Source organism: Pinus tabuliformis, chromosome 6 (genome assembly GCF_031772625.1).
Source record: "Pinus tabuliformis cultivar Carrire ecotype Pingquan chromosome 6, CPIR1, whole genome shotgun sequence".
NCBI classification, from domain to species: Eukaryota; Viridiplantae; Streptophyta; class Pinopsida; order Pinales; family Pinaceae; genus Pinus; species Pinus tabuliformis.
The window spans coordinates 1,898,840,091-1,898,984,269 of record NC_142292.1 but is presented as its reverse complement, the minus strand read 5'-3'; the positions used below and the strand labels follow the sequence as shown (position 1 = coordinate 1,898,984,269).

The following is a 144,179-nucleotide window of genomic DNA, read 5'->3' as shown; positions in this document are numbered from 1 at the left end:
AATTCAGATTTTTGCATTAGCTTTCTTTTCTCCATTCACATAGTAAGAAAGCCGAAAACAAATACATGCATGTGCATTTGCATTTAGACTGTTTAATTGGTTTGATTTAGGAAAGTGCATTTAGAGTGTGCTCTTTGCTCTTTGTGAAAGAATACTGCCTCTCTTTCCTTAGTAGCTAGGATTTTCATTGCACAAAGAAGATAAAAGACTGTTTATCATCTTAGATTTTTTAGCAATTACAGATCTACATCTCGCGGTGAACCTGAAAGGCAAACTTCATAAACAAGATCAACTATAAAATAAATTTAATGAATCTAACAACGCTTTGGAACCTAACGCACAACATTTAGAAGTCTAGGCTAGAGACGTATTTCGGCATCATAAAGCCTGGTAACTGTTGTTCTCACTGATGGTTGGGTGATTCCTCCACTTTGAGACAATAAGTGACAGTACGGAATTGTGCTCCCATGTATCGTCGAGTATATTTTGGGAGACCACAATAGGCTTAATCCTTTATCCATAGGAAGCCGTGTCTGCCGCCTTATTGATCGCAATGCACTAAACACAGCATTCGGGAAGATTGACTGCCGTACCGTAAAAAGTATTCTGCAGTTTTGTGATGGGTTTGGTAATCCCTCTACCTAGATTTCCAGAGTAGTCCCTTTTGTTCCTTTTCAGGTTCCTTAACGGAAAAGGTCCATCTAAGCACTTGTCACTTCAGGCTCATTAAAAATCGAAGGCGACTAGAGTCATCTTTTGTTTTTTCTCGACTCTTAAAAATTGAAAAAACAAGTTGTGTCAAAGCGTCTAAAATTCATTTAATTCGGAAATATACTTCCCCTTTATTTTTAGTTTATCGAGTAATCCGCAATCGTGGAAGAAAGTCAATTGAAACCCCGTCGTTCGTGGAGGCTTACGAGTCAACTGTCTTTGTCTCCGGAATCGAAGCTAGTACGGACAAATCAAACTCGTTTAACCGGTTCCAAATCTCCTGTTAAAGTTAGAACAAGTGTTCCAACAACATTAGAGATTCCGGTTACTCCAAACATTTCTGGTATCCCTGGCTTTACAGAAGAAGTTCAGCAACCACAGAAGGAAAGTGGTACTGATCCTATTCTGAGGGTAAACACTTGTATCACTGAACCAGTTCCATCTATAACCGGTTCGGAGAGTGTTTCTCCCCAAACATCTGTCGCTGCAGATTCCATACCTTCTCCGGCACCAGAAATATTCTACGGACCTGACGGTCTACCCCTTCCACCTGGTCTGATTGCTATAGAAGAGATTGTGGAAGATCCTCCATCTAGTACTCCATCGCAATTTGGAGTCGGGATCACTCTGTATCCTTCTTCATCAGAAGTTAGTCTACCGCCAGTGGAAGCTCCTGTAGAATCACCAGGTAATCTTTTAGATAGACTAGAAATGTCTGAACAACCGTCAACATCTAGAACTGTGTCATCTGACACAACGATGGCAGAACTCCCTTCTATCACACCAACGATGTTTGCCGGTATACCATCTGTCCCAACTAGATCTCAATCGCTAGAAGGAGCCCACTCAGGGGCCATTTCGACGGTATGGTCTATTCCTGTTTTTTCATCCGGGATAATATCCAGAAACTCTTATGTTGAGTCTCAACAAATTGATCCATTTGGAGGTCAATTTGGGCAGTTCGGCCCTCAAGGTCAAACCATTCCCTTAAGTACCGGATTACCACCGTATGGAGGGTAGTATGCCCTTTCATTATCCCCTCTGGGAGGACAGCCATATGGGAGTTCACAAAAAAATTCGGGTTATGCTGGAATTACTTCAAGCGGTTGGGTATCGATACTACCTCAACAACCAAGAGTTGTATATTTGATGCAACAATGCTTACCTATGTCAAGTATACCAACTACGCCAGCTATTGTGACGGTGTCGCAAGTTCAAGCGCTGCCTGTTGTATGCCAACCTCAGGTTTCTCAGGTTGTAATGCAACAGCCCCTTGACCCTACAACTCAACCACAATCGCCGACTAGTGGAATGACACAGGTTCAAATAGGTATAATTACCCCTAATCTTGGTCCAACAGTTAGTATCGGGCAACAACACATGGCTTCACAACCATGGCTAGTGCAATACCAACAACCGCAGTTCCAACAAGTATACTAAGGTTCTGAACAACAAATCTTTGCAAATAGTGGGAAACCGTATATTCAAAATGGTCAAAATAAACCATTTTACAATGGTCATGCCCACCAACCTTACCAAATTTACCAGCATCAAATGCATTATGCTGGTCTGCAAAGACCAACTGCTCAAGCAATCCCATCTTATCCTGGGTATGCTTCACCTAACCTGAATCAATAGTTACCCTTCGTGGAAACTTTAGAGTTACCTGATTTAAATCGGTTAACAAATGATCCAATCGCTTACACCCCTTGGTGGCCAGCGATTCAACATAAACTTCCATCAGATATTCCTAAATTTAATGGAAATCCGAGTGAAGATCCGTCGAATCATGTGATGACCTTTCATCTGTGGTGTTCATCAAACACCCTAAACGATGATTCGATTAGGCTTCGCCTTTTTCAGAGGACGTTAAGTGGTCCGGCAGCAAAATGGTATATCGAATTGCCTAGAGCTTCATTCGACAACTTCAGTACCCTATCCACAACCTTTTTAACCCATTTTCAGTTACCGATAAGGTACGAAACGGGAACGGAACTTCTTACCAACTTCAAACAAACGACGGCCACTCACATATTTGATCATACACATGAGTGGCGACGCCGTCGTAGAATGGTGAAATTCTTGATCAGCTCTTAGATGAATGGTTTATCAAGTCATTACTGCCTTCCATCACAGAAGATGTGGCAAAAGGGGGAGTCGTCACCGAAGAGCAGGTTATCGCTCGTGCGCAATATTTGGACTTGATTTACACTCACTCCAACACGCTCTACGATAAAATACCTGACGCTCCTAGACCAGAATTCTCAGTTCCTCCTCCTCCTAAATCAAACAATGACTCTCATGCCGGCGATGGCGTGATTGGCGCAACAGACACGAAATCGACAAAGGCTACATCTAAAAAGGCCCGTAAGATTTTCGGTCAAAATGCAAAAGAGGAACTTTTTGCCTCGGAAGTAAATGTTGTATCGATAGATAAAGGCAAATAAACCAAGCAACCAGGGGGCAAGAAGAAAGGCAAAGGGAAGAAGAAGAAACATGAAGAATCATCACCTGAAAAATCTTCTGCAAACCCTCCTGGAAATAGGAAATCAAAAAATCCATGCTTTATATGTGATGAGGATCATTGGACCACAGATTGTCCACATAGAGCTGAGCTTAAAAAATTCTTCAAGAGTTCAAAAACCTCGGCAGCATTAACTAATCCATTTCCAAATCCAGGGACAAATCTGGTTGATAGTGGAAATGCTTCCCCGTCTCAATTGCTAATGTTGTCGGTTTCCAAATAGCAAAATGATGCTTTGATATCGACAAGAAACAAAGATTATGGGAATCCACAGCTATCGAACAACAAGGATAAAGATCAACCTAGTAGTTCGACAACAACTTCGACAGAAGTTGCGCCACCCATCATTCCTGAGTTGACAATAAAACCGCCAAAGGGAGTAGTACACAAGTCGAAATTTAATTCCGTTCTAGAGCGGCACAGCATTATAATATAGTGGAAGATCTGGCCCAATCGCCATCCGCTATGTCGACTCTTGAGGTACTACAAAATTGCCCATCCCAAAAGCAGGCTTTATTATCAGCCATTGGTGGGATAGACCCAAAGTATTCCAATATTGTATCCTTCAATCATAAAGGATACGATCCTCAGTTACCAGCTTAACTAGCTTTCCTCGTTCAAGTGAAATCCCTCAACAAAACTGTTCATCGAACAATTATTGATGAGGGGGCATCTACATGTATTATGTCGATGAGTTGCTGGAAAACTTTAGGATCTCCAACCTTGTAGCGATCTTTGACGACATTAAAAGCATTTGACGGATGAACATATACCCCATATGGTATTCTAAGTAACTTGAAGGTTGAACTAGGAGGGAAAATAGTAGAAATAGATGTTGAGGTAATCGACGGAAATCTCGATTACAACATCCTACTGGGAAGACCATGGATATATGCCATGGTTGTTGTTGTGTCGACCTATTTTAGGAAAATTGCATTTCCCTTTCAAGGAGGGATTACAATCGTCGATCAACAAAACTTCCTCCCCAATGGTTCTCAAGTTACGGGAAGCATTCCAATGATCCATGGAAGCCCCCATTCACTTCAAAATATCGGAGTAGGCCTACTAAAAGATCCTATATTAATGGGAACTTTCGACCTTCCACCTCCAATCAATTTGGTAGAAGTAGCATCGGTAGGAACCTGCAACATGATATCTTCTAAAAAGATCTCAGAAAACGATATCGACATGGATCATGCGCAGGTTTTGCCTCCAAGCCCAATAGAAATATTGTAGCAATCAATGTTCCTAGCATGGGAGGCAAATCCAAATCAATGCTCATCAAGAGTTTGGATAGATAGGTCTGAGGAATATGGTACCCCTTCAGATCCTTGGTCGCGAGTGCATGTCACCGACGAAGGAATTGTTCAATCAATGGTAGTTGAAGGGGCACCATGGGATGATTACCACCATCGTTCCCTTCTTCCGGATTGTGAAGAAAATACTCTTGATGACCTTTATCATCCTTCAGTTTTGATTTCCTATCAAATACTGTAAACACGGTGGATTCCGAGTGAAACTTGTCCAACATTGAAGAGACTATCGCCATAAATATCTCGACCAAAACAGTTGTTGTAGAGAATATTTATGTTGGCAAATGTTGTTCTCCTTCAGAACTGGAAATATATAACGCTATTTTTCGCGAATTCAGAGATGTCTTTGCTTGGTCATATAGTGAAATGCTAGGCATTGACTCGAGTATCGTTGAACACGAAATCAAGATGTATCCAGATGTCAAACCAGTACGACAACGGCTATGGCAGGTGCACCCCAAGAAAGCCGCTGCCATTAAGGCAGAAGTTGAAAAACTTCTCCATGCTGGTTTCATTTACCCGGTTCCTCTGACCGATTGGGTATCGAATATTGTCCCTGTTATGAAAAAACAAGGAACAATTAGAGTGTGCGTCGATTATAGGGATGTAAATCAAGCTTTTCCAAAAGAAAACTACCCTACACCCTTCATCGACCAGATAATTGATGAATGCGCCAGATGTGAAATCCTTTCATTCATGGATGGATTCTCTGGGTATAATAAAATAAATATCTGCCCACAGGACCAGTCAAAGACTGCATTTATCTGTCCGTGGGGCACGTTCGCATATCGAAAATTACCCTTTGGTTTAAAGAACGCAGGGGCAACATTTCAACCATACCTCGACGACCTTCCGGCTCATTCGCGAAAGCGGACTGATCATCCGCAGCATTTAAGAGCAATATTTCTACGTTGGTGACACTACAAGATACGACTCAATCCATACAAATGTGTATTTTGTGTCAGTTCAGAAACTCCAGGGGGAAGCAAACTTTCTGAGGAGGTTCATTCCAAATTACGCCGAACTTGCTAAAGGTTATACGCGTCTTTAGAAAAAGGAAGTACCCTTTGTCTAGGATCAGGTTGTGCAAGCTTCCTTTGATGCTTTAAAAGAATCCCTAATGAAAGCATCATTAGTGTATGCTCCTGATTATCAAAAAGACTTTAACGTGTATTTGGCTGCAGCGGATACAACCATTGCAATGGTTTTAGTTCAAGAAGACAACGGAATTGAACATCCTATATATTATTTAAAGTAAGAACTTAAATGATACAAAAAGCAGATATTCTTATGTTGAAAAGCTAGCGCTCGCAGCTGTTCAAGCGATATAGAGATTTCGACACTATGTCCTCTTTCGAAAAACTACCATTCTGTCAGATTGCAACCCCATGACTTATATATTGTCGCGACAGTTGCTGGGGGGAAAATATTCAAAATGGATAGCAATTCTACAAGAGTTTGATCTGGAATTTTTGAAATCCAAGTCAAGGAAAGCTCTGGTTTTTGCGGAATTATTATGCGATCTCCCCTTGTCGTCCAACGATGAAACATCCGAAGAAACAATTGTGGACGAAAATTTGTTTCTGATATCTTCAAGCAATCTGTGGTACAGGGATATAATCATTTATCTGCAAACCCAAAAATATAGGCCAAATACCTCTCGCTTCGAACAAAAACGTATTCGATACCAAGCAAAAGACTACATGATCGTCGGTGATACACTATACCGTCGTGGTATCGATACGGTTCTGAGAAGGTGCCTCACCCATGAGAAGGCCGAAAAAGTCCCGAATGATTTCCATTCAGGCACGTGTGGGGGGCATCAATCCGGTTATGCTACAACGCAAAAAATTCTACGAGCAGGATACTTCTGGCTAACAATGTTCAAAGATTGCATAACCGCAGTCAGAAGTTGCCATGCTTGTCAAATTTTCGATAGCAAAACCAGAAGACCACCCGCACCTCTGCAGCCAATAGTTGCTGTCGGGCCATTCGCCAAATGGGGCATCGATTTCATGACATGTAACCCCACCTCGACTGGGGCGCATGGGTATATCATAGTCGCAGTTGACTATTTTACCAAATGGGCTGAGGCGATGCCTACATTAGATAATACTGGTGAAACAGCTACCCTCTTCTTTTTCAATCATGTAGTCGCCAGATTCAGCGTCCCACAAGCTATAGTCACAGATCATGGATCACATTTTCGCAATCACATGATGGTCGAATTAGCTACCAAACTAGGGTTGTCTCATGACAGCTCTACTCCATATTACCCGCAAGCCAACAGACAAGTTGAAGCAATCAACAAGGTCCTGAAGCGCACGCTGCAAAGGATGATTGGAGTTCACAAAAGAAGTTGGCACCTAATCTTGTACTCAGCCTTGTGGGCTTACCGAACATCGGTAAGGAATGCGACCGGGTTTACACCTTTCCAACTGGTATATGGCCTGGAAGCAGTCTTACCAATCCAGTGTGAAATCTCGTCCCTCAAACTCGCAATTGACCTTCTCCCCAGAACTTCAGAAGAGGAGGCTCGTTTCTTGGAACTAATCCAATTGGATGAAACCTATCGTGATGCCGCTTTGGCTAATGAAGCCCATAAGAAACGAGTCAAAGCGGAGTTCGACAAGAATGTCAAACCCCGTGTCTTCTCAGAAGGTGACTTGGTCTTGCTTTATGACCAATAATCCGATAAATTGGGGGCAGGTAAATTCAAGTCTTTATGGATGAGCCCCTATATTGTTAAGCGAGTGTTAGCAAAAGGAGCCTACGAGTTAATGGATTATGACGGAATTCCACTGGCACAACCTCGTAACGGGTTGTACCTCAAGCGTTACTATGCGTGATTCAGTATAGTAACCTGTATGCTTTTTTTATGTTTTTGTTTTTCGCTAAAGTGTTTGTTTTGGTCAAGTAATCTAGTTTTTACATTTATTGCAGATGTCAAACCTATTGGAGTCATGTGTTGGATATGCTGACGGAGCGAGTCGTAGTTCGCGGAACCTATCTTCCGTGGCCTGGGCCATTTTTTATCCAAGCGGCGAGTTAGTAAGTTTTAGAGGGGTATGTATTGGTCGATCAACGAATAACATCGCTGATTATAGCGTGTTGATAGAACTTCTCTCTGATGCCATCACACATGGTATACGCCAACTGATTTTCAGGCTAGACTCACAATTCGTCATACTACAACTCACTGGTATCTACTCTGTCCGAAATCCAACTATTTATCGCATGTTCCTAAGGGTTAAGATTTTGGAAAGACAATTTGATTTTATTCAATATCAGCATATTTCCAGAACCTTAAACACATTAACTGACTCATTGGCAAATTATCTATTAGATAGACATTTGTAACATTTATAAAAAGAAGCATACCATCAATATTTGCATTTGGATCATGTAACTTAACCAAAATAAAGATTCGAAAATCAAAAATATATATATATATATATATAACTGTTTATGTTTTACACATAATGTTCTGTAACCAAGAAAAAATTGGTCAAATGACCAAAAACGCAGAACGCTAGGGGGCACCCTAGTCTAATGATGCTTGTGATAGCAAGTCACAGTCTGTGCGATCATGCGTAAGAGCCGAGTCCATCGTCTTGGCACACCAGTAGTATGCCGCTGCAACCTCAAGGGTAGCTCGTCATTCCTCACATCTGGAATACCAAGAGTGAGGCCCTCAACCTGTTCCTATAATGCTGTGAGAGTCTCGGCCACATCGAGGTCGCGAAGGATAGCCCTTCCAACAGCCTCTCTTGCTGGGGTGGCAGCTGGCACTCTCAGGCGTACAATTGGCTGAACGGGACCAACATCTGCATGAACACATGAGTTTAGTTAAGCCTTGACAGAATAAAGCACAAGGACATTATAAAAGAAAAACGATAAACAGGGATATGGTCAAAGAATTTACCAATGGTGCCCCACTGTTCGCCAGCCGGCAGTACTAAATCTGGATCACCCCGGAAGTCCATACCGGCATATGGATACTCAGAATAAACCATCTCCTGACGATCAAACCACCCGAAGAAGGTATCAGAAAAGGAAATCTGAGACTGACCAGCATGCCTAGACATATGGTCGACCCATCTCTGCATACATGGTTCAGTCGGTGAAGGTAAATCGAGTGCAATATACTGCGGCTGCATCAGTGGTATCTTTTCCAAGGCAAAGGTGGTCAAGATAGAACCATAACCAAAGTTCTTCAACCTCCCACTCTTCACCTTGGTCAACTGTTCTTTCATCACAAGAAGTACTGCGTCGCACCAGTTGAACACCTTCGGTTGGAGACATTCCAAGGCATACTGCATATAAGATCGGTTGGCTACATGAAGAGCCGCACCACTAGCCATCCTACCAAAAGTGAACAGAATAGTCCTGAGAGACCTTTCAGTGACATCACGGATGATGATCTTGCCATCCTTACTCGGCTGAGATGCCTCTCTGCAATACCAACGAACATAATCTCTCACAGATTCGCCCCTCGGGCCGAACCTGATAAAGAGATGGGGGTACCCCGCCTCGACAAGCCAGTCAAGAAATAGATGTCCACTACAGTCAAGGGGATGGATTTGCCCCTAATCTAGAACACCTGTTTGGTAGGATCCCAAGCATCGAGAAAATACTACAGCAAGTTGATCTGTTGTCTCATGCTAGAAATGCGGAAAAACTTTAGCAAGCCACAGTTCTGCAATGTGTTTACTGTAACTGGATCATGTAAAGCAAGCATGTCCTCTTCTTCATGCTCACATTCTCGCCATGTAATAGTCATCTTGCTCCAAATATATCTGAAAACAAACAAGAGAAGAGTTAGATCCTGATTTTGGTAAGAAACAGGCAAAATTTCCATCAAAAACTATGCATAAAATTCCTTCGTTGCGCCCATCGCACCTACAGTAGTGCTTTGGGTGCATTGCATGTCAGATGGCCAGTAGATAGGCCAACATCCAACGCACCTTTTGATACACAAAGGGTGCGCTGAAGCCAGGGTGAGCTTTTCAAACCCCAGAGTCTCAGAAAAACCAGGAATCAAGCTCAGAATGCAAAATGGAAAGCATGAAATGAAAGAGCTCAAGTTTAGCTCCTACTTGGTCTAGACGGTGCCGAGGATCGTCAACAGAATCTACTGAAATCAGCTGATGAAAATCAAGGGGGGAAAGCACCCCCAAAGCTCCAAAAAACCAAAGTTCAAATGAAATGGTAAAATGAGAGGTAAAAGCACTTTTACATTACTTTTTACGTAGTTCGAAGTAAAATATTAGTGTTCTAACTCATTTTTCAAACATATATTGTTCATTTCTAACTAGTTTGATGAAGCAATTGAAAATGTAGTACAATCTTTGAAAGAACAAAGCTATTTATGGTAAAGTCAAGAAGTGACCGTTGTATCGAGCAGTTCTAGCGCATAGTTCAAGCTCGTAAAAAAAATAAACATAAGCCATGAGAAAATGTTTCCCCCCGTGTTTAAGCTCGTTAAAAAATGAACTATTTCCCGGTAAATAACCATCATGAATGTGGTACTTCAGCCTTTAAAAGCCTTGGTCGTGTTCTCATCATCACCTCCACTCTGTGTTGGCCGATCATTCACCTCCATTTGATTGTTTACCCCTTTTGAGGAACAGCTGCGAAGAGTGATCTCACTAGCCATCCTTGTAACACTGCCGTGATTGGAACATTCCAGACCTTACCTGGAATCAGCTGCTACCCAATTTTATTACTCGTTCCTCAAAAGACGAGTCTCCTTTAAGCTCTTTTCAACTGACTCGTAAAATATGAAAAGATTGCCGAGCCATTGGCCTCTCCAGCTTGTTAAAGGGACCGGAAGTGCTATTCTTCCTCTAAATTTTAATCTTTTTGGAGCTGAGGGATTATTACACAAAAAGATCGAGCGCTTGTTTTGTTCGGCTCATTAAAAGTATCGAAAATTCATTCCTTCTGTATTGTTTTATACTTCTTCGGACTTAAGGGATTAGATGACGAAAAAGGAATTTTGGAGTTTCCTTTACGTTACTTTTCAAACTCTCTAAAATTGAAAAGGACTGAGTTATCTTTGTCATTAAACTCGTTAAAACTTAATAGCGACAAACTTGTCCATAGCAGACAAGAACGAGTTTCCCTACCGCTAGGCTTGTTAAAACATAGCGATGGGTTTGCACGAAGGGCAAACTATAGAACAATAATATGTTATCCTCCTCAAGCTTGACAAAAATAAAGAGGTACTGGTCAGCAATGACTGGGGAAAATTGGGAAGAAAACTTGAAGAAACTTTTTTGGTAGCAAGTCGCTCTTGAGCATGACACTTTCACTCCGCATCCAAGTCAGGTTGGGTTGTTTCATTCACCGTCACATCACCATGGTCCCATCACACCATCCACATTTGAGGTAATGCTACCAATCCATCATGTCAGTGTCGCTGATATGTTCAAGAGAAGTCATTCAGAGAATTCACCTGTGTCTCATCCACTACAATACATTTACACTCCATTCTTTCATGACCGCCACCCTGAACCGTATGTCATCAGATCGTTTTCACCTCCATTAAAGTCATTTTCTCTGTTCCGTGTCATTGATGTGGGATTCATTAAGGCCCTCCTATGATGGATCACTTCTTGTTGACATCAGCTCATTATCCAAGAAGTCGATCTAGGAACACCCCGTTCAGTACTTTGAAGCTTGCATGCCTCAATGGCAAGTTTCTCACTTCTGGCGACAGGTTTACATCAATGGCCTTCGACCGAAAGATTTTGCGTGGTGTTCGATGCCAAGTCCTTTATTCACACCACGTGAATTGTACTGCAGTACCTTGAGGGTCATTATCATTATCGGTGATTCCTCTCGTGCCTGTTAATAGCTTACATCATTGGCTGGTAATAAGGTGATGTCTTTCTGTGTTCGACCCCAGAGCATCTCTCACATGGATAGACTTGTACTTCGAGTGAAGATCGAACGAGATTGAAGACCTCGGATCTAGTTTCATCCATCCGGGCTGCGATATATATTCAGGGAAATAAATACATCAAATGTACATCATTGCTGCGCAGATAATCATCCAATCAAAGGGGTGATGACTCTACTAGAATCATCAATCTACACTCAGACGATTGTCTGTCCTATGTACATGAAAATGAATTTATAAAGCTAAGCATGGGAATGCCCGCCTCAGCTAGATCATGAAAATATTATGAAGATAATGTATTATTGTATCTTATTACAGGTCTCCTCCCAGCTTGAAAGAACTTCGGATCCTCATAATAAAGCATTTCACCCGACATCAAAAGATTAACGACCTCATGCTTTAGGGGGCATCTGTTATAGACATTTTTGGGCACTACAACCCCAAGAATGAAATGTCCATAAACCAAGGGCTCCTAAGTCCCTAAAAGTGTTGTTCTAACCCCTAAAGGAACAAGGTCAACTGATTACAGCTTCTCCCAGAAGTTCTCCATGAAAAACTGCTTAGAACTGGTCAAAACTGGATCATTTCAACTGCTCCATAGGCAAAGTGCATTGCATATCACCTAAATACATTGTGTGGGTGCGTTGCATTTCAAAAATCCCTTCTATGGGGTGCGATGGGCGAGAAGTGACAAATGTCAGTGTCATCCCGCAAGGTGGAGAGGCATGGAAACTTCTAGAAACTTCTCCTGTGACACTTGCCTCTCTGAATTCGACCAAGGATGAGTAAGAGATCATCAATCTCCAAGTGGAAGCAAGAACTATTAGAGGGAAGACACTAATCAAATCACAAGCTGACTCATCTCCCTTACAGATATCTATATATGGATCCCTCATCCCAGAGATCCAGAGGCTGGAATTTTGCATATTGTAAGGAATTGTTGTTGGTTTCTTGAGATAACATCAGATTTTTGGGTGATCTAAGATTTGTATGAGGTGAAGAGGGGCTTCCTTGCTAAGAGGATGGTGCTGGGTCAGAACAACTGGTTGTAACTCCCTTGGATCTTTCTTGTTTATCAATAAAATCTATTCAAGTTTTCCTCCATACTCTTGTGTCATTTATGTTTGCTACATTTGTGTGGTCAATTTACATCTGATCCTAGATTGTTTATGATTATAGATCCATGTTCTTGTATAGTGCTATGCTACTGTGATCTTGCAGGTACTCTGTGAAGCTGAGTGTGCAAGGGAACAAGTAGCGAAAGACTATCAAGAGAGAGAGGAATCGAACTAGGAGATTAGTGCAAGACAAAGGTTGGTCTTCTTTGTTCTTCTATCATCTATACTTCATAAAGGAAAAACGAAAGTAGCTTTACTTTGTTTGTTTCTAAGGTAGCTATCACACCTTAGTGGGATAAGCAGTTCTGTGTAGACACTTTTCCCTGAAACAGGGTGGACTAATCTTTTAGGATACGGAGGTGCATTGGCTTGAGGGGCAGTGTCTTCCATATCCTCTTCAATCTCTCCAATTAGAGAAGGTGGGTGATTATCTGCGAGAACCTTCCCATATGGAAGGTTGATCTCTTGGATTTCCATAACATAAGTAGGATAGGATGTTTCCCCACTGTAAACCTATTATTCCTGCTTATTGTTTGGGTTCATATTGGGTTGAACATGCATTTGAGGTTGCTTAGGTGGAGTATGGAGAGGAAATTATGGCTGAGGTTGAAATGGAGGTAGTAAAGAAGGAGGTTGGGTTGTTTGAGGCCTCCAACCTGGTGAGGGGTTGCCCCATTGGGAAGATTGGGGTGGATATGGCTGAAAAGGCAGGTTGATAGATGAGGAGGATATTGAGAAGCACAAGGTCATCAGGGAGGTGTGGACCATGATGGATGAGTGGATGGCTACAAAGGCTAGAAAGGTGTATTATAATTTGGATTGTAATGAGGATAATGTGCACCTTACATGCCTTGTTGATATGGCCAAGGACCTTAAGGCCTTCTTTGGTTAATGAAACACAACTGCTCTGAACTACCTTCTACCCCTCCTTGGTATAAAACCTTTAGACCTTGTAGAGAGGGAAACATTTTTGTCACATGATTCTCTTCATACACTGAGAATACTTCTACGACATTCACTGGAAACTCATTCCTAAGATGTCTCTTAGTACATCTAAGGAAAATGATATCTAGTTCCTTCTTTGCTTCCTCTTGCTTCCATTTGATTTGTATAGTATCCATTTGCAGGTAAAAGGTATGCATCATTTCACTCTTAAAATCCTCGAACATACTCCCTATCTCATTCTTGATGACTGTTGTAGAGGGATAGGAACTAACCAAGCTTTGGCTAGACCTACTCTTTTTCCTAGCAGCCCTAGAGTGATTCCTGAATACAATTTTGATGTCATCATAAGGCAATTGGTAGATATCTCTTCCATACAACATGTTGAGGGTTTATATTACATCCTCCATGATCCCTAGGAGAGGAACTAGCTTGAGTGACTCAGGATCAAGGGTATAGTTGGCCCTCCTATAATTGAATTGGAATTTTTCCTCATAGTCTTCTATGGATTCATCGGGTCCAAGGGTCATCCTAAAGATCTCGTCCTTTGTTTCTTTGGACCTACAATAATCCATGTACTTGTCATTGAAGGCTTGTTCCATTTGGGCCCAGGTAGTGATAATGCCTCTAGGTAAACTCATAAACCAACACAAGGTTGCATCTTTGAGAGTATATGGAAACAACTTCAACTTACGTTCACTTGGGGTAGAGTCATAGGTTCTAGAGATAATAGAAAATTCAAAAATAAAGGTGTTATGATCCTAAGAGGTTACGCCATGGAAATATGGAAGGGAAGTAGGGCTTATATTGTTAATTCTTACCTCTTCATTAGTTTCTATGATAGGGAAAATCTCATTGTGCCTGTTTTCAACCATGGTTTGGGTAGGTGAGATAGGTTCTCCTTCCGCTATGCATCATTTCACTCTTAAAATCCTCGAACATACTCCCTATCTCATTCTTGATGACTGTTGTAGAGGGATAGGAACTGACCAAGCTTTGGCTAGACCTACTCTTTTTCCTAGCAGCCCTAGAGTGATTCCTGAATACAATTTTGATGTCATCATAAGGCAATTGGTAGATATCTATTCCATTCAACATGTTGAGGGTTTATATTACATCCTCCATGATCCCTAGGAGAGGAACTAGCTTGAGTGACTTAGGATCAAGGGTATAGTTGGCCCTCCTATAATTGAATTGGAATTTTTCCTCATAGTCTTCTATGTATTCATCGGGTCCAAGCGTCATCCTAAAGATCTCATCCTTTGTTTCTTTGGACCTAAGATAATCCATGTAGTTGTCATTCAAGGCTTGTTGCATTTGGGCCCAGGTAGTGATACTGCCTCTAGGTAAACTCATAAACCAACACAAGGTTGCATCTTTGAGAGTAGATGGAAACAACTTCAACTTATGTTCATTTGGGGCAGAGTCATAGGTTCTAGAGATAATAGAAAATTCAAAAATAAAGGTGTTAGGATCTTAAGAGGTTACGCCATGGAAATATGGAAGGGAAGTGGGGCTTATATTGTTAATTCTTACCTCTTCATTGGTTTCTATGATAGGGACAATCTCATTGTGCCTGTTTTCAACCATGGTTTGGGTAGGTGAGATAGGTTCTCCTTCTGCTATGGATTCCTCAAATATTTTAGGTTGCTCACCTAGAGGATCTTCAAACTCCCCTGTAGTTAGAGAGAGAAGTTCACGGTCACCAAAGAAGAATGAAGGTTGACTTCTTAAGAGAGTGAGGATTTTGCTAAGAATTTGCCTTGGATTTCCCTACTCCTACGAGGTATGAAAGATCTAAGTTTTTTTTTTTTAATTTTCACTTTCTTTTTCAAAACAATAAGACTAGAAAAAAACAGAAAAAAAGAAAAGAAGCTATTAAGTAGAAACAACACCTACTTAGACACCTCTCCAACAATGATGCTAAAAAATGATGAGCCTTGGTATTGCACCAAGGGTGTTGCAACTCCAAAGGGCTTCTCAACTTAAATTATCAACCCGGGGTTCATACAAACTTAGAGGTGGCAGTGCTATATGCACAAAAGTTTAAGTTCTACTCATGTCACCCTCAGTCATTATATCAAATCAAGGTGTTTAGAGACCACTCCTTCAGCCAACTACAAAGAGAAAAGCATGTCATAATTGCAAGGATATGAATATGATTCTAACTACAAAAGTGAAAATTCCATTCATTAAATGTAAATGCTAAATTGAAATTGCATGAAAGGAAAAAGGCTAGTCTAATTGGAAAATTAAACATGCTATTCTATTTGCATACTTAATCAAATTATTTTCCTACTTGCATGACTTATACATCTATTTGGAACTTGCTTGAAAATGGGAAATTCAACCTTCAACACAATTATGAAAAAATGCCAATTCTAATTCTATTTGTTGTCAAGTGTTTGTATGAGGAAAGGATTGGGTTGGAGTGGTATTAGAGTCTTCCCTAATCATGAAATCAAATCTTGGGAGCCATTATTCAACTTCAATATTCCAGGGTCAAAGTATGAGGCAAATTTGGTGGAATAAAACAATGCTACAAAACCACTACAGGAAGTGATACAAGAGGCCCTGTTTTGCTACAGTATGGGCGTATGCTAGAAAACCACTACAGGAAGTGATACAAGAGGCCCTGTTTTGATACAAGAGGCCCTGTTTTGATACAAGAATTGTGTATTGAAGGTAGAATGAAGTTGATGAAGGTTGGAGAAGGTGAATGAAGGGTGTGGGAGCCCCTTAGCAAAGCCTGCTACCCCTTGGAGGTCTATCTTGTTGGAAATAATACTGAGGGGGGGGGGGGGGTGAATCAGCATTATCAAATCAATTATATTTCATTTCACAATCCGATTTGTATACGCTAGTTCAGATATGGGAAACTGCATATATACGCTACTGTGTCTAAAGCAACCAATGTATATCAGTTAACTTATGATTCATTAAATTTTGATCTTAAATCAGTGCATCAGAACTTCATTAACCATAATAACATTAAACAGATGTAGTAAAATAGAACAGATCATCACACACATGGACACAAGATATAAGGTGGAACCCAATGTGGGCGAAAACCACTTGCTTCAATTTTTCTCTATTTTGTTTTAATAAGAAACTTATTTTTATAATATTTCTGTACTGGTGCAGTCCTAAACCAGTACGCAGGCTTCTACCTGCAGAAGGCTAGTACCTTCTCTTATTCTCCAGCTTCTCCTGGAAGGGAGCTACAACCCCCTTAGCTCTTGTAGTAGTTGACGTACTAGTACGTAGGTGCTAACCTACAGAAGGCTACAACCTTCTCTTTTCTTCCAGGGACCACGTTTCATAAATTTTCAGACTGGATCCGTCAATAACATCAATCAAACATCAAATCTATCTGCATCAATCAATCTCCTTGCCCCAACTAAAACTGAATCAAACAATCACTTCTCTGAATGTTGTAACCAGAATACAATAGCAGTAACGAGACACCAATCCTGAACCTAAAATACTACAGCAATAAATAGAAGTAGCTAAAGCAATTTTTATGAGACGTACGCTACTTCAAGATGAAGAACATGCATGCATACGCTTCTGTATTAAGGCAAACCAGTGTATACGCCATTTTGAATTACTGAACTAGCGTGTATACGTGCCTCTGCTATGCTAAACCTGCGTACAGATCTATAAAAGATAATTTTCCCTTTTCAAATATTCAGACATAAGTTATACCCAGATTATCATATTTATAGATCAATTCATGCGCCAAATATAATAGATCAAAATCACACAAAGATACTACTAGTCAAGCCTTAAGATCTTGACCCATCAATAAAACTTATCCTTCTTCTAGCACTCAGGTTCCTCCTTGGTTCAGATCTAGCTATGCACCATAACCCAATCACCAGTGTTCTAGATCTTGCTTCTTCACGAGATATTCAATGCTTGAGTGAATGCCCTTGCCTAATGATCTCCTTTCCCTTTTATAGACTTACGCATTACTCAATACCATGGTCCAAAACCATAGAGAATAAATACCATGGACCTAATACCTGGGTTTAACACTTCGGATGAGATACCATGATCCAAAACCATAGGTTCAAATACCAAGGACCAAGAAAAATAAGCTTTCCCACATGTACGCACTTTTTCATGCATGAAAGTGCGTGCATACGCATACGTGACTTTTTATCAGCAATCCCGTGTGTATATGCGATCTGGTTAAGAGGAACCTGCGTATATCTCTTTTTCTTTCATTCTGAGTGCCTGAACTGTGATCTACCATTTGCGTGAGTTGCCATCAAGGACAACACCTGTGTCATAGTGCCAAACCTGAGTCATAATGTCAACAATCTCCCCCTTTGGACTTGATGGCAACCCCAAGTCACTCAAATTCATTCTCCCCCTTTGACATCAAGGGCAAAGGGTTATGCTCCCCCTGAATACATGCTGAAATCTCTGCTTTCCTGTGTTGTCCATGTGCCCCGCGACTATAGGCAAGGTCTGCAAAAAGGTGTTCTACAAGAAAGTAAATTACTCTATACATTATAAATGACCTTCCTACCACCAAAGGCTCATACATACATCCATCTCCCAACCAAGTGGGGATACACCAAAAAGTTTACACATGATAAAACAAGAGCATTACATCATCCATCCCAGGCATAGAGAGGAAACCAAATAGGCCGTTACATGACATAGAGGTGAAATATCTACAAAAAGACAATGATAGTCATCAACAACTATCATCAGCAGCATCTGTCAATCATCGTTAAGACCAGCAACCATGTTCTCCCTCAACACCTATTCCACCTGATACCAAAAACAACTGTGAAAATGAATCAAGATCTTCTAAGATAATGCCAACAATGCATTATTAGAAGTATATGCTCCCCCTGAACCTGTGCCAGAGGGTCTCTGTCAAACCCATATCAGACTCTTTTCATCCTGAGTCTGGCCCACTGATTTCCTTCAAACCAACATATACGTGACTGTATCCATAGAAACCGGCGTATGTACACTGTTTCTCCTCATGAAACTCGCGTACAACCACTTTTCTCTGAAACAGATAAGTTTCAACAGCAAGATGATGCATCAACTACTCCTAGCTTCTGCCTAAGGTATTCAAATGTCTCCCTGGGCAGTGGTTTGGTGAGTATATCAACAACTTGTTCCTTAGAGGGAACATACTCCAATTTGCCCTTTTTTTCAAGCCCTTGTTCGTGGAGAAAATGATATTTGATAGGTATGTGCTTGGTCTTTGAATGCATGACTAGATTCTTTGAAATACTGATTGCACTTGTATTATCAAATAAAATGGAGATAGGTGGAGTACAAGTGATTTGAAAATCTTGCAAAGTTTGCATCATCCAAAGGAGTTGTGTGCAGCAAGATGCAGAAGCCACATATTTCGCTTCAGCTATAAATAAAGCAATTGAACTTTGTTTCTTGCTGAACTAAGATACTAATCTGGAACCCATAAAGAATGCACCACCACTAGTGCTTTTTCTGTCATCCACACTTCCTACCCAATCTGTGTCTGTATATGCATGAAGTGTGCGATCTGTATATCTAGGATACCATAAGCCATAGTTTTGTGTTCCTTGAAGATATTTGAAAATCCTCTTAACCGCTTGAAGGTGTGCTTCTTTTGGATTTTCCTGGAATGTTCCAACTATTCCCACTGCATGCATGATGTCTAGTCGGGTGCTTGTCAGATCGAGCAGACTACCAATCATGGATATATAGGTTGGTTGATGTACTGCTGCTGAATCGTCATTTGCGCTGAGGTTGCATCATGTTACCATAGGGGTACATACTGGTTTCGAGTCTTCCATGCCATATTTCTTCAAGATCTGCTTGTGGTACTTGGTTTGTGATAAAACGATACTGGCTTTATTTTGTTGGACTTGTAAACCAAGAAAATATGTCAGCTCACCAAGCAAGGAAATTTCAAATTCTTTCTGCATCACCAAAGCAAAGTTTTGACTCATGGCTTCTTCATTTCTACCAAAGATGATATCATCAACGTACACAACAAGTATTAACAATTTATCATTATCAATTTTTATATATAGATTGCTATCTGCTGATCCTTTTGAAAAACCTTGTTGATGGAGGTATTTGTCCAGACGATAATACCAAGCCCTTGGAGCCTGTTTAAGACCATAGAGTGCCTTCTTAAGTCTACATACAAGTTTTGGATCATTTCCAAGGATGAATCCATCTGGTTGCTCAATATACACTTCTTCTTCTAAGTCTCCATTTAAAAAGGCAGATTTCACATCCATTTGAAATGCTTTGAACTTCTGAAATCTAGAAAGAGCAAGGAACATTCTTATGGGCTCAAGTCTAGCAATCGGTGCAAAAGTTTCTTCAAAGTCTATACCTTCTTGTTGAGCATACCCTTTACAAACAAGTCTGGCCTTGTTTCTAATAACATCTCCATTTTCATTCAACTTGTTTCTGAATATCCATTTTGTCCCTATGACATTCTTATCATTTGGTCTAGGAACCAACTCCCAAGTATTATTATTTTCAATATGCTCAAGTTCTTCATTCATGGCCTTGACCTAGCATTCATATTTGCATGCTTCACTTACATTTCATGGTTCAGCGAAGGAAAGCAATGCTAGATAGCTTGAAGCTTCTAAGATAGTTCTTCTTGTTTGTACACCTACCTCTTTCTGCCCCAAAATTTGAGTTTCTGGATGATTCTTCTGAACGTACCTAGAAGGAGTGTTTTCTTCTATCCTTATCTGTTCTTCTGGTGGCTCATGGGTTTCTTCTTCATCATAAGTTTGATTTGATGTTGAAGGATAGTCCTCATCATCTTCGAAATCTTCAGATTTTACCTTCCTAGGAATGTTTACTTCTTCATCAACCACTACATCAATACTTTCAATAATTTTTCCAAGTCTTTTATTGTAACACTTATATCCTTTGCTGTGGGGAGAGTAACCAAGGAGAATGCCTTCATCTGCTCTAGGTTCAAACTTCCCAAGGTTTTCATAAGTCCTTTTGATGTAACATTTGCTTCCAAAAATTTTGATGTATTTTACCGTGGGAGTCTTACCATACCAAAGTTCATGAGGAGTTTGAGTGTTTTTCACCCGAAAGTTTGTCTTATTGAGAATAGTAACTGCAGCAAATGCAGCTTCACCCCAGAAGGTTGCGGGAGTTCCAGACTCATCAAGAATATCACGAGCCATTTGTTGAACCATTCTGTTCATCCTTTCCACTACTCCATTTTGTTGAGGAGTCCTTACAGTAGAGGATTCCCTTCTTATTCCATGTTCTTCACAAAAATCGAAAAATTCATCTGAGGTAAATTCCCTTCTTCGATCAGACCTGAGGCATTTGATTCTATGATCTGATTCGTTTTCAACCAAGGGTTTGAATGCTTTGAACTTTTTGAAATCTTTTTATGCTTCAGAAGTCCTATCCAACACATCTTGGAAAAGTTGTTAATGAACAATATGAAGTATTCTTCTCCTCGAGGTGACCCTTTCCTGGATGGACCACATACATCAGTATGGACAAGTTCAAGTGGCTTACTAGTTGATCCTTCCTTTTCAGGGAAATTAGTTCTAGTTTTCTTGCCAAACTGACATGATTTACATATTGTATTGTCTGGAATTTTGATGTCAGGGAGATCACGAACCGCCTGATATTTGCATGCTTTCCTTGTCTGAGAAAAGCTTAGATGCCCCACTCTTTTGTGCCATAGCCAGTGTTCATCATTCTTGCTTAGATAGCATTGTTGTTGTCCTCCCTTGAGTATGTATAAATTATTTGGAGTTCTTATGCCTTTGATAACCATTTCTCCTATATCAAGCTCACGAACAATACATCCATTTGATCGAAATATTACCTCATTTCCTTGATCACACATTTGACTAACACTCAATAGATTATGCTTTAAGCCATCAACATACATAACATTTCTAGCTTTGACCTTTTATTTCAAAGGAACAGAACCTTTACCTTTTATGAGTGCAGGGGTGTCATTTCCAAATGAAACCTTCCTTTCCTTTTCTAAGGCGCTATATGACTGAAGTTTTTCTTTATCACCTATCATATGTTTCGAGCATCCACTATCAATGTACCACTGATTTTCCTATCCTTCCTCATATAAGGCTATACCACATCTTTCTGGTTGCGGTTCTTTCTTTCTCCATGTTTTGGGAATAAATGAAGCTTGGTCCTTCTGATTTGTTTGCTGAAACCTACTCCTGCATTCAGAATCTTCATGATTGAAATTGTTACAAATAGAACATTCTATTTCATTTTCAAGAGAAGAAAAGTTCTTGTAGGTCCTTTTCATGATCCCAGTCACACTCCTTTTATTTCGTGCTTCTCTAGTCATGATGGTCTTGTAGGCAACACATTGAGTATCTTTGTGTCCAAAGTTATGACAAGAGAAACATTGGCCATTGAATAAATTCCTACGATTATCAAACCTACCGTCCAGGTGATTGTAGTTTCCATAGGAAAATTGAGAATGATTTACCTGCAGTTGGTTGTAACTTCTGTTCATCCTTGAAATAGATTTCCCTCAATTTACTTGGTGATCTCTGTTCATCCTTGAAGTATATTGACCGTGATTTACCTGGTGATCTGCTTTATGCCTTTGCTGTCGATTCTCAACATGTTCACTTCTCCTTGCTGCATCAAGATAACTTTTAGAGGTGGATGGCTTCTGTGCTTGAGATGCTTCTTTAGAATATCCAAGACCTGTCTTGATTAGAGGAGAACACTGCACTTTGATAATCTCATCTAAGGTTTCAGATCCTTTAGCAAATCTAAGATTAAGAGGTTTTGTTTTCTCAATATCTTTTCTAAGTCCCACAATTTCACATTCTAACTTTTCATTGTTTTTTTCCCTTTCAACAAGTTGGAATGTCAGAGGATCTATGATCATACTCTTTTCTTCTAAACAGATTTTAAGTTTAGAAATTTCTTCATAGAGATCATTTTCATCTATAGCATCCAAGAAATCATCATCTTCAAAAGCCATCAAAAGTCTATAATCATTACATTGTTCATCTTCATCACTAATTGAAAATCCATCATTGTCTTCATGAGTATAATAGCTCTTCTTACTTACATTATTTTTTTTGTTCCATCTAACTGGTTCCTTACCTTTGTCAAGCTTATCATTATGAGGACACTTGGCTGCATAGTGACCGACTCTTCCACAAGCAAATCATTTGAAAGGTAGCTTACCTCTGAATCTTCTAGAACCTCGTTGAAGGTTCTTGACAAAGTTTGATTCTTCCTCACCTTCTGACATATCTCCTGACTCATTGTAATCTCCTTTTCCTAAAGCTTTGAATGTGACTTCTCTCTTGTCTGATTGTCCCCCTTTTCTCATTTCGAAAGCATTTAGGATTCCGTGTAGCTGTGACATGGTAATGCTCTGTAGATTCTACTTTTCTTCTATGGCAGAAACTTTTGATTCAAACTTAGAAGACAAAGATCTTAGAACCTTTTCAAAACAAAGTAACTTCTTTTATCTCTTCACCCAAGTTTTTCATACGATTAACAATGTCATCTATACATAAGAAATAATTAGCCACACTTTCATCATTGTGCATTCTGAGATTTTCATATTGAATTATGAGAGTTTGTAGTTTTGCACGTTTTACCTGATCGTCTCCTTCATAGCTCAGAACGATCTTGTCCCATATTTCTTTTGCGGTTTTGAGCTACATAACCTTGACGAATTCTGATTGAGATAAACTCCCTAATAGAGTATTGATAGCCTTTGCATTTATTTCATACTGCTTCTTACCAGCCGTATCTATAGGAGTTGCTGATGGAAATGTGTATCCTGCTTCCACGATATCCCAAACTTTTGTACCAAGAGATTGAAGATAGGTTGTGATTCTTACCTTCCAATAGACGAAGTTTCTCCCATCAAAGATTGGTGGCCTGATAGATGCCTCTTTTTCGTAGTTGCTCATGATGATAGATCTTCCTTCAAGCGATCAAGATTCTTCTGAAGGACCCAATTCGATACCAATTGTTGGAAATAATACTGAGAGGGGGGCTGAATCAGTATTATCAAATCAATTATATTTCATTTCACAATCAGATTTGTATACTCTACTTCAGATATGGGAAACTGCATATATATGCTACTGTGTCTAAAGCAACCAATGTATATCAGTTAACCTATGATTCATTAAATTTTGATCTTAAATCAGTGCATCAGAAGTTCATTAACCATAAGAACAGTAAACAGATGCAGTAAAACAGAACAGATCATCACACACATGGACACAAGATATAAGGTGGAAACCCAACGTGGGTGAAAACCACCTACTGCAATTCGTCTCCATTTTCTTTTAATAAGAAACTTATTTTTACAATATTTATGTACTGGTGCAGTCCTAAACCAGTACGCAGGCTTCTACCTGCAGAAGGATACTACCTTCTCTCGTTCTCCAGGTTCTCCTGGAAGGGAGCTACAACCCCCTTAGCTCTTGTACTAGCTGATGTACTAGTACATAGGTGTTGACCTACAGAAGGCTACAACCTTCTCTTTTCTTCCAAGGACCACGTTTCATAAATTTTCAGACTGGATCTGTCAATAACATCAATCAAACATCAAATCTATCTGCATCAATCAATCTCCTTGCACCAACTAAAACTGAATCAAACAATCACTTCTCTGAATGTTGTAACCAGAATACAATAACAATAACGAGACACTAATCCTGAACCCAGAATACTGCATCAATAAATAGAAGTAGCTAAAGAATTTTTTATGAGACTTACGCTACTTCAAGATGAAGAACCTGCATGCATACGCTTCTGTATTAAGGCAAACCGACATATGCATCGTTTTGAATTACTGAACCAGCGTGTATACACGCCTCTGCTGTGCCGAACCTGCGTACAAACCTATAAAAGATAATTTTTCCTTTTAAATATTCAGACATCAGTTATACCTAGATTATCATATTTATAGATCAAGTTATGCACCAAATATAATAGATCAAAATCACACAAAGATAATACTATTGAAGCCTTAAGATCTTGACCCATCAATAAAACTTATCCTTCTTCTAGCACTTAGGTTCCTCCTTGGTTCAGATCTAGCTATGCACCATAACCCAATCACCAGTATTCTAGATCTTCCTTCTTCATTAGATATTCAATGCTTGAGTGAATGCCCTTGCCTAATGATCTCCCTTCCCTTTTATAGTCTTAGGCCTTACTCAATACCATGGTCCAAAACCATAGAGGATCAATACCATGGATCCAATACCTGGGTTTAACACTTCGGATGAGATACCATGGTCCAAAACGATAGGTTCAAATACCAAGGACTAAATACCATGGACCAAAAAAAATAAGCTTTCCCACATGTACACGCCTTTTCATGCATGAAAGTGCTTGCATATGCATACGTGACTTTTGATCAGCAATCCCGCGTGTATACACGATCTGGTTAAGAGGAACCTGTATATATCTCTTTTTCTTTCATTTTGAGCACCTGAACTATGATCTGCCATCTGAGTGAGTTGCCATCAAGGACAATACCTGTGTCATAGTGCCAAACCTAAGTCATAATGTCAACATATCTTGCACCAAATTTTATGTCCACGATGTCCTCCATTTACCATAGTAGAGTGGTCTCAGTGGAAGAGTCTAGAAGAAATTAGTGGTGTCTATGAGGGATATGGAATGGCCTTGGTGGATGTATAAGGGTGTGCCCACTCATGCAGTTCCACATAATCCCTGAAAAACTAGCCAAACACATGCATCAAATGATCACTATTACAACAAAGTAAATTAACATGGAAGGGATGAGTTGAATTTTATTGAAATTTACTCTAACCTACAACACAACTTCTAATTTCCAAACCAATGATACTACCTTATAAAGTGTAGAAACCAATCATGTGAAAGCATTATAGTCCCATACTTAAAAATTTCCAAGAAATCGTAAAAACATATTTCTGGGTTGTTATTGTAGATCTTCCAATCACTCCTCCCACTAGAGAGGTGATAGGCAAACATCCAACTACAATTTTTCTAATATAACACCTACTGAAACAAGAAAATAATTGCAATAACTTCAGCAAGAACAAGGAAGACATACTTGAGAGGGACTAAAGTCTCTGGGTTGGGCCCGAACCCAAGGGTTTTATCCCTCCAAGACCAATCCAAATGTAGACCAACAATGAACTTCCCATTAATAGAAAATAAGAGTCACATACATTATATGAAAGATGAGAATAGAAATTTCAAGCACTAGTCTCTCAGTAGCTACACCTATTTGCAACAAAAATTCCAATCCTAATGAGCCTTTTGGATGGAATATTTATACAAAAAGTAACTGAGGGGCAACTCCCTTGAAAGGAGGAATAGTCCCCTCCAAAATCTCGATATTTGTGGATCTAGTTCCCTTTGATCTTCACATGTACTTGGAGTTCCTTGGCTACTAGTGAATTCTAATTGTTGGTGAGGATTCTCTAATCTCAAGCCAAGTTGGAGAGTTAATGAGTCGGGAAATCCTCCTATATCCTCTTTGGTTTTCTCCATCAAGCCCCTGCATAGTAAATATCTCCAAAAATTAATATTTTCCTGCATATTAATCACATTAGGCCATGCAATGTCACAAACACCCTTTAGGATTCCTACTAAGCATATTATGGCTAAAAATGTGATTAATGTGAGAAAAGGAGATTTTTAAGGGCTTGAGGATAGAAAAATGAACCTCAAAATATACCTATTGATGGGATCCATCAATATATACTAATAGTAGTCATGCTTGGGAAGCCACATAATTCACTAATGAAAAAATTACATGTAGGGTTATTTTCCCCACATGAATCACGTGTAGACAAAACACTAATGAAGGCAATATTGTGTAGCATAATTGAATATCCTCACATTTTCTCAAACTACATTAGGGCGTCTTTTCCATGGACATGGATTGTATACCATGTGATCATCATAGTCCAAAAGAAATATTTTTCTGGTGCATTTTTTCAAACATTTCTTGTGCTTTCTTTAATCATCTGCATTTTTCATACAAGTCTACTAAAGCACTCTCAACAAATACCTAAAATTCAAAGCCTCTCTTGCATATTTCATCTTTCATTGTGGATATTTCCATCTTATTTCATGGTAGAAAAATTGGCACATGCCATGATGATATTGATAAATGTCTTTAGGTTTGGATTGACCCCAACATGACACGTTTACTGGGAAGTTTGTCAGAATCAGAATTTGTCAAGGTCATGAAACTCAAGACAGCCAAAGAAATATGGGACAAAATCATTCAGAGCTACGAAGGAGACTCTCAGGTAAAACATGCTAAGCTTCAAAATCTCATAATTCAGTATGAAACTCTTAAGATGCATAATGATGAGAGTGTAGCCAGTTACTTTTTACGTATAGATGATATTGTTAATTATATGAAGAATTTGGGTGAAGAAATAAAGGAAGTTACTTTGGTTGAGAAAATTTTGACATCTTTGTCTTCTAAATTTGAGTCAAAAGTGTCTGCCATAGAAGAAAAACAGGATCTTCAGAGTATCACTGTGACTCAACTTCATGGAATCCTAACTGCCTTTGAAATGAGAAAAGGAGGTCCATCATATATGAGAGGACAATGAGTCAGGACACATTTCTGAAGAAGAATATGAGGTAAATGTTTTTAAGAAGCTTCAACGAGATTTTGGAAGGTTTAGAGGTAAGTTACCTTTCAAATGCTTTGCTTGTGGTAGAGTTGGTCATTATTTTGCCAAATGTCCTCATAAAGATAAATATGAAAGAGGGAAGGAATATGCAAAAGTCAATAGGAAATAGGTTGTGAATAGAAGGAGTTACTATACGCATGAAGTTAGTGATGGTTTATCTAAAAGTGATGAAGATGAAACTGAGCAAGATTATAGACTTCTCATGGCTTGTGAGAATGATGATTTTTTGGATGAATTAGAAGAGGAATACTTTCATGAAGAAATCACTAAACTCAAAATTTGTTTAGAAGAAAAGAATATGATCATAGATACTTTAACACACCAACTTACTAAAAGAGAAAAACACATTGAAAATCTAGAATGTGAAATTGTGGGTCTAAGAAAAGATCTTGAGAAGACAAAATATCTCAATCTTAGATTTGCTAAAGGATCAGAAACTTTACATGAAATTATCAAAGTTCAGTTTTCTCCTCTGATAAATACAGGTCTTGGATATACTGAAGAACCATCTCAATCACAGAAGCCATCAACCTCCACCAGAAGTTATCTTGATGCAGCAAAGACCAGTGAACAGTATGTCAATTGTCAACAAAGGCCTAAAACTAATTATCAGATAAATCATACTTAATTTACTCCAAGGATGAATATCAATAGAAGCCACAACCAACAGGTAAACAATGTCAAAAGATTCGATGGTCACAGAAACTTCTTTAATGGGCAATGTTTTTCATGTCATAACTTTGGGCACAAGGCTGCTCAATGCATTGCTTAAAAAACCATCATGACTAGAGAAGCACAAAATCAAAGGAGTGTAACAAGAATTAATAAAAGTTCCTATAATAACTTTTGTCGTCTTGAAAATGAAATATAATTCTCGATTTGTAACAAATTTGGTCATGAAGAATCTGAATGCAGGAGAAAATTTCAGCCAGCACTTCAAAAGTAGAAAATGCCATTAAATCCCAAGATATGGAGAAGGAAGGAATCTCAATCAGAAAGATGTGGTATAGTCTTGTATGTAGAAGGACAATAAAATCAACGGTACATCGACAGTGGATGCTCGAAACACATGATAGTTGATAAAGAGAAACTCCACTCATATAATGCTTTAGAAGAAGAAAAGAATGTCTCATTTGGAAATGACACTCCAGCTGTCATTAAAGGTAAAGGTTTTGTTTTCTTGAAGGAAGATGTTAAAGCTTGAAATGTTATGTATGTAGATGTTTTAAAGCATAACCTGTTGAGTGTCAGTCAAATGTGTGATCAAGGAAATGAAGTGGTGTTTCGATCAAATATATGTGTTGTTCATTAGCTTGATATAGGAAAGACCGTGATCAAAGGTACAAGAACTCCAAACAACTTATACATACTCAAAGGAGAACAACAACAATGCAATCTATGCAAAACAGATGAAAACTGGCTATGACATAGAAGATTGGGACATCTAAGCTTTTCTCAAATAAGAAAAGCTTACAGGCTCAAGGTAGTTCGTGATCTTCCAGATATCAGCATCCTATAAAATACCATATGCAAACCATGTCAAATCGGTAAGCAAACTAGAGTTCACTTCATTGAAAAGGAATGGTCAACAAGTAAGCCTCTTAAACTTATCCATACTGATTTATGTGGACCAAAAAGGAAAAGGTCACCTCGTGGAGAAGAATACTTTATTTTGTATATTGATTATTTTTCCAGAATGTGTTGAATAGGTCTTCTAAAGCATAAAGATGAAGCATTTGAAAAGTTTGAAGCCTTCAAAGATTTGGTTGAAAATGAATCAGATCGAAAAATCAGATCTGATCGAGGGGGAGAATTCATATCAGATGAATTCTTTGACTTTTGTGAGCAACATGGAATAAAAAGGCAATTCTCCACGGCAAGAACTCCTCAGCAAAATGGTGTGGTAGAAAGGATGAACAGAATAGTTCAACAAATGGCTCGAGCTACATTAGATGAATCTGGAACTCCTGCAACCTTCTAGGGTGATGCTGCATTTGCTGTCGCGACTATTCTCAACAAAGCAAATTTTTGGGTAAATAGAACTCAAACTCCACATGAACTTTGGTATGGTAAGTCTCCTAATGTAAAATAGTTTAAAGTTTTTGGAAGAAAATGTTTTATCAAAAGGACTGATGAGAAACTTGGTAAGTTTGAACCCAGAGTAGACGAAGGTATTCTTCTTGGTTATTATTCCAGAAGTAAAGGATACAAATGTTATATTAAAAGACTTCGGAAAATTGTTGAAAGCATTGATATAGTAGTTGATGAAGGATGCAGAGATCCAGAACAGATGAAATCAACAAAGGAATATGACAATGAGGAAGATGGGGATTAATTTCCCACATCAAATCAAAATTGTATTGAAGAAGAAAGGAATGAAGAACCAGAAGAAGATACAGCAGATAGGGAAAAGCTCCATCCAGGTATGTTCAGAAAAATCATCTAGAATCTCAAATTCTAGGAGAAAAGGGGTGTGGAGTACAAACAAGATGAACTCTTACAGGAACCTAAATTTATATAGCATTACTATCCTCCATAGAACCTCAAAATGTAAATGAAGCCTTCAAAGATGAATCTTGGGTCAGGGCCATGGATGAAGAATTAGATCAAATAGAAAAGAATGATACTTGGGAGTTAGTTCCTAGACCTCATGATAAAAATATTATAGGAACAAAATGGATATTTAAGAAGAAGCTGAATGAAAATGGAGAAATTATTAGAATAAAGGCAAGACTTGTTTGCATAGGGTATGCCCAACAAGAAGGTATAGATTTTGAAGAAATTTTTGCACCTGTTGTGAGACTTGAAGCCATAAGGATGTTTCTTTCTCTTTCTAGCTTTCGAAAATTCAAAGTATATCAAATGGATGTAAAATCAGCCTTTCTTAATGGAGATTTAGAAGAAGAAGTTTATATTGAACAACGAGAAGGATTCATTCTTGGAAATGATGCAAAACTTGTATGGAGACTCAAAAAGGCTCTCTATGGTCTGAAACAGGCTCCAAGGGCTTGGTATTACCACCTTGACAAATATCTACAACAATAAGGATTTACAAAAGGTTATGCAGATAGAAATTTATACACAAAGATTGAAAATTATAAATTGCTAATTATTGTTGATTATGTTAATGATATCATCTTTGGTAGCAATGAAGAATCCATGAGTTAGAATTTTGCTTCAGTAATGCAGCAAGAATTTGAAATGGCCTTACTTGGTAAACTTACTTACTTTCTTGGTTTACAAGTTCAGCAAAAAAAAGATGGTACCTTTATTTCATAGACCAAAAATCTCAAGCAGATCTTGAAAAACTACGAAATGGAAGATTCTAAACTAGTATGTCTCCAATTGTAAGAGGATGTAGTCTCAGCTCTAATTGTGAATCACCAGTAGTAAACCAACCAACTTACAAATCTATGATTGGAATTATACTTTATCTAACATGTACCAGACCTGACATCATGCATGCAGTAGAAATTGTTGGAAGCTTTCAAGAAAATCCAAAGGAATCACATCTCTAGGCAGTCAAAATAATTTTCAAATATCTTCAAGGAACTCAGGACTTTGGACTATGGTATCCTAAAGATACAGACCTTACTCTTCATGCATATACAGATGCATATTGGGAAGGAAGTGTTGATGATCGAAAGAGCACTAGTGGTGGTGCATTCTATATGGGTTCCCGATTAGTGTCTTGGTTCAGTAAGAAACACAGTTCGATTGCCTTATCTACAGTTGAAGCAGAATATGTGGCCACTGCATCTTGCTGCACACAACTACTTTGGATGATGCAAACTTTGCAAAGACATTTAGATCACATGTACTCCACCCATCTCCATTTTATGTGATAATACAAGTGCCATCAGTATTTCAAAAAATCCAATCATGCACTCCAAGACCAAGCACTTACCCATCAAGTACCATTTTCTACGAGAAAAAGTGCTTGAACAAAAGTTCAAATTGGAGTATGTTCCCTCCAAAGAAGAGGTTGCTGATATATTCACTAAACCACTGCCCAAAGAAATATTTGAATATCTCAAACAAAAGTTGGGAGTAGTTGCTGCATCATCATACTGTTAAAAATAGTCTTTCAAAGGATGGTTATTATACACGGGTTTCATGAAGTATAGTCGTGTATACATGAGGGTTTCTTTGGCTGAAGAAGTGTATATGTTTTTCTGACAAGAAAAATAGTGGGTCAAACTCTGATATGGGTGCTATGTCTGATGTTGATGACTACAGTCTGACAATATGCTTTGTTCATTAATTTTTATCTAACTGACAAAGATGCCTTAATGAATGACTTGTTAACAATGTACAGGTAGCACAAGTTTAGGAGGAGCATTAGCCTTCACACACATTCTTCATTGTTGGCATTATGGTTGCTGAGTCCAGCTATGGCTTCAGATATTTATACCATTTGTTGCTTATGTCATGTAAAATTCTAGGGTGTGATATGAATTCTCATACATTTGAATGAGTCCTATTGGACAAGTGATGTAATTTGTATCCCCACTTTACATGGGATGGATGAGGTAATATTTATTGTATTTCTATCATGTATAAACAATCGGTATATCCCCACTTGGTTGGGTGGATGAGTCAAATTTGGTATATCCCAACTTGATTGGGAGATTGATGTATGTATGAGTCACTGGTGATAGGAAGGTCAAACTCACATAGTTGAGTTATAGAGTCATGTTATTAGTTTGGAAAATATTTTTGTAGACTCTGCATGTGCTCCAAGGGAGCATGGACTATTAGTGCATCACTACATGTACAATGATATCAGAACATGTACAAAGAGGTAGTTTAATCAGAGAATTCAACATGTGATTAGGGGGAGCATAATCATATTCAACTGTTCAAATATGAAGAGTATCTTGGTTTTCCCTTTGCCCTTGATGTCAAAGGGGAAGAGAATTTTGGTGTTGCTTGTTATCTCTAACAGTTTCTACAGCTTGCAGTAATCAAGACCATCATGGTTTCCATCAAGTCCAAAGGGGGAGATTGGTGGCATTATGATACAAGTGTTGTCCTTGATGGAAACTCACTCATAGGTCAATTCAGGTTTGGTAAAAGGAAACTCACAGTACAACAGGTATATTCAAAGGTTACAAGGCAATGGTACAGAAGAACATGAAGATGGAACTAAGGTATAGTGATCAGAATAAAGAATATAAAGGAAAAGGCTGATGAAAAGTAATTTAAGAAGTATACACAGGTCCACTTAGTCAAAACATTGTATACACGCTGTTCCATAGAACAAAAAGAGCGTATACGTATACACGCACTCCCACAGGAAGAAAAGCGCGTACATGTTGGAAAACCAAGGTTTTGGTCCATGGTATTGACCCTAGGTGTTCGGTCCGAGATATTTGGTTCGAGGTATTGACCCTAGGTATTTGGTCTAAGGTATTGGTCCTAAGTGGTTTTGGTCCAAGGTATTGATAAAGGATCTAAGTTTATAAGGAGGAGAAGATCAAAGAGCTAACAAAAACAAGGAATGAATATCTGATGAAGTGTTATGTGCAAGTGTATGGGTTTCTAAGGAATACTTCTATCTGAAGTATATTTTATGTTGCAGGGGCTATGTTTATGATTTGATCTGAAATAATTTGTGCACCTTGAATTCAATATTGGATCAGGATAATGAGACCTAAAATGACCTATTACTGGATGATCTGATATTGGTTGGGCTAGATCTGACTGTGTACACCTGTTTTATTCCTTAAATGTCGTGATATGGATTTGTCTGAATTTCAGAAGTGTAGCAAAGTTATGAGTTGATATTTGCAGATCTGTACGGTGGTTTGTCTCTTCAAAAGCGGGTGTATACGGAGGTTATACTCTTCGAAATAACATATAAAAAAGAATTTATTTATTTATTTATTTATTTTCTTATTTTTTTTTATTTTTTCAGATCTAACTGATCTATCTAATCAAATTCTGTTGTTTTACTACTATCTGTCAATGAAGTCTTCTTAGATTTGAATGTAAAATTGAATGCATAAGGAGGCTAGTATTTGGTTGATTGATTGTATAAGTGAGAAGAAGTGATCTCTTTTTTTTCCTGTGTAAAGCTCTGTAAGTTGACAATAGATGTTTAGTATATTGCTGGTTGGTACAGACTTGATTCAAAAATTTATGTTTGCAGTAGTTTTGAAGGTATATGTAGGTTTGATTAATGGAAGTAGTGTATACACGTAGTTTGGGTTTATCCAAGTAGTATATACATTCTGACGCATGGTTTTCTAGGTTACAACTAGTTCTGAATGATGATGCAAGTTTCTGGGTTCAACAAAGTGTTTTGGTGGCAGTGATATCTTTGTTCAAATTAACTGAATGTTGGTTGATGCAGTTTAATTTTAAAATTTTTTTATGGGTCCGGTATGAAAATTGGATGAAACTTGGTCTTTAGATTGTGACATTGTGATCCAGGAGTATCTAGTCTGAAAATTCATGAAATGTGGTCCCTGGAGGAAGAAAGAAGGTCATAGCCTTTTTTAGGTCAGTGCCTACGTACTAGTAAACGAATTGGCTAGTACAAGATCTATGGGGTTGAAGCTCCCTTCCAGTAGAAGCTGGAAAACGAGAGAAGGTTGTAGCCTTCTATAGGTGGGTGCCTGCGTACCGGTATGAGTTTGCACTAGTACAAGATTGTAAATATATTTTCTTATTATTAAAAGAAGACAGAGATGATAGCAGCAGGTGGTTTTCACCCACATTGGGTTTCCACCATAAATCTTGGTGTTAATGTGTGTTTCTTATGTGTGATGCTTTATTCTATTTTACTACACTATCTAATAAGTTACTGATGTATTGGTTTAAGATCAACACATGATAAATTGTCTAAATCACAAGTTCTCTGGATATACGTTGGTTTCTCTAATCACAGTTGCGTGTACATGCTAGTTCACCTCACTGAAGTAGCTTATATAAATCTGTTTGAGAAATAAAATTATTGATCTGATAATATTGATTCACCACCCTCTCAGTATTATTTCCAACACCTACATCATCTTTCAAGTTCCACAAGAGGAGTATTAAACAATTCTCAAGCTGTTGCTCCCTCCCCAATCACTAGAGCAACATCTTGATTTGGACTAGATCCATCTGTTATGATTGGCTTCAGAAATATCAAGGTCCTTCAATGGTGGGGTATCTCCACATTGAAATAAAAGGAGGGAGACATGAATTTCTAGACCGAAGAAAGGTAGCACTCAGTCCATTCACATAAGCATCTAAAAATAGAAACCAGTCTAACCAAACCTGGAGAGATTTCATCACTCTCTCCTACAAGGACACCAGAATATAAATGTGAATAAAATCACAGAATGGTCCACAAAGTCATTACACTTATTATCATATTTCTTTTTTACAGGTAAAAATTACCATCTTCCTTGCTAATTGATGACCAATAATGTAATATTCCATACACTTTTCCCACTCACACGATAAATCAAATCTAAAACTGTCAAATAAATGATAGATATAAGATAGACTAGCATTAAGTTTCCTATCAAAACTCTCAATTAGCTCAAAATATCCAAGAATTGCAAACACTATGATGGTACTAAGGCCACTATAGATAATCAAAATATAAAAACTTGAAATTTCTAACATGGTACTTCTAAAAGATGAGAATCTAAAAACCTAAGTTTTGTAAAGAACCATATATTATTCCCTACCTTGAACCTCTCATCAAAGGAAGCTTTTACTCCCTTTAGTGTCACCACCTTCTTATCATGGGTCTCCAGTTTATCAAAGGTAACCACATTCTTCAAATCCACATCCAAACTATACCTAGTGGGCATGATGTGGTTATAGTTAACAACCTTGATGACAACCTTCAACCTTGATTTCTTCATCATTTTCTTCACAGAGTCCTTTTTGATGACCTTCTTAGGTTATTTCATGATACCTTGTACAAGGCAATGGTCATATGCCTGTCTAGCAGTTCCATGATCGAAGGTTTTAATGATAACGACCTTCTGACTTGCGAAGCATCCTTACAAGACAAAGAAAACTTTGTTTTTCTTCAGAAACTTCACGATTCTCACTGATCTCTTTATTTGGAGGGGGGAACATAATGTGTCTTTGCCCATTCCTTCAGCTTCAACTTGACATTGTAAACTTTTCTTTCCCACACAGAAAAAGGTGATCCTTGCACTCAAATGCCTGCCACCAACAGTGAGATCTTTCATACCTTGTATGCCAATCACCCAAAACCCTTGTGACATTTAACTTAAAATTCAAACAAACATCATCCACATGTCTTCCTAATCCTTGAATATGTTTTCTATCTCTTGTGCAACAAGACCTGTGATCCCTTGACATTTCTACAACCCGTCCATGCCTAGGAAACACAACTTGACAGTCTCCATCATTTACAACCAGTAGAGTTCTCCCAAAAACCACTGCATTTAGGGTTGTTGTACTTGATGAGAGAACAATGTGAAGTAAACAAGCCTTAGCAAATTCTTTTTCTGTCTCTATAAAAAAAATTCTAATTGCTTTCTCTAGTGCTAAAGGAAAATTAGGATTCTCTACAATGAACTTGGATAGATTTTCATTAACAAAATGGGTAGCATTTTTTCCTCCATTTCCATCAAACACCCTATAGAAGACAATGGGACATTGACCAAAGGAACTATGGTCATATGTTTTTGAAAAAATCAATAATGCATAAATTTACAGCTTCCATGTTTTCATAACCTCCTATTATTAGACTAGAATTAAGAGTGGAGGATTGGCATAAAGTTTGTTGCCAAACATTCTCTATTTTTATTTCAAACAGTGTTGGAAATAATCATGCACTATCTATACTACCCCTCTATGACACTGATAAAACCCTTAAAATCTTAGCAAAAATATACTATTGTAGCATTCGCCTTATTAGAGCATGGCCAAGATGGCAGTTCTGAAACCTTTTCGAGGTTGAAGTAGTTGTACACAATACCATTTTACTGGTTGAAATGATGCTACTTGATGACCTGTAATGTTGAAACTACCTACATAAGACCCTCTTGCAATAGTATTTATGTGCAACTGATGTCATGTTAACAGTTATTTTCCCACTACAGAGGAATAACTCCAAACATTTGTTCCTTTTGTTTGTTGCTTGCATTTTGCTTCTTTAATGTTGATTAATAATATAAAATAATGACCAATATTTTCCAGATCAACAGTCATGGAAAACCATCTTGAACATGCCTTAAATAAGGAGGATATCTATAATTTTTTCTTGCAAATAATACTTGTAATGACTACCTGAATATATCATTGTTTTGAGACTACCATTTCTAATCCATCAGTGAATACTCTTTGGAATAATTTGAAATCTAAAGGTCAACAAAATAAAATAGAAGGAGATGACATTAACCAGTTTTTTATTCATCCAATGAGCCTTGGAGAAAACAAAAGAAGGTGAAGGCCAATTCTATCTTCAACAAGAAATGATACAAAAGCAATACTTTTCTAGCCTATTACCTTTCCCTTTTCCAAATTGAGAAACAATAATTTTCTTTAGGCCCTATGATTTTCTGTATGGAAATCCTAAAGGCCCTTTTCCCACTTTTAAATCTGACTTTGATTTCAATTTGTCAACCTGATAAATCGAGTTCCTTCTCTTTTGGTTTCAAACTTTATATTTCCCTTACTCAACTGTGATCAAAACAACTAGGGTATCAACTTTGAACATGCTGGGAATTTTACATGGAGGACATTGAACATGGTGGGACTTATCAAACTCTTACTCATTGATTTGATATTAGTGCTACAGGTTCATTTTAAATCAGCATTTAAAGACTAAAATTTAAAAGAACTAAAATCACATAGGTAATACTTAGCCAATTGATAACAAAGTTTGCTCATATGGTCTACATCTCTGGGTTCAATTAAATTAACAAATAGATCCATTCATAAAGATGCAAAGTACATCATGTTTCCTCTTTAGATCAAAATAGTGGCCTCAATCCATAGAAACTATCTTTGATGTTCTCTAGGAAGATGACAATGGATTATTCTTCCAATCCATGAACTTAGGTTTGCCTTATTTTCCCAATGAAGGGGCACTCTGCTGCCAATTGAATCCCATAACCTGAATATATTGCCTTTTATTCTTGCTAAAGAGTTGTTGAACCTAGAGCCCTTTTACATGCAAACACAGGAAACTAACTCATACATGTCTTCATACTTAGGAAAACGCTTCCTCTTGCTCGTTTATCTTACAATAAAAATAGATTACTTAGCGTTCCAATGCATAGAGTGTGGTATGTGTGGCAGATTTATTTACAGAGCTGTTGGCTCCTTGAATTTTTTCAACTCTTGATTTATATATCCCCTTTTTTTATCTCATTAAGCAACTTTCTCCCACTCACTTTCTTGTGTTTTTGAGTGATTCCATCGCCTTCCCCTTTGCATCCATCATGGGAGTCCTACTTAAGGTACACCATAGCACCATTGGAAAGCTCATGAAATTTCAGTTAACTTATGGTTTTTCTATTTCACTTGGAATTTACCAGTACTGTGGTATAATATATTTCATAAGTAACTCTTGGTTAGTAGACCATTTCGTGTGTATCTGGTTATTATATAGACATTTAGGAAAAAAAACATTAATTTTTGTTGTTTATTTGGTTTCCAATTTGGTAAAACATAGATAATGATTTTGATATCATGTAATACAGTATCAATTTTATAGTATAACCCTCTAAAATAGCCCTTGGTCTAGTTTTATGACCTTTCCCATACTTAAATGACTAGTTTAGAAACCAATCTTGTCGATTGAATAGTTATGGTTCTACACCAAGCCAGTCTAGGTGTGGCTACAACAAAATATAGAGGATGAAGCAATTTAAAAAAAAACCCTAAAACCCCTCATCCCCCTAAAACCCTAAAACATTGTTATGTAGTAGTTTGTAGCATGTTTTGTTTTGGATGCTAGAGGACACTTAGAGCATCATTGTTTATGTATATTCTTTAATATTTGTATTGCACTTGGTATAGATGAGTGGCATGTTTTTTCTTGGACTCTATAGGCCATCTAGAGCCTCACTTCTTATGTATTTTGTTTTGGATATGCATTGTTCTTAGTGCCATTTTTTTATATTCACCCTTAAATGGTATATACATGAACAAACCTTGAATATTTAGTCTATAATGATTTGCATTTACATTGAATGATTTATGTGTGTGTGTGTGTGTGTTTCTTTATTGATTAAAATTTTCATATTTCAATGATTTTTTTAGTGAAATAGTTTATAATCACAATCATCAACTGACTCTAATCTAAGTACAGTTTGACCCAAAACCTGATTCTGATTTTTAAAGCATTGGTCATGTTATGGGCATTGAGAGAATTTGGAACCCAAACATAGACCAAAAAATTGAGATTGTGATTTTATTAAATAAGGATCTACGGGGATTGTAATTGGCATCAATTTGGAGAAAGTATGTATCTCATTTTGCAAGTAGTGCCAAAGTAAAAGTTCAATCCTTGAAGTGAATATCCTTCAATTTTAAGCTTTGCTCAATGATTTCTAGTAGACAATTTCTTCAGGGCCCATGCAACTAATGTATACCGAGATTGTATAAACATCCTTTTCAAGCATTTCTTGTAGTTTCTAATTTAATTTTGAAGAAAGGTTGATCTTTGATGACTATTCCTCCTCAATAGATCAAAATATTTTCATTGCACTAGAAAAATAATCCTTGCACTATTGAATAGAATTGTGTATACTTATGCATAACCTAAATTTATTGCTTCTATAGTTGAATAACAAAAATCAGATCAAATTTTATTATTGAACCAAAACACTCTTGTTTGATGCTTAGTCCATGCAAGGAAGTATAAATATCAAAATTTGAAAATTTGAATGCATGCATTCAATGAAATCATAACATGGATGTTAGTAAATAATACGTTCTTTGCAGTGTTCTTATATATCCTTGGGTTAAAGTTAAAGCATGTTTGACCATCTAGTGTTGCTAGTTCCTAGTGAAATGATAAGTACATGCTTTGAAATTAGCAGTGTATTTAGACTTAGGCAGGCATATGAGGATATGAATTTATTGTCACTTAATAGGGAACAATTTTGAATGTTGATTCTTGAAACTTTATATGGATTCCTCTTTCAGATGAGAAAACAATAGCATCACATGTGAAGACAAGGCATATTTTTGATTCCTACTATCCCATCTATTTCAACTAAAGCCACCAATTCAACCTGTTCAAGTACTTTAAAAGAAATAATGTTAGTATTTTATTCTATGGCCTAATACTGGTTGTTCAAGTATTTAAAACAACTAAGTATTATAGATTTTAGTCTCATCTGTCAAATAGTTGTATGTCATTATAAGTACCCAAAAGAAACATCAAAGTATTTGGACTTAAGCTGCAAAAAACATGGCCTTTATTTTAGTGCTTCTAGTTCCCCAAACTATGTTGACATGCCTTATATGAATAAGTTATCCTCACATATTTATTTGATACACCTTTGACCTTGATTTGACTAAGACTGATGTTATGAATTTTACTATTAACTAAATTAAATCAATTCTTCCAATCTTACTGTCATGGTTGCATAGTGGAGGCTTATTGAAACTTTAATCATAATAATCTTAATCGCGTATTTTAATAGTCGAGGCTTAGTAACCATTTAAGAATAATAATCTTAATCTTGTGCTTGAATATTGTAGGCATAGTGAACCTTTAAGAATAATTAAGTATTACCTATAGGTTGAAACTTTTTCATGCCTGTCATAAATTTAGTTTTGAAAGGCATGGGTAATGATGAGAAGAAAATTTCTATTGTCCAACAGATTAGGCTTTTGTAATTTTTGGAAAATCAATTATGTTTCTGTTTCTCACTTTGTATTCTTGATGATATTGATAGATCCATTATATTCATTTTCATTTGTATTTGAAGATTTTTTTATTTTTTATGTTTTTTTCTTTTCTTAGTGCATCTAATGACTTTTCTTTTTTTATACATTAGATGAGTTTAATGTTGTATGTGTTCTTGCCAATGGCCTTTGATTTATAATGTTTGGAAAATTTTACAATTTTGTTATTAAGCATAAATTTAGAACTCATCTCAATTTGTTTTAAAGATATGCTTTCTTTTACAGGATACGTTTTGGCAAGTTTGTTATATGGTGGCAAATTGGTTATATGAACTTTGTGAGGTAGTTGTCCCACAACCTACTTGGTATGTTTCCATTGAATTAATGAGTTCATACTTGTGCATTCTCTCGTTGGCATAGATACTTGATAAATAATATCATGGATGTAACCCTACAGTTTTGATCCTTGGAATATAATCAATCATATTATACCTATATTGTAATAACCTGGGTATTTTGAGGTGTTTCAAGCCATGTGGGCTCACCTATGATGACACTGTGATGTATTTAACGTAAAATCCTGGTATATATTTCTAGAGAATATATATTTTATCTTAAGCACAAGGACAAGGCCTGCCTAGACAATTCTTATGGTTCGTATTTTCAAGTTTGGATATTGGTTTATATTACATAGGGACAATGGGTTTGTCACTATGGTACAAAAAATTTTGTTAAATACATTTCTTTCTGTTAACAGAGGGTGGGAAGGTCTTGCCAATTCTCTTGACAAAAAAAAATCAAATGGAGTGGTAGAATTGTGTTTTAAAGGGTGAGCCAAAAATTAGTACTTGAAAGGTAGAACTTGAGAATAGCAAGTTATCTGATCTAGATCTAGAGACACAACAGACCGTGGAAAAAAAAATGATGGTATTGATGATTCTTCCCTGCAAATAAGCTCTACCTGTTAGACCACTGCCCAAATTTCAGCTATCTGCAATGGCAATAGTGACTCTAGCTTTATTTGTATGAATAGCGACTTTGGCCATTGTCTTGTTCGTTTCTTATAAAGGATTTTGATTTTCAAACTCCAACTAGTTTGTTGTTAAAATAATTAAAGCTTTGATGACAAACATATAGTTTTCAAATCTCTTTCCAAATCTATTTTCTTGACCAAAATTTTATTTTTACTTTAGGTCATGTAAATTGGTACTGTGTGACATATACTATGATATAATTGCCTCGATAAATAGATAGAAGTGTTGTACAATGTAGTCTTTTTTAAATCTAGAGAAACAAAATTTCCAAATACAAAGTTTATTAGTTAAGAACATCTTTTAGACTTCTTAGCTAAGTTATGATTATATTTCAGTAAGGGATTTTGTGTATGCTGATATTGTGTTGTCTCTTTGGTTTATGTTAGGTAACAATGGTTAATAAGGGATGTCTTCTTGATCAACATGCACACATCTTATTCTATGATCGACATGGATCTCTATGGTTTCAGGCATGGCAACAAAAATGCAGATGTTAGTGGGATCTCCAAATTCTGTGTTGGATGAATTTAATAGTAGTGATGATTTTGATTCCTTGTCAGATAAAGAATGTCACAAGTCAAACTGAAATAAACAAAAGTAGCTCAAGAATGAAGGTGAAGCTATTGCTTTCTATTCAAGTCAATTTTTTTAGTTGTTGGTTGCTTTCATGCTTTGAGTGCAGACTTATGAAATTCCAAATTGCATGTTGGTTTATGTGAAGGGGATATATATATATATATATATATATATATATATATATATATATATATATATATATATATATATATATATATATATATATATGTATATATAGATATATCTTATTTTGTTCATGGTTTCCGGAGATCCACATTACATTTGCATATAAATGTAGATATCATTCAGATATATAAACACTCAACCTATAACATATTGCATATGTCTTCATCAATGCTCTTCTTCCATATGATATCCACTTATGACATCTCCTTTGCAATATTTGGTGCATCTTCTAGTTATAGGTCATTTAAATGTCTTCAAAGTTTCACTTCTAATTGAGTATTCAATTGAACATATTGATTCTCTTATACATAACTATTTTTCCCTCCACCCACATTTCATAACTTCCATAACCATTAGGCAGGGACCTACAATATTGATGTTTCTTTGCTTATTTAGTAAAATATTGCTGAGACTTTAATCTATTCAAAGTTGTATAATTTACAATTTATGAAGTTTGAAGGTCTACTTTTTAAAAGTCTAATTATTTAAAGGGTGCTAGCTCAATGGAAGAGCAACTGCTTTACAAGAAGGATGTTGGTGGTTCAATTCCATCATTCCCTAATATCCATGTGGAATGGAGATGATACGTTTTTGGTGATGGAGGCTCTTTTGTCCATCACCAGTGAGCTTATGGTGACATTTTTTTACCCTCACAAAAATATGAAATGGTGACGGTCAATGAATGCCACCATATATACGCATCAATAGTGACGACCATGAAAGGTCTATAACCATAAATCATTGTTGTTGATATGAAATGGTGGCGGTCATTTTCCATCATTATAGTCATTCTTCGTGACAGACCTTGAATGTCACCACAACACCTATACTTTTTTCAATGTGGCTTTTGGTGATGGTCAACGAACATCACCATATATATGTACCAATAGTGACGGTCATGAAACATCCATCACAATAAATCGTTTTTCTTCATATGAAATGGTGACGGTCACTATCTGTCATTATAATCAATATTTGTGATGGACCTTGAATGTCACCATAACACCTAAACTTTTGGCGACACCACCTTGGTGACGTTTAGTTTTTGGTGACTAGGGCTATGGTCCATCACTATTTGTCATATGAAATGGTGACAGTTGCTATCCATCATTATAAATTATTATTGGTGACGGACATTGAATGTCACCACAACACCTATACTTTTGGTGACGCTACCTTCAGTGACGTTCAGTTTTTGGTGACTAAGGCCCTTTTGACCGTCACCAATGAGCTTATGGTGACATTTTTCGCCCATCACTAATGTCATTTTTCCTTGTAGTGCACATTTGCTAAAAATGCTCTAGGTTTTCTTCTTACAACCCATTTTGCACATGCTTGATCATCATGTCCATCTAGGAGACCATGTCTCACATAAACATTTTGAGTATACCCGACAATCATTGTCTCCCAAGACATCACATATCATGCATACGTTTTGTCAAACAGTTTGTAGTACCACTCTAAAATTTCACAATGGCTAGCCCATATGGCCTGAGTTTTGAAATCGAGGCTCTCATGCCACTTGTAACATCCCAATACACCCTTAGGTGAAATCATTCACACAAACCTCATAATTTACCATTTCACTCAAAACTATAGGTAAAATTAAACTAGGAATATATACACATATTAAACAAATTCATTTAAGAAATTACATTAATTTAAAACATATCATAAATACATACATAATTTAACCATAAATACAATTAAGAACAATCAACCACAAGAATGAAAAATGATTTGTGCGTGAAACAAAATAAATATTAACATGTTTTCAAATACTTATATGTGAATTATGTTGACTAGTTATGGACCTTTTACATTCTTCCCAACCATAGGCCTCGTGGTTCATAAAATCTCAACCACAGGTCACCCTTGAGCTGGGGCTTCAACTCCATTCCTACCATAGCCATAAACTAGAGCCACCAAGCCTCACACATTAGGATGCATCCTCTACAATGGGATTAACTAAATAACTATGCCTTGGTTATAGAGTCCAAACCCAAGACTTACTAACTACTCAGTGAGTTACAAAACCCAAGCACAAGGCTTACTAGTTGGTTTCTAAAAAATAAGTTAACCAAAACTCTAGCTAGTTCTAGAGTCCAATCCTGGGACTCACTGATTAAAATCACTAGTCAGTTGCAGAACCCAATCACAAGGCTCACCAATGGGTCCATAACCATGAATTGTTGTCCCATTGAGTGCCATGAATGAATACCTCATTAAATTCCTTAAAATCCATAATCCATGCCCACTACATGAATAGCTGGGTAACTAATTCCCATTTATCAATAAGGGAGAATCTTTTTTATAAACATACTTTCCCTTTGTTTAATATTTAAATATTATATAATAATATGATAACATAACATTTCCATCCAAATGCTTTTTCCCCACCCCGAAGTCATCGGCCCCCGATACTCTTTTTTCTAGGTCTTCCTATAGTCATTATGTGTTTACTAATAATCACAAATTAAACATGTTCACCACATCAAAATTTATAGCCTCATAGCATAAAAATACCATACACACGAGCACACTAGCCCCAAAATGAAGACATGAATACACACAAGCGTACCATCCTAAAAATAACTCTTGACCCACCATCCTAATAATCACAATAGTCAAACCCATTACATAGGCACACACACCTTAATCGTATTGATAACTTGGCCCACTGGCCTAACATGTAGATATACACAGAGGCATACTAGCCTCATGAGTCTCAGGCTCACCAACCAATGCATATTTTACATGGTTATTACATTAATCATTTGATGGTGAAACTAGGGATGTTACAAGATGACTCCTTTCATATGAAACCCCATAGGGAGTTTTGTGAATATTAAAGGTAATATGGAGTTGAAATTTTCCATGTAGGTAACTAGATAACTAGGATCATAGGATGATGAAAAGTGAATTTTATGTTGAAGAAGGGAATGGTTATAACACTTGCTGGTGTTCCAAACATTCCAAGGCTAGATAAAAGTATGATATGTGTAAGTAGGATAACCAATGCAAGTATAACTACTATGTTTGAAAATGAAATCTATAGGATGGTTTGAGGAGCAATGCTATTGTCGAGGGGAGGTTTTGTTGGAACTTTGTACAACCTAATGAGAATAATTTTCAATGACAAGTGTAACAATGCCAATGTCTCTAAGGGTGGAGATAAGAAGTAAAGATAGTTGTTGTCTTTAAAGGAAAGACAATGACATGGCATCAAAGACTAGGGAATATTAGAGAGAAGGGTGTTCAAACACTACAGAATAAAGGTATCAATAAAGGTATGTCAAATTGCATAATTGATCTTGATTTTTCGAACATCATATTTATAGTAAACAAAACTAGGTAAGATTTTCATCATTTACTATAAGGGCCATGGGAATTTTGGATTAAGTACATAGTAATTTGTTTGGACCTATTCCTATTCCATTACTAGGAAAATATATGTACTATGTCTCATTCATAAATAAATTCTTAAGGTATACATGGAGTTATTTCACATTAAAGAAATATGATGTATTTGGATAATTGAAATAATTCAAGTCCCTTTTGGAAAATTAGATAAAGAACAAAATAAAGGTGTTAAGGATAGAAAACGAAAGGTAATTCTACAAGAACAAGTTTGAGGAATGCTATAAGTAGTGTGGTATACCAATGTAGAAGACAAGACCATGAACACCTTAGTAAAATGGGGTTGAAAAAAGGTTCAACATGACACTAAAGGGAAAATCAGGGAGCATTCTCAATGGTGTTGAGTTAGGAAAGAAATTTTGGGCAAAGGCATTGGGTACTACACGTTACCTAGTAAATCAATCAACCTCATCAACGTCAGTTAACAACAATCTACGTGAGGAATTTATTAGTAAGAAAACTCTCTTAAACATCTCAAAGTATTTGTCTATGACATTTATGTACAGTCTCTAAAGGAAACTAGAAGAAAGTTGGACAATAATGGTGAAAAGTACATTTTTTGTGTGATAAAGATGGTTTAAAAGGTTATAAGCTTTGGAATCAAGATTTTTGGAAGGTTGTTTATAGCTGAGATGTCACTACGGGGAGAATAATTTGTAGTGAAGGCTTTTATGGAACCTTCCCTAGAAATTAATTATTCTCTGCTTATAATGGAGGCTGGTAGCATATGTGAATAGCCATAGTTTTTAGCGAAGGAATCTATATAGTGCACCAAAGGCTAGAAAAACACATACATAATGCATTACTACCTCCTTAAATTTTCACACTAATATTAATTAATACTATATAAAAATTTTGTGTGTGGAGCATGATTGTTCAGAGCTCTTTGTTTTAGCCGGATGTATACCCCAGGAAGTTTGTACACCCCTCCACGTGGGGGGGTGTGGGGGGGACTTGTCCCCCCTGCGGGGGTTCGGGGGGGCCGATCCCCCTAGCTGGGGGGTCTTGGGGCCAGTGGTCCCCCGGCGGGGACTCAGGGGCAGTGCCCCCGAAGTCAAAAATAGATGTAAAATTTCCTTGTAAAAGTATAGTAATTTGTAGTCAATCTAGTTCGTTCATTAGGCGGATGATCTGACGGTAGAACTTATGTTTAGTTTAGGGTTTTTTGCCCTAGAAGGCAACCCCCTCTCTTTGTATGAGGGCATTGTATTTGAGGCTGTGAAATAGATGTGTATTCTCTGAGCGAGAAACAGAGAGGCGAGACTGTGAGAGAAAGCAGAGGATATTACAGTGGATCTGCTCTAGGTTGTGTCTCTTCTTATTGCTGGATAATAGATAGGACGGACTCGTTGTTCGGGGTGGACGTAGCCCAAACTGGGTGAACCATGTATATCTATGTCTCTCTTGTTTTATGCATTTTCTGTGTTTATATTTCTGCAATATTTTATGTGTTCCATTGTTCCGTAATAAATAATTCTCTAACAAAAAATTCTAAAATATTGATTTTTAATATATTTATATAAAGGAAATAAAAAAACCATAGTTCCACATTATAAAAAAGATGCCACTAGAATTATAGTAATTTTCAATAAATCTTAGAGTGAAACCAAAGGTTGATTTGATAAAAGTCGAATAAAAAATGAACTTCTAGAAACACTATGCAACACCATCGTAAAACTTGGAAAATTAAAGAATACTTTCCAATTCTATTAAATCATTCGAAATATAGATTATTTAATAGGTTTTGATAGTATGAAGAGAAAACTGTGCGCTAAGGATTTTGCTACAAGCTGTTGTCAGCACAATAAAGATAAGAAGGTTCTTCACATATCTATTCTAACAAGCCCAAAATATTGTAGTAATCATGTGCATCTGATTGGTTCCATCAGAATCCCTGTGGGGGGCGGGGGAACCCCCTCCTACAAGAATGTCGTCAAAGGCACATCGACAAAGCTAGGTGGAGGCGTAGGTTCTTCCTATGGATAGGGAGGAAGTGGAGACGACCCTATTATGGGTCCCTAATGGAAAGCTCGTCTAAAGGGAATATCCCTTCCAAAATCTACCACAAACCCTATGTTTATGATGCCAAGGAATAGGTTGGAACAATCCCAAAGCTAGATGAAGGATCACCTGTTGATCTGTAATATCATAGGTATTTGGCACAAAGAATAGGATATTGTCAAGTGGAACCAATTGAAGTGGAAACCATAGGGCATCATTCAACTAAGATTGAGAGCCAAGGTTTTTTTTACTATTATTTTGGAAGATATGGCTAACTATAAGTGGATCTTCAAGAATGGTCCTTATTTCATGAACAATGTGGGCTTGCTCATGAGATTTTGGGAAGAGTGTTATAACCTAGAGAAGGAGAAATTCCTTTCAACACCAATTCAAGTTCACCTCTTCTCTCTCCTAGATGATTTCGGGGAACCTAACATCTTAGAAGGAATTGGGAATGACATTTGCAGCTTTATGAAAATATTGAGAAGGCATGCATCCTACCCTCATATCTGTGTCTACATGAACATTTTAAAGCCCTTACTGGAGTCAATAGATTGGGAGTATCATGATGAGATCTAGACCCAACCCTTGGACTACGACCATGTACCTTTTAAATGCCACCAGTGTCATGAGTATAGGAAGTTGATCAAATATTTTCCTATAAGGATTGTTGAGCAACAAGCATTTAACGCTCAAGAGAATTCCAAGGGTTTTTAGGAGGTAATACAAATCATAAAAATATGGGGAAACCAATTCTAGAGAACAATGAAGAATCATCCAAGGCCCCTACATATGAAAATCCATTTGTGACCCTCACGTAAGAGGATCCCCAAGAGGAAACAAACGAGAAGGTTGAAGGCCCCTCTAAAGAATACCCAATGGAAGTTTAGGTCCAAAAAAGGAACAATCTGGGGAAATGAAAACCCATAGAGGAACCATGTGGAAACTCTAATCTTAAAGGGTTACTGTAAAACACATCATCTATTATAGAGGCAAAGGATCATCAGGATAATCTTGATGTTGATGAAAATAACATGCCATAATTCTTGTGTGCCTGGGAACAACAATAAGCACAAACGATCCTAGTGGAGACACTACACCATTATCTTCATCTATATGTCCATTGGTAGAAATATAACCTAGTCCTTGAAGGGAGTTCATCTTATGTGAGCTTTGGAAAAAAGGGTCAGCTCGGCTTCACAAAGTGAAAGAACAAACCACTAGTGATTGTAACTGCAAAGGGCACAAAGAAAAATGAGAAGTCCTACAAGTTGTGGGAGAGTTCCTTTTGAATTCCAATAATATTAATAATATTATGGAGTATTTTATCCTCCCATCTCTAGTTAATCCATGAAGATAGTCTCTTGGAACATTTGTCGCCTCAACAACAAGTGTAAATAGAGTTATCTGAGGTCTAGAATTGAAAAAGAGAAACCTAAGATGGTTTTAATATAAGAGACTAAATTCCATAGCTCCACACTTGAATTGATTATAACTCGATGTTGGAAGGGGAGTGAATCTATGGCTATTAGTTCTTGAGGAAGTTCAGGGGGAATAGCAGTGTTATGGGACCCCTAGTGGGTCTATTTTTATGAATGGATGGCTAACCCAAACATGCTATGAAGATGCTTTCGATTCCTTTGATCAAGGGAATGGTTTTGGCTTTAGGTGGTTTATGGACCCCTAGTTCCACTAGGAAAGGAGGTTTTCTTGGACGAATTAAGGGAAATCCATCAGCAAGTTTAGGGAGATGGTTGGATCCTTGGAGGAGATTTTAATTTTCTCAGGAATTTGGAGGAGAAAAAATGTGAGATCTGACATCTGGAGGTCATGGCACTCTTATTCCAATATTTGATCCAGGAGCTTGAAATAGTGGACATGGATACAATCAATGGTTTATATACTTGGAATAATCATCTTAGGGAGTCACACTAGATTGCAAGCCAATTATATCATTTGTTTCTTACTAAGGACCTACTTGTAAGGAACTGATTTATAGAAGCAGTGATTCTACCCAATTTGGGGTCAAATCACTCGCCCATCTGATTAGAGATTGAGATCAAAATGACTCCATATATTATGCCATTCCGCTTTGATATTTTTTGGTTCCAACACTAGAGATTTCTCTCCAAATTGGAAGAATGGTGGAACGAAATCTTGGTATGAGAACATAACCAGATGCACACTATGCAACTAAAGTTAAAGGAATCAAAACTTCACATTATTAATGGAATTGACTGGAATTTCAAAACATCTTGCAGGAAAAATGAAAGTTGGAAAATGGATGGAAGTAGTTCAAGCATCCATTGTCTAGCATGGGCAGACAAAAGCTTTATTAGAAGAGGAGGTAAATTATTGCATGACTTGGAATCTTGTTGTTGGCAAGAGGATATCGTTTGGCAGTAGATATCATGAGTACAATGGCTCTGGGAAGGTGAAAAAAATACTTGTTTCATTCATAAAACCTTAGTTAAGCATAGGAACTGTTAGCGCTTGAATTTGCCTCACGCTGAGGAAGGCGAAACTCAAGGCAACATCAAACCAAGCTCAGCCTCGTAGCTAGCCCTACGAGGACAGGAGAGGGCTCTCTCCGGGTCTATCTCGGTAAAAGGTCTTCAAAGGGGCTGAGATGACCGATATGAATATTGATTTTAGGCTAGTAAATTGATAAGATAGTTTGATTTAAGATTTTTAGGGTTTTGTTGGAAAACAGGGAAAGGCAATTTTGGGTGCGGGGATGTGACACAGTTTTTGCAGAGGTCTTTTTGGGGCAAGGTAGGCAATCGTCCTGATGTATTTAAAGGAATTGAATGGATAGAAATGATTGGTGAGGAGCTAAGGAGAGCGAGAAACTTTCAGGAGTTCTACTTAAACAGATGAAAACATAGATATTAAACAAACTTAAAGGCAGAGCATACAAGATTATGAATTCTACCTTAACACTTCATTTGTTTAATTTGCAAAAGAGAATAGTAGGAAAATGATACACATAACAAACTTACAAGTACATGAGAGAAACACACCATCAAACACAAATAACCACAGGAATCCCAAATAGTGCTGCAAAACCTTGGTCTTTCCTTTGCCAAAATTGCAGAGATACGATGTGTAATACAGTCTAAGCTTATCCCCCAAGAGTCCAACCTCTGCTACTGAATGAAAATTTACATATATAGACCAAGTTAACCTCATTCCCTACCCTCTAGGGCTCGAGCTCCTCCTTCTAGGAGTTGTTTCAACCAATTCTAAACATGGAGCAGGAATCTAGTTGACCAAAACAACCTACCACTAAAAAGAAGGAAACTGATTTCATTACATTAATTTCTTGGTAATTTTGTGAATGAACCATATAGAAGGAGATAAAAGTGCCATATTACCTTATATACATCAATTTACATCATGGTGAGTCAAAAATAACATCAAGGAGAAAAAATAGTGAAAACTGGCCGATTTCCTGAGCTGAAGGATGAAAACTGGACCAAAAACCTCAACGCGCAGCGCCCTGATCTCAACGCGCAGCGCACCTTTCGGACTAATTTTGAGGCACTCCCCGGCATCCAAATTGAGCTCAAGATAGCTCGTTGGAAAGCCCTGGATGTCTACTTTCCAACCCAAGTGGAATTTCTCAATTTGGAGCTCATTTCCCCCTCAAAACGGCATTCTCCCAGAGGTACTTCCTGTTGTGGCAAAAGGTGGCAGCAAGGTGGTTTTTATGGTGTTTTTGAGCCTTTTGACCGTCCAGATCTCGATGAAATGCTTCGGCAATAGCTGAGCAGGCATATTTCATCATTAAAAATCCAAAAATGCGAACTGTTTGTGATTTGGACCTCCCAATCTTAGGGGTAGCGCGCTGCGCGTTGAACCAAAAAACCTGTTTTTAGGACCAAATTTTCAAAAATGACAAAAATTTCTCCAAATTTGCCCAAATTTGGAGTAATGACCCTTTATCATGTATTGTGCCCCACCAATGAAGCCTCGGCCAAAATTTGGAGTGGATCGGGCTTTTTCCACCGTTTAAGTGCCTTGCTCAATCGCCTCTTAAGGATCTTCATCTTCGCTTTGCAAACATGCATGCGGGCCCAGTAATGATTTTTCATGTGACGAAGCAAGTCTTTGTCTCTATTGGCCTTCGCCAGAAACCCCTCTAAGTGTCGGTTGACCTTCTCAAGCACAAATTGCCGCGCAACAGGTGTCAAATCACCTGGTCTTTTACGGGCCAACCTACGGTCTTCACAGATTCATTGCAGCTCTATAAGTGTGTGCTCATCCTCTAACTGTTTATTGCGCTGCTCTAGATACCTGATATAGGAAGCTGTCTCATCATGACTAGTAATAAAACCTGATGACTCGCCTGAAGGCCTCTCCTCATGCTTGGGCTTCTTGCCCTTATCCTGTACCTGTGGTGCTGCTGTCGAAAGCGAGGCCCCTTCCACACGAGGTGGAGATAACACTCGCTGTGCTGATGAAGTCAACGAGACCCCTTCCACCCCGGGTGAAGATAGTACTCGTCATGCAGATGCAAATAAGGCCCTGTGTCCTCGCTGATATGTTACACATGATGGAGCGCTGACATGCTCTGTCTTAGGAATGTCAAACTGATGTGAAGGCCCTGCCTCATCATGAACAATCTCTGGAGCTGGCTGAGGCGCTGTGAAAAGGTCACAAGAAATAAAATCCTCCCAAGTGATGCCCTGTTGTGCCAACTGATGAACCACTACGATCTTGATCAACGTGTAATGATAAATACTATTATGCTGCTGTGTTGGGGTCTTCCTTTGTACAAGAGGCACCATCTTCTCTATGTTGCGAAACATGAAGTATGGAATGTTCATCATACATACCCTTGTAAAATGCATTAACAAACGGACATGGTACACATAAAGACGGGAGAATCTGCCCTCACAACTGAAATACCGAATGATGAGTTTCATCAAAGGTGCAAACTGATCTTTGAGGTATTGAAAAGGAAAGATGCTGCTCAAGTGCCTCATATAACCAGGTTTGATGTATGGTTGATAGTAAGATTTCTCTAACTGCTGACGTTTATTCCATTGCTCTCCAATATTTGGTATCCCAGTGGCCTCTGCAATAGTCTCTGGTGACAAAATGAAATCCACTCCGGTGAGATTTACATGGCCATCATGTAAATGTAGAATGAACAAGCGAGCTAATTCACGATGATGCTGAATTTGTGAAATTAGCTCACAATAGTGATAGCATGACTGTCGATGAAAACAATACATTGTAAGCGGGCAAGCCTGCAATTTCTCCAAAGAAGTAGGCTCTTCCCTGCGAGGCTTACCACCTTTGCCACCTTTGTGAGACCTTCATGGCACACTACCCTCTGTTGTAGAATCACTGTCATACCCCTGCTCATAAGATGAATTTGTGTCCGACATAGCTCTGAAAATACAATGTCTGAAAAATGTATGTTGTCTACAATGGTAGGTTGTAGGTGTCGTGAAATTACTTTTTCAATACATGCTCAAAAACCAACCGAAATATCATGAGAATTATGCAATAATAGACATTCTGTTTTAGTGTATTGAGCATAAAACAATCATAAGGGCAGTTGGACAAATGGACCAAAATGTGATGTTTGCTGGCTCAAAGCTTTCAAATGGGCATGGAGTTATGTTTCACCATGGAGCTAATCTTCATCAATCATCCATAAACACCCTTAAGGAAGATTTTGGTGAGATCTAGGGTTTCATTTGATGACCTAGGGTTTCATTTGTTTCTCACATCCAACACATCACACCTCTCTTCAAACACACCATAAATGATATGAAATTGATTGAATCGATGATAGAACACCTACTTGCAAATTTGGAGGCAATTAGACACGATTTGGGCGCTTTTCCTGTGACTGTGATTCAACGCGTAGCGTGCCACCCCAACGCGCAGCACACCTCCCAACGCGCAACACCTATGTAAATTTACACTGGCTCCAGTTGCCCAACGCGCAGCGCTCCACCCAACGCGCAATGTTCTCTTTCTACGCGCAGCGCGCACCTATAAGACTGTCCACGGGTATATAAACTTGGTCTTTCACCTTCCAATGCTTGAACATGCTCTTGCCTTGATTGTTGGTGAACAAATAGACTTGATTCGCCCTTTTATAAGCAACAAAATATCTCATTTGAATTAAATTGAACCAAAAACCCACTTTATAAGGTTTGGCACTTTTCACTTTTGGTCCTTTAATACAACACTGTTTTGTGATTTTTCTTGCTTTTCTAAGGTTTGGACTGATCATTTTGGCTGATTTTTGCAGGGATTTGGTGTTTTGACTTTGGAGAAGATCAGAGACTTGCTCTGAAATCCTTTGGGATAAAACAAATATAAATATTTACATTAACAATTTTTAGGTCCAAAACAGAGTTTTGGACTAAAAATGTTTTAAAATGCTTTATGAAAAATTTATTTTGAACTCAACCTCATGGCCTGCAGGGTTGTTTTATGTATATGCAAAGGACTAACAACTCTAGACTCTATGACTAAAGACCCTAATCATGTATGATGATGAATGCAATGACCATGTACTTGTAACTTTTAGAGAAATTTTTGACTAACCCTGCAGGGTCAAACATGAGGGAACACAAGACAACCAGACCCCCTCGTCAGTAAAAGGCATGCCCCTAGAGGAATGCAATGGAGTGGAACAAGCGAGACACCTAAAAATGATATGCAAAAACAAAAAGATCTCTGACGGAGGGCTGTAATAAGGACCGACTCTAACAAGAACCACAACCACATATATTAATAAATTCCAAAAATGGCACAAGGCTTTTCGAGCACGAGGACATAGAAGAGAATTTGGTTGCATTCTATAAATATCCTCCCTAAAGAGCACAAATATAGAGGTAAAGCTATATCAAGAATTAGTAAGCACATCCCCAAACTGATCAGTCACGAGAAAAGTGCAGCATTTATGTATGAAATTTCTTTCTATGAGGTGGAGGATGCAGTTGATGAGCCCCAAAAATGGACAATTATTTGGGCTCATTCAACCTCCTAAGTTGACTTAATCCACCATTCTCATTGGTTTATTGCATGTTTTTTATTATTTTTATGTTAATAGAGTGAATTTGGTTAGTCATTATGCCAACAAGTCTAATGGGTGCTTTGTGTAGCCTATTTGGTCAACTTGGAGACAAAATTGAAGGTCTTAATGAGCACATGGCAGCCAAATTCGTGGGAGAACAAGCTAGAGGATTTGTAGGAAGGTGTCCCCTTCATTTATGGGCCCTTACCTCGAATTCTCCACCATCAGCTCGGAGTTCAAGGGCCACTGAATCAATCAGCACAAGGGCAGCCAAGCAAGTCAAGTAGGACTGCTGTTAACTCCAAGTTTTGGGCAGCCGAGTCCCTAAATTTTAGGAGGACTGTTGGGTCCTCAAATTGTATAAATAAGAGGGCTTAAGACCTCATTTCAGTTAGTCAATTTGGTTAGTCATGTTGTAGCTCGGTGTTTTTTTTTGTAAGCCAGTTTTGGCATGACATTAGACTCTTGATTATGAATAAAGGCAAGCAGATTTGGATCTAATTCTGAGTTTTTAAGGGAGCTATAGCTCTCAGGTCCAACAATAACACCGCTGCACTCTTTTCGTGGGCTCCAGTATTGTAGCAATAATGCTACAACTCCTGGAGCTTCCTATCTCTAATTTTATCAACCCGGTAGTTCGTACAAACTTGGAAGCGACGGTGCTGTATGCACAAGTACTAGCTCTTGTCGCAGCTGTCACTTGGTCAGCTGGCACAAGTCCGCTAGGGCTCAAGCCAACTTCTATATGTTCTCAGAAGAAGCTTTCTAAATGATGGACGAAGGCTATCTCAAAGGAAATTAATCTACTTTGCAGAAATGAACTGAAAGCGAACCAAAACATGGAAACCCTAGTAAACCCTAATCTGACTAGTTTAACCTCTATGATGCAATAGTGAGAGTGAAAATGTCTAAAAATGATGCCATTACCTCTAGTGATGTGAAATGCATGAACTTAAACTACTTCCATTAAAAAGAAAATTGTTTTTGTATTTTTGCTTAAGTGGATGGAATGATTATGATTTTGTTTCTTATTAGGGTTTGGCTGTGCAGAGGTGGTGCGAAGGGAGAGAAAGCTTGGGAAAGGTCAGGAGGGCTAGGAGAGGTCCCAGGGGGTCCCTAGCATCAGTCCACAGAAGTCCACAACATTCAGGTGCTCGGAAACCGAGTTTGCAGGCTCCTACAGGATGTCTGCAGGGGATCCTATAGGAAACTCAGGAATTCTACAGGAAGTCTGCTAGCTTCTACAGGATGTTCTACCGTGGGAGTTTTGGGTGATGGTGAGGTGATGGAGCGGTATGGGTGGATATTTAAGATGGAGATGGAGCTTGTGATGGCTCAGGAGCAGAGAAACAAGATGGAGAAAGAGTGCACGAAGTGGTTGGTGGATAGAAGGACGGGAGCAACGAAAGGTCAAGGAAATGGAGCTACGTGGGCAATGGAAGAGTTGGAAGGTAAACAAACTGAACAGAGGTCGAGTAGGTGGCTTTAGGCGTGGGTAAGAAGAAGAAGAAGGAAATGGAATGATACTGAGTAGTGTAAATAAAACAAATTGCTTATGTCTTGCACCAAAAACGAGAATCCATTAACCTGTGCTACCTGTGCTATTTAACCAATGAACAACAATGTAAATCGTGAAGAGAAGTCGTGCATGGAGTTAGAACGAGGAAGTATGGCTCTAGAGCAAAATGCATGGAAAGATCTACGATTACAACGACTGTGTGGCAGCTTGCATGAAAGCATAAGACTGCGTTTTTGGTGGTTGGTACAGCTCAGACCCCCAATCTCTAGACAGAGATGGCAGCTAGTGCAATATCAACCTTTTTTGAGCTCTAATGAATTACAATCCTCCTACTCTAATCTCAGCAACTGAAAGCACTTGAACTGTAAATGAATCCTACTCAATCACATACAAGAAATCAAATCAGCAGACTGTGTTCTTGAAATGCATGTCAAAACAAAGAAACAAAGTGCTGAAAAGAAAGGCAAATAACACTACAAAGAAGAGGAGGTCTATTGCACTCAGGTTGGGCCCTAACCTGAGAGCTATAGCTCCCTTAAAAACTCAGAATTAGATCCAAATCTGCTTGCCTTTATTCATAATCAAGAGTCTAATGTCATGCCAAAACTGGCTTACAAAAACAAACACCGAGCTACAACATGACTAACCAAATTGACTAACTGAAATGAGGTCTTAAGCCCTCTTATTTATACAATTTGAGGACCCAACAGTCCTCCTAAAATTTAGGGACTCGGCTACCCAAAAATTGGAGTTAACAGCAGTCCTACTTGACTTGCTTGGCTGCCCTTGTGCTGATTGATTCGGTGGCCCTTGAACTCCGAGCTGATGGTGGAGAATTCGAGGTAAGGGCCCATAAATGAAGGGGACACCTTCCTACAAATCCTCTAGCTTGTTCTCCCACGAATTTGGCTGCCATGTGCTCATTAAGACCTTCAATTTTGTCTCCAAGTTGACCAAAAAGGCTACACAAAGCACCCATTAGACTTGTTGGCATAATGACTAACCAAATTCACTCTATTAACATAAAAATAATAAAAAACATGCAATAAACCAATGAGAATGGTGGATTAAGTCAACTTAGGAGGTTGAATGAGCCCAAATAATTGTCCATTTTTGGGGCTCATCATCACCCCCCTACTGAAAGTGTTGCTCATCCTCTGAGCAACCAATCTCTCTCCTCGTCTTTGATGGCCCTGGTGGCTTCTTTGGCTAACATCTCGGCTGATTTCTCCTTTGGCTTCCCTCTTTTCAAACTTCCTGTAGAAACAGTTCGTTGGCTTCCTGTAGAAACAGTCTGCTAACAGTTCTTTGTCTTCCTGTAGAAACAGTCTGCTAACAGTTCTCTGTCTTCCTGTAGAAACAGACAACACCACTGTATCTTGCTTGGATGTGGGCGATTTTCCTTTCAGCTGGGCTGTGGCTGCCTTGGGGCATTCACAACTATCGATGATGACATGAATAGCTGTTCTTCCATCTCTACGTCTTATTTCTACCTCTAGTGCTGAGTGGTTCTTTTCTTTTTGTGCAGCCATTGTTCCTATTTTCACCTTGTAAAACTTGCTGGTGAAACTGTCATTGAACTGGAATATATCTTTTTCACCCACATCCCTGCCCATAGGTTCTTTACGCAGTACATTTTCCCTTTACACAGGCAAGAGATTGCAAGCACCTTTTCAGATCTGCAGCTAGGATATCTGTTGCCTGTTCAATCTCTTTATAGCTCAGACAATCTGCTGAATTAAACAGCATTAGAATACACATCTGATAAGTGGAAACATTAAGTTCATGTTTCTTAGATTTACCAAAGGTTGCTTTTAGGTCTGCAGTTCCCATGTTAGTCTGCCATGTCAATCTCCAACCAGTGTGTGTGTTGAGATAGTATCCCCTAAACCTTTCACACACAGCCCAGATTTCTGTGGGCAGGTTGCAACATGCACCTGGCTGTGTTAGCCATGAACCTGTTGTGAGAACTTGCACGGCCAAAGTAGGCTCTTCGCTGACTTCATTGGAGCCAGCCAACAATGCATTGAAGCCTTGCATAGTGTCCCTGGAAGTCTTCATATCTGTAAACATACCTTCCAACTTCGAAGTGAACTGATAACCACATTCTGTCTTCAATTTCACAATTAGACTCCTCTCAGCATCATCTGAAACAGTTTTCCCTTGTCAAGTATTACTTCTACATCCTCTTCGCTGACTCCTTTTAGACCCTTCCGAAGTTTATCATCAACAAACAAAGAAATATATTCTGGTGACATTGTATTCAAATTAATAAAGAATTCAAATGATGAATTCAAAGCATTTTGGAAAGTTTTATCATTGCTAAATGCCATGCTGATAATTTTGTCATACTTATCACGAAGGTGTTGCACAAAGTCAACTGAATCTTTCAGCGTCTCTGGAGTTCCATGAGTACTTGTTCATTTTTCACTTTATTGCACAGGTACTTGTAAAAATGTCAAAGCACACAGAGAATGCAGCATGCACGGATTGAAGCAGTTGAGAATTGGTGGTCTTTTTGGGATAACAAGAGACACCTTTAGAAGCTGAATTACCTTTTAGATGGTGGTTTACAGTGGAAGAGATTGTTACTAAAACCAATCCTTATCCCAAAGCTTGCAAATATTCAGTTCCATATGATGATGACAGTAGACTGGATGATGGAAGGCTTGTTTATGACTGCACCACAGAAAGTAGCCAAGACAAAAAAGATCAGAGTTGCAGCGTCTCAGGGTTGTATGTATTGCATTGGTTGTTGTCAAGAACATGGAAAAGTTAATCAGCGGATGGTGAGAGTCAGTTGAGCAACTTTAATTGAGGCGTGATTCACGTGAGAGAGAGAAGTGGCCAAGTGTACGTGGCCTCATGCAACTAGAAGTGTTGTTCCTCATTGTAGTGTAATTATGAAATGTAGTTCTCTGCCTATAATCACTCACCATTAGTTGCACTGGAGTTCAAACGGCCAACACTTCCTGTTTTTTAAATTTCCACGTGAGTCAACTGTCCACGTGTACTGCGTGACTGCCGGCTGAGTTCTAGAGAAGACAATCAGCTTAACCTTGATAATTCGTGGCTTAATCCCAACATTCCATTAATTCATGCAGTTTTGAAATTAAATTTATGCAATAGAAGAATGAGTCAGTCACATACCTCGAAGTTGAATGGCCGCCGTGAGCTACTGTGGCCTGTCATTGCTGCATGCATTGGTTTTTCTGATTGCATGTGGCTTGGCTGCTAATCTTTGATTTTTTTTTCCTTTTGTAGGTGTCCTCTGGCCAGATCTAAGCTCCAGGCAATTGTTTCCACGTTCAAATCTGCACCTTCAAGCTGTTGCTGCTGCATGGTCACAAAACCAGAACTTGTTTTCGCCATGGCTCTCAAACGGTAAACCGGATTGATCTGAAACTCGGTGAGCATGTTCCTATCATCATTATGCATCTCCCATAGCAAAATAGTGATCAATGGATGCACGGATTTCGAGAAAAATGGGAAATGGCTGAAGATTTCAGAGATCGATTTCTCGGAAACCGTGCATCGGAATCAATTGAAACTGCTTGGGTAGGTTACCATCACTCATATGCATATCCCCATGAAACAGGTTTTGAAACAGATGCACGATTATGGAGAAAATGCAAAAATGGCTGATGGTGATGGAGGCTGATTTCTTGGAAACCGTGCACTGGAATTGGATGAAACTGCTCAGGCGTGTTTCCATCACCCTTGTACAATTCCCCATAAAATGGTTTGTCAAATGGATGCATGGTTTTCAAGTTATGGCAAAAACAAATTTTGTTCTATGGATTTTTGCTTCAAGGCACTTTGCATGTGTTTGCATGGAAGGAAAAACTGAGCTTGGGCTGTGATGCAGGTATGGAGATGATGGAGGAGGAGTTGGAAGATTGCATGAAGACTTCTAAACCCTTGAGGAAGCTACCCTGTTCGCCAAACCACTTTTTGAAATCCATGTCTAGTTTCTCACAATTTCTACAGGAAGTTCCTGTAGAAGCACAATGAGAAGCACAAGGAGGCGGAAAAAATGATGGAGAAAGGCAAGGGATGGACACACAAGTGCTTGTAGGCCTAATCAACATATTCCCACCATCAGATTCCATTTTAGACTTGAATTTGGTTCGTCCAAAGGTTCTACAGGATGTTTCCTGTAGAAATACAGAGCTTCCTGTAGAAGGCACAAGAAAAATTCCTTTAACCTTGATTTGAGTGCTCCTCCTGTCATGAAACATCCTTCTTGCAACCTGCAATGTCATTGCTGCAACATGAAATTATTCAATGAAGATTAGCTTTATTTTTCTTTTTTTTTTCTCTTTTTTTTTTTTTGAAAAACAACTAGGGCGCCTCATGGAGGTTTTCACCCTAATTGCCTGCCCTGGGCGCCTCCAAGGAAGGTTTTCACCCAGGGATCTTATTCCATTTTTATTTTCTCTTTTTTCCAACCCATTGACCGCCTCATGGAGGTTTTCAATCAATGAGCCAATCTAAGGCGCCTCCAAGGAGGTTTTCACCTTAGATTTTTATTTTTCTCTTATTTTCATTTTTTCTCTTTTTTTTTTTTTTTTGTACCCTACCCTACTTGAAAAACAAAACCATTTTCAAGTATAAGAATACTTCCAATGGAGCCATGTGCACATCGAGATTAGAGAAAAAATGATGTGAAGGCTCGAAATGCATGCTTGGACAACTATCCAGATCTCAGAGACCAAATGATTTGACTTTGAAGGGATCAAACATAGCTGAAGAAGAGAGTACTGCTGCAACTTAGTGACCTTCTGAAACCATATCTCAATATAGCTTTGATATCCTTGGTTCTTTTGCTGATCTGGATCATTCTTCATGTCACCTTCTAACATGACCTTCTCATCTTCCTCTTTTTGCTGATCTTTCTCTTGAGTACATGGAGGATTTGATGATAACCATGAGGGAACTCTCTCGATCTCTGATTTAGATCTCTTCTCTTCATCAAGTGCAGCCCATGGTTCTTTGATCTCCTCTTTTGAATCTTGTTTTTCCGGTTGTGGTCCTTCAATGCTTTCAAGATAATCTCTTTTTTGCAAGGCTTTTCCTGAGCTTTGGTGAACATCATGGAGCTCAAAAGGAGTCATTTGCACATGTTGTGCCTCAGCTTTGCAATTTGGTTGAGCTGCTCCATTGCATGGTTTTGGAAATGGTGCTATGGGTAGCTGAGTGGAGGGGTGTAACTGGGATGGATATGGATGGCATTGTGGTTGAGCAGGCATTTGGGGTTGCCTTGGTGGAGGAGGAGGCGATGGTTGTGGATGAGCAGGTGGTGGAGGAAAATGAGCGGGATGAGAGTTGTACTGGGGCCTCCACTCCTGATAAGGTGCATTCCTCTGAGGCTGTGGCTGAGTGTAAGAGTGAAATGAATGAGCAACTGGTTGGGCATAATATGGATCTGTGAAGGAACAAGGAGGAGGTGTGAACCAGGAAGGATGAGCAGGGGGACCCCAAGAAGGCATGAAAGTGGCTTGATAGGGGTCATAATAGGTCTTGGGTGTCCCTTGCAGTTCCTGCTGGTAAGATCTAGGTCCATGCGGCCAACTTTGGTTCATGTAATAGAGTGATTCAGTGGCTCCTCTGGCTCTCTGATATGCAGCTTTGAATCTGGGTAAGGAAGGGCACTGATCTGTAGGATGGTATGCTTCACAGACAAAACACACTTCTATGGAGTACAATGGACATTCGTTCCTAGGATGCTTTCTAGTGCACCTAGGACAAAAAATGACCAAAGCCCTCTTGGCTTCCTCTTGCTTCTATTGGATCCGCAAGGTATCCAGTTGCATGGCAAGAAACTGCCTCATATCACTCTTGAAATCTTTGATCTGATTTTCAAATTCACCTTTGGACAAGATGTTGCTCCCAACATTTCTGCTTGTAGCCATTCGCTTAGAGGAATGTTTTCTTCTTCTTCTCCCCTAGAGGTTCTTTAAATATGCCTTGATGTCCACCCAGAGGTTCTTCTTAGTCACAGCCATCAAAGAAGAGAGAAGGTTGTGTGAAGCAGTGGGGGTGTTTTGCAATCATTTTTCTAACTTATCTCTACTCCTACAAGACATGAAATGAAATCTTTTTGGTTGATTTTTTTCTACTTCTACATGCAAAACTGAAATAGATTGAACTGCAACTAACTATCTTGCTAAAATGAAAATGCGGAATTGAAATGAAAGCAGGAAAGAACTAATCTACTTTGCTCAAATGAAATTGCAGGAATGGAAAGGCTAGTCTACGCTTGCAGAAATGAAATTGCGGAATTGAAATGCTAATCTATGAAAGCAGGAAATGCTAATCTATGAAAGCAGGAAATGTCTATGCTACTTTGGCAGAATGGAAATGAAATAAACTACTTAGCAGAAGGCAAGAGTAAGAAAATAGAATAAAAGCAACAATTAATAATACTCTGACGCTTCCCCGGCAATGGCGCCAAAAAGATGGTGGGCTCCAGTATTGTAGCAATAATGCTACAACTCCTGGGGCTTCCTATCTCTAATTTTATCAACCCGGTAGTTCGTACAAACTTGGAAGCGACGGTGCTGTATGCACAAGTACTAGCTCTTGTCGCAGCTGTCACTTGGTCAGCTGACACAAGTCCGCTAGGAACTTAAGCCAACTTCTATGAGCTCTTAGAAGAAGCTTTTTAATTGATGGATGAAAGCTAACTCGAAGAAAGCTAATCTAATTGCAAAAAGAAACTGAAAGCCAAAAAGAAACACAAACCCTAGCAAACCCTAATTCTACCAGCTAGTCCTACTGATGCAAAGGAGAGCATGCAAACTACTGAAAGAGATACCATTACTTCTAAGAAGGTAAAATGCATGTGTCTAAGTTATTACTATCTGAAGAAAACATATTTTTGTATTTTTTCTTAAGTTGTTGAAATTATCATGCATGTGCTTCTAACTAGTTTTCCACTGTGCAGGGATGGATCAAGGGATGAAATGCTTTGGGAACGGTTGGGATGGTACAGAGAGGGTCTAAGGGATCCCTAACATTCTTTCTGAGAGTTTCACAAAGTCTGGATGACATGCAACCGTGTTTATGAACTTCTACAGGAAGTCTGCAGGGGTTTCTACAGGATGTTCTGCAATTCTTCTACAGGATGTTTCAAAATGGGATGTTTGAGGATGGATGGTTGATGGAAGATGCATGGATGGTTATGGAGGTAGGATGGGGGTCTGAAGTGACCCAGGAACTGATGGATGGAGTGGTGAGATGATGTGGAAGGCTGACTTGCATCAACGAAGGTGTAGGCAATGGAAAAGCAAGAAGGTAGGGTTACGTGGCAAAAGAGCAGATGGGAGATGAGGAAACAGACTTGGTGATGGAGGAGCTGATCTGGACGAGGCTCAGATGAATGAGGAGGTGATGAAGGTGATAGGGATGCCCTGCACAATGCTCATTCAAATGAATCAATGAATCCTTGCAAACAAACCAAGTGCTAGCTAACTTAATCCAACTGTCAATGAAATGAATAAACAACAGCTTTGTTTGGAAAGAGAACCATGTACATCACGTGAGTAAGAACATTCAAAAAGATCTAAATGCATGACAAACTCCTACCAATCGATTCTAACCATAAAAAGCTACTTTAACCATAAAAAACAACCAAACTAACAAAGCAAGATCTAAAGAGCAGATTTCATTTTAAGAATGCAGCAAACACATAAAGATAAACAAGGGAGGTACTGAGCGCTTGAGATGGGCCCAACCCCAAGAGCTACAGCCTCCCAAGAGAGAGTTAGAGCTGGTGAAAAGCTGGATTCATCTTTATTAAACAAGAATGAAGAGTTACATCAAAACTGTCCACAAGGAGAGCTTGAACATGAGCTGAAAGCAAAGCTAATCTATTGCATAAAAATCGAACTACAAAATGACTACAACAAGACTATGAAATGACTAACTATTGGCTACAAAAATTGCTAACCACTAGCTACAAAAATGACTACCAACTAGCTAACCCCAAATGAGGCCCTAAGCCTTCTTATTTATACAATTTGAGGACCCAACAGTCCTCCTAAAATTTAGGGACTTGGCTGCCCAAGACTTGTAGTTAACAGCAGTCCAACTTGACTTGCTTGGCTGCCCTTGTGCTCATTGATTTGGTGGCCTTTGAACTCCGAGCTGATGGTGGAGAATTCGAGGTAAGGGCCCATAAATGAGGGGGACACCTTCCTACAAATCCTCTAGCTTGTTCTCCCACGAATTTGGCTGCCAAGTGCTCATTAAGACCTTCAATTTTGTCTCCAAGTTGACCAAAAAGGCTACACAAAGCACCCATTAGACTTGTTGGCATAATGACTAACCAAATTCACTCTATTAACATAAAAATAATCAAAAACATGCAATAAACAAATGAGAATGGTGGACTAAGCCAAATTAGGAGGTTGAATGAGCCCAAATAATTGTACATTTTTGGGGCTCATCAGCAGTCAAATATATTCCCAGTAATAAAGCTCTAGGACATTATGGGTTCACCACCAGCTTATTTAAGATATGTTGGTCGTTTATTGGTAAAGTAGTGCACAATGTAGTAAAGGAATCATGTAGCTATTAACAAGTGTGGTTAGGTTTGAATTCTACCTTCCTCACCCTTATTCCCAAAATGAACCAATCCAAGGAAGCTAGAATCTTTAGGCTTATTTCTTTGTGCAATGTGATTTATAAGATCATTTCTTTAGTTATGTTTCGAAGGCTCAAACCATTATTAGAACACCTCATTAATCTATAGAAATTTGGTTTCATTGAAGGGCGTAAAATTATGGATGATGTCATAAATGCTCATGAAGTTGTGCATTTATTGAAGAGGAGCATAAATCTAGGAATGGTGATCAAATTGGATCTTTCAAAATCTTACGATAGTCTAGATTGGGAATATCTACTCAAAATTTTGGCCGCCTATGGTTTCTCCCCTAATTGGCTATGTTGGATACACTCCCTTATTTATTCCCTCTTATTTTCCATTATGATTAATGGATCACTTTCGTGGACTTTTATGGCTTCAAGAGGTATCATATAGGGTGATTTCTAGTCTCTTTTCTTTTTATTTTGGCTATCGAAGGCCTAGGAAGATATATAAAATTGAAAGTCAACCAAGGTATTGTTAAGGGCCTGAGATTATGGTGGAAAGATCTCATTAATAGTTTGTAGATGATATCATGTTGTTTGGGGAATCATCAATCTAAGAGATAAGGGAAATGAATCAGATTCTTTCAAACTTCCAAGAAGCCTCTAGTACCATGATTAATGGAGAGAAATCATGCATGAACTTCTTAAAAACAAACATATTGGTGCAAAGGAATCTGGTGAGATCCTTGGGATTTCATATTGGAACTTTACCAACAAAGTACCTGGGTATCCCCTTGGCTGTGAGTTTACTATAGGTATCCCTTTGGTCGAATCTCACGAAAAATATATCTTGAAGACTATCCAATTGGAATTTCAGATCTTTAAATATCCCTAGTCATATTGTCTTGTTAAAACGGTGCTATGGACCCTTCCGATTTATCAACTGTTGGTGCTCCCTATGCTAAAAGTTGCATTTAAGGGCATTGTTTCTACTTTTTGATTTTTTTTTGTGGCAAGGAGCCTAGTAGGCTAGAAAACAGAATATATATGCTTGGGAGAATGTTTGTATTTGAAAAAGTGGAGGAGGTCTTGAGCTGAGATATTTGGAAACACTCAACAACGTTATGGGCGTTAAATTATGGTGGTGATGGTTATAGGGAGACTCAGAACTTTGGAAACAAATATGGTAGATGAAATATTGACTAGTGATGGGACAAGAAATGAAAATATAGGCACCAAGAATTCCAAGAGGGGTCTTCGATTTGGAATCTGGAAAAGGCACAAAGAAAATTCATCCATGATCATATGTTTTCGAAAATAAAAAATGGGGCATGACTAGATTTTGTGAAGACTTGTGGCATCAACTTCCATGGTTGGATAACCATGATGAGTTGATAAGTATTAAAGAGCACACTAGAAGGATAGGGATGATAGTTGTAATAGACTAGTAAAAGTCCATGATTCCTTAGGATACATGGAGGATATGGAAGAAGTAAGATTATTGGAATCACAACATCTCCAACATGAATGCCACAACCTAGATGTCATCCTAAAGGAAAGGAAAATCTAGATAGCTCAATTCAAGGACAGGATGTGATGGTGTTATCAACCTCATGGGATGTTCTCTATGAAGGAAGCCTAAGGAATTTTTTCCAACCATAACAATCTCCCCAAAGAAGGGTTTTGGATTAAATTTTCGGGAGGGAAGTTGTGGCCAAAAGTTTCTAGTCTCTTATGATTTATCGAATGTCGTCGACTACTGACCTAGGATATATTGGACCATCATGGTTCCCAATGTATTGTTAAGAAACCAGCTTACAAAAAGATAGAAAAGAGAGATAAACACCTTAGAATTTAGCCTCCTCGAGGGGGCAACCTCCTTTACATTACACAAATGAACAATTCTTGGATTATACAAATGACAAGACCTCCTTTCTATATATAGGAGTCTAAGGGGTCATAATATAATCAGAGCCGACATAACAATAATAATGCAAGGGCACAATAATAAAAACAGTGGGCTTCTATGGGGCACAATAATAACAATATGGGTACTACATGGGCACAACAATATAATAAGGGGCTTGTACTAATAAAAATAAGGGGTTAGACTAGTAGTATAGGGACCTAACATGCCCCTCTCCTCCAAAAAGTGTTGTCCTCAACGCTTGAGTAGTTCTTGATGCTTTTGTATAAAATTAGTGTCCTTGCATGTGGAATCTTCAGCGGGTAAGTTCTTCCACTTGATGAGATACTTTGAAATTGATCAATTTCGTAGCTGTTGGGTTCTTATTTTTGTGACTGCTCCAGGTTCCAATATGATTTTTCCTTCCTTGTCAATTTCTGGCAATATTGTTTGAACTGGGATCTTCTGCAACTTTTGAATGAGTGGCCAAACTTCTTCATCCTTCTTCCATTCATCACTTACTTCGTTTATCCAATCTAGTTGGATAATAGAATTAGCATAAAACAATGCTTCCACATCCTCATCCTTTCTTGAGAGTGCATCTGCAACAACATTTTGCTTCCCTTTTTTGTAGATGATTTCAAAGTCATAACCCAACATATTTGTGACCCATTTTTTTTGTTCTTCTAAAGATAATCTTTGTTCTAAAAAGTATTTAAGACTATCATGATCCATTTTTACCTTGAAGTGTCTTCCCATCAGGGAAGGTCACCATTTCTTAAGTGCATGTTAGTATTCCCAACATTTCCTTCTCATAAATAGCGAGCTTGAGATGTAGCCGTAAAAATACCCAATCGCCTACATCAAAACTTCTTTCACTGCGATGCTTATCTTCATTTTGTTTCATTTGATTCTACACCAAAGTGGTGTTATCCTTTAAAAGTTGGAGAACTTGTTGTTAATGCTCAATTTGATATTTCACTGCTTGAATATTTTTCTTCTTGATATGTCCTTCTATCTTGAGAGTTTGAGGAGTCGTAATTTCTTGCAATGCATTACAAGATATGGTTGGATTCATTTCTTGATGCTTGATGTGATCTTTCACTTCTTGAAAATTTTGATTCTTGATATGTCCTTCTATCTTGATAGTTTGAGGAGTGGTAATTCCGGCCAATGCATTACAAGATATGGTCAGATTCATTTCTTCTTTCTTGATGTGATATTTCAATTCTTGAACCTTTTTCTTCTTGATATGTCCTCTTATCTTGTGAGTTTGAGGAGTGGTAATTCTTGCCAATGCTTTACAAGATATGGTCGGATTCATTTCTTCTTTCTCTAGGGTTCGTTCCTGGTGTATATTATCATCTTTTGATGTTTCTTGATCCTTTTCTTCCTACTCTTCATAATCTATGTAAAATAATTTCTTCTCAGCGCACTTATGACCTTTAATGTATTTGTTATCACAATTGTAACAAAGCCCTTTTGCTCTTTTTTCTTCCAATTTTTGTGGTTTCAACCTTGTAGGTTCTGGAAGACTAGGAGAAATAACACTTCCATATTTATAGTTGTGAGGGGTAGACTTCCTTGTTGCCACAATTTTTCTTTCCACTTTTCTTTCCAACCTTAATGCATTCTCCAATGACTCAGGTTCCCAAAGACGGACCTCATGTTGAATGCTATCCTTTAAAGTCCCTATGGAGACATCAATCCTCTGCTTCTCTGGAATATCATTTTCCCTTATTTTCAATTTTTGAAAGTCCTCAATGTGCTCTACCATTGAACGCTTTTATTTGAGATTTATCAACTGGCTAAAGAAGGTGTTTCTCTTTGTATCCTCATAATGTGCTATCGTTTCCTCTGTGCAAATTGACCACGTAACAAGTGGTTTACGAGAACAAAGCCCTTCATACCATAAAAATTGATTTGGTTCTAAATAATTAGATGCAATATGTACCTTTTGTAATAGTGGTAGACCATGTAGATCAAAATATTTCTCCATCTGTAGTATCCAATTTACCGGATCCTTGCCATCAAACTTCCTCATCTCGCCTTTTCTTGATTTTAGGAGCTCGATCTTGAAATGACTGTAAATCTATAATTTCAGATCCTTAAGTTCTAAGAATTGGTTTGTAATAGCCCTCTGAGTCCTCTTTCTAAATCCATAAGTTTGATCACAATTGGATTCCTGAAGAAAGATTTATTCCCAATCTCCTGCGATAACCTAATTATAGACTATTTCAATAGAGTGAACTTGTACGACATTCCACATGTCACTATTTCAACCTTAGGTTCTAAAAATTATACGCAAACAAAATACATTCCGTCCTCATTTTGTAACTTCTTATGAAATTTCAATCTGATGCTCAAACAGAAAGTTATGACGATTTTCCCAAGGTCACTTGTTTTGGATGTAATTCGGGATTCTGCAAAAACCCTAAATTACTCAGATCATATATCTGAAAATATAGTGCAACAAGATCTTAAACTCAGACTCGAGGTTCACACCGATTTCTTATCAAATGGGTTTTTGTTTTAGGTTATGAAACTTCGTAGCAAAAAGGTTATAGTGAAAATTCCATGATGGCCTATTTTAGAAGAAATTCTAGAGCTTGCAAAAACCCTAATTTCCTTAGATCATATATCGTAAAATATAGCGAGACAAGATATGAAATTCGGAACCAAGGTTCAGTGAGATTTCATCTCAAATGGGTTCTTTTTAGCTTCTGACATGTCGCAGAAAAATATCTATAGTGAAAATGCCATGATGACCTATTTGGAGCAGTGAAACCCTAGAATCCAAAGCTCTGATACCAAATGTTATGAAACCAACTCACAAAAAGATAGAAAAGAGAGACAAACGCCTTAGAATTCAACGTATTTGAGGGGGAAACCTACTTTACATTACACAAATGAACAATTCTTGGATTATACAAATTACAAGACCTCCTTTCTATATATAGGAGTCTAAGGGGTCATAATATAATCAGAGCTGAGACAACAATAATAATGTAAGGGCACAATAATAACAATAGTGGGCTTCTATGGGGCACAATAATAACAATATGGGTACTACATGGGAACAATAATATAATAAGGTGGTTGTACTAATAACAATAAGGGGTTACACTAGTAGTATAGGGACCTAACATCTATAATGAGCAAGAGGAGAGCATGGATCACTTACTCAAATCTTGTCTCTGAATGGAAACCTTGTGGACCCAAATCAGATCCCAATTTGGGAACCTTGATAGATCCCAAAATAGTTTGTGGGAAACCTTTGAACTATGGAGACCTACTATTTTTCAAAACTTGATTGTAAATAGGGCCTAGATCCTAGCACCAACCTTTATGCTCTATAATGTTTGGAAGGAGTGTTGTAGAATTGTCTCTAAGAACTGCAGGAGCATCGAGGATGAGGTTTGGCAACAAAAACAAATGAATATTAAAGAAACAATTATTTTGGGATAATGGGTGGAAGAGGACTGGAAGGAAAAAGGGATGGAAGCAAAATTATGAAAGGATTTGGAAATCTCACAAAATCTGGTAGCTCTTAATCTTTCTCAGCAATTGAATGGATGAGAGAAGTCTCCTTTAGTTTTATGCCTTCCCCCAAAACGCTTTATAAAATTGAAATTTTACGACGCATCTAAAGGTAATATGAGGCCAATGGGGTTTGGGGGATTATTTATAGATGACAGATGTAGCCCTATTTGTTTTTATGTTTGTTACCATGGTTATTCAAGTAATAAAATGGAAGAGTTCATTGTCGTGGTGCATGGTATGAATCTAGCCCTAGAGAAGGGTTATTCAAGGTGGCAAATTGATAGAGATACTAGCGATATCGGTGGTTCAAAAAATTCTTAATGTATCTCTAGTTCATAAGCTAATAGAGTGTTGGTGGTTAGATTTATTGGTCCATAAAAAGCAACTTCTAATGCCTTCTGTTATGAAATCAGCTCAAGAAAAGATAGAAAAGATAGATCAACGCCTTAAAATTCAGCCTCTTCGAGGGGGCAACCTCCTTTACATTACATAAATGAACAATTCTTGGATGATAAAAATGAAAAGACCTCCTTTCTATATAGGAGTCTAAGGGGTTATAACATAATCCAGCCGACCTAACAATAATAATATAAAGCCACAAAAATAACAATAGAGGGATTCTATGGGGCACAGAAATAACAATATGGGGGTAATAGGGGCACAACAATATAAATAAGGGGTATAACTACAATAGTAATGGGGTAATCACTAGTATTATAGGGACCCAACATGCCCCTCTCCTTCAAAAAAGTGTTGTCCTCAACGCTTGAGTAGTTCTAGATACTTCTGCATAAAATTCTCATCCTCCCATGTGGAATCTTCAGCGGATAAGTTCTTCCACTTGATAAGATACTCTGAAATTGATCGATTTCGTAGCTCTCGAGTTCTTGTTTCTGTGACTGCTTCCGGTTCCAATATAATTTTTCTTTCCTCGTCAAGTTCTGGCAATATTGTTTGAATTGGGAGCTTGTTTCTTATAACCTTCTTTAAACATGAAACATGGAAAACTGGGTGCAATCGAGAAGCTGCAAGAAGCTCCAATTTGTATGCCATAGTGCCAATCTTTTGCAACACCTTGTACGGACCATAATACTTTGGTGATAATTTATTATCCTTCTTAGCTTTCTTTAGGGGCATTTGCTTATATGGTTGTAGCCGTAGGAATAACCAATCACCTACATCAAAACTTCTTTCACTGCGATGTTGATCTGCCTGTTGTTTCATTCTATTTTGTGCCAACACGAGGTTATCCTTTACGAGTTGTAGGACTTGTTGTTGATGTTCGATGTGATGTTCCACTGCCTGAACCTTTTTCTTCTTGATATGTCCTTCTATCTCTAGAGGTTGAGGAGTGGTAATTTCTTCCAATCCTTTACAATATATGGTCGGATTCATTTCTTGATGCTCGATGTGATCTTTCACTTCTTGGACATTTTTCTTCTTGATATGTCCTTCTATCTTGATAGTTTGAGGAGTGGTAATTTCGAAAAATGAATTACAAGATATGGTTGGATTCATTTCTTATTTCTTGATGTGATCTTTCACTTCTTGCACCTTTTTCTTCTTTATGTGTCCTTCTATCTTGAGAGTTTGAGGAGTGGTAATTCTTACCAATGCTTTACAAGATATGGTCTGATTCGTTTCTTCTTTCTCTGGGGTGGGGTCGTGGCATATATCTTCTTCTTTTGATGTTTCTTGATCCTTTTCTTCCTCCTCTTCATATTCTATGTAAAATAATTTCTTCTCAACACACTTATGACCTTTAGTGCATTTGCTATCACAATTGTAACAAAGCCCTTTTTCTCTTTTTTCTTCCAATTGTTGTGGTGTAACCCTTGTAGGTTGTGGAAGGCTAGGAGAAACAAGACTTCCATATTTATAGTTGTGAGGGGTACGCTTCCTGGTTTCCATAATTTTTCTTTCCACTATGTCACAAATACCTTTTACTCTTTCCAATTGTTGTGGTGTTGCTCTAAAGAAGGTGTTGCTCTTTGTATCCTCATAATGTGCTATCATTTCCTCCGTGAAAATTGACCACGTAACAAGTTGTTTACGACAACAAAGCCCTTTGTACCATAAAAATTGATCTGGTTCTAAATATGAAGATGCAATACATACCTTTTGTAACAGTTGGACACCATGTAGATCAAAATATTGCTCCATCTGAAGTATCCAATTTATCGGATCCTTGCCATCAAACTTCCTCATCTTGCTTTTTCTTGATTTTAGGAGCTCGAGCTTGAAACGATTGTAACTCTGTACTTTTGGATCTTTAAGTTCTAAAATTGCAAATTGTAGTAGCCTTCTGTTTCCTCTTTCCAATGCCACTAGTCTGATCCAAATTGGATTCTCCAAGAAAGAGTTATGCACAATCTCCCACAGTGACCTGATTATAGACCTTTCCAGAAGAGTGAACTTGTATGAAGCGCCACGTGTACAATTTTCGACCTTTGGTTCTAAAGACGATATACAAGAAACTAAAGTCCGTCCTCTTTCTATACCTTCTTACGAAATTTCAATCCGATCCCCAGAGAGAAAGTTATGACGATTTTCCCTAGGTCACCTGTTTTGAATGTAATTCAGAAGTCTGCAAAAAGACCAACTTCCTCAGAGCATATCTCCACAAATAGCGCGCGAAAAGATCTGAAATTTGGATCCAAGGTTCAGAACGATTTCTTCTCAAATGGGTTTTTTGTTTTACTTCTGAAACGTCACAGAAAAAAAGTTATAGCGAAAATGCCACGATGACCTGTTTGGAGCAGCGAAACCCTAGAATCCAAAGCTCTGATACCAAATGTTATGAAATCAGCTCAAGAAAAGATAGAAAAGATAGATCAACGCCTTAGAATTCAGCCTCTTCGAGGGGGCAACCTCCTTTACATTACATAAATGAACAATTCTTGGATGATACAAATGAAAAGACCTCCTTTCTATATATAGGAGTCTAAGGGGTTATAACATAATCCAGCCGACCTAACAATAATAATATAAAGCCACAAAAATAACAATAGAGGGATTCTATGGGGAACAGAAATAACAATATGGTGGTAATAGGGGCACAACAATATAAATAAGGGGTATAACTACAATATTAATGGGGTAATCACTAGTATTATAGGGACCCAACACCTTCCTTCCCTTATGTTATCATAACCCTTCTGTTGAGAACAAGGAATAGGGAAGTGGGTCTATTTGCTAATTAGGGGAGTTAGAACCAGAGCCTTTCTATCACCCATACCTATCCTTCTTCCATATCCTCCAATTGGATGAATCAATTAAGGAGAATATTAGATAGTGATATGGAGACTCGTATGGGAGTAGAGGAACAAGGTTTGAACTATGTGGTTAGGTGTGCAAATGACCATCACATATGACAAGGGGCAGGTGTATGGTAGATGACAATGACACCTAGTGTTGGAGGTGATGAAGTTTTAAGAGGAGTGGAATTTGATATAAATGCTAGGTGGTGATTTGGTTTCATCATTTGATATTTCGGGTTATGGAAAATTGTGTGGGTGGTGAGAAAAACATAAAGTATGCATAGGTCGCCAACCTATGCATGCTTCTTTGTCTGGTGAATTCAGTGTATGTTTTTTAGCTCGTTAGTGGGGATTTATACATGGTCTTTTTGGGAAGTGTACTCACACAATTTTGGATCTCGAGGAAAGAGTCTAGCGACATTTGCATTGTTACAAGTTTGAATTAGTGTGGGAAGGGATTTCTTTAGTTTGGTTCATGTGTAGCTATCAATGTAAATACTTTTCCACTCTTGACGGAATTATAGTGAGTTATTTCTCTTTGGTCTTTTTTTTTTAACATCTTTCCTTTACTTGAACTTTGGGTGTGGGGTGGCCCTAGCCTTATCTCTATACCCCACCGTTTGGGTGTTGTGAAATGGTTTAGAAGTAGTCCAAGGGAGTATATGCTTCTGAACATTGGGTGTCGTAAGGTGGGCATCCAAAAATTGGAGGGTCGTAGTGGTTTTCTCTATGTGGGGAGACCCCTCCTGGATTTTTATGGCAATGTAGCCCCAATAAGGTGGTGGTTGATTCACTAGATAGTGTAGGTGTCTTGGGAGGTTGTGTGGGTCGAGACTGATGACACTCTGATTGTGTTTCATAGTCGTGGGGATTTTTGGAGAATAACTTGAGTTTGGGCCATAATAGGGCCTAATGTTTGGTGGAATGCCACACATGTTGTGATGCTTAGGAAGCGGGTGGGCTCGACAGGTGTTGGGGCCTCATGACCAACCGATGGGCTGTGGTAGTCAAGAAGAAGTGGTAGATGATGATGGGGCTATAGGGTCAGAGTTTGAGGGGCAAGTTTCTCATCAATTGGTCCCTTCTCTTGGCTAAGTTGACCAACCACCATCCATGGAGTCTTTGGACCTTTATATGAATAATATCACTACAATGTTGGAGGATATGAGGAAAAAGTTACATGATGATCATAACAGATTCATAGCATTTAAGAATGACCTGCAATACAATTAGTGGTACATCCTTGATTGTTTGGTGTCATTGAGAAGGAGTCAAAGGAGAATTGATGACCACTTCGATCTGAAGGTGGAGGGGCACCTAGCTCATATGGAGTTTCACGTTCATGGGGATCCTATGGATTCTACACCTCTAGATGCACTGGGTGCAAGATGTTCACTACCTCTTCCTCATGCTCCATCATGGTTGTTGGTTGTATTTTCATTCTCTATGTGTTCTGGGCATTATGGTCCTTGTATTTGTTGTTACTATGTAAATATTGGTATTTTTTTCTTAGCTTTTGCATTACTCTCCTGGCCAACAAATCTGATAGGAGTGATGCCAGGAGAGCAGCGGCTTTCATATTTATCCATTGTAAAATTTTGAAAAATTAATAAAGAATTTTGATTGAAAAAAAGAAAGTTTATTTATATAAAAATATAAATGTTTTTTGAAAATGTAGAGTGCTCAATAAGAATGCATCAATCATAATGGACATTTTTTTATTATTCATTAAAAAATAGTTTTCTAAAACAATATACAAATTATTGGGACACCAACACAATAATCCCCCAATGTGTTACTAGTAATTAATGCCCTAATGCATTACTAACAACTAACGCTATGGGGATTCTTAACATAGAAGTACCAAAAATACAAAAATATAGTTTTGAAAGCATTGGTGAAATCCATATAATTATCTCCATGGGAGGTACTTATATAGAAGGACTAATATACTAAAAAAAAAAAGGTTAAAATATACTTTATAATATATATTTTTATAAAAATATGTTGGTGCTTCAAAAAGAAACATGAGCACCAAGGTGCATTTCAAATTAAAGAATTCCTTGATGTGTTGGGAAAAAATCATTTATTTCATATATTATCAAAAGGATATCTATCTAATATTGGCCTACATTCTCATGAATTCCACATTCTAGCAACCATAGCAAAATAATTCTAGGACTTTAGAAGGAAAAAAATGAATTTAAAGGGGAGTATAGGGTAAAAGGACATGACTTATCCAATTTTCATAGTGAAAGTAATAGGGAAATTCATAGAATACATAATATGTAATAGTATAAAAATGATATTATATTTATTCACCCCTCCTATTAATATAAGCATAGTTCAATAATTTGTTTCAGAGTACGTTCCTTCAAAAATAGTCCAACCACTCAAAGGTAGATTTTAAGAGCACACATGGATGATTAAGAAGGTTTCTACACAAATAGATCCCATTGTTTTATGGAACATGTTAGTGTCAGTCTTTTCATCCTTCCTACAGTGATCAAATATGCTCTTACAAAGTGATCTCAGAGTGTCAAGGTCAAATTTTGTTATTTCAGTGAGTCTTTAAGCAAAATTTGGTCACTAAGCATTAGGTCTAGGGTTTGCTTTCACTCTGTTCAAAGTTGCCCAAATGTCAGTCTATGTCATCATTCAGCTGAGTGTATCATCATTCAGAGGGTTGTCATCATCATGTCAGTATCTAATGAGTCATTTCACACCTTGTTCATGCTTCAGTTGTGCTTTGGCAAGGTCATTTCCCTCTCCTAGGGTTTTGAAGCCAATTTCTCTTGGATGGTCAAATCACCGGCAAAACTTGTTTCCTGATGTTCATACACCTTCCCCTATCCTTAAAGTACCTTATCAAACACTTCCCATCCCTTAGATCCGCCAAATTCCTCATTTTTGCGCAAACCCTAGTTTCTAGCTACAACTTGGCGATTTTCTAGGTTTGGCCTGTGTTTTGTCCTTTTCGACCCCTTCCCCTCACTCAATCTCTGAGATTCCACTTTCCCCTGCTTCCTAACATCCCTCCCCACTCCCAAAAATTTCCCCAAGAATTTAGAAGCCCTCTATCCCCTTCATTTCGCTCCATTTCGACAAAATCCCTTGTTTCACACATTGGGACAAGTTTCACTCAAAAGCTATTTCTGAGCAATCAAAGATGAATTTTGCAAAAATGAGAGAGGTTTTTGTCCAAAACATTTCAAGGAAGGGAAACCTCTTTCACTTTTTACACAGGTGTCATGGTTTGAGAGAAATGTCAAAAATACCGGCGAGAACGAAGGTGCTCCAAGGACGGTTGGCCAAAGCACAAAAACGAAGGAAAATGCCCGATCCACTCCAAATTTTGGCCAAAGCATCTTTGATTGAGCATGGTACTTGATTGGGGACTCCCAGCCCAAATTTCAAGAAATTTGGAGAAAATTTTGTCATTTGTGAATTTTTTGTACAATTTTACAGGTTTTGGCCATTGGAGTGGTCTAACCCCGCGCGCGACCACTCGTGGGGACAGCTCAGAATGCGAAAAACTTTGCATTTTTGGAATTTTCATGCAAAAATACACTTTCCTATGGATGGACTTCAAATTTTATGGAGATTTGGACTTCCAAAAGCTCAAAATACATGCAAATTTTGACTTTCTGCCCACTTTTTGAGTTGCAGAAAGCTGTCTTGGGAGAAATGACTTTTGAGGGGTCAACTCAACTCCAAATTCAGAAATTCTAGTTGGGTTGGAAAGTAGACTCATAGACCTTTCCAATGAGCTATCTTTCACCTGATTTTGACACCAGGAAGGCCTTCAAACACAGCTGCCAATGTGCGCGACCACTCCAAGGGAGGGGCGCGACCACTCAGGGAAATTTCACCATTTTGACTATTTCGGCCTGCAAAACACTGTTTTTATTTTGGTTGACTTTTGATGTATGTAAATGATGGATTGTTGGGTAATTTTCATGGCACATGGATACATTTACTCTCCTTTAACACTTCTAGAAGTTTCCTTGATGTAAATAGTGAATATTAAATGCATGGATGGGTTACCTAAGTTTTAGAGGCAAGTTGTTTTGACTGCCTATTATCTAGTGCTTAGTTTAGAATTAGTTCAAACTGCTCCTAGGAAGCTGAGCTCGACCCCTAGAGGTGGAGAAAGGAGTTACATGATCTATATTATGCCTTCTCTTGCTCATTTTCATGGTTGGACTCTTGAGGGAGAAGCTCTATTGTATATTTTACTTATATCTCTGCAATTTGAGGAAAAGGAAGGCCAGGGTTTTGCAGACATCATTGTGGATTCTTGTGGATTATTGTGTTGATGGTGCGTTTCCTACTTGTCATTGTAAGTGTGTTTATGTGTTCCATCTCTTATTCTATTGCTGCTAATTAAACAAAAGAAGTGATAAAGTTTGAATTCATGCATGCCATGCTCAGCTTTCAATTTTGTTTAATGTTTATGTTTTCCACTATCTAAAGAGGATTCAAAGTCATTGTTTGCCCTATTTAGCTTCTCTTCGTTCCTCCTTGATCATCCATCTCAGCTAAAGGCATCAGCACAAACTCCTACCTTGCCCCAAAGACCCCCCTGCAAAAACTGAGCTCAATCCCCGCACCCTGAATTGCACTCCCTCCAATTGCCACCAAAAACCCCAAAAACTTTAAATCAACCCTCCTTATCAGTTTACTAGCCTAATATCAGTGTTCCTAATTGGGTCAGCTCATCCTATTGAAAAATCTACCGAGTTTGACCGGAGAGAGCCTTCTCATACCCCGTAGGGCTAGCTACGAGGTGAAATGGTTTGATGTTGCCTTGAAGGTTTACCTTCCTCAGCCTAGGGTGAAATCTCAAGCGCTAACATAGTGGCGACCATACTGGGGAGAACAAACTTGTTTGTGTGTTGATGTGTGTGTTTCGCAAGTCTTAGACGGAGCCTGAAGTTACGCCAGGTAGCCTTTGAACACGCTCTTGTTTTACATCAGCGTTAGTAGATAAACGTTGCTTCAGTCAATCTCCGTGAGCTTGTGAACGTAGCGCTTCATTGACTCTTTACCCCAGTACATGTATCAAGTTCAGATCTGATTGTTGATGGTGAACAACGATCAGACACTTGAAAGGATGAATCATTCACTTGGCGACTCCTTTCACTGAAGAATCCAGCAACCTATGCTTCATGGTGACTTCACTGCAGGAAGATCAGTAGCTGTGAGATTTTCATGATGGACCTAATCACAAGAAGATATGCTCCCTTGAGCCGAGATCACATCCCAGGTTTTCCAAATAAAATTCCGAAGGTAGATTGGTCAAGGAATTTGCCTACATTTAATGATGATGGTAAGAAGGATGTTGCTTTACATCTGGTTAGATTTCATATGCATATTCGCAAGTTGAAGGTCGATTTTCCTGAAGATTGCTTGATGAAGATATTCTTGGCCACTCTGGAAGGTGCAGCTCAATCATGGTATGAAAGTTTGCCGCCTGCTTGTATTTATTGTTTAAAGGATTTTCATGCTATGTTCATTGAAAGATATAAGGACTCTTATCCATCATTGAATTTAGTTCAAGACTGTTGCCAGCATGCCTATAGTTTTATTGAAAGCCTTGAGAAGTTTTATGAAGATGATAATTTCATGGATGAAGAGATCATGGAAACCCTGTATGAAAAGCCGTTTCAGCAGCACATAGAAATCTTAGAGGATACTTGTCAAGATGATCAAGAAATTTTGCAGCAGAATCAAGATCAGTAGGCTGAAGAGGGTCATATGGCTGAAAATGATGAAAGAGAAGAGCTTATTTCAGATCTGCCCACAGAAGAAGAAAGCATGCAGATTGAAGAAGACAAGACAGTTATTTCAGTTCTAGATTCGGATTATGATGACCAGGAATATCTTGTGCTGAAGCCCATCAAAGAGAGCTCTGCTGTTGAGATCATAGACAGAGTTTTGGATTCAGCGGTTCATGAACAGCAAGATGAGATCTTTGTGCAAGTAAGTGATGAACCTCCATTCAATAACTCAGTAATAAATGATAGTTTGAATGCCTTGCCATATGAAGATAATTATTATTTAAGCAGAAGAAAACAAAAGGCATTGTCTCCTTTGTCTGAAGAGGAGATAGATGAGCTTTTGAAAGGTCTGGTTACATCCCAAGCTACAGCAGATTTGCAATGCATACATAGTCAGGAAAGTGTTGGGAAAACTTTTTCCTCTATTGAAGAAGATGATTGTCTTGTAGATCAGCAAATAGATAATGTTTTCCTTCACAAAGATGATAATCCGGCTGTCATATCATTTGAAGATGACCTACCATATTGTCAGACTACCGAAGATCATAGCATTCAGGATTCTATTTCAGATTCTTCCTCATATGTCTCATGTTTTGAAATGTTTTTCCAAGAAGAGATCTGCTCATCCATTTGTTCGGAGTTTTTTGAAGCCCATGAGCATACTTTTACTGAAGCACATGATGAAAGCAGATCAGAATTTGAAGCAAAAGACACCTTGTTCTTTCAGCAGGAGGTGGCAATGTCAAGTCTTCATGTTTTTCAAGATCCAATGGCAGATTTGTTACAGTCAACAGTGAAAGTGATTATTGATGTGTTCAGTGATGAAGGAGATCATGGTCAACTATGTTTTCGGATGCCCAGTTACCAGTATTCATTGTTGACCAGAAGATCTGATCAGGAGAACCAATCAAGAAGGCATCTGCTGGATTGGTTGCATTGGCATTTTGATATAGTTTGATGTATATAGTCTTGTAAGAAACACCGGTGGTTGTCATCATGATTTCACATCTTGATGGACTGCTGCCCTAAGCTTTGTAAGTTCTTGTTTTAGTTAAGTCGGTCATGAGTCATTTGTGTTTGGTCTGTTGAGTGAGTTTTTCAAGTTATTTCAGTTTGCTATCGAGTTGGTTTGAGTCAAGTTTCAGTTAAGTTTCAGTCAGTTTTCAGTCAAGTTTTCATTCAATAAATGTGTCAAAGTCTTGTGTCAAAGGTGTAAATAATGACTCCATTGCCCAATGACTATAAGGCACTGGTCTGCTCTCCCAGAGGTCTGCGGTTCTTGGCACCTCCAAGGAGCTACCATCCCCATTCGAGCCAATGTTAGTGTCAGTCTTTTCAGCCTTCCTACAGTCATCAAATATGCTCTTACAAAGTGATCTCAGAGTGTCAAGGTCAAATTTTGTTATTTCAGTGAGTCTTTAAGCAAAATTTGGTCACTAAGCATTAGGTCTAGGGTTTGCTTTCACTCTGTTCAAAGTTGCCCAAATGTCAGTCTATTTCATCATTCAGCTGAGTGTATCATCATTTAGAGGGTTTTCATCATCATGTCAGTATCTAATGAGTCATTTCACACCTTGTTCATGCTTCAGTTGTGCTTTGGCAAGGTCATTTCCCTCTCCTAGGGTTTTGAAGCCAATTTCTCTTGGATGGTCAAATCACCGGCAAAACTTGTTTCCTGATGTTCATACACCTTCCCCTATCCTTAAAGTACCTTATCAAACACTTCCCATCCCTTAGATCCGCCAAATTCCTCATTTTTGCGCAAACCCTAGTTTCTAGCTACAACCTGACGATTTTCTAGGTTTGGCCTGTGTTTTGTCCTTTTCGACCCCTTCCCCTCACTCAATCTTTGAGATTCCACTTTCCCCTGCTTCCTAACATCCCTCCCCACTCCCAAAAATTTCCCCAAGAATTTAGAAGCCCTCTATCCCCTTCATTTCGCTCCATTTCGACAAAATCCCTTGTTTCACACATCGGGACAAGTTTCACTCAAAAGCTGTTTTTGAGCAATCAAAGATGAATTTTGCAAAACTGAGAGAGGTTTTTGGCCACAACATGCCAAGGACGAGAAACCTCTTTCACTTTTTACACAGGTGTCATGGTTTGAGAGAAATGTCAAAAATACCGGCGAGAACGAAGGTGCTCCAAGGACGGTTGGCCAAAGCACAAAAACGAAGGAAAACGCCCGATCCACTCCAAATTTTGGCCAAAGCCTCTTTTATTGAGCACGGTACTTGATTGGGGACTCCCAGCCCAAATTTCAAGAAATTTGGAGAAAATTTTGTCATTTGTGAATTTTTTGTACAATTTTACAGGTTTTGGCCATTGGAGTGGTCTCACCCCGCGCGCGACCACTCGTGGGGACAGCTCAGAATGCGAAAAACTTTGTATTTTTGGAATTTTCATGAAAAAATACACTTTCCTATGGATGGACTTCAAATTTTATGGAGATTTGGACTTCCAAAAGCTCAAAATACATGCAAATTTTGACTTTCTGCCCACTTTTTGACTTGCAGAAAGCTGTCTTGGGAGAAATGACTTTTGAGGGGTCAAATCAACTCCAAATTTAGAAATTCTAGTTGGGGTGGAAAGTAGACTCACATACCTTTCCAATGAGCTATCTTGCACCTGATTTGGACACCTGGAAGGCCTTCAAACACAGCTGCCAATGTGCGCGACCACTCCAAGGGAGGGGCGCGACCACTCAGGGAAATTTCACTATTTTGACTATTTCGGCCTGCAAAACACTGTTTTTATTTTGGTTGACTTTTGATGTATGTAAATGATGGATTGCTGGGTAATTTTCATGGCACATGGATACATTTACTCTCCTTTAAAACTTCTAGAAGTTTCCTTGATGTAAATAGTGAATATTAAATGCATGGATGGGTTACCTAAGTTTTAGAGGCAAGTTGTTTTGACTGCCTATTATCTAGTGCTCAGTTTAGAATTAGTTCAAACTGCTCCTAGGAAGCTGAGCTCGACCCCTAGAGGTGGGGAAAGGAGTTAGATGATCTATATTATGCCTTCTCTTGCTCATTTTCATGGTTGGACTCTTGAGGGAGAAGCTCTATTGTATATTTTACTTATATCTCCTCAATTTGAGGAAAAGGAAGGCCAGGGTTTTGCAGACATCATTGTGGATTCTTGTGGATTATTGTGTTGATGGTGTGTTTCCTACTTGTCATTGTAAGTGTGTTTATGTGTTCCATCTCTTATTCTATTGCTGCTAATTAAACAAAAGAAGTGATAAAGTTTGAATTCATGCATGCCATGCTCAGCTTTCAATTTTGTTTAATATTTATGTTTTCCACTATCTAAAGAGGATTCAAAGTCATTGTTTGCCCTCTTTAGCTTCTCTTCATTCCTCCTTGATCATCCATCTCAGCTAAAGGCATCAGCACAATCTCCTACCTTGCCCCAAAGACCCCCCTGCAAAAACTGAGCTCAATCCCCGCACCCTAAATTGCACTCCCTCCAATTGCCACCAAAAACCCCAAAAAATTTAAATAAACCCTCCTTATCAGTTTACTAGCCTAATATCAGTGTTCCTAATTGGGTCAGCTCATCCTATTGAAAAATCTACCGAGTTTGACCGGAGAGAGCCTTCTCATGCCCCGTAGGGCTAGCTACAAGGTGAAATGGTTTGATGTTGCCTTGAAGGTTTACCTTCCTCAGCCTAGGGTGAAATCTCAAGCGCTAACAGAACAAACTATGAATTTTAGAGTATAAGGATGAAAAATTGTCGAATGCATCTTGGGTTTGATATTTGAAGATCAATCAAGATTGGTTATATAGCTCAAAATCTCTTGCAGCATATATAACCAAGAAGAAGGATAATGAATATAACACTAAAACCATGAATGTTATCTTGTGTGGTCTATCAGAATAATATTTTTTCAAAGTGATGCATTGTGAATAAAAAAAAAGAAATTTTGGAGAAACTTCAAAACATATATGAAGGAAATGAAAATATCCAAACTTATAAAAGAGAATTATAGAGTTTGAAAATGAAAGACAAAGAAAATATTGCAACTTGTTTCTACAATATGGATGGAATTTTCAACACCATGAGAGGACTTGGTGAGAAGGTTGAAGAACCAATCACTATGCAAAAGGTGCTAAGATAACTCCCCTTAATATCTGATGCCAAGCTCTCTACCGTTGAAGAAATGAAGGATTGAGAGAAACTAACAGTAGATGAGATGTGTGGGATTCTCACTACACAAGAAATTGAGGACATGAAAATAAAATCCAACATAAGGAATCATCCTTCAAAGCATCAAAGAATGAAAAAGGACCCAAATCCTTTGATTGTTCTAACTACAAATTAGATACAGCAGAAGCACAACTTGTAAGAAAGCTAAAAATAGGATCTAGAAAATACAAAGGTAAACTACCCTTCAAATATTTTAATTGTGGTAGAGTAGGACATTTTGTTGCTAAATGTCCATATGAAAAAAGGAAAGGAAATGTTAATGAAGAAGAACATAACAATAGAAGAAAATCTTATAGACACAAATGGAAAATATACTAAGAAGAAGAGTTTTTACTCTACTGAGGATAGTAGCTCATCTGAAGAAAGTGATGGATATAGTTTTGATAATAGAAAAGGATAATTCATATTCATATCCATGGATACAAAGTCTATTGATAAAAAAAACGAATACAATTAGAAAGAAAAATCAGATTTCAAAGCACAATACAATGATGAGTAGCGAATCTTGAACAAAAAATGATGAGTGCCTTAGAAGAAATAGAGAAGCTTAGGGGAAAGGATAAGAAGCAAAAGGAGAAATTGTAGAAAAATGAAAAGAATGATCATCATATTTAATGAAATAGAAAAAAACAATTAACATCTTGAAGACTCTACAAAAAGAGGCAAAAAGGATAGAAGAAGTGGTGAGAAAAACAGAAGGAATAACATTGCATGAAGTTAGAAGCTGAAATCAATTCCTTCATGAAGGAACTAGAGAAAAAAGCTAATTGATTGAATAGAAGCTTGAAGTTTGTAAAGAGTGCTTGTTGGGAATGGCCCAAATTGGTCTAAATTTTGGGTAAAAGAACCCGCTAAAGGAGTGGACTGTGTGGAGCTGGTGGAGATATATTCATCATGCAAATTTTTTGGGCTTTTGGGATGGGATAAAGCCCTTATTTTGTAATGGATATCGGGTATTAGTCCTTGTTTTGTGGATCCATGGTATGTTGACAATGGTTTTTGTAAAGATAAAAAGTATTTAAGGATGTGTAATAACTTAGCAAAAGGCAATAATCATGTAATGAAATATCATAAGTGAATCTTTGTTTTCACATTTGTAGTTTGTAGTTTTGGAAAAGGCTCCACAACTGAGTGTGCAAAGACCTGGAAGAGTCTACAGCTAAGTGCACAGACCATCTGCAACTGAGAGTGTAGGTGAGAGAAGTGAATGTAATTGAAGATCTGTTTAATAAAGAATTTTTGGTGAAGTGTTTTATCTCTGTACATGTTATTTTTCTACTATTATGTATCTGATTATGAATGCTTTTCACTGAATTATGTAGAGAACTGTAAGATATATTTTTATTTGTAGAGTTTATGCATTTCTTTTAATTAATCATCTGTGCGAAGTTATTATGCATGTGAAGTTATAACATTGATATAAAGTAGAAGTAAATACACAACACCACTTCGTGGATATCCCTTCGGTTGCAAAAACCTAGCTCTGCAACCTCCCATAACTACTTCGGGTGATACTGTGACCTACTTGCGAGTTGTTGCTAAAAGGGCCAGTAGTTGAGGGTTTTTTTGGCGCATAGCATAAAATGAACCTAGGTCAAGCCCCCTCAAACCAACAAATGGTTTTGTTGCTGGGACTGGGATCTACTTAAGGGATATGTTTTGGCGTCCATCGAAGAAAGAAATCCAGGAGTGGGTTGAACAGAAAGAAAGAGAATTTATAGGAAAAGAAAACAAAAACTGTAGGTTATTGTTGAGTCTTAAAAATGTCATTCATTTCCATTACACTTTCACTATTATGTCCATTATGTCACCTCCATTTCACCTCCATTTCACTACTATGTCACCACATTCATCCCACTTTCATTATAATTGGGCCACATTTATGTTTTTCCAATCTTTATTAATTCTAAGCCTTTTAAGTGAATTTGTGGTTAAAAATTAGAAAATAATGTGCATATGCTTATACCTAACAAATGGGTTGAGATTGTTGACATGTGTAGATAGAAAGAAGGCTTCTAGAAGACCCTTATGTGGCACTCTGAGGCCAAATTCGAATTTGAGTGGAAAGAATCATGGGATCATGAGGATATGTGTCACATCTCCTAATTGTATTGTAACTCTAAGAAGACATGTGTCTTATCAGTTCCTATTTTGATTAGGACTCTAGAGGTAGAGGGAGAGATTCATGGACTCTCATTAATGAGATGGCTCTCATCTTTTTGTATAAATAGGATATCTCTCTCCTTCATTTGTTAGTTCTTAAGCTTGTTAGTCTTTTAGCTTGTGAGTTCTTTAGCTTGGAGTTTGTAGTTCTTCCTTGATGGCTTTTGAAATCTTTGGAGAACTTTGTTGTACTTTGTAATTTTGAAGAATTTGAATAAAGCTTTGATGTTCTCAACATGGAAGGAGATGTGAAGTAGATGTCATGGAGCATATTAGAATGTAAGGTAGAGTAGATTTCATTTTGTAAATTTTGCTTTGATTTCATTATGTCATTTGATTTCTTTCAAGTTTGATAGATTAGATTTTTCATTCATGCAATTTTAATCATGCAAGTGTGTTCAACCGGTTGATTGTAGATTAGTAATGCACATAGCTTTTTAATGACTAATGACATGATGGAATCATCTTGTCCTTATGCTGATTTATTTTCTGAGTTCTAATTCCAGCGTTGTTATTTCTTTCAGTTTTGTTTTGCTCATTTACTTTCATGCAAATTTAGATATCATATTACTCCATTTATTTATGATTACCTTCCTATATCCAAGCGACTCAAATAGTGAGGAATCAGAATATTATTTGATGTAGTATGATTTAGTTTCATTTTATGCAATTTCATTTCATGCAATTTAGATATCATATTACTCCATTTGTTTATGATTACCTTCCTATAGCCAAGCGACTCAAATAGTGAGGAATCATAATATTATTTGATGTAATATGATTTAGTTTACTTTTCTGCAAGTTAGTGATTAGATTACTCATGCCATTTTCGGTTACCTCCTATAGCCATAGCGAGTCGAATGGTGAGGGATTGAAGTATGAATGTGTAGTTTGATCTTAGTTTCATTTTATGCAATTTCATTTTATGCAATTTAGATATCAGATTACTCAATTTGTTTATGGTTTCCTCCTATAGCCAGAGCGAGTCGAAAGGTGAGGGGTCAGAATATGGGTTGATGTAATATGATTTAGTTTACTTTGCTTATAGTTTTTGAATTGCTTTAAGTTCAGTTTTCTTTTTATACAGCAGCAAGGATACTGGGTTTCATAGTCACTAGCTCATTGATGGGTTGTTGCATTCCATTTTGATTGAAGTAGCTGCATATTTACACTTTTGTTTAAGTACTAATTCCATAAATAACATGTTTTAAGAGCTTTTGAAGTGCTAAGTTTTGGAAGTTACCACTAGGGATATAGGCCTTGTCTTGAAATCTCTATCCATACTTGTCCTTTAAAAGTATTCTTAAGACCTTAGAATAGGATTTTCATTTGCATTAGACACTTTAGGAAACCAAAAAAAACAAAACCCCAAAACAAAGTAAAATCTATAAAACAACGAAGTAAGAAAAAGGTTAACTAAGCACATATGGTGCACCACACTTCATCAGTTTACGATACCCAGATTGATAATCTATGTAGAGCAATTTAAGACATTAAATTAACTAGACAATTACGGACTAAAGATTGGTTGTAGAGATATATCTTCGAAGATCGATATGAGATTTTCTTTGGTTCATTCCACATTGAATTGGTTGAGGGGATATCTAGTTTGGTCGAGCTTAAGGACTGTTTCAAAGGCGACGAACCTAAGGAGTGAAAACTTGATTTGATACAGCGACTCAAGAGAATCGATAACAATATCTCAAGGGTTGTTGACTTTTGGATCGATAACATTTTGGGAAGATTTATCACTGAGTTCGCAATTAACCAAATCGTGTCCTATAGTGAATCTGAGCGAAGATTCTTCAAAGGACCACGAGGTAAGTTCTTAAACTCTTTGAAGCTCTCTCTTAAGATGTTATTGTGTGAAAAAGGGATTCTTTGGATGCAGTCAGATTAATGTTTTGGCAAAGAAGAAATAATTTGGAACCAGGAGCTACGCAAAGTGGAAAATGGTATAGAATAGATCTGAAGAATTTTATTGAGGGATGACTATAACCCTCTGTTGGGATCTAAGAATGAAGAAGAAAGAAGTAACCCTACAACCCCGAGATATTCCACTACCCATCCTGAAGGTGCGTTGAAGTTAGGAGCTAAAAAGAATCAGGGCGTCTTTGGGATTCCCCATCCATCCACCCCCCTCACACCCCATACCCCTCCCCATACATCCTCTACACCTCCACCTCCACCTCCCTCTCCACTTATACCCCCAAAAAGAAAAATGGCTAATGACATTAAGCTACCTATCTTTAGAGGACTCAGAATAGATGATGCTAACCAATTTTGGTTCGCAACAGATGTAGTATGGATGGCAATACATATTAATAATGATGATGTAAAGAAGGTGCATCTCATCTTGTCGCTAAGGGAGAGGGCAGTGACATGATATATGAAATACTTTGTGAGTAAGCCAAATTCTACATTTGATGAAATTAAGAAATCCATAGTAGTAGAGTTCAAGAAGCCAAAATATCAAAAGAGATCAAGCAAGCACTAACTGAATCTATGTGGGAATTGGATGAACGGTTCAAGGTGTTGATGGGTCAAGTGAGCTTTGAGATACCCTTGTGGCAGCATAAGGAATGGTTCATAGTCGCGCTACTACCACATATTAGGTTACCATTGACACAACAGAAGATCGCGATGTAAGTTGAAGCACTAGATATTATGATGAAGTTGGAAGCTTCACCAGTTGGAGACAATCAAGAAGGAGTACAACCGATACAGAATCAACTAGCTACGTTGACCCTAGAGTTGCAGGATCTGAAGAAGGGTAAAGAGGTCAGACCAGAAATATCATAAGTGTGGTGTATGAATTGTAAAGAAGAAGATCATTATAAGGATTAATGGCTATATTCAGAGATTATATTGCAATTGGAGTGCCTAATCTAGTAAATACAGGTCTGTGGTGTGACATTTCTAGGATGTGAGGTCAACATCACTCTAAATACTGCTACCTATTACAGAAATATATACAGACTCCAAAGAAGTTGTTTTGTAACTTTTGTAGATCAGTAGGCTATGATGAGAAAAATTGTTGAAGTTATGACTTAATGATGGAGTGCACTGTTGATAGTTATAGACTATAAGCCAAAGGACGCGCACATTAAGAGCAAGGTCAACACACTGGTCGAGGAGGATTTCAAGGACAAGGATAAAGATGAGGAGGAGGATCTGGTCGAGGACGAGGCTAGATTATTTGCTATAATTGTGGAAAGGTAGGATACTTTGCGAGAGACTGTTAGAGCTCGATGAAAACTTGCAACTATTGTAGGTCTTTTGATCATGTCATAGAAGAAGGTCCCATCCTTATTGCGAAGATGTAGGAGAAAATAAATCAGCAGCCTACAATGAATGTCCAAATGATGACCATTGAGACAAGAGAAGATCAACCGCACATCGACATTGTAACAAGAAATGAAACCGAGACTGGGAGTGATAATGCTAATGGGAAAAAGGTAGATGAAGTTACGTGGATAAGAAAGACTATTGAAAAAGTTCCCCATTTGATGTCTTGAAGGAAAAGAAAGAATTCATGGAGGCGAGTCAAATATTTTTGGATGATGGGGCCTCAAACTGTACCATGCAGCTGACTCAGAAGGATAATTGTGAGATAGTACTAGTTACGACACAAGAAGTGGATCCAAATGTCTTGAAGTCTTTTCTACAGACTTGCATGAAGCTGTTGAGGAATCAGAATGTTGTAGATAGACTATATGAACTAATAGACTCCTATACTTCTAAGGAGGTACCACAGGGCGAGATGTGTGCAATGAATAATCTGTATAGACACAAGAAGAGAACAAGGAAAGAAACGAGGCTTACTGTGCAAATTGGAGAGTATGACATGGACCAGGTAATCCTGGATCTGGGATCTGATGCCAATATCTTACCAAGGCAGACTTGGGAATCGATGGGTAAGACGAAGCTACAATGGTCTACTATTCAGCTGAAGATGGAAAATGGACTGGAAAATGTTACCCCTAGGAAGGTTGTATAATGTCACAGTGGACATTGACGGAGTGTGCACTACCACTAACTTCGAAGTGATTGATATAGTATATGATAGTAATCCTTACGTTGTGTTGCTTGGATTAGATTGGGTGTTTTCTAACATGGCTATAATTAATCTGAAGAAAAGGAAAATGATATTCGAAAGTAATAATATGAGGGTTATTATCCCACTGGATCCATCAGAAGGGATGAGATATATAGAGTTTGTCAAAGAAGAATACAACACGGATGACGTTGATAATATCTATTAGATCATAGTGAAGGAAGAAGAGTGGGTCCATCCCACTGCAGATGGAAAGCTAACTTGGGAGAAAGATAGTTCGTGTACCTCATATTTAGAAGAGAAATTAGAGAACTCGCAGAACAGATTGCATGAAGTGTCTACAAGGCGATGTGCAAGGATCGCTAAAGTAGTGCGCTACATGAAAACTGAGGGACATGACTTACCTTTATATGATGGTTTGGGTGATGTGAATACTTTATTTAAATATTACAAAAGACAAGTACAAGAATGTAAAATATTGTTATCTCTGGATCAAGCGTTGACGACTACACTTGTTAGATGGTGGGGTATGCATAAGAAGAATATAGGAGATTGATAGAAATGTAAAAGGTTGATGTGGGTAAGATTTGGACAAGTAGAAATAGAGCTCGCAGATAAGAATGATGGCAAGAATGATCCTACAGACCGTATACAACTCTATATGGTAGCTTCTAGAGAAATTCCACGAGAAGAATGGGTGCATCACTTCATCCATACCTTAGAAACAATCCCTTAGAATTGGTATTTGGAAACTGAACTTTGACATGGCACTGCTAGTTGGGTGAAGATGGTGGATGTATTTATGATGACATTTATATTTGAAGATGACTGTCCACATATAGATGTCGCGTTGAATATAGTTAATAAGAAGATTTTTGAAAATGAAGTTTCAGTAATCTAAAAACCTGATTGGGCCTTGCAGATCTAAAATGTGATAGAATGCTACAATATCACTATGGAAGAGGATGAAGATCCTTGCAAAATTGATATTAAAGAGTGAGAAGGACATCCCAAATTGAATGGACCTGAAATAGAGAAGTTAGATATAACGTGGCCACTAAAAATGAAGAAAGTGAATATAGGGACAGAAGATGAACCAAAGTATGCGACCATAGGAGATTACCGGGATGAAGAAACTGTCAAGAAGATAATGGATTTGTTGCATGAATACTACAAGTAGTTTCCCTCTAAATTTTCAAATATGAAAGGAATCCTAGGGGATTTGGGATTATGAGGATTCCACTGAAGCACCTAAGAATTGCAGCTGCCATGGATATGACAGACCCCAACATGATGAAAGAACGAATGTCGCAGATACTAGCTTTAGAAGAAGACAAATTCATAGCAAGATTCCATCAGCAGGTGCAGAAAGAAAGGGAGAAATCCTGGCATGACAAGCACATCATGAAGAATATATTTCGTGAAGGGGATATTGTATTATTATATACAGTAAGTTCACAAAGTTCCCGGGGAAATTAAAGACACATTGCTTGAGGCCCTATATCGTCAAGAACATTGCATATAGTGGTGCAATTCAACTCGCGAATTTAAATGGTCATACAATTCTGGGACGAGTGAATGGTAGTAGATTGAAAATATACAAGGACGATTATGTCCCTAGACTATCACACTGAAGAATGAAGGGGAGGAAGTCTTAGTGCCACCTGCAGTTGAAAGTGTGCACGGGACTATAAGCTACTTTGCAAGAAGGGAATTTGTCAAAGGAGTATTGTTATGTGATACATAGGAGTATGATGAAGTCCAAGGGAGATATGATAAATAAGGGATGATTGTGCCAAAGAGGAACTCTGATGAAGTTAGCTAGAAATATGATTGTTCGAAGGGAAATGGGCACCGTTGAAAAAAAATTACCATTGAAGGGCACAGGAGAAAAGCATTTATGAAGCACACCTAGATGTATCTAGCCCATACCTGCATTAATGAGCCAAATCTGGAGCCAATAATGAGTTTGGGAATTCAAAATTATTATAAAAATCGCATCCTGTGCCACATTTTGATACTTTGTTGCCTGAAGAGATCAAAAATTGTGCCTAAGTGATGAAGAGTTATTGCATGTCTGAGAGGAGATGGGAGAGTTGGTCATAATATTTAAGAAGAAAGGGCTAGCTAGTATCATGGAGTCACAAGCAGGAAATACCATAGGAGCAAATGTACCTATGTCCTTGATGCACTTAAGGTCACCAAGGAAGGTGCTTGTACAGTCATAGTCACAACCACAAAAGATGAAGGAGAAGAGACTAGTTGAGGCCTTTGCAACAGAATTGAGAATTTCACCACAGAAGCAAATGTAGAAGGAAGTGCAAATGAACAACACATAGGATAAGGGAAAAAATCCCATGCAGAAAGGAAAGAAACCAGTACAACAGGAGGGACCACATTGGGTCCATGAAAATGAGGAAGAATCTGAGTTTATCAGGAAGAAGATAGAGGATGTGGAGACTCCCTTTGTGCTCCCAGCGTACATGCCACCGAGAAAACTAAGCACAATGCCAGTTAAGGAGCCAAAAGAAGTGAAATTTGCTACTTATATGTTGTTGTTGCTAGAAGAGGTGCCTTTTGAAAGAGAAGTGTTGGGGAATATTCCCCAACTCAAAATGGAAGACTGGAATTTCAAGGACAGAAGAAAATATTTGCAGTTTGAGCCTAGTAGGTACCTGAAGAAGGTTCACTACCTAGAGAGCGGTGTTACTACAAAAAAATGTTAGCCCTACTACAAAAGCTTTGCTGAAGGATGCATAGCAGGAAGAAAAGTTGATGGCAGAAACACTGCAATAGTACAGTGTAGTATACAAAGACATATTAGCAAAAATCAAGGGTGTTGAAGATGAGTGACTTAGGATGAGTCATGGGTGAATGTTGGGGGATTGTTAGGCATGGTCCAACTTGGTCTAAGTTTTGGGTAAAATGCCCCGCGAAAGAAGGAGTGGACCATGTGGAGCTAGCGAAGATATATTCATCGCGCAGATTTTTAGGGATTTTGGGATGGGATAAAGCCATTATTTTGTAATGGGTATTGGGTATTAGTCCTTGTTTTCTGCATGTATGGTATGTAGACCATTTTTTTTGGAAAGATGAAATGTATTTAAGGATGTTTAATACATTAGCGAAAGGCAATAGTCATGTAATGAAATATAGTAAGTGAATCTCTGTTTTCGTGTTTGTAGTTTGTAGTTTTGGAAAAGGCTCTACAACTGAGTGTGCAGAGACCTTGAAGAGTTTGCAGCTGAGTGCGCAGACCACCTGCAACTAAGTGCACCAGTTAGAGAAGTGAATGTAATTGAAGATCCGTTTAATAAAGAATAATTTTTGGCAAAGTGTTGTATCTCTATACATGTTATTTGTCTAATGTTATGTATCTGATTATGTTTGCTTTTCACTAAATTGTGAGAAGAATTGTAAGATATGCTGTTATTTGTAGAGTTTATGCATTTTTGTTAAACTAATCATTCGAGCAAAGTTCTTATGCATGAGAAGTTATAATATTGATATACAGTAGAAGTAAATACATAGTACCACTTCACAGATATCCCTTCGGTTCTGCAAACATGGTTCTACAACCTCCCATAACTACTTTGGGTGAGATTATGACATGCTTGCAGGTCATTACTGAAAGGGCCAGTAGTTGATGGTTTTGTTCATGCGCAACACAATCTGAACCTAGGTCAAGCCCCCTCAAACCAATAATGCTGAAATATTAGATAATATTCTCACATGCCAAAGGTCACCATTCTTCAAAAAAGGTATTTTATAGAATGAAAACAAAATATTCCTGAGGGAGATGTAAGCACTAAGTTCACAATGTAATAAAAAAGGAAAATGAATAAAAACCTAAAAGCTATGCTAATATTCTCGAAGGCTCCATCAACAATGAAAGAAATAGTATGAAAAGAAATGAGGACTAGTAGAAACCTCATTCTTCTTACAAGAATAACAAGAATAATTTTATAAGAGTTTTTCCATCAAGGAGTCCTTTCACAATTTGATACCAAAATATATTCCTTGTCTATTGTTTTTCTTGAAATAATTTTGGTCATAAAGCAATATATTACAAAGCTTATGGAACAATTTATCATGAGGGAGATACAAAGAATGGAAATTATAAGATCTAAAAGAATGATTATTTAAAAAAAAAACCATAGGTTCTCATGGGTAACTTGTTAATTGAAACTACAATTCATTCCCTCCCTTATTTGATTACAATATTGAATGTTATAAGTTAAATAACTTTGGGAAAATAGAATATGATTGTAGAAGCAACATAATGAATTCTTCTTAAGAAAACAAGGAGAAATATGTTCTTATCATGAATAGAGAATAATATATAAAGATATATGAAAGGAAGAAAGAAGAAGAGAAGAAGGAACAATGTGGACTTGCAATGTATTCTTAAAATAAAAGAAGCCAATGGTACATTGATAGTGGATGTTCAAAACACATGATAGGGGATCAAAATAAATTTCTCACCCTGAAGGAAGAAAAAAGAGGTAGCATTACGTTTCACAATAATGCATCTACATGGATAGTTAGAAAAGGTACGATTACTCTTGATGATGGAAATACTAAAAGATAGAATGTCTTCTATGTTTAATAGTTTAAACATAATATTTTAAGTGTGTAATCAACGCTACCACCTCACATTTCATTCTAAAGGATATGAGATTATGAAAGAAGGCTTAGGAAGATTACTAGGAAATGCAAATAATACATCGTTGAAGTCAAAGGAGAATAATGTTGTATGGGACAAGTAGATGAAAGTTGGTTATGGTATAAAAGGATGGTTTCTTACAACTAAAAAATAAATAAGTTTTAGGAGTTATGACAAGCATACCAAAACCTGCTAACACTATTTCTAATACATGTAAACATAGGTAGAAGACAAGAGTTAGTTTTAAAACAAAGGAGTACTCAACTTCAAATCCATTGGAAATTGCACACAAAAATGTATAAAAGACAATAAGAATAAAAACTTTAAAAGGTGGGATTTATTTTATGTTGCTTATTTATGATTACAAAAAATGAGATTTGCTACATTTATTAAAGTAAAATTTGAAGAATTTGCGGTTGAAAATATGGTGAGCACCAGTATTGCAGCAACAATGTTGCAACTCATGGGATGCCTACTTTACTCTTATGAACCCGGTAGTTTGTAACAAACTTGGAAGTGTCGGTGTTATATGCACAAATACTAGTTCTCACCGCAGGTTTTCACTTGGTCAGTCGGCGCAAGATCACTAGGAGCTTGAGCCAACTTCTATGGATTCTAGAAGAAGCTCTATATGTGATGAAAGAAAAGAAAGATAGATGTTATTCTAACTACAGAAAGGAGTAAGACTGAAATGTAAAGCAAACCTAGTGAACCCTAATTAACCAACTAATTCTACTTTTGCAGAAAGTGCTATGAAAACAATGAAAGGAATGCCATTACCTATTCAAGGAAATAAAAAACATCTAACTATGCTATTTCTGGAAGTAAATAAGCAAAAAAAACATATTTTTGGATTTTTATGTATTTTTATGTGAATTTGACATGCATGGAATTTATTGTGTGTGAGTGTGGCAGCGAATAGGTGGTGTTGAACGGTGGTATTGGGACTTGAGAGGATGTAGGATGGTGTGGATGGGTCCTAGGAGGTCTCAGGTGGCCTTTTGGAGGCTTTTCGCACACTCAGCCTTCAAAATAAATCCTACAAGAAAATCTATAGGAGGACATAGGAAATCTATAGGAGGAAAACAAGGAACTACAGGAGGCCTACAGGAGGAAGCCGAGAGTATTTTTCACTGTTTTGAGGGTGTGAGAGTGGGTGGAAAAGGTGGATGAAGGTTGGAATGAGGTGTTAGGGTGCCTAAGGTCTACCACGAACCACTAGGAGAGAGAAATATGATTGGATTTGCTCAAGGAGAGAGGAAGAAATTCTAGGAAAAATGCAAGAAACTAAGGCAGAATTGAGGTGAGGTTTGGGAGACCTATAGGGTATGGATCAGATGGAGGGTGTGATTTCTGATAAGTTGGCCTACTGCTAGAAGAAATCTGCTACATAGAAACTAACAATCAACCAAGGAAATCAAGCAACAAGTGAAATGAATGCATTTAGGAAAAATATAGTTTTGTATAAAAATGATCTACATTATGATCTATGAAAGGAAATGCTGAGAAATGTTGCAGGAAAGGAAATCATGAAAGAAGACTATTTCAAATCAAGGAGTGAGCATGATTAAGAATATCTAAAGAAAATAAAAGCTGGACTATTAACCTACTAAAAAGCTGCAAACACTAGAAGTCCTATGAAGGAGGAAAATCTGTGTTTTTGGGGCAGCAAGAGGGTCTTTGCCTCAAATAATGGTCCCAAAGGGAGGAATAGAGGCCAAGGAACTGTTGCTAGGCTTTTAAATCTTTGTTGATCACTGTTTAACCTGCTTCAGAAAGCACAAATGGAGGCAAACTACTGAATCATCAAAAGCAACCTATTCTTAACCATAAAAGAAATACATCTAACAACAACCTAATCTACAAACTGAAATAAAACATAAAAATACAAGTAAATAGGAGGTTGGCTACTTGGATTGGGCCCTAACCCAAGAGCTTCATCCCTCTGAGGTAACTCAGTACTAGCTCAAAAAGGATTCCATCTTCATCATGAAAACAATAGCAAGATTACATGAAATTGTCACAAAATAATAAGCTCAAAGTTGGAGCAGAGTTTACATAAGCAAAAATCCAACAAAAATCTGACCCTAGTGAGGCCCTAGGCATCTCCACTTATACAAATGAAGCTACCAACAGCATCCTTAAAATCAGGGAGGCTTGGCTCCCAAAACTTGAGATAATCATCTGTCATCCTCCACTTGCTCGGCTGCCTTCTAGTGCATGATTTGACTGCTTGTACTCCGAGTTGAATGAAGGGGAATTTGAAGTGAGGAGTAATAAATGAGGGGGATTCCCTCCTATTAGTCCTCTCCTTTGTCCACTTCAAGTTATTTCTGCCATTTGTCCAATGGATCCTTGACTTTGACCTCGAAATTCAACAATAATCTGCATTAAAAACATGTTAGACCACATGGCATCATAACTAACTAAACTCACTCCATAATCATAAATATAATCAGAAAATAATATGATATGCTAAGAGAATGGTTGATTTGACTAGGTCAGGAGGTAAAATGAGCCCATATAATTACCCATTTATGAAGCTCATCATCATCCCCCTACTAAAGGTGTTGCTCATCCTCTAAGCAACTTAGTCCATCTCCTCATCTTTTATGGCCCTAGTGGCCTCCCTAGCATCTCAGGCTTCTGATGTGGTCTGCTCTTCTTTGTCATAGAATCCTACCTTCCTATGTATCTCTTCCCACTGCTCCTTCTCTTCTTCTTCTCTTCTATCTTCCAACGTGCCTAACAGCAGTGGGGAAATCGGTTTGAGGCCAATCCATTTGACCTTCACCCTCTGCATGGAGCACTTGTACATTGGAACTCTTCTTAATGCCTCCTTCAGCCTCATGAGGGAATGATATTCCCTGATCTGTAGACTGTGTGGTAAGGTGTTCCATCTCCTCATGCATGCATGCACACAGTCATCCCCAAGTAGCCTTTGCATATCCTCAAAGTGTGCAATGGCTTGTGCTTGATCATTTAGATATCTAGGGGCATTCTGAGGATCATTGCCAAGTAGGTTGTGTGTGCTGATGAGTGCCATGGGATATGATGACTCAGATCTTATCATTAATGGCTCATTCTACTCTTTTATCATCAATCTTTTTATTTCTACCGCCCTCAACTCTTCATGGTTCATCCATAAGGCCATGGCCATTAGTTGCATGTCCCCTTGTTTACGGGAAAACTAGTGTCCATTCAGAGTTGCTAGTCCCACTAAGACTAGTAGCTATCTTAGAAACAAACAATTCAAAGTTACTTGTGTTTTCCTTTATGGGAGATAGATGAGAGAGAAGCAGAGAGTACCAACCTCAGTCTTTCGCTTGTCTCCTTGCATGTTTCCTCTCTCCCTTGATAGAGCTTTCGCCACTCCTTTCTCAGTTGTCCCGCTTCAAAGAACACCTGTAGAGTCAAAGAAACAAAATACCATCAAAGCATAGAGATCCATAACCATAAACAATATAGAATTGGATGTACATTAACCATACAAATGCATACACAAATACAAGATTTAGAAATATACAAGCATATGGAGGAAAACTCAAATAGCTTTATTGATAGAAGTAGTAGAAGAGAGGATTACAACCTAGTTGTCTGATCCAGTTCCATCGTTCCAGCATGAAAGCCTTCTTCACCTCATGAAAGCTAGATCACCCAACAATACAACGTCTCAAAGAGAAACCAATAGAACTTCCTTACAAAATACAAAATTCCAGCCTCCGGATCTCTAGGATGAGGGATGCATATATAGATATTTCCAGGTGGGTGAGTCAGCTTCTGGAGTTTTGATTAGTGTCATTTCACTAATAGTTCTTGGTTCCACTTGGATATTTCATGATCTCTTACTCATCCCTAGGCAAATTTAGAGAGGCAAGTGTCATATGACCAGTTTCTAGAAGATTCTTTGGGTTTTGACCTACCAAACTTCCTTTGCCATTTGTATGCTCTCACTCATCGCACCCTACAGAAGGTATTTTCAGTATGCATTGCACACTTTGTGTGTAGAAGGTGAGATGCATCACACCCTCAGCATGGAGCAGTCTGTATGGTCCAGTTTTGACTAGTTCTGAGCAATTTTTCAGGGAGAACTTCTGGGAAATGATGTAATCAGCTGACCTTGATCCTTTAGGGTATGAAACAACACTTTTAGGGGTTTAGAAGCCCTTGTTTTATGGACATAGGTGATTGGGGTTGTAGTTCCCAAATATGTCTATAACAGTTGCCCCCTAAAGCATGAGGTCGTAAATCTTCTGATGTTGCGTGAAATGCTTTATCATGAGGATCCGAGGATTTTCGAACTGGAAGGTGACCTGTAATAAGATACAATAAAATACATTATCCTCATAATATTTTCATGATCTAGCTGAGGCAGGCATTCCCATGCTCAGCTTTATAAATTCATTTCATGTACATAGAACAAACAATCGTTTGTGTGGCAGACTGATGATTCTGCTAGAGCCATCATCCCTTAGCTTGGATGATTATCTGTGTAGCTATCATGTACATTTGATATCTTTATTTTCTTGAATATATCGCAGCACGGATGGATGAAACTAGATCCGAGGTCTTGAAAATTGTTCAATCTTCAACGGAAGTACAAGTCGATCCATGTGAAAAGATGTTCTGGTGTCGAACATGGAAAGACATTGCTTGATTACCAGCCGACAATGTAAGCTATTAACAAGCGCGAGAGGAATCACCGATAATGATAATGAACCTCAAGGTACTGCAGTACAATTCAGGTGGTGTGAATACATGAGTCGATGTCGAACACCACGCAAAATCTTTCACTTGAAGGCCACTGATGTAAACCTATCATCGGAAGTGAGAAACTTTCCATTGAGGCATGCAAGCTTCAAAGTACTGAAAGGGTTGTTCCTAAGTCAACTTCTTGGATAATGAGCTGATGTCGACAAGAAGTGACCCGTCGTAGGAGGGCCTTAATGAATCCCACATCTACGAGACGAAATGAAGCAAATGATTTTGTGAAGGTGAAAACAATCTGACGATACAAGGTTCAGGGTGGCGGTCATGAAAGAATGAAGCATGAAGATATTGCAGCGGATGAGGCGTTAGCTGGGTTGGTGAATTCTCTGAGTGACTTCTCTTGAACATATCCATGACACTGAAATGGATTGGTAACGTTAACCCCAAAAATGGATGGTACGGAGGACCAATGGTGTTATGACCAGTGAACAGAATAACCCAACCCGACTCAATCATGGTGACGGAGTGAAAGTGTCATGTTCAAGAGCGACCTGCTACCAATGAAGTTCTTCAAGTTTTCTTACCATTTTTCCAGAGTCATTACTGACCATTACCTCTTTATTTTTGTCAGGCTTGAGGAGGATAACATATGCTTGTTCTATAATTTTCCCTTCGGGCAAACCTGTCACTATGTTTTAGCGAGCCTAGCGACAGTGAAACTCGCTCTTGTCTGTATTGGACAAGTTTGTCGCTATTGTTTTAACAATTTTAACGACAAAGATAACTTAGTCCTTTTCATTTTTAGAGAGTCTAAAAAGAGATGGAAAGGAAACTTCGGTAGTCCTTTTTCGTAATATAATCCCTTAAGTCCGAAAAAGTGTAAAATAATACTAAAGGGAGGACTTTTCCGATCACTTTAGCACGCCGAAAAAGACAAGCACTCGATATTTTTGTGTAATGATCCCTCAGGTACAAAAAGATTAAAATATAGAAGAGGGATGGCACTTCCAATCACTTTAATGAGCTGGAGAGGCCAAGTGCTCGGCAATACTTTTATATTTTACAAGTCTAAAAAGAGCTTAAAAGAGACTCGTTACTTCCAAACACTTTAACGAGATGGAATGCTCGACAATATTTTCATATTTAACGAGTCTAAAAAGGGTTTAAAGAAAACTCGTTACTTCCAAACACTTTAACAAGCTGGAATGCTCAACAATCTTTTCATATTTAACGAGTCTGAAAAGGGTTTAAAGAAAACTCATTACTTCCAAACACTTTAACGAGCTGGAATGCTCGACAATATTTTCATATTTAATGAGTCTAAGAAGGGTTTAAAGGAGACTCGTTACTTCCAAACACTTTAACGAGCTAGAATGCTCGACAATCTTTTCATGTTTAATGAGTCTGAGAAGGGTTTAAATAAAACTTGTTACTTCCAAACACTTTAACGAGCCGGAATGCTCGACAATTTTTTCATGCTTAACGAGTCTGAAAAGGGTTTAAAGGAGACTCATTTTTTAGGAACGAGCAATGTTTTCGGGTAGCAATTGGTTCCAGGTAAGGTTTGGAAGTTTTCAATCATGGCAGTGTAAAGAAGGTGGCTAACAAAATCACTCGTTGTATCTATTCCTCAAAATGGTAAACATTCAAGTGGAGGCGTATGATCGGCTAAAAAGTGGAGGTGATGGTAAGAACATGACCAAGGCTCAAAAGATGATAGTAATGCGATCACAAAGGTTATTTACCGAACGTGGGTTCATTTTTTAATGAGCTTGAACTCTGGGGGAACATATGCTCATTGCTAGGTTTATTTTTTAATGATCTTGAACTTCACGTAAACCTGCTCATTCCAGTCATATAATAAGGATGTCTTTCATTAGTAGATTCATTTTTTGGGGAGCTTTCCCCATGTGAAACTTTGCTTCGGGTCTTTTGCATGCAAGCTAGGAACAACCAACTACTGTTATAAGGGTTAAAGAACTACTGCGTTTAGGTAGGATAGTTTCTCGACTGGTTCCTTTATTGAAGCCTGACAGATTTCGAATCTCAGGCGGAAGCGATGGCGAACCAAGCGCTTTCTAAGCAGTTGAGGAAAGGATACTCACAGAGGCCCCTTCATCTATAATAGTGCTAGCCATGATCATTCTGTAAGCTTGTAATATGATTCAGAATGGCACATTAGATGGTAGGCAGGGTCTCGCTAATAGATTCCAATTGAAGGAAACGACTAGATTGCTTGGAGGGGGGACCGAATAAACGACCGGATGAATCTCTGATGAACTTCCTTCATGAAGTAAAGGAACAGGTAGATTACCCCATGTTCATCGGACTTTGTGTTAACAAAAATAATTTGAACGGTGTGATTCTCATTCTCTTTGGGGACTATATCATCTGAAGGTGGACCTTCTGAAGACAAGACTAGGTCGACTACCATCTCGACCTGTTGACTTTGGTCTAGTGTGGACTCAGAGGGTTTATCTTCAATGATAGGTGTTTTGACTGACAACGGAGGTGTGTCAGTTGGATTCTCAACTAGCGATGGACTCGGCAAGAGTTTCTTGTATCCAGGAGGAAGTCTATGCGGTGAAGCAGGATGATTATCGAAGACTCTTTTAGCTTCATCCAGGAAAGGACAATGGTGGAAGGCATGATCGCCTTCACACATCCTACAAGGAAATTTAGATCTTCCTTTCTGTCCATTGACTTCGTTCTCACTAGTTGATGGTGTACTCTCAACATGATTGACAGAGGTTGAAGACACTGGATTGTGCAAACGAGGAGACCAGTTCCTTAAGATCTATGGGATGCAAGGAAAATCTCGATGATAGTGGTCCCCTTTGAAAATGACACATGGAGATTTAGGTTTTCATGGTGGAGTGTGTGGATTTTCGCTAGATGATGTACGGTTTCCCCCTTTGGTTGTTGGCTTCTTCTTCTTCTTCTCCTTCCCTTTCTTCTTCTTCTCAGTAACTTGGTTTTTAGTGTTACTAGTTTCACCAAGCGAAGAGGAAGAAGGAGAGGGAGAAACAAATGAAATAGAAGGTGAGGGGGAAACTCTAGTATCATCTGGTTGCTGATTTGATTGCTCAGGAATTACGGTGTTTTGAATGATAGAGGTCGAGAATAGCCATACTAGCAGGCAAATTGTGAGTCCTGGAAAGGACAATGTAGCCATATGTGGAGCACCAACATCTCCCCAAGAAGAGAAAGGACTAGGATTTCCCCCAAGGGGAAATCCTTGATTGGTAGACTCCATTCTCTCAACCTAAGATCAACAAGGGAAAGGTGATGTTAATCTGATTAAAATAAATTTTATGATGCTTTGACACAACTTGCTTTTTCAATTTTTAAGAGTCGAGAAAAAGCTAAAGATGACTCTAGTCGCCTTCGATTTTTAATGAACCTGAAGTGACAAGTTCTCAGGTGGACCTTTTCTTTTAGGGAGTCTGAAAAGGAATGAAAGTGACTACTCTAGAAATATAGAGAGAGGGATTACCAAACCAATCGCAAAACTGCAATATACTTTTACGTATGGCAGTCAATCTTCCTGAATGTTGTGTTCAGTGCATTGCAATCGATAGGGCAGCAGACACGACTTCCTAAGGATAAAGGATATCAGCCTATTGTGGTCTCCTAATATACACTCGATGGTACGTGAGAGAACAAGTCCATACTGGAACTTGTTGTATCAAAGAGGAGGAATCACCCAACCTACGATGAAAATGATAGTTACCAAGCTTTATGACGCCAGAATACGTCTTTTGCCTAGACTTCTAGATGTTGTGCATTAGGTTCCAAAGCATTTTTATGTTCATTGAGGTTTATTTTATAGTTGATCTTTCTTAAGAAGTTTTCCTTTAAGGTTCATCGCATGATGTAGATATACAATTTTTAAATATGCAATATAAGATGATAAAAAGTCATTTACTTTCTTTTAGCAATGAAAATCCTAGCTACTAAGGAAAGAGGAGTAAAATTCTTTCAACATAGAGTAGAGAGCATACACAAGATGCACTTTTCCTAAATCAATTTCCGCATGCAGTCTAAATGCAAATGCACATGCATGTATTTGTTTTTCAGTTTCCTTAATGTGAGAATGACAAAAAGAAAACTAAGTACAGATCTGAATTATCTTTCCTCAGAGCGGCACATTAGCAATTTCTTCTCAAAAACGAAAGGAAGACTAAGACGACACTTTCAATTTCGACTTGAAAACTACTTTTGACACTTCAAATAATTGATGATTCAAATCAAATACAATAGCAAATGTGTAATTGACTATCTAAAAGAGGAAGACTTTATGACACTCTTTTTCTTGATTGAAAACGACAGTTGCGACACTTTCAAATCAAAAGACGATAGTTCGATTAAACTACTTTTTGCAAAGGAGGACTGTAAATGATGAAAAACACATAAAAAAACATTCACAATTCCTTATCAATGGAGGCTGAATAATGTAAAGGAAGAAGGTTTCAACAGTGATATATTGATCGTAGAAAGCAAAACTACTGAATAGAGCTGAAAATAATGAAGAAAAAACCAAAATTTGGAAGCAGAAATAGTCTCACTCAATCATCGCACCTGTAACATAGGGAAACAGGGATGCATCTCACCTGCAACACACAGGAGGTGCGGTGCATCCAGGTTGCACAGTTACAGACAGTGCGATGGACTAGGGACGAGACTGACCTTGGTTTTCACCCATAGTTTGCAGCTAAGTTTAGGGATTTAGGTTGAGCTTCTGATAGGCAGTAAACACAAAGTATAGGGGTTGATCTAATGAGGTTATTGGTCTACCACTAGGGTTCTTAGGATGTTTGCAAATCAGTTGTTCAGTTCATAAACCAACTCGGAGATTAACTGAAGCAGCGTTGATCTACTTTGCAATTTCATAGCAAAAGCAGTTCGAAGGCTAGCTTGGTTAACTTCAAGCACTGTCTATAGTTTATAAAGAAAACAACAGTAACAAACAAACAAACTATTCGCTCCCCAGTGGAGTCGCCATTTTTTTTACGGGAAAACTAGTGCCCATTCAAAGATACTAGTCCCACTAAGACTGCTAGCTATCTTAGAAACAAACAATTCAAAGTTACTTGTGTTTTCCTTTATGAGAGATAGATGAGAGAGAAGCAAAGAGTACCAACCTCAGTTTTTCGCTTGTCTCCTTGCTTGTTTCCTCTCTCTCTTGATAGAGCTTTCGCCACTCCTTTCTCAGTTGTCCCGCTTCAAATAACACCTGTAGAGTCAAAGAAGAAAAATACCATCAAGGCATAGAGATCTATAACCATAAACAATATGGAATTAGATGTACATTAACCATACAAATGCATACACAAATACAAGATTTAGAAATATACAAGCATATGGAGGAAAACTCAAATAGTTTTACTGATAGAAGTAGTAGAAGAGAGGATTACAACCCAACTTTATGATCTAGTGCCATCCTCCCAGCATGAAATCCCTCTTCACCACATGGAAAGCTAGATCGCCCAACAATACAATGTCTCAAAGAGAAACCAATAGCACTTCCTTCGAAAATACAAAATTCCAGCCTCCGGATCTCTAAGATGAGGGATCCATATATAAATATTTGCAAGTGGGTGAGTCAGCTTCTGGGGTTTTGATTAGTGTCATTTCACTGATAGTTCTTGGTTCCACTTGGAGATTTCATGATCTCTTACTCATCCTTGAGCAAATTCAAAGAGGCAAGTGTCATATGAGCAGTTTCTAGAAGATTCTCTGGGTTTACACCTAGCAAACTGCCTCTGCCATTTGTCTACTCTCACTCATCGCACCCTACAGAAGGGATTTTCAGTATGCATCACACCCTTTGTGTGTAGCAGGTGAGATGTGTCACATCCTCAGCATGGAGCAATCTGTATGGTCCAGTTTTGACCAGTTCTGAGAAATTTTTCAGGGAGAACTTTTTGGAAATGAGGTAATCAGTTGACCTTGATCCTTTAGGGTATGAAACAACACTTTTAGGGGTTTATAAGCCCTTGGTTTATGGACAGATGTGATTGGGGTTGTAGTGCCCAAATATGTCTATAACACCCCTAGCATGGCATTGGGTTCCCACACATTCATGTCTATGAAGGCCATGTTATGTAGGTAGAATTCTACCATATTTTCCTTATCCTCTGATGTGCTTTGGTCACATAGATCCATAAACTGCCTGTAATCTTAGAAGGGCATTGTGTCTCTTCATGCTAGAGTCTTTATCTGGAATTGTAACCATTGGTCCTTGAGATATAGGCCATAGGATTTTACTGGTGTTCTACATTGCAATGCCTCCATCGATAAGCTGGCCATACATGCCAGCTGAGTCTCTTTCTCTTGCAGCTGCCTCCTTAACAATTCATTTTCAGTTTCAAGGTGGCTTCTTCTAATTGCTTCCATGTATCTAAGAGCACTCAACTCTTTGCCCATTTCCCTGAGTTTGTTTTCCATATGGCCAATATCCTCAACTCCTTTGGATTTGGCTATTTACATCCACCTATGTGTTCTTATTCTTTCTTTCTCTAATTCAAAGAATAGTGGAATTGCAAATTTTTGTGGGATTATCCTTCCTCCCTCAAGTATATTATAATAGGACGCAAGACTAGGATGGGGATTAGGTTCTTGTAGCTCTGTTGCTTCCTCCTTTACCTGTGGCTGTCCTTCCATCCTTTTCTCAAGCTTTTGGGTCTCTTGTAGTTTTGGCAGTGTCTCTTGTAGAACTGTTTGAGCCTCCTGTAAGATTGTTTTTGGGTCCTGTAGTTCTACCTTTTCGTTCCATGTGGAATATCTAGGAGTCCCCATTTCATATATGATAGGTGCCTTGGAAGGTGATTCTTTCCCTTTGGCAGAGGGTGAATCTTCAATTGTAATTGGCATTTTAGAAGAGGGGTGAGGTTTTCCTATTTTGATTCTTGTCCTTTTCATAGCCATGAAATACATGGAGGCCTACCTTTTCCTCTTTTGCTTTGGCTTCATTGGTGTACTGAGGGTAGTGAGGGCAGCTTCTGCCTCCCTTTCCATAGTCTCAGGGGACCCTTCTCCTTGTTCTGCCTTTTCTGCCTTTTTTTCTACTCCTTTTGTCTCTTTTTTTGTCTCTTCTTGCTCTGTTTCTTCTTGCTCTGTTTCTTCAGCTTTCTCGTCCTTTATTTCAGTTTCTTCCTCCTTCCTCCCTTGTTCTGCTAAGTTACCAGTGGCTTCACCTTCTCCCCCTTGCTTCTCTTCCTCCTCACTTCTAGTAGGACTGACATCATAGGTTAGGGCCTTTATGTCATCCTCAGCTGTCATGTCTCGGAAGACTTCCCATGCTATAGGGAATGTAAATTTATGGAGGGCTTCTTCCACTAGGATTTTTTTTTACCCATGGTGAGCTAGCTGCTTTGAATTCCTTTCTTGAACCTTAGTGCTGGAGTCAATGAGGGACTGTAGGAGGAAGTAGGGGATGCTGAGCTTCTGAGGTGCTGGAGTGTCCATGCCATACCTTAATTCATGGAGGATTCTAAAGTGATAACCATAGACAATGTTGTACCTCCCCTCACAAGAAATGTATTTGATTATTTGGTAGCTAACCTCATCCCAAGGATATGGTATGCTAGCCCTTCTAATTCCATTTTTATCCTCTATAGGGGTTTCATTGTTTTGGAAAAAGTTTTTCTTGGTAGCCTGGCCAATTGGTTTCTCATCCTTACTCCAAGGTAGCCCAAGAGGAAGGGTAGTGACCCTACTGATAAATTCAGGGGTTATCTCCATGGAAAGACCTCTAAAGGTGATAGTGGCATGAGTTCTTGTGTGGGGTACCAGAGAGAGAGCAAACTCTTGGGCAATCTCCTCATCAAACCCTCATAATTTCTCAAAGAAATTCATCCAATTTGCCCTTGTGAAGATGTCCACCACTTGTGGATGTGCATGGAACCTAGTGGATTTAGTGGGTTCCTTTCTCATAAACCCTCCTGTCATTTTGTTTATACTCTTTTAGGAAACCAAATGTGGAGATGGAGACAACAATTTTTGATAAAAAATAGAGAAACAGAGAGACTGTGTTTTTTTTAAATAAGCAGTTTTTTTTTTTTTTTTTTTTTTTTTTTTTTCTTTTTTTTATGTATTTTCTCCTCTCCTAAAGACTTTATTTCCTCCTCAAATTGAAACCATTTCTTGCATATATTTATATTCAATGGGGGAATGCATGAAACCTACCTCCTCAGACCAAAAATCATGCTAAAACTCATGTTTTCTCCCTTCAAAACAACTCACTACCCCTCCTGTAGAAGCCTGTTGTCCCTCCCGTCAAATTCTTGTAGGTGCTCCTGTAGAAAACACCGAGAGCAGGAATATGGGAGAGGTCAATGGAGGACAATGGTTATGAGGCTATGGGGGCACAAGGAGACTGTTGTAGCTAAGTTACGAGGAGAGAATGAAGGGAAAGGTGGTGAAAATGCTCGGGGAGGAGTACTTGTTACCCTTTATGGATATTTCCGGTGATGGGGGCTGAGCTGGAAAAGTATACATTGGCCATATTTAGACCATTGGTCCCCACCTGACTTGTCATCAGGGCCCCTCCTTGTAATCATCCCTCATTATTGCATTGGAGTTCACACTTCCTCCACTACCTGTCCTTGACATCTTTCTTGAGTTGACTATGCACACGTGTGGGTGACATCTCGGATGAGTGGAGTCAACTAGATGAAGGTGGCCAAGTTAACTGGCCACCTTTCCCTCGTTCAACCTCCACCATCTCATTGATTTTGCATGACTTCTAATTACACAAATGCAAACAGAGGAGCGGGTTAGTTACTTACCTGTGTCCCGAATGTATTTGCAGTGAGGTGTTGTGGCTCTCTCTCTGCTGCATGCCTTTATTTCTGTTGATGCATGCTATCTGCTTGCTGATGTGTGGCTGTGTCTTGTGCAGGTTCTTCTCTATCTGGGTTTGAGCTTTAGGTGCCTTCTCAACCTTCATGTGTGCATTCTCCTACTGCTGGTGTTGGGTTTTGATGGGACCAGCTGCTACAGGAATTCCTACAGGAGCTCTTGTAGTTGTTTCTCCCTTTGAAACTTCAGCTTCTTTCTATGCTTGTAGCTTTGGGGATGATGCCAGAGCTGTAGATAGAGATGGAGAGGTAGTAGGTAGGCTTCAGGGTAGGTGGATGGTGCTGCTTCCTCTCTTATTTTTTTGTTTTCTTTTCTTTTCATGAAAAATTGTTTTTTCGGTGTTTTTCTTGGACAGGAAGAAGAATGATGCTTGGGGTGTGATGCAGGCTTGGAAACGATGGCAACGAAGTTTGAAGACTGTAGGAGGGTTTATAGGTTCTTCATGAAGCTTCCCTAACCCTCAAACTGCCTTTTATATCCATTTCTGGCTCTCTGTGATTCCTATAGGAGCCTCCTGTAGAAAACATAGTTTTTGAAAAAGAGGCACAGTGGGGTGAAAGAAATGCCAAAAATGATGGAGAAAAGTGTGGAGAAGGTAGGATAGGTGCTAGTGTGAATGTCAAGGTTCCCATGGCACCTTCTTCTGCTTCCTGTAGACCCCCTACAAACCTGCAATGCAAATGAAAATTCATTTTTCTTTTTCCCCCTTTTTTTTTTTGAAAACAACTAGGGCACCTCAGGGAGGTTTTTACCCTAATTGCCTGCCCTGGGTGCCTCCAAGGGAGGTTTTCACCCAGGGATCTTATTCTTTCTTCTCTTTTTTCGACATCACTGGGCCGCCTCAGAAGAGGTTTTCAACCCAATGATGGGACTCAAGCGCCTCATGGAGGTTTTCACTTGAGTCCTTATTATTTTATTTCTCTTTTTCTTTTTTGAGTGGGTGAAGTGGAGGCTAAGACATGCTACACTACCATCATTGTCTTATTCAAATCTTCAATGAACTCTTGATTCAAGAGGGGTTTCGTGTAGACTTTCAACCTGTGTCCATTGACAAGCATGGGGATGTCTTCATCATCAATGGTTCTGATTAAAATTGAACCATTGTCATTGCATTTCTCCACAGTGTAAGGTCCCAGCCATCTTGTACTCAACTTTCCTTTGAAATCTTTGTATCTTGAATCATAGAGTAGTGCCTAATCTCCCTCTTGGAATTTCTTATCCTTGATATTTTTGTCATGCCATATCTTTCTCTAAAGCTGAACTACCTCTGTATGGAGAAGGGCTTGCAATTTGTGTTCATCCAATCCTTGAGCTAAAGTAATCTTTCTTTTTGTGCATGGCTAAGGTCTAGGTCTAGCTGAGCTGCCATCCTTAGGATTTTGAATTCAAATTATAATGACAGTAAAGCCTTGTTTTGATAGACCAGCTCATAAGGTGTGAACCCTATGGTGATCTTCCATGTTGTGTTGTAGGCCCAAGTGACCTCAACTAATCTGTCTACCTAGTATTTTCTGTTGGTGCTCACTACCTTGGTCAGGGTCCCTTCCAATGCTCTATTAGTGACCTCCACCTACCCATTGGCTTGTGGATGGTAAGGGGTGGAAGTCCTGTGCTTGATTCTATGACGTGTGAGAAGGTCTTCAATCAAATTGGAAGTGAAATGTCTGCCTTGATCTGTGATCAATTGTCTTGGATACCCGAACTTGTCGAATATGTTTTCTCTCAAAAACTCAGCTACTTTTTCCTTTGTCATTGCTTTGATTGCTTTTGTCTCTGCCCACTTTGTTAGGTAATCGGTGCACACAATGATGTATTGTTTCTACTTTTAAGGAGAGTTGATACGACCCACAAAGTCCATGCCCCACTTCTCAAATGGCTCAAATGTCACTTGAGGTTGCATGGGCATCTCATCCTTTGGAGTAGGTTTCCCCATCCTCTGACACTGATCACACTGGCTGGTATATCTCCTCACATCCTGATGAAGAGTGGGTCAATAGTAGCCTGCTTGAAATATCTTGAAGGCAATTCTTTTTGCTGCAAAATGACCTCCATAAGGCCCGTCATGATAGGTCAGGAGGATGTCAAATACGTCCTCCTCCCTGACACATATTCTCAAGATTTGATCTAGGCCAAGTTTGAAGAGATTGACCCCAATCCAGGTGAAAGGGGCGCTTTTCCTTACTATCTTTCTCTTTTCTTTTGAGGACAGGTGTGGTGGGAACTATGCCGAAACCAAGTAGTTTGCTATATCAGCAAACCATGGAGAGAGTACTGACATAGAAAACAGATGTTCATCTGGCATTTCGTCATCCACCATTCCTTCTTCACCTACAGGAAAATTTACTCTAGACAAAAAGTCAGCAACAACATTTTCTTTACTGAGCTTATCAATAATGGTCAAATCAAACTGCTATAGTAAAAGCAACCATCTAATAATGCAAGCATTTACATCTGGTTTGTTCATTAAATATCTAATTGTAGCATGATCAGTGTGCATGAAGTTTTGATAGCCTGTGATATAATGTCTGAATTTGTTTAAGGAATGCACGACAGCTAGGAGTTCCTTCTCAGTCATTGTATAAGTTAACTTTTCCTTTGACAATTTTTTGCTTATAAATTATATGGCATAAGGTAACTTTTAATAAATTTGTCCTAAGGCTGCTCCTATTTCTTTGTTTGAGGCATCTGTGTGAATGTGGAAAGGTAGGGCCCGGTTTGGGCCTCTCAGAATTTGGGCAGTCACGAGCTTGCTTTTCAAGGTATCTAGGGCTTCTTGATAGTTTTCTGACCATATGAACTGAACACCCTTGCCTAAGAGGCCAAACAAAGGAGAGGCTAGCTTGCCAAAATCTTTAATGAATCTCCTGTAATACCTAGTTAGGCCTAGAAAACTTCTGACATCTCTCACCTTTTGAGGAGGTGGGACCCTTTGGATGATGTCAATTTTGTTGGGGTCCACCTGCAGTCCCTTCTAAGATATCACATGACCTAACACTGTCCCTTCAGTCATAAAAATTCACATTTTTCTGGATTGACGGATAGGTTCATCTCAATACACTTGTCTAGAACTTTTCCTAGGTTAGATAAAACTTCCTGAAATTCAAATCCATAAGGAGTAAAGTCATCCATGTATATCTTTATTGCGTCATGAACTAATTCAAAAAATATACTCAATACCACTCATTAGAAAGTGGCCGGAGCATTACAAAAACCAAAAGGAAGGACCTGGTATGCAAAGGTACCCCAAGGACAACTGCAACTGGTCTTATCTTGGTCTTCCAGGCTGATTTGAATCTGATTGTACCCGCTAAACCCATCTAGGAAAGAGAAAAACTTTTTCCCTGCCAGACCGTCTAACACTTGATCTATGAAAGGTAAAGGAAAATGGTCCTTTTTAGTGGCTTTGTTCAATTCCTGATAGTCGACACAAATTCTCCACTTACCATTTTTCTTTCGCACTAGTACCAAAGGAGAGACCCATTCACTATCAGAGATGGGATAGATGAATCCTGCATCGAGCAATTTCTGCAGTTCTTCGTTAACAATATCTTTAAGTGTTGGATCCATTCTCCTTTGAGGCTGCCTGACTGGCTTGCAATCCTCCTTGATGTATATATGATGAGTACATACTGAACGGTGCACTCCCTTCATCTCCTTATAACTCCAGGTGAAGGCATCTAGGTGTTTTCTTAGTAGGCTACCCGGTTCCTTTTCCTAGGAAATGGATAGGGATGGATTGATTTTCAAGGTCCTTTCTGGGCTGAACTCTATATTCTTAATATAGAGAGAAGTGGAGTTAGTTGCACAAAGATCAGTTGAGGGGTTGTTTTGGGTTTCTCTTACTATGTCCTCTAATGGTAATACACTGGGAGGTAGATTCTGGATTATATTTTCAATCATATCATCCTCATCTTGCCTTTTTCCCACCATGGTGATTTCTAATGCACAAAGCATTGTAGAATAGACTTCATCCTCATCTTCCTCCTCCAACTAGAGAGGTAGTTCATGTTCTATCAAGGGTTGGGCAGGAGGATATAGGATTAACTGCTTGGACATGTGTCCGTTCTTTATGGTCATGTTCCCAACTCGACAGTTGATGTAGGCATTGGCAATAGCCAAACAGGGTCTTCCTAGAATGAGAAGATACCTAGTGAGCTTTTCCTTTGGCTGGAGAACTAAGAAATCAGCAGGGTACTCCCAATAATCAATGGAGACCATCACATCTTCCACAATCCCCTCAGGGAGCATGGTGGAGCAGTCTGCTAGCTATAGCACGGTCGTGGTCTTCCTCAAGGAGCCCTAGAGGTTAAGTTTGAGCATTGTGTCCTTTGTCATTAGATTAATGGTAGCCCCCAGGTCAATCAAGGTATGTGGAATCATGGTGCCATTGATGTGGACGTCAACTACTAGGCTTCCAAGATCCAGATATTTTGGACAGATCACATGCCCTAACATCAGGTCGGATAGTTGTCTTATGACATTGATGGTTGGGGCATCTCCCTTACGCCTTCATGGATGCCTAAAGTACTTCTCTTTGATCAAGCTATTGTAGATAGGCACATCTTTTATGGCTTGGAGAAGTGGTATCTTCACACATAAATGTTTCAATTCTCCCAGGATTTCAGTTTCTTCTCGAGTAGGCTGGATTGTCATCAATAGTCTCTCAGGAAAGGGTGGAATTACTTTAGGTTCATTTCCTCTTTATCTTCCTCGACCTCCTTGGGTGGAGGCTGGCTATCTGGGAGAACTTTCCTAGATCGCAAGTTAATTTCATAAATCTCCACAGAATAAGTTGGGCATGATGGTTCCCCACTACACACTTGCTGAGCCTGTCTGTTGTTTGAGTTCGGATTTGGCTGGGCAGGTATTTAGGGTTGCATTGGTGGAGCAGGAGGTAACAGTTGTGGTTGGGGAGGTGGTGGAGGAAAAAGATTTGGAAGAGAGTTGTATTGGGGCCTCCAGCCCTGATGAGGTGCATTCCACTGAGGTTGTGGCTGAGCATAGGATTGAAATGAATGGGTGGTAGGTTGGGCATGATATTGAGATGTGAAGGACCAAGGAGGAGGCATGGATGAGGAAGGATGAGTAGGAGGGCCCCAAGAAGGTATGGAAGTGACTTGGTTGGGGTTGTAGTATGCCTGAGATGTCCCTTGCATCCCCTGTTGGTATGGTCTAGGTCCATGTAGCCTCCTTTGGTTTATGTAATAGAGTTGTTCAGTGACTCCCTTAGCCCCTTGATATATAGCTTTAAGTCCGGGTAAGGAAGGGCACTTATCTGTAGAATGATTTTCTTCACAGACTGAACATACCTCTATAGAGTTCAATGGGCATTCATTCTTAGGATGCCTCCTGGTGCATCTAGGGAAAAAAATGGCCAAAGCCCTCTCTGCTTCCTCTTCTTTCCTTTTGATATGTAAGGTATCCATTTTTGTGGCAAGAGTCTGCAACATCTCACTCTTGAAGTCTTCCAGTATGTTTTCAATTTCTCCTTTAATGGATGAGTTAGAGGAAGAGGTATTGGCTATGGGTTGACTCCCCCTACCTTTCTTTCTCGCTACTCTAGAATGGTTTCTAAAAATATTCTTTATGTCCTTATAGGATAGTTGGTAGATGTCTCCCTCGGCCAGTAGATGGAGGGTGTCTAAAAGATCTTCTTGAATTCCCCTGAGCAGGACCAGCTTCAGAGACTCAGGGACAAGTGTACACCAGGCCCTTTTATAACTGAGCTGGAACCTCTCTTCATAGTCTTCCAGGGACTCATCACTTCCTATGGTCATTCGAAAAATTTCTTCTTTAGTATCTTTTGACCTATAATAGTCTTGATACTTGTTGTTAAAGGCCTGCTACATCTAAGCCCAAGTTGTGATGCTATTGCCAGGTAATCTCATGAACCAGCACAGTGTTGCATCCTTGAGAGTAGAAGGGAACAGTTTCAACTTTTGCTCATCTTCTGCATAATCATAGGTTTGACAGATAACAACAAACTTGAACAAAAATGTGTCAGGGTTTTCTGTAATTAGACCATGGAAATGAGGTAAGGCGGAAGGGCTTATATTCTTTATTTTGGTGTCCCCATCAGTCTCCAGAATGGGAAAGGTACCCTATATTCTCTCTCAATTCCCCCTAGCATTTCTGTTTTCAGCCATTGGCTCCAAAGGAATGTTTTCTTCTTCTTCCTCCCCTATAGGTTCTTCAAATATGTCTTTTTGTTCACCTAAGGGTTCTTCTTGATCGCAACCACCGAAGAAGAGAGAAACTTGGCTGTGTGAAGCAGTGGGGATGTTGGGCAAAATTTTCTTAAGTTATCTCTATTCCTACGAGGCATGAAAGGAAATCTTTTTTGGTTGGTTTTTGTTTCTTTCTCCCCACACTGATAGTACCTACAAAAACTGAAGTTGATTGAACAAAACAAATTGCAACTAGCTGAAATGAACTTGCTGAATAGAAATTTGCAAAATTGAAGAGGAAAGCAAGGAAATGCAGAATTGAAGGAAAAGGAATGACTAGTCTACTTTTGTTGAAATAAACTATTAGCAGAATGTTGCAATAGAAAATAGAAGAATGTAGTAATCATAGAATACTCTAATGCTTCCCCAGCAACGGCACCAAAAAGTGGTGAGCACTAGTATTGCAGCAATAATGCTGCAACTCCTGGGCTGCCTACTTTACTCTTATCAACCCGGTAATTCGTAACAAACTTAGAAGTGTCAGTGTTGTATGCACAAGTACTAGTTCTCACTGTAGGTTGTCACTTGGTCAGTCAGCACAAGATCACTAGGAGCTCGAGCCAACTTCTATGGATTCCAGAAGAAGCTCTATATGTGATGAAAGAAAATAAAGATAGATGTTATTCTAACTGCAGAAAGGAGAAAGACTGAAATGTAAAGCAAACCTAGTGAACCCTAATTAACCAACTAATTCTACTTTTGTAGAAAGTGCTATGAAAACCATGAAAGGAATGTAATTACCTATTCAAGGAAGTAAACAACATCTAACTATGCTATTTTTGGAAGTAAATAAACAAAAAAAACATATTTTTGGATTTTTATGTATTTTTATGTGAATTTGACATGCATGGAATTTATTGTGTGTGAGTGTGGCAGCGAATAGGTGGTGTTGAAGGGTGGTTTTGGGACTTAAGAGGATGTAGGATAGTGTGGATGGGTCCTAGGAGGTCTCAAGTGGCCTTCTGGAGGCTTTTTCCACACTTGGCCTTGAAAAGAAAGCCTACAGGAAAATCTACAAGAGGACATAGGAAATCTACATGAGGAAAATAGGGAACTACAGGAGGCCTACAGGAGGAGGCCGAGAGAAGTTTTCACTATTTTGAGGGTGTGAGAGTGGGTTAAAAAGGTGTATGAAGGTTGGAATGAGGTGTTAGGGTGCCTAAGGTCTACCATGAACCACCAGGAGAGAGAAAGATGATTGGATTTGCTCAAGGAGAGAGGAAGAAGTTCTAGGAAAAATGCAGGAAACTAAGGTAGAATTGAGGTGAGGTTTGGTGTTAGATGATCCAAAAATACAATCTTATCATAGGTTATAAAATTAGAATAAAATAATTATTAATTTAAGATATTAAATTAATAATTATTATTATAGAATGTTTAATTATTTAGAATTAGTATATTGTTGTAACTAGATATGACTCTCGAAATGTGTCATATCTTAGGCTCTATTTTAGGAGATTTGTTAGCTAGTTGGTTTGAATAGCATTTATTGTAAGTGGAAACTTGTTATTTAATAAGTGATCCATAATTAGAGGTAGTTAGGACATGGAGCTTCTAAATAGCTCATTACTAGAGTGTTTGGATGTTCGGGTGTAAACTCTTGCAAAATCAAACTATGTAATTGTTTTTTCTGATTAATAAAATTACGTGTCTGAGGACACTTCTGCCATTATTTGGGAGACCTATAAGGCATGGATCAGATGAAGGGTGTGATTGCTGATAAGCTGGCCTACTTCTAGAAGAGATTTGCTGCATAGAAACTGAAAATCAACCAAGGAAATTAAGCAACAAGTGAAATGAATGCATTTAGGAAAAACAGTGTTTTGCATAAAAATGATCTACAGTATGATCTATGAAAGGAAATGCTGAGAAATGATGTAGGAAAGAAAAGCATGAGAGAAGACCATTGCAAATAAGGAAGTGAGCATGATGAAGAATATCTAAAGCAAAGCAAAGGTGGACTATTAACCTACTAAAAAGCTACAAACACTAGAAGTCCTATGAAGGAGGAAAATCTGTGTTTTTGGGGCAGCAAGAGGGTCTTTGCCTCAAATCATGGTCCCAAAGGGAGGAAGAGAGGCCAAGGCACTATTGCTAGCCTTTTGAATCTTTGTTTATCACTATTTAACCTGCTACAGAAAGCACAAATGGAAGCAAACTACTAAATCATCAAAAGCAACCTATTCTTAACCATAAAAGAAATACATCTAACAATAACCTAATCTACAAAATGAAATAAAACATACAAATACAAGTAAAGATGAGCTTGGCTGCTTGGATTGGGACCTAACCCAAGAGCTTCAGCTCTCTGAGGTAAATCAGTGCTAGCTCAAAAAGGATTCCATCTTCATTATCAAAACAATAGCAAGATTTCATGAAATTGTCACAAAATAATAAGCTCGAAGTTAGAGCAGAGTTTACATAAGCAAAAATCCAACAAAAATCCAACCCTAGTGAGGCCCTAGGTCTCTCTACTTATACAAATGAAGCTACCAATAGCTTCCTTAAAATCAAGGAGGCTTGGCTCCCAAAACTCGAGATAATCATCAGTCATCCTCCACTTGCTCGGCTACCTTCTAGTGCATGATTCGGTTGCTTGTACTTCGAGTTTAATGAAGGGGAATTTGAAGTGAGGAGTAATAAATGAGGGGGATTCCCTATTATAATTCCTCTCCTTTTTCCACTTCGAGTTATTGCTGCCATTTGTCCACTGGATCCTTGACTTTGACATCGAAATTCAACAATAATCTGCATTAAACAAATGTTAGACCACATGGCATCATAACTAACTCAAACCACTCCATAAGCATAAATATAATTAGAAAATCATACAATAAGCTAAGAGAATGGTTGATTTGACTAGGTTAGGAGGGAAAATGAGCCCATATAATTATCCATTTATGAGGCTCATCAAAACATTGATTTAAAAATGAAGTGGTTAATATTAGATATGGGAGGTGAGTTGACCTCTAATGAATTTGATGAATTTTGTGAGAATCATGCAATCAAAAGACCTTTTTAGTAGCAAGGACTTCATGGAAAAGTGGAATTGTATAAAAGAAGAACATAAGTATACATGAAATGGTTAGAACAATGTTGAACGAAGCCAAACTAAGAGAAAAATTTTGGGGAGAAGCACATTGTTTTTCCATTATACTGGAATCTAGGTTAGAATCTTACAATCACTAATCCCACTAATACAAGTATCACAACAAACTACTTTGCACAACGGAACGGTATAGAACAATAAATCTACTAGTGCACAAATATAGACAACTTTTTACAATTTTCAATAACCCAAATTCATTATATTAACTTTCTTTAATACCAGAGTCTAGGGCTCCCATACTAGGGATAATGGATCTTATATCCATTGATACAATAATATTAGAATAAGATACAGTGATCATTTAGCTGATGTTGCACATCATCATAGCTCCTTAATCATACCCTGAACACAAAGGTTGGGTCTTGTGCTCCCAATTTACAGCGCCTTACTCTATCAATGTACCAACTCCTTTAGGTCACTAAACACATCTCCAATCTACTCTCTAGTTGATTGTGTTATCACCTAGATTGACCTCAAGCTGAAGGGAGGCAATGCCAGGGTAACCACAAACCAAGCTTAGCAAAGTAGCTAGCCCTACTAGGCCGAGAGAGGGCTCTCTCCATAAGGATCTCAGTCAAGATGAATGGATCAGGTAAAGAATTTTAGGCTAGGTATAGTAGCACAAAATTTTTGATTGGATTTTGTAGGGGTTTTTCCAAATCAGGAGGAGCTGGGCAGTTTAGGTATGGGAAATTAGGTCAACAATGCAGGTTGTTCTATGGGGCAAGGTAGGCATAGGCTTTAGCACTCTTGGGCTTGATGGGGTGAGATGTTTAATACTGGTGAGAAGCTAACAAGGGCATGTGACAATCATGGATCCTTCCTGGACTACAGAAAACATGAAATAGTGAATGGTTTCCCAAGGCAGAGCACTGATGCAATGGATTCTACCTATGAAACTTGAAAACATTCAACTAGAAGCAATGAAATGATTGATGGCATACATAAAACATAAAAACATATAATCCTAGAAAAAGAAACTATACTAGAACTCCATACCATAGGGATCCCATAAAAATAGCTGCAATTCTTATTAATTTCCTGCCAAACTACTTACAAAGGTGTACAATCAAGCTCTAAGCATCGACACTGAGTCCAACCCATAAAATGATTGAGAAACTACATGATATAGGTCTCAAAACAACTAATCCTAGCCTTAGGGGTTGAATCCATTAGAGGAGTAGTTGCACAAAAGATTGAACTAATAGCTAAAGACTAGGGTGGTCAAACTGACTCATCCCTAATATGAAGAAAACTGATTCATTACATGCCACTTAGGCCATTCATCTGATGTGTCTACCCTAGGTAACAAAAACACACTTTAATTACATCATCATTATGAATTACATTAGTGAAAAATCAAAATCCCATAGGTTGAAAGTATTTTTTGAGAGAAACAGTGAAAAATTTGGCTGCCTGTGAAATGCGCGGCGCTAGTGTCAAACGTGTAGTGCTTGAAGGAAGTGTGTAGCTCCTTCTTTAGGGTGAGTTTTGACTGCCATCTTAGTGTCCAAATCTAGCCCAGGATAGTTCATTGGAAAGATTATCCTGTCTAGTTTCCAAAAATGCCTCTAGTTTCCCAATTGAGCCTTATTTTCCCCTCCAAAACTGTAATCTCCCAAGACTGCTCAAACGCGCAATGCCTCGCTCAGAAAATAGGTAGAAACATGATTTTTAGGTGGTTTTTTGCCTTTTCCACCTAGTAGTTTTGAATTTCAAATCTGGAAACATGGTTTTCTTGAGTTTAAATGGTCTTCTGAATCTAATGGTGGTGGCCATTCCTCCAAAAGATGCCCCAAAAAAGTGCGCAACACCCTAGATGCTGCGCGTTTCACCAAGGGACTAATACAAAAATTACCTGAAGAAAACAGGAAATGCTGAAAGAAAAAAACTGAGTTTATGGCCTTATAAAATGGTTGACATAGCTAATGTTAAAGGCGACTAAGCATGGAGTGAAGCCTCCACCAATAGGTCAAGCTTGTCCTTCTCCTTCTAATGAGTTAAGGCCTCAATTTTTGCATGAGCCCTTTTGAGCTTGGCTCTAGCAATTTTGTTTCTCATGGCATAGTATTTGGCCATTGTTCTTTGAACCTCCATATCTCTATTAGCTTTAGCTAACATGTCCTCAAGATGAGCGTTAGCCCTCTCAAGCCAATATTCCCGGTTCTCATTCACCATTATGCCAAATTGTTCATTTAAGGTGAGTTGGTTGGCAAGTTGAGCTTCCTTTTCTCTGTCAAGCTGCAAAGCTCACTTTAGGCCTCTAGTCCTAGGCCCCCTCCTAGGTATTTTTTCCTCCATGGGCTCACCATAGTCACCATAGGCTTCCTCAAGTTGGATTTTAGTATTTTTAGCTTCCCTTTTAGCTTTTATGAGCTGAAATTCCATAAGCTCATGCTTGGTCTCCATTTTACCTATTTTCCTATTCATAATAAGCAATAATGTATTTTTCTCTTTGTAGTTTCACCTACAACTCACCTATCAATGCTTTTTGCTCTTTTAGGATCATTTTGGTGTTTTCCTTTTCATCTTCCTCATCTAAGTCAACTAAGTCAAAATCTTGCTCAGTTTCATGGGGGCCTTCTTCCTGTTTTTGCATTTTTGTTTCAACCATTTTTTTTCTTTCCTTTCTGTACCTACTTTGCTGATGAAGAGAGAAAGGTCCCTCCCAAAATTTGTGGGGCAAACACTTGCCTATTCCCTCTCTCATAGGTGTGCACCATAGTACCTAAATTAGTCCCCCCGGTCTTGCTTCTTTGACCCTGATCACTTTGTTCTTTGTCACTGTCCTCTTTCCTGTTAGATGAAAGAATACATCCACGGAATGGTGATAATGGGGGTGATGGTGTGACTGATGAATAGTGTATGGGCTGAGATGGAGGAATGGAGGTTGGTGGATGAGATGATGATGGAATGTCTTGAAAATTTTGAGTGGGAATTTGAGTGAAAATGTGGTTAGCTATAAATGTACTCCATGCAATGTTAAGTTCTTTAAGGTGATAAAGAACTATGATCTTTATGAGGGAATGGTGAAATAAGATTTTCATTTGATCTTTGTATTCTCTTTTTTGGCAATGTAAGCCATCTTCTCAACACTCCTGAAAAGATAGTAGGTTATATTGAGCATTTTTACCCTAGTGAAATGCATAAGTAACTGGATGCGGTAAGAATAGACCCTAGAGAACCTACCCTCACATGAAAAATACTTCATTATAATCCTCATCATAGGTGCATATCTTTCATGGAGGTATGAGAAAGGGAAATGACATTTTCTTTCACTTCTGTACCTAGGTTGGATGTATGGTTCATAAAAATGTGCTTCTATTTCACCCTGCTTGAACCATTTTTCCCCAACTTTTGGAATCCTGGTGGCAGCTGATATGATGGCAACAGACAATGTGAAGTTTATGCCTGCAAGAGTGACTTGGTTATCTTGAATTTTGGTTATGAAAAGCCTAGTCAACTCAGGATGGTATTGGACTACTTGGACCTGCTCACAAAACTGAAAACACCCTTGTTGTGTGTGGAGCATGATTGTTCAGAGGTCTTTGTTTAAGCCAGATGTATACCCTAGGAAGTTTTGTACACCCCTCCACGTGGGGGGGTACGGGGGGGACTTGTCCCCCCCGCGGGGGTCCGAGGGGGCCCATCCCCCCCAGCTGGGGGGTCCTGGGGCCAGCGGTCCCCCGGCGGGGGCTTGGGGGCAACACCCCCGAAGCCAAAAATAAATGTAAAATTGCCTTGTAAAAGTATAGTAATTTCTAGTCAATCTGGGCCGTTCATTAGGCGGATGATCTGACGGTAGAACTTATGTTTGTTTATGGTTTTTTGCCCTAGAAGGCAACCCCTCTCTTTGTATGAGGGTATTGTATTTGAGGTTGTGTGATAGATGTGTATTCTGTGTGAGCGAGAAACAAAGAGGTGAGACTGTGAGAGAAAACAGAGGATATTACAGCGGATTTGTTGTAGGTTGTGTCTCTTCATTTTGCTGGATAATAGAAAGGAAGGACTGGCTGTTCGTGGTGGACGTAGCCCAAACTGGGTGAACCACGTATATCTGTGTCTCTCTTGTTTTGTGCATTTTCTGTGTTTATATTTCTGCAATATTTTATGTGTTCCATTGCTCCATAATATATAATTTTCTAACAACCCTAACCATTTGAAGGATGTCACTATCATAGAAGAAACTAGGAGCTCTTTTAGATCTGTGGGCTCAAACCTATGGATTTTCCCTCCTTTATGTCGCCTTCTCTGATCTATGTTTCCCTCTTTGTGTGATCCCTCTTCTTCACTGTGTGGCCTATATCCTTCATCAGCCATGGTGTCTTTGTTATGAAACCCTAAGTAAATGGTAGGGGAATGCAAGTGTCTAGGAAGGAAAAATAAAGGGAAAGGTAGATGGGAGTCTGATGGGTGTAGGGATAGAGGTCTCTGAAAGGGGATATAGGGTATTGATTAGGTATTTTTGGGAAATGGGAAGCTTGCTTGCAAAAATTTGGGTTTAGGAGAAAAACTAGGGTTTTGGATGTGAGACTAACACCAATCTTGATTTCATTCTTCAGACATTGAGGAAATAAATTTGAGGAGAGGGAAAATGATGTTTTGAAGAGGATACTTACTTGTTTTGAGGCTGAGGAGGTATTAGGAACGCTAAAGAATGAATATGGGCAAAACTAGCCAAATGCGCAGCACCCAGAGGAAGTGCGTACCATTTTTGTGGAGTGCGTAGCACCTGAAGGGAGTGTACAGTGCCTGAAGGGAGTGCGCAGTGCCAAGAGGAAACAAGAATCGCCTCCACTGTTTCTACTGATTCGTGTAAAAAACACTGCTGGGGTTTGCTCAATGTGGGGTGAAAGGGAAATAAAGAAGATATGAAGGCAAGAAGATATTTATACACCCTGGACTTTAATCTTTAGCTCCTAAAACCCCCTTTTCTAATGTTTTTTGTCACTTTCACCATTTCATTTAATTGCTCTTGATTTTTTGACCATTTCCTTTTTTGACAGGTGGATGAATGCTCAATTTCACTTGAATTTTGCGGTGTTTGTTTGTCTTGCAGCAAGGAGAAATGCTCTGGTGCAGCTGAGATCCATTATTACATATAGGAGCTTAAAATTACATATGAAATACAAATAAACTTAAAATACTCTGTTTTCACCTCAAAAACATGTTTTTGAGGTGAAAATTACATTAGGTTAATGAAAATAATAACTCAATAGCTTATGACTTACAGATCATCATGCTTGTTTTATCAGTCATCCTCATACCCTTTCTGACCTTTATTTACCTTTTAACATCAAACTTTTGACCTTGGTGGTGAAAACCGCAAGACCTAATGAAATCATGACTACAGATTGATTATGAAACCATAACTGGAGACAATCTGAGGAAGGATCAGCAAGTATACTCTATGAGGGAAAAATTTAGATTTTCTCAAGAGAAAACAACCATCCGTGGATCAATATATCATGACCTAATGGAATGATGCAAAATTTCAGTATGGGACCCCCTAAAATGAAAATGGAAAGAGTGAATTTTGATCCCTGATGGAAGTATGCAGATACTGACACTAACATTGGCCTTATTGGGGATGGCAGCTCCTTGGAGGTGTCAAGAACACCGTAGACCAAGTGCCTCATCCATTGGGCAATACGGTCAAAACCAAAAAAAGTGAAAAATGACTCAATACAACTAAACACTAACTCTCAACCAAACTGATTCAAAACTTGACTATAAACCAAATCAACCAAACTTGACACTAATCATTTAAACTTTATAGCCTTCACTTCGGGCCCCAAGCTAAAATGACAGTGTACTTGAAAACTTGCAAGGAAAATCAAATTGGTATATACAATGAAGGTGTAGTAACTTTAGGAAACAACGTTAAAAGTAGTAATGCTTCAAGAGCCTACCATTCACTGGCTCTCCTGAACAATCCTGGCCATCCACTTCCTTTTACAAGAAGGCATTCTGTCCTCGATAGGTCGAGATTTTGTATGGTCCTTTCCATAGATTGTCAAACTTACCATGCTTTCCCTTTTCCTCATTCTGTGTATCCCACCTCAGCACTACATCCTCGAGCTGAAACCTTTCTACTTTGGTTTTGCGGTCATAGATCTTCTTTATCTTTTCTTGCAACTAGAAAGTGTTTTGGGAAACCTCTTCTCTTGTTTGCTGAAGGTGAATCATTTGAATAATTCTGCACTGAATATCATCCTCTTTGCTACCAGCTTCCTGTAGTAGTCTCATGACCGGGACTGCAAGTGATGTAGGAAATACTGTATCAGTACCATAAACCAACTCAAAAGGTGACATACCTATGGATTTCTTGCTGCTCACTCTATCGGCCCATAAGGAATTAACAAGCTTTCAATGCCAATTCTTCTTATTTGCCTCTAACATTTTCTCGATTATATTCACCAAGGACTTATTTGACGACTTGGCCAATCCATTGCCCTGCAGGTAGTATGTTGTGGAATGACCCAATGTAATATTGTACTTGTTGCAAAACTCCACCATCTTCTTGGAATTAAATGCCACAACATTATCTGTTATGATCTTCTGAGGGCAACCAAAACGAGACAAGGTATTAGATTCTAAAAATTGGATAATTACCATATCCATGGCCTGCCTTATCAGAATGGCCTCAATCCACTTGGTGAAGTAATCGGTAGCTGTCAAGATCCATCAGTGTTGCGCTGATGATATAAGATGGATTTCCCCTATGAAATCAAGTCCCCACTGCTGTAAAGGTGCATTTACTTCAACTAGCTTCAAAGGAAGAGGAAGTAACTTCCTTTTTCCTTGAAAAACTTGGCATTCATGGCAACTCATCACTGTCTTATACAAATATGAAAATAAATTCAGCCAATAATATCCTTCTCTCAACACCTTGTTAGCTGTTGTTTTCCAAAACAAATGACCACCACAATCACCTCTATGAAAATCATGCATTAGCTACTGAGATTCATCTTTAACCAAACAATTAAGAAGAACCCCTCCCAGATCTTTCCAATAAAGAGCATTGTTTAAAATGTAGAATTTTGTAGATTTGAGTTGTAGTGATCTACCTTTGCTTCTTGACATTCTAGGAGGTGGAAAAACATGCTGAAGAAAATAAACTATATCAGAATACCACGGTGATTGGAGAAACATTTCTGAGACTTGAATGAGCGAGCTACCATCTTCATACTCCGACATTGTTGCAATGAGATTTATGTCTAGATCATGTAGATTTGATTCTGCCATCAGTTTTGCCAAACCTTGTCCCTTGATCAGTTTAGTGGGTTTAATCTCCAAATCATATTCCAACATTGTTGTTATCCACTTACCTCTTCTTCCCTCTGGATTAGTTTGCATCAGAACATCCTTTACTGCTGCATTAGTAACATATGCTATGGTATGTGAATGCAGAATGTACACTCTGAAATCCTTCAATTCTTTTATGAGAGCCAACGCTTGTTTTCCAATGATATTATATCACAAGGTAGCATCTCGAACAGACCTACTAAGAAAAGCAATGGGTTACTCAATCTGATCTCTTTTTTACATCAATACCACAGCCATGGTGTGCGCGGATGCAAATGAAAATATAATGAAATCATGAGTATAGTCAGGACTAATCAAGATGGGGGTTGTGGTCAAAGAAGACTTTACCAAATTGAACGACTTCATTGCATCCTCGGTCCATTTCACAGTGCTGTCCTTTTTCAACATATTAGTCATTTCACATAAATGTTCAGACAAATTGGGTATAAATCTTCACAAGAAATTCATCTTACCATTGAAAGCCTGAATCTCCTTTTTGTTGCGCAGAAAATCTATATGCTGAATTGCCTCACCCTTGAAGGCTCAATGCCGATACCGTCTTTAGAGATGATATGGCCAAGGAGTTTACCCTCATCCATGGCAAAAAGACTCTTCTTGGGGTTGAGAGAAATCCCAAACTTCCTACATTTCTGAAAGACAGTCCTTAACTAGTGCAAGTGTTCATCATCAGAACTCGAAAATACCATCAAATCATCTAAAGAAACAACCAAGAAAACGTCCTTCTCATTAGCAAAAGTGATGTCCATCACTCGCTGGAAAGTGGCTCTGACATTCTTCAATCCGAATGGAATTTTGGCATACTGAAAAGTTCCCCAAGGTGTTGTGAAGGAAGTTTTGTCTTAGTCTTTTTCATGCACAAAGATCTGATTATAGACCAAGTAACCATCAAGTAGTGACATTCGTGATGCTCCTAATACTCTTTGAAAAATATGGTCCATCTTTGGAAGTGGGTAATTATCCTTTAAGGATACTTTGTTGAGGTTCCAGAAATTTATGAACAACCTTATTTCTCTAGTCTTTTTTCATACCGAGACCAAATTCGAAATCCAATCAGAAAATCTAATTGGAACAATGATGCCAACTTTGAACAATCTATTCACCTCTTTCTCAATGGATGGCAGCAGCTTTGGATTAATCCTTCTCAACTTCTATCTGAAAGTATTTTGATCCGGCTTGATAGGAATAATATGTTGAATTATATCTTTGTCATACACCTTCAAATCTAAATAATCCCATGCAAACACATCAGAAAATTCAGAAAGTAATCTAACATACTGGGCCTTTACCTTGAGAGACAATGCTTTTGATAGCTTTACAAGCTTGGGCTTGTCAGCTATTCCGAGATTGAAATCTTCAACTCCTTTGTCAGTAAGAACCAAACTTGGTTTTCTTGCAACATCACCCTGATCAAAAAGATCCTCTAAAGGTATGATACCTCTAGGAATAATGTTATCCTTCAGCTGTAATACCTCCATCTAATTCACCTCAATCTCTTGTTCATCACTATCACAATCATAATCAATGGAAGAATCTTCAACTTTCCTTCATTCTGCAAAAAGGCATTGATTTCATTATCATCCCAAAACACTAGCCAATACCTTAAATTATCCGGAACAACAGGCCAGTGTTTGACATGAATTTAAAACTTGTTGTTGGAGTGCATTGGGATATTCAAATTTCTTGCCGCAGTGGCGAGTGAATATGCAATAATGTTTTGAGTCCGAGGCATTGCCGTCGAGGTATATTCAGGAAACATTCTCAAAATATCTAGGACTGCATTTCTGTAGGCTCTCATCTGCGGATGCTTTGCTTGATACTCTCCCCTTACATGTTTGATGACCATCTCTGAATCACCATAGACATAAATCCTTTTTGCATTCAGTTTCTTCAAAATTTTAAGACCTGTAATCAAAGCGTCATACTCCACTTCATTGTTAGAGCAATCAAAAGCCAACTTGTAGGAACATACTCTAACATTATTTTGGACTTTGGTAGGCTGGAAAGCAGGGCTGCAAATCCAAATCCCTATACCAACACCATCCTTACACACAGCGCCATCGATGTCCATGCTCCAAAGGCTGGCTTCATCTTCTAGATGCTGAAATTATGTTTCTTTCTCTACCTTACCTTGACTGATTACTTAATTTTTCTGCTCTTCACTGACATTTTGCTACTGTATAGACTGCTCAGAAGAACTTGCTACTTTTTCTTTTTCCTGATTAAGGACTCCCCTAAAATTCTCTGAAATTTCTGGTACAACATCTACTTCTATAATCTGAATATTTACATGATTTAATCCACTATCAGAGTACAAAAAAAATTATTCTAAATCAGTATGTACAACATTTATTGGATGATTCACGGGCTTCTGTTTACTGGTGATCATGTATTTCATTTTCTTCTCCCAGCATAATTTCCTCAATTGACCAAAAACGGGAATGGTAGCATAAGAGAAGTCAAGTTGTAAGGTGCCCTTGAGTTTATCACCCCACGATCTAGATAAGAGCATACCAAATCAAGGTGGAATATCAGCAACAACCATATCCATCAAAACATTTTTGGTTGGGATTTGATCTAAAGACACTACCAGATCTTTGATAAGACTAATGCAACGAACTCTACCGGAGTCAAAGGAATACAAATCATGGTATTTCCAGGTAATATCCAGGCCCAACTTCTCCATAATGGCTTTAGGCATAAAATTGAGAAGCTCCGGAATCAAACATGGCATTATGGAGAATGTACTCATGGAATCTAAGACTCAGATAAAAGGGAGGAACTTCACTATCTTCAGGCTGACCTTCTATGGCTGGACCAAAAATGAGTTTAGGATGATCATATTCAACATTTACCATGTCTGACAAAGGGTCTATTTTCAAAATTCTATATACATGGTGTATTGCTATTCTTTACTAGCTCAGTCAAAGGAATGGACACTTTTAATTTAACAATTTCACTTTCTAAATTAAAGGATGAAACTTTTTCTATCTCTTTGACAGTAATGTCCTTCCTCTCTACTTACTCTTTCGCTGCATTTTTCTTATTGTTTTTCTCGTCCGCAATGATATTTGATGATGGTACTTTGCTGGAACTCTGATCAACATGATCTTTCCTTTTCTTCTAAGTGCTTGAGGAGTCATTATTCGATTGCAGATCCTTTCTTTTCTAAATGGGATTGATCGGTACATCTCTGTTCCTCAAAGAATACTCCCTCTACTATGCTATCAAAGCATTCATATAACCTCACTGATAACCATCAGACTCAGCCTCCAAATCTGCATCATTTGATAATATGTAATCTTCATACCTTTGAATGTCTAGAACCTCTGCATATTATTCATCTTCTATCAAAAAAATGGGCATACCATTGGTAGTGAAAAAATGGTTTGCTTCAATTACCGGATCATCGTCATCTTCTTCTTCCATTCCCTGAACATAATTCTACTGCAAAGGAGTTCTGATCTGTTGTTGTTGTGCTGGTTGGTCCGGTGCCTTTTGTTCTCTCTGCTTGATCCAGAATTGGGGCTATTTCTGTCCTCTAAAATTTAGATTCCTGATTGGTGGCTCAGGTCTATCTGTGATGGTCAGCTAATCAACCATCCTCTCCACTGTTCGGATCAAAGTATCCATCTTGACATCTGAGGTAGATGCTTCCTCTTTTATGGTCACTCTCTTTTCAGATCTCATTCTTTCTCTTTTGCCCAACAGATTTGCTTCTACACTTACAACGTTCTTTTGCATGTCTTCTAGTGTGGTGGGATCACGCTCCCGTAACTGATATGCCATATCAGTATTGAAACTATCTATAAACTTGAGTAAAGCTAACCCCTCTAGTGGTTTAATGTTGGCCGAAATAGCATTATATACTGCATTAAACCTCACGCAATAATCTTGTACACTTTCACCGACATTCCTTTTGATATTTTCATACTCAGACAAATTTTGGAGTTGATTCTTCTTTACCTCCCACTAATCCAGGAATTGCCTATGTAGGACTGGCATAGTGGCGATAGAGGCTACAGGTAAAGCTCCGAGCCATTTTCAAACTTCACCTCCAAAGCTTTGTACAAACAATCTCATAGTCACATCTTTAATCTCTACCTCATGAAGGTCAAAGAAGTCATTCATTTTATCAACATGTTGCTGAGCTGTAATGTTTTTAGTGGAATCAAAAAGAGGTATTTTAGTTTGGTAAGGAGTGGGCATAGCACCAAGATTCTGAGGTAAAACCACGGGTGCATACCGGGCAGCCATGACTCGAGGTGGATTTGAAACAACGATGGGACTACTAGGAGTTGATGGAGCAGTTGATGGAGAAGTAGGAGTAATAGGTGTTTGATGGGATATGATAGGTTGAAGGGGAAGTGTAGGTACAAACGGTGGTTTGGAATGAACTTCAGAGGTTGATGGGAATAATGATGAACTAAGGGTAGTGGACACTGGTTCAGAAAACTCAGGGATCTTAGCAGTAGTAAGGGACGATTGAGGAGAATTTAGGATATAGTCATCAATTAACCGGTTTGTCCTTTGAATTTCAAGATCTTCAATAAACTCCGAGTCTAGAACTATATCATCAAGTGCACTTTCAGATTTGGTTCTAAATAGAGAAAGGTCAAATGACAGATCAAAAGGGAGATCTTCTAAGAACAACCACTCATCTGGGCAGGAATCTACTTTTATCGAAGGTGTCAAGCTAAATGAAATTTCTTGTATTTTGAGTCTTCTTGAAATCAAGTTAGGATTATCCACTACTAGGGTGGGATTTGGATCATGATTGGCCCTAGTGTACTTTCTCGAAGCCAGTGTGCTCAAATTTCGAAGTTTTCTATATTGCTTTACAACTTTCTATTTCAGCCTAGCAAATTCTAAAAATAATCATCCAAATTTCAAGAATTTAATTGAAAGATATTACCGGGGTGATTAATCTTTCATTCCCCAGTATGGTCGCCACTATGCTATCACCTAGATTGACCTCAGGCTGAAGGGAAGCAATGCCAAGGTAACCAAAAACCAAGCTTAGCCAAGTAGCTAGCCCTACTAGGCCAGGAGAGGGCTCTCTCCGTAAGGATCTCAGTTAAGATGAATGGATAAGGTAAAGGATTTTAGGCTAGGTATAGTAGCATGAAAGTTTTGATTGGATTTTGTAGGGATTTTGCTGGATCAAGAGGAGTTGGGCAGTTTAGATTTGAGAAATTATGTCAGAAATGTAGGTTTTTCTATGGGGCAAGGTAGGCATAGGCTTTAGCACTCTTGGGCTTGATGGGGTGAGATGTTTAATACTGGTGAGAAGCTAAGAAGGGCATGTGACAATCATGGATCCTTCCTGGACTACAGAAAACATGAAATGGTGAATAGTTTCCTAAGGTAGAGCACTAATGCAATGGATTCTACCTATAAAACTTGAAAACATTCAACTAGAAGTAATGAAATGATTGAAGGCATACATAAAACATAAAAACATATATTCATAGAAGAAGAAACTGTACTAGAACTCCATACCATAGGGATCCCATAAAAATGGTTGCAATTCTTGTTAATTTCCCGTCAAACTGCTTACAAAGGTGTACAATCAAGCTCTGAGCATCCACATTGAGTCCAACCCATAAAATGATGGAGAAAATACATGATATAGGCCTCAAAACAACTAATCCTAGCCTCAGGGATTGAATCCATGAGAGGAGGAGCAGTTTCACAAAAGACTGAACTGATAGCTAAAGACTAGGGTGGTCAAACTGACTCATCCCTAATATGAAGCAAACTGATTCATTACATGCCACTTAGGCCATTCATCTGATGTATCTACCCTAGGTAACAAAAACACACTTTAATTACATCATCAGTATGACTTACATCAACGAAAAATCAAAATCCCATAGGTGAAAAGTATTTTCTTAGAGAAACAATGAAAAATTTGGCTGCCTGTCAAATGCACAATGCTAGTGTCAAATGCACAGCCCCTGAAGGAAGTGTGCAGCGCCATCTTCAGTGTGATTTTTGACTGCCTTCCTGGTGTCCAAATCTAGCTTGGTATATGTCAAAGCTTTTCCTATCTAGTTTCAAAAAATGCCCCTATTTTCAAAATTGAGCTTGATTTTCCCCTCCAAAACTCCAATCTCCCAAGACTGCTCAAACACGCAGCGCCTGGCTCAGAAAATATGTACAAACATGATTTTTAGGTGGTTTTTTTCCTTTTCCACCTAGTAGTTTTGACTTTCAATTCTAGACGCATGGTTTTCTTGAGTGTAATTGGTCTTTTGAATCCAATGGTGGTGGCCATTCCTCCAAAAGATGCCCCAAAAAAGTGGGCACTGCGCGTTTGACCAAGGGACTGATACAAAAATTACCTAAAGAAAACATGAATTGCTAAAATTAAAAAACTAAGTTTAGGGTCTTCAAAAGTGGTTGAAATAGCTGATGTTAAAGGTGACTAAGCATGGAGTGAAGCCTCCACCAATAGGTAAAGCTTTTCCTTCTCCTTCTGATGAGTTAACGCCTCAATTTTTGCATGCGCCCTTTTGAGCTTGGCTCTAGCAATTTTGTTTCTCATGGCATAGTATTTGGTCATTCTTCTTTGAACCTCGGTATCTCTATTATCTTTAGCTAACAGGTCCTCAAGATGAGTGTTAGCCCTCTCAAGCCAATATTCCCGGTTCTCATTCACCATCATACCAAATTGTTCATTTAAGGTGAGTTGGTTGGCAAGTTGAGCTTCTTTTTCTCTTTCAAGCTCGAAATCTCGCTTTAGGCCTCTAGTCCTAGGCCTCCTCCTGGGCATTTTTTCCTCCATGGGCTCACCATAATCACCATAGGCTTCCTCAAGTTAGATTTTAATCTTTTCAGCTTCGCTTTTAGCTTTGATGAGTTGAACTTCCATAAGCTCATAATTGGTCTCCATTTGACTATTTTCCTATTCATAATAAGATATGATGTATTTTTCTCTTTCTAGTTTCACCTGCAACTCACCTATCAATGCTTCTTGCTCTTTGAGGATCATTTTGGTGTGTTCCTTTTCATCTTCCTCATCTAATTCAACTAAGTCAAAATCTTGCTCAGTGTCATGGGGGTCTTCCTCCTGTTTTTTCATTTTTGTTTCAACAATTTTTTCCTTTCCTTTCTGTACCTGCTTTGCTAATGAAGAGAGCAAGGCCCCTCCCACAATCTGTGGGGAAAACACTTGCCTATTTCCTTTCTGATAGGTGTGCACCATAGTACCTAAATTAGTCCCTCCGGTCTTGCCGCTTTGACCCTGATCACTTTGTTCTTTTTCATTGTCCTCTTCCCTGTCAGATGAAAGAATAGGTCCATGGAATGGTGATAATGGGGGTGATGTTGTGACTGATGAATAGTGCATGGGCTGAGATGGAGGAATGGAGGTTGGTGGATGAGATTATGATGGAATGTCTTGAACATTTTGAGTGGAAACTTGAGTGAAAATGCGGTTAGCTATAAATATACTCCATGCATTGTTAAGTTCTTTAAGGTGATAAAGAACTATGATCTTTATGAGGGAATGGTGAAATAAGATTTTCATTTGATCTTTGTATTCTCTTTTTTGGGCAATGTAAGCCATCTTCTCAACACTCCTGAAAATATAGAAGGGTATATTGAGCATTTTAACCCTAGTGAAATGCATAAGTAACCGGATGTGGTAAGAATAGACCCTAGAGAACCTACCCTCACATGAAAAATACTTTGTTATAATCCTCATCATAGGTGCATATCTGTCAAGGAGGTATGAGAAAGGGAAATAGCCTTTTCTTTCACTTATGTACCTAGGTTTGATGTATGGTTCAAAAAAATGTGCTTCTATTTCACCCTGCTTGAACCATTTTTCCCCAACTTGTGGAATCCTGGTGGTAGTTGATATGATGGCAGCAGACAATGTGAAGGTTATGCCTACAAGAGTGACTTGGTTATCTTGAATTTTGGTTATGAAAAGCCTAGTCAAGTTAGGGTGGTACTGGACTGCTTGGACCTTCTCACAAAACTCAAAACACCTTAACCATTTGAAGGATGTCACCTATGGGTTTTCCCTCCTTTATGTGGCCTTCTTTGCTCTATGTTTCCCTCCCTATCTAATCTCTCTTCTTCACTATGTGGCCTATATCCTTCATCAGCCATGGTGTCTTTTTTATGAAACCCTAAGTAAATGGTAGGGGAATGCAAGTGTCTAGGAAGGAAAAAGAAAGGCAAAGGTAGATGGGAGTCCAATGGGTGTAGGGATAGAGGTATCTGAAAGGGGATATATTGTATTGATTAGGTATTTTTGGGAAATGGGAAGCTTTCTTTCAAAAATTGGGGTTTAGGAGAAAAACTAGGGTTTTGGATGTGAGAATAACACCAATCTTGATTTCATTCTTCAGACATTGAAGAAATAAATTTGAGGAGAGGGAAAATGATGTTTTGAAGAGGATAATTACTTGTTTTGAGGTTGAGGAGGTATTAGGAACGCTGAAGAATGAATATGGGCAAAACTAGCCAAACGCGCAGCACCCAAATGAAGTGCGCAGCGCTTTTGCGGAGTACGTAGTGCCTGAAGGGAGTGCGCAATGCCAAGAGGAAACACACATCGTCTCCACTGTTTTTGTTGATTCGTGTAAAAAACACTAGTGGGGTTTTCTCAATGCGGGGTGAAAGGGAAATAAAGAAGATATGAAGGAAAGAAGATATTTATACACCCTTGAATTTAATCTTTAGCTCCTCAAACCCCCTTTGCTAATGTTTTTTGTCACATTCACCTTTTCATTTAATTGATCTTGATTTTCTAACCCTTTCCTTTTTTGACAGGTGGATGAATGCTCAATTTGACTTGAATTTTGTGGTGTTTGTTCGTCTTGCAGCAAGGAGAAATTCTCTGGTGCAGCTGAGATCCATTATTACATATAGGAACTTAAAATTACATATGAACTACAAATAAACATAAAATACTTTGTTTTCACTAAATTAGTAGCTTCTGACTTACAAATCATCATGCTTGTTTCATCAGTCATCCTCATACCCTTGCTGACCTTTATTTATCTTTTAACATCAAATTTTTGACCTTTGTGGTGAAAACGCTAATACCTAATGAAATCATTACTGCAGATTGATTATGAAACCATAACTGAAGACAATCTGAAGAAGGATCAACAAGTATACTCTATGAGGGAAAAATTTGGATTTTCTGAATAGAAAACAACCATCAGTGGATTAGTATATCATGACCTAATGGAATGATGCAAAATTTTCAGTATGGGACCCCCTAAAATGAAAATGGAAAGAGTGAATTTTGATCCCTAATGGAAGTATGCAGATACTGACACTAACATATTGTTAGCCCATCAATGAATCTACACATAGAGAATCTTATCGAGTTGTTCACAACTCCATTTGTGAATAACTCTCAACTGTCCACTACTTCTCCTTAGCTCCTTTGGGACTTCTTCCCTCAAATTCCTTTCTGCTCTGCTCCAATGAATACAAACTTTCAGCCAGATCACTACCACGTATCACTACAATATATCCTTCTCCAACAATGAACTTGGGCTATTGTAATCTACTCCCTTGACCTCCTTCCTTTGTCCTTCAAGAATTAGTCATGAGCTTACCCAAATATTCACCCTTCCTTCAAGTTTTCAATGTCCTTGGAAATTGATCTAGGGTTACTTTGAGCACCTACTTTTTTCCTTCCAAGAACTTCAGGATGCCCAATTCCAGTCTTTCCAAACTGGGCTACTCATCCACTAGCATCAAACCAACTTAAACTCATCAAGAAAACATACCTTTTCACTCTTACTTTGCTAGTGTAGTGATCTAAACTTAAACACGAATGCAAAAAAATATAGATATAACCATAAACACAGAGATGCAGCAGAAATAACACTTCATTTCTTTAATATAATAATACTAAAATATACTTACAAACATAATGGAAATAAACTAGCTCGGGCAATGGTAGCTTATCTTTGAGAAGAGATGTGGTGGCTACATGCCTCTAAACTGTGTTACAATGAGGCTCAAGGGCTTATTTATTATTAAGCAACAAAGGAAAACCCTAAACAACCAAAACCCTAACCCTAGGAGATGTAACAAGAAGAGTTTTTGGGCCCTGTTGGGGTTAGTTGGGTAGCCAACTTCCCACGATCATAACTTGGTCATATTATCTCTGTTTGGTGCGTATGATACCTTGTTGTAGAAGGTATCTCCAAGTACTACAGGATTTGCACCAGGCCCGACGTGCCTACAGTGGACATAAAAAAAGCACCGTTTAGGGGATCAAAATGACTCCGGAAGTTCAACACCCGAAAAACTGCTAAAAAGAGTAAATACTGAAATAAACAAGGAAACAAAAGAAACCAATTGTTGTTCTAGGTGGAATAGGTGGGTAGCCACTAATATCCACCTAGATCATTCCTCCCCCTTAGGAAGAAATGGTCCCCATTGCATGCAAAGCCTCCAAGAGGTGAGGAAATTTTTGTTGAACCTTGTTCATGGTAAACCACTTGCCTTGGTGAAGGAGTTAGCATGATTTGACAACTCGATATAGTTGGATCCTCTATTGGAGAGTGTTCTTGATCTGTGTTTCCATCAGCTAATCAATTTTGGCCTATTCCATGCAGTCCGGGTTGAGCTTTGTTGGTGTGAGTTGTTTTTCAATGTCAGATGTGTCCAACAATGGTGGAAAGTATAGCCAAAGGAGGTATACATTGAACACTAAATCCATATCAAGGAATATTGTGATGGCAATCTTGAAGGAATTTTCATTGAAAGCCTTGGTGATGGTGTATGGCCCATTTCGAAGTGGGAGAAGCTTGTAGTGGGGTCCATCAAGGTGCTCCTTCTGCAAATGTAGCGAAACTTTGTCACCCACCTGGAAATTGTGTGGCACTCGATGTTGATCATGGTGCTACTTGTACTTAGCATTGTCTCTATCCAATATATCATGGACCTGCTCGCGGATGTGTTGAATGCACTCAATGAAGCTGTCAACCTGTCAGCTTCAGACTAGACATGAGACGAATCGACGTGAGTGGTTGCAAAAGGTATGGCCACATCAACGGGACATAATGGCTGAAATCCCAACCCTATCTAAAAGGGGTTGTGTCTTATTGAGCTGTGGAGAGCTCTATTGTAGTTGTGCTAGACATAGGGGAGACTTTCACCCCATGTGTGTGGATTCTTAAAGTTGTACATGCATAGAATGTGTGAGATCATTCTGTTAACAACCTCTGCTTGGCCATCAGTTTCGGGACGGAAAGTTGTGGACTTAGTAACTTCTATATCCAACATGGACTAGAGACTTGACCAAAATGCACTCAGGAATATGTTGTCCCGATCTAAGAAAATGGATTGTGGAATCCTAAAGTGTACCCACACTGGCTCAAAGAAGAGCTTAATAGTGGCCTCTAGTGTGATACTCTTCTTGTAGGTTGCCATGATGGCCATCGTAGAGAATCTGTCGATGACCATGAAAACGAAGTCGTTGCCGTGCTTAGTAGGAGGAAGGTCTGACCTGTAATACATGGAGATAGATTCCCAAGGTCAACTAAAAGTAGGTGGAGGAGTATATAGGCCTTGCTTCTTGATGGTTGGTTTCGCAATGGAGTGGGTGGTGCAGGATCGTATTTACTTCCCAACATCCTGAAGATGTTTTGGCCAATAAAAATACTTCTGCAATACTGCCACTGTTTTCTCTACTTTGAAATGTCCAATGACCCAACTGTAGTGTACCTACCAAATCATCTTGGCACGCTCGCTTAAAGGAAACAAATGTGTCCCAGGTGGCATAATAGTGCATCCTTAAGGTGAAAATTTGGAACTTTCTTCCCTTCTAGGAGTGTTTGGTATGTGCTGTCAAATTTTGGATCGCTCTGGTAAACATGAAACCACCGCAATGTCTCATACCAATAGGAGTCGAGCACAACAATCAGCGCAATGACTGGTGGTCGGCTAAGGCAATTTGCAACATTGTTGGTGATCCCCTTCATGTACTAAATGTTCAAATGGAATTGTTCCAGGTAGGTGGACCATTTTTTATGGCGATCGTTCTGCAACTTCCCTTCTGTTTTTATGAACTGCAGGCGTCAATGGTCTATGTGGATGACCATTTCCTTCCCCAAAATGTAATGCTTCCATTGATGACAGGTCTGCAAAATGGAATACATTTATTCATCGTAACTGGGATACTTTCATACCATGTCTGAAAGTTTCTCACTTTGGTAAGCCATTGCATGCCCCTACTGAGTAAGAACTGCACAATTAGCATAGTCAGAGGAATTTGTCTCAATCTCAAATTGTTGTTAGAGGTCTGGTTATGTGAGCACTGATGTAGAGTAGAGGCGGTGATTCAACTTTGTAAATTCCTTCTCTTGGGTTTTAGAACAAAAAAAAAATTCTTTCACTCTGCTCTTGGTGACTTAGCTTAAAGGGTAAGTGATATGAGAGAACCCCAAGACAAACCTACAGTAGAAATTGGCAAGATGTAGAAAGTTGCAGAGTTCTGTTAGAGTGTTTTGGGCTGATCAATCCCAAATGAGTTGTATCTTGGATGGTTCCACATGTATACCCTGCTCATCAATGATGTACCCTAGATATTGAACCTGGGCTATGCCAAAATTGCATTTCTCCAAATTTGCACATAACTTGTGTTGTCACAAGGTTTGAAGGACCTATCGAATATGGTGGAGATTCTCTTCCCAAATCTAGTTGATGATCAAGATTTCATCTAAATACAGCACCATGAATGCATTGGTGAAGGGTCACAAGATGTTTTCCATCAATCTCATGAAGGTTGTGGGGCATTCGTCAACTTGAAAGGAATTACCAACCATTCGAAAAGGTCCTCCTTGGATTTGAAGGCAGTCTTCCAAACATGAGAGGGTTCGATAGGCACCAGGTGATAACCGGACTTGAAGTCAATCTTGCTTAAATATTTGGCCTTCTTGAGCTAGTCCAAAAATTCATTAATCCATGGTATTGGGTACCTATTCTGAACAGTGATCTTGTTCAGCACCCGATAGTCAATAGAGAGTCTCTAGGTCCCATCCTTCTTCTGTACCAATACAATTGGGCTCCCATAGGGTGATGAGCTTGGCCTGATGTGTTGTTTCTGCAACAACTCCTGAATCTTACTCTTGATCTCATCGTTCTCCATAATAGATGGTCAATAGATTGGTCAATTAGGTAGTGTACACCTAGGGTCAGATCAATGGAGTGCTTGACGTGATAGTGGAGAGGTACCCCTGTAGGTAAGGTGAAAATGTCCCTATACTTCTCCATGACCTTGTTCATTTACTGTTGCTATGCGGAGGAGCCCTGTCTGGAAGAGAATCATAAGGAAAACAAATTTCCTAGTCTGGGAAATGATCTTACTACATTCCTTTGCAGTGATCAAAGAGATGGTGGTAGGTGGGGCTACCTTTGGTATCCTGTAGAACTTAGCTCCCAAAGTAATAATTATAGAGCAAGGTCTAGACTCATATACAACATATCACTTCCACAAGTATGGTTATCCTAATAATACATCAAAAAATTCAAGAGGAGAAACATCACACAATACCTCTTCTGTGAAGGGCTTGATGTTGTAAGGAAGTCGACACTGGTAGCTGACAAAAATATCTCGTCCTTGGTGAAGACACTCAATGGTGTACGACTGGATGTACAGTCATTGGTATGCCCAGCCAATTGAAGAACTTTGCTAAAATGAGGTTCTTTTGGCTCCTGTTAGGGTCCTATAATAATAGGATTCATAATTTTGAATTGGCTATGGTTAGTCTTGTAATATTGTACATACTTTTTCTTTCTACAAAATGTTTTCCATATTATAAATTAAAAAATGTAAAGAGGGTATGTCCTAAAAGAATAATCAAAGGAAAAAATGAAATAAAAAAGATAAAAAAAGTGAAAAATATGAACCCCAGAAAGAAATAAAAATAGATTGTGAAAGTGTGCAAATTCAAATGCCACTACTTTTACTTTACTATGCAAAATAAGATTATGTGTAGCTTGTCAGAAATGCCACAATCCATGATGGTCAAATAGCTCAATCTTGACTCATTCATGCTTTAAATTTCATGATGATAGATAGAGAATAAAGATCTAGCCAAACTGTTTAAACTTGGTAGATTAGTAGTTAGGTAGAGAATAGTAATGAGCTCATCATTTTAATCTGAGCCATTAGAAGTTATAAGGTTAGAACTAGATAGTTTTCTTATCAAAAGAAAAGGAAATTAAGGGTCTGCAAGCTCAAATGCACCCATTAAAATGAAGAAAAAATGTTAGGGTAAATGAAGCGTAGATAGAAGAAGTTTTGAAAAGTTCACAAATTGGCTAAGACAAAAGCACATTTATCATGCTTAATCCTATGTTTCATGTGCAAGAGGAATTGTGAGAAAGAAAGGATATTCACCAAGCTTGTTTGCTAATTTCCCCTCATTTCACTACACCTCCACATACTTATTTGCTAATTTCCCCGTTATCCCTTCATTTCTTATAAATACCATTTTCCCCTCATTTTTACCTTTACCCCTTGGTTTCACACATTTCCCTATAAATTACCCTTAAAATATTATCCCCCCTTTCCCTAGTGTGAAACCCATTTGCCATTACAAATATTACTTTGCCCCCTTATTAATTTCCATTTTCCCCTCAAAAACCCACAAAAACCCTTATCCTAAGTTTTTATCCCCCTGCATTATGTAATTAACATCCCCCACTTCATATTTCCCCGATACCCTTCTTAACCCACCAACCCTTGGTGAAGTTAAAAAAACCCACCACATAACCCATTGTCCCACCTACTAACCCGCTGCTTATATTAAAAAACCCGACATTATTCGTTAATTAATTACATTTATGTGTAATTAAACCTTGGGCCCCACCAAATCACTTTCCAAATTCCATCCATACAACTCAGTTGCACGATATCCCTCTGATCTCCTACCCCCAGATCTGAGAGTGTAAAGCCATATCGCGCAGATTCATTGTTCGACTGATAACAGCCCAAGAGCACGCGAGATCACTGTTTTGCCTGAGCACTGTTCTGCTACATGGAGGCACTAGGTTAGATTGCGTTCTCATGAAAAATACTTCCCACCATCCAAAAGCAAAGCAATGGCGCACAAAACCACCTCCTCGCCTAAACCGAAAACTATCCATTGTTCATTAAAAAAATTCCGCGCAAAAATGTGACCATTATCGGTTAAAAGGCCAAAAAAGCCCCAATTCGCTCTTTTCTTGCATTTTCACTGTAAACCTACTGCTTAGCCATTTGCAACACCCTGAATCTCTGCGACCAATTTGACCACCTTTTGTCGCCTAAAGGCACTTCAGATACCCAATTGAAGCATCCAGTTGACAATTGAAGCCTCAATACCTTTTGCAGTTACCACAGAACCCAGTTTGCACGCCAATTCACTAAATTCCAGGTATTCTTGGAAAAAACCAGAACGACCCTTGAATTTGAAAACACACAGTTTAAATTGAAAGGTTAATTAATTGAATTAATTAAAGAAACTTTCCTGAATTGAGAAGAAACCTATTTGTACATCCCAAACCCTTTTACAAACTGTAATTACCCTCCCATTGTTCCAGAGCTCCTAAACCTCACTCCTAAAAGCACTAAAAGCCTAATTCAAATCTGTAAACCCAATTATGGCTTCCCAAACCTCTCTAGATGTGAGACCTCTGCAAACCCCTCACTTGGACATCGACCACCTTGCATTAGCAGACAGAGACTTCCAAATTAAGGACACTGCTTCCCCTGCCTACCTTCTAAAGCTCCACTGCTGGAGTAAGGACAAATTTTTAAACCAAAACGATGACATCCACCTTTGGGAGTCCAATTTGCCCAAGTATTTGTTCCCAAAAGTTCACCCATTCCCAAAAATCATTCACTTCTGCCAAGCTTGCTACATTCCTAGTCAAAGAGCCATTGTCACCCCTGACCAGCAAGTTTTGTTCACCATCACTATAGAATCCATTAACCAAATGCTACAAGTCCAACCAAGCCCAAATGAGACCCCACTTTCTATTGAAGGCTTGCTTGACCTCTATACCAAGTTAGACCTTCCCAAGATAGCCCAAATTTTCCAAAACTTCATCATAGAGGAGTGTCATACCCCTACAGAGAGTCCACCATATGCTGCCACCATTTTTCTGAAAGAGGTAGACAAATCATCACCATGCTTTCCTGCATTTTAGGATACACCACAGATGAACATGTGGATGAGGTTGTCCTAGCTTTCCTTTCTATATTTTGCCCAGGCAAGCCTCCTGCTATAATGTATAACTATGCTCAGTTCATAGTAGACAGAATACATGAGAAATTCATCAGACTACCAACTGAGAGAGTCTTCAAGTACTCATTTGTATTGTTCCACATGTTTTTATATTATCAGTCAGACAAATTTCCTATCAGCATCCGAAAATTGGATACCAAAGGAAATCCAAGATTAGACATCTACTAGACACCATTTATTCAAAAATTCTCCACCATTTTTTCCTATAAGGACTTCATTGATTCATTTGTCCATCCAGTTATGAATATGCTAACGAATAGCCATCAGCCAGAATCAGTCAAGAGATCAAAAGAGTTTTAAAGTTGGCAAAGAATAGTAGAGTGGGAGATTGGTATCTGTACTAGCGCCACACTGAAATAAGGATATATGGATGCCAACTTTCACCCTACAAACTACCCAAATACCTTCCCATGAGGTTATTTGCACTAGAATACTTTATGCAGATAATAAATTCTGATGAAGTAAACTTCTTATCAGCTAGGAAGAAGACACAGTTCAAAATGAAAAATCAATTGGGCCCCTTCATTTGTAATAATAGGGAAGCTGGACCAGAGGCCGATAAGATTTTCCAGTAGATGAAATTCAAGAACAATTTTATGTGGCAATATGACCCTCATGGAGTCATAAATAAGTTAAGGCTCAAGGTCAAATTGGGTCCTTTCATCCATCATCCTAGGCCAGACATTGAAATATTTTCCAACCAATCAGAATGGTTGGAAAATACTTTGATAGACATGGACAATATTGTAGTTGATGTAGAGAATACATTAATTGATGTATAAAAACATATTGATACAAGTTCCTTCCTCTAGGTTCTAGAATTAGGAGAACCAATGAATATTCCTCCTATTTTATAGACTCCAGCAAATGAATACATGAATGCAAAGAGAAATAGGGAAGAAGGTTCTAGTTCAGCTATGGAAATCACAAATGAATAGTGTGAGATCAGTTACAGGAAGAGGCCCAAGCTTAATCCTATAACTGAACATGAAAATACCATTGACTGAGTGGAAATCACTGATACTGATACAATGGTGGAAAGGAGCAAAGGCCCAACAACCTCATGAAAAATACACTAGCCCTCAACATCAAACACTCAACTTATTGAGAGACAACTCAAGGTGGAGGTCTCTTCATTCACTAGGCCTGTGGATAAAGTGAAAGACATCAAAGTTAGCTAAAAGTAAATTAAGTTGACAAATGAGAAATTGAAGGCTGAGACTTATGCTCAATACTTCAAGCAAACACCTGCAAATCAAAACATATTAATCTCATCCTTTGACATCGAAACACGGAAAATGTAGATGAAATTTATGCAACCTACAGTCCAGCAGCCAAAAACATCAGTAGACTATAGGAAAATAGATTTTGAGTTTTTGGCCAGGGATGTTCATCCCATTGACCAAATTGAGTTTCACAAGCAGGCAAGTGAGATGATCTATTCCACCTTGATAGGTAAATTTATGACTGCACACAAACTGCAAAGTTCATTAGATAATATCACTTCACAATACAATATGGAAAAGGCCTCCTCACAGGCCAAAGATAACAGAATCAAGTCACTAGAAGACTTGGTGATTGAGCTGGGACATGATCCCAATGGTATAAGTCTACTCAGAAGCTGATAAAGAAAAAGAACGAGGACATTGCTGCTCTAAAAAAACAACTCAAATTGCCTCATTCAGAGCACCCACAGAAAAAAGAGGTCTTATAAACCGAAAGACATCAGGAGGAAATGATGGACCTTGTTTTACAACTTAATGATCAACTGAAGGAAATGGAGAAGGAGTTGGACAGCTTGATACAGTTAAAACAAGCCGTCCTTGAGACTGCCCCAGCCACTTTCATTCCAACAGTCACCACAGTAGTATCATCAACCTTGGAAACTTCACTGGCTCCTAAAGGTCCACTAGCTACAACCCTCCCAGCTGTAACAACATCTACATCAGCAACAAGTTCGACAACAACAACACCCAGCTAGGTTATGAGGCAAGTAAATTGGTCAAGGCAATGGAAGACATGTCCATTCAGACCACATAGATAAACAAGCTTAAGGAAAAGATAACCAGTCTAGAGAATGATAACAAGCTTGCACAGATTATGCACAAAGAAGAAGTTCAGAAGTCAACCAGGTTGACTGAAAGGATGAAGAGCTTGGAGAAGGAATTGACATTAAAGGAGCCACTTGGCCAAGCTAAGGAACAGTTATGGGCCAATATCATTGACTCTGTCAATGATATTTGGCCATCCATTCAAGTAATTTTTGAACAAAGTGACTTAGTTAAAGAGGCTACAGAAGCCATTTAGAGAGTTAAGGTTGAACTGGGAGACATGCCAGAAGAAGCCACTAGGATCATCCACTTCCTAAACTCCAAAAACAAATATGAATTACAGGAGCTGGACATACTAGACAGGACAGGCACCATACTAGAAGTAAAAAGGGTGCTCACCAAGAGAAATTTAATGTTGAAACTGGAAGACAAATGCCAAACCATGCAACTGGCTAGAGACAGGTCATGGTTAAGTTTGATGCTCTAAGGCAGAAAATTTTGCCTAATCCCTTGGTGATAAATGATAAATTGGTGCCATAGGACGACTACAACAGGAGAATTAAAGAGGTGGCCGGAGATAAGGTAAATACTTCCTCTATGAAGCGGATGCCTACTGGAAATGTTCTATATCATGCATTTGAGAACCTGTTTTACCTCTAGCATGAGGTAAAACACCTTTTTGTGAATAGGCCCACTTTTGCCAAGTATACAGAAGCAGATGAAATTTATAGGAAAATGGTAAATATTCAATTACCAGATGCAGACACATGGGAAAAGTTAAATGACCTGCTGTAAAAGTGCACAGTAAAAGTGAAAATAGCATAGTAGAAGAAACGTGGCAGGTCAGGTAGGTAAAAGTGTATTAGGTGAAAGAGTATCAATTGAAATGTCAAAGTAAAAAGAATAGCTAGCATGAAGACCAACAACAAGGCAGAGAATAAATAGAAAAATATCATAGCATAAAGACAGCACAACCAAATAAACAGGGACATCATACAACAATTAAACATCTGTCTCTATCTTCTTGCATAAAGATATTTCTTTCTCCTATATTAATTCCAAATATAGTTGGGATATTTTGTAAACTATTTTTGTATAAATACTTCATAATTTGAAGTATTGAGTGTGGATTGGTAGGCATTTGTAGAGTTTTATTGATCAGAAACCTGAGGGTTATTGTACCAATTTTTCAACTCAGCAAACTGGACTGAGTAATAAAAAGATTGCATTAGAGGATTCATGTGTTTAGCTATTACAGTAAAGTATTTCCTTTGTCAATTTTGTTATCTTCATATGTATTACACAAACTTACATGTTATCTAAAGTGAATGAATTAACTGGAAATTTATCTCAGAATTTGTTTAACTACACTCTGCTTTGAATGGTTGATCATTTCTATGTTTTCTTCTGATATCCGGATCTGAGAATCCTTAACTACTCTCCCATCCTGATTGACCTCTTTCACTTCTTTCATAATCCGGCCTAAGGAACCCTTAATTTCTCTTTGGATCCGTTTGAAACCAACTTCACCATCTAGTGTTAAGATCTGAAATAACTCAGCTACCTTGCCCTATAGA

At 38.4% G+C, this 144,179-nt stretch overlaps 2 pseudogenes; both read right to left on the bottom strand.

The window, feature by feature from the left end:
- Positions 1 to 34,828: 34,828 nt before the first annotated feature.
- Positions 34,829 to 35,452, bottom strand: LOC149266783 (large ribosomal subunit protein eL27y-like; annotated as a pseudogene).
- A 3,915-nt stretch (positions 35,453 to 39,367) lies between these two features.
- LOC149266782 (cullin-3A pseudogene) lies at positions 39,368 to 131,625 on the bottom strand (annotated as a pseudogene).
- Between the last annotated feature and the right edge of the window lie 12,554 nt (positions 131,626 to 144,179).